Raw genomic sequence first — 140,371 nt, 5'->3', positions numbered from 1 at the left:
AATCATTTACAGTTATTAAATCTGGACAGAGGTAATAGGTGGGGTTTATTATACTACTCTAACCACTTTTCTGTAGGTTTGAAACTTTTTAGTAAAAAAGAGGTTTTGGCAAACACAACACTCACAATGACAGAGGATTCCACTGACCAAAGGCAGGGCTGGAGCCCCCCAGGGGGGTTCGGGAGACATAGAGGTTCCACTCGATGCTCAAAGTTACTGAAGATGGAGATAGAGTGTCCCTGAGCCCGTGGACGTGTCGCTCACCCCACAACCAAGCCCTTCTTCCTGGCTTAGAGGGCCCCAGTTTTATTCAGGTACAAGATCTGTGGGAAGAATGATGGGAGCACTTTGGGGGAGTTTATCCTGCTCAAAAGAACCTGTGAGACTACCTACACCTCCTAGAGTTGGGAGGTCTGTGATTGAGAGAGGGCGTGATGAGGGGGATTCAGCATAATGCACTGGTCTATTTCTTGCCCTGGTCGCTGGTTATGTGAGTGTTTGCACTATGATAATTAATTTATGCCGTATGTTTATATAATTTTTGGGGTGTATATAACTGTGTGTGTGTGTGTATAAATGTTTTCTTTCTTCTTTGTGGCAGAAGTTGAGTGAAGATATAATCATGCAAGAAGCACTGGAGGCCGTCTTAGGACAATGCAGTGACAAGTCCCAAGATGGCTGCCAACATGTTGAAGATGATGGAGGAGAAAAGTGGACAGAGACGTCCCTTGCTGCCATCACTGAGCCACTACACTAACCCAGGTGTTATATGTCTCCTGGTTATGAGGAGGAATGAATGTCCTTATCTCCAAAGCCTCTTGGGATTGGGTTTCCTTTGACTATATCCCAAAGCACGTTGGGTATTGTGTTGGAGTCTCCAAGACCACCCTTGGATTTAGTAATTCACTAGAAGCACTCACTAGACCCAGAAGGTGTAATGCTCCCAGCTATGGTTTTATTACAGTGAAAGGGAAAGTGTTCATGGGGAGAAAACACAGAGGAAACCAGGCGCGAGCTTACAAAAGTCCCCTCCCAGGGGAGCTACACAGGACGCACTTAGCATTGTCCTCCAGCAATGATGGGTGACAACATGTGCAAAGTGTTGTCCACTAAGGATGCTTACTTGTGCCGAGGAGTCCAGGGTTTTTTTGTCATTTTTTTTTGAGTCCACAGTTTTTATTGGGGGTCAGCTATGGGGGCACACGGTCTTTGAAGACTGACCGAGTCCTGAGGCTCCAGAGGGAAGGACGTGTTCAACTGCAAATTACACTGTCCACACAAACTATCCAGACAAACAGGTACAGTGTGGTTTAAGACCTCAAGTGTGCAAAACACTCTTATTAGAACATTCAAAGAGCTCGATTGTCAGGTGTCCGCCAAGGGCCAATCACAAAAATAGGAGCTTCTTGGGAGTGCACCTCGGCCTGCGGCATTAACTGTTTTCTGCATAAGTATAATCATCATCCTCATTCTTTTGAGTAAATGGAGGTCCAGAGGGGTTAAGAAATGTGCTCAAAGCCACCCTAACAAATACCGGAGCTCTTAAGTGTTTGGCATGATGGCTTCAAGGGTCCCCTTTCAAGTTGGCTGTGCTTCTGGGGCCCACTCTCCAGACCAAAGGAAACATGAACGTGGGCTGGATTTGACCCAAAGCCTGCATCCTTGGGATGCCTGGAGATGCCACTGAAATACTTACAAAGGAGTAAAAGGGGGTGAATCCTCAAAGGTAAAGGAAAGGAAGTTAGAGGAAGTTAGAGGAGTTAGAGGAAGATCCCTACACAAAGGGGTAGAAATGTCAATGCATTTCCCAAAGAAGTTGGAACTCAACTTGTTTCAGGAGCAGTTGATTCTGGGACAGGAAGAGGGGCCCAGAAACTGCAGGAGGCACCCACACGGGAGGGCCCAGGGGGGCCTGGGGATAAGTGGAAGGGGAGCCAGAATCTGCTTAATTGGGAGGAGCTATTTTGTCAAGCAATACTTTTGGAATTGTAGTTATTTTCTCTTTCTTTCTTTCTTTCTTTCTTTCTTTCTTTCTTTCTTTCTTTCTTTCTTTCTTTTTTGGAGGCTCCACACCCAACATGGGGCTTGAACTCACGAACCTGAGATCAAGAGTCACATGCTCTTTCGACTGAGCCAACCAGGTGGCCCCTGGGATTGTGGTTGAGAATCATTTCTGGAGTGGCTACCTCTCCCCAAGGGGGTGTTTGGGAAACTGGGGGAAGGTTTTTGTCGCAAGGGTTAGGGGAGCCACCGGTACTTCCTGGACAGGGGACCAGGGCACCAGGATGCCAGATGTCCCATGAGGCTTCCCACAGTGCCCCAGATGGAAAGTCCAACACCACATCCCGTGAGGTGCTGGTGGGGGTAAACAACCTGTTTATAATTACCCAAGTCCAGCACTGAGCTCCACTTACTCATAAACAAAGTTATAAATTTTCCGAGACTGCAAATACCGGTTGTAACAAGGGAAGTTTTTTCATTGTTCACCATTGGGTTCTTTGTATCGCCAGTACAATGTGCTGTGTCTGTCTTGTTTGTGGTAGTCCAGAGAGCATTCAGGAAGATTCTGCCCCTAGCACACACCCCCAACCCCATCATTATGTCTTGCAGCTTAATCAGGCCCGAGTCTTTCATTATTGTATTACAAATTACTTTCCTCTTATTCTTTCTTTATATTACAATGAGGGCATTATCTTGATTTGAAAAAATGTGTTTGTATGTGGGTAGGTTATATTATCCATAAATTTTATTTCAGGGTAGTAAAAGGAACATTTAAAAATATTATAACATTAGTTTATGGTGATAAAAATCAGAACAGCAGTTACCCTGGGGAGTGGGTGGTGGGTGGTGAGAGGTTTGACTGTGAAGAGGCACAAAGGAACTTTCTGGAACGATGAAAATGTTCTTTACCTTGATTGCGGTGGTAAACAATTGCCCAAAATCATCAAACTGCACACACAAAGTGGGCTTGTTGCAGTGTAATTGTAATGTAAATTATACCTCCCTGAAGTTGAATAAAACATACATTTTTAAATATCTGTGCAGAAAAATTTTTAAATATATATTTGTTACAGAAAGGAGGCATTGGATCTGCTAAGGCCTTGAAATGAAAGATTAAGTGGATTTGCATGGGAATCCGAAAACAAAAACGAAACCGTAGCAAACAGACCATTGGAGCCGATGCTACTTTGCAAATCTTGCACAAGTTATACAAAACTTTCAACTAAATAATAAATATGCATGAGACGCGGTGGCTCAGTGGTTGGGCGTCTGCCTTCAGCTCAGGGCATGATCCCTGGTCCAGGATTGAGTCCTGCATTGGGCTCCCTGAGGGGAGCCTGCTTCTCCCTCTGCCTCTCTCTGTGTGTCTCTCATGAATAAATAAAATAAAATAAAATAAAATAAAATAAAATAAAATAAAATAAAATAAAATAAAAATAACATAACATAACATAACATAAAATAAAATAAAATAAATAATAAATGTGCAGATGTGTGTGCATGCTGGGTTATGATGTGGATACATTTCTGATTCTGCACTGTAGTCGAAAAATTTCAAAAACCACACTCTAAAATAGGAATTGCCAGATGTTCGGGGAGCCTGGGTGGCTCAGTCGGTTAGGCATCTGCCTACAGCTCAGGTCATGATCTCAGGGTCCTGAGATCGAGCCCTGAGCTGCTCCCTGCTCAGTTCCCTCCCTCTTCCTTTGCCCGCAGCTCCTCCTACTCACTGTCTCTCTCTCTCTGTCATCAAATAAATTAAAAAAAAAAAAAAGGAACTGCGAGACTTTCAAAGTGATCATTCAAGTTTCGCCACAATCCGGACTCAAGGTAAAGTTTTCGCTGACAGTGGTGGAAGTCTCCTCTCATCGTTTCCTTGATAATTTTTGATTCTTTTACAGCAACCTCATCAGATGTGATTAGATCACCCTGGCTTTACCTGAGAAGCTTGCCAGTCAGGAGCTTGTGTTTGCAAGAAGATTGGATGTAGTAGCATTTCTTCTAGAAACGGAAATCACAGGGAAGGGAGAGAGAGGGGGGTGGGGTAAGAAATCCAAATCTTTGAGATTTGGAAATCTCAAAATCCACATTAAGAAATCCAAAATCCAAATTAATATCTAAATTTGATCAATCTAGAATTAACGCTCACAAAATGAGAAAGGTGTAAATTGTATCACCCACAAAGAGCTGATTTTTCTGCTACGTATATAGATTTCCCACAAATCAGTAAGAAATGGAACAATCCCGTAGGGAAAAAAGGTACACAGAGCCTATGAACAGATAGTTCCTAGAAAAAGAAACTGAAATAGCTCTTAAATATATAAGAAGGTGTAAAATGTGATTTGAAGTAAAATAAATGCACGGTAAAATAACCCTGAGGGGCGCCTGGCTGGCTCAGTCAGAAGGGCATGTGGCTCTTGATATTGAGGTTGTGAGTTCGAGCCCCACATTGAGTGTAGAAATTGCTTAAATAAACAAACTTAAAAATAGTAACAGGGGCACCTGGATGGCTCAGTGGTTGAGCGTCTGCCTTCTGCTCAGGGCATGATCCCCAGGTCCCAGGATTGAGTCCTGCATCTGGTTCTCCGCAGAGAACCTGCTTCTCCCTCTGCCTATGTCTCTCCCCCCTCTCTCTCATGAATAAATAAATAAAATCTTAAAAAAAAAAGTAACAGTGAGATACCATTTTTTTTAAAGCAGGCTCCCTGCTGGCACAAGACTTGAACTCATGACCCTGAGATCAAGACCTGAACTCAGATCAAAACTGTATTGCCTAACTGACTGAGCCACACAGGAGCCCCACCATTTTTTTAATAAAGCAAGTTGGTAAAGCACAAAAAGACTGGCAATGCCTTGTATTGGGCAAGACCCCCAGGGAAAGGTCACACATTGCTGGTGGGAGTGTCAACTCGTACAACCTCTATGGCGGACAGTTTGTGACATTTGTCAGATTTAGAAATGCACCTACTCTCTAACCCAGAAATTTGTGTGTGGGGGAACAGCACAGGCACAGAGTACAAAAAGATGTATATACAAGGTTCTTCATGGCAGTACTGCTTGAAATAGCCGAAGATAGGGGACAATCTAAATATCCCTCAGAGGGGATTGTTGAACTAAGTCATGGTCCTCCCAACATAGCATAATGTGCGGCCGTGACAAAAGGATCCTTCAATCATAGTCACCAGTGACCTCCACATTGCTACATTCAAAGTTTAATTACTTCAATATCCTTGGTCCACCGGGAGTATTTAACTTGGCTAAGGGTTCCATCCTTCCTTTGTCCTCTGGCTTCCAGAACACCATGTCTGTTGACTATTCCTTCTCAGTCTTTCAAGGCTGGGTCCTTAGTCCTTATCTCTTCCCATTGGTGTTCCTAGCCAGTTTTAAATGCCATTAATATGCTGTTGGTTCCCAAATGTCTCTCTCTGGCCCAATCTCGTCTTGAACTCTAGACCCCTTATCCAACTGCCTGTTTGACACCTCCATTTTGATGACTAAGGGTTATCTCCATATGAACACACAGAAAACCAAATTCCTGATTTCCTGGTCTGTATCTTCTCTGTCTTCCCTATCTCATCAAAAGGCAACTCATCCTTGCAGTTGCTCAAGGCAAAGTCTTGGAGTTGTCCTTGATTCTTCTGTTTCTCTCTCATCCTCTTTCCCACGTGACGTCAATTTCTGTTAGTTCTACCTTCAAAAATCTACCCAAAACATGTTCACCTCTCACCACTCCCATGCTACCCCCATATTTGGTCTGGTCCACCCTCATCTCCAGCCTGGACCATCTCATTGGTCCCGCTGCTTCTACGCCCCCTCCTGGTGTCCACCAGAATTGATTAAAATAGACCCTAGGATCTCTCACTGTGAAATTTCAGAGCTCTGGGGACACAATGTTTTACTAAGCTTAGGAAAGGGAAGGTCATCAACTGCCGTCACCAATAGCAAAAACAAAGGATCAAGAGACAGAATGGTTTTAAACATCTCAAGCACAATACCGATTTTTCCTTGCCTTATGATGGGGTCACGTCCTGATGAACTTATTGTAAGTTGAAAGTACTGTAAAGTCAAACGTGCATTTAATACACCCAATCTGCTGAACATCATTGCTTGGCCGAGCCAACGTTAAACATGCTCAGAACACTTATGTTATCCTACAGTTGGATAAAACATCTATTTTACAATCAAGTGTTGAACATTTCCTGTTATTTACTTATTTATAATTTTTTAAATATTTTATTTATTCATGAGAGACAGAGAGAGAGAGAGAGAGAGAGAGAGAGGCAGAGACACAGAGGGAGAAGCAGGCTCCATGCAGGGAGTCCAAGGCAGGACTCAATCCCGGGTCTCCAGGACCACGCCCTGGGCTGAAGGCAGCGCTAAACCACTGAGCCACCTGGGCTGCCCAACTTATTTATAATTTAATTTATGTTTTAAAATAAACTCTACTCCCAACATGGGGTTTGAACTCAACACTCCAAGATCAAGAGCCACTTGCTTTACTGAGACAGCCAGGCACCCCGCATGTAATTTATTGCATGCTGTACTAAAAGTGAGAAACAGAATGGTTGTAAGTGTACCTGTTGTTTACCCTCATGATCACAGGGCTGATCACAATTGCAGTTTGCTGCCAATTCCCAGCATCCTGAGAGGGTAACATACTGCATATCACTAGCCTGGGAACAGATAAAAAAGTTAAAGATTTGAAATGTAGTTTCTACTGAACGGGCATTGCTTTTGCACTTTTGTAAAGTCAAAAAATTGTGAGTTGAATCATTGTAAATTGGGACTGTCTATACTGCCAACCAGAGGACAAAGGAGCGATGCTTTCAAATGCCTGAAGGAAACTACTTTCTGTTCCTGAATTCTATAGCCAGCGAAACTATCAATTAAGCAAGAGGGGAAGTTGAAGACATTTTCTGAATGACAGGCTTTTAAAAATTCACCTCCTGAGGAACCTTCCTCAAAAAGCTAGAGGATGTGCTCCACCAAAAATGAAAGCATCACTAAAAAAGAGGAAAAGGGGCACCCTTTGCTCAGTGGTTGAGCATCTGCCTTCAGCTTAGGGCATGACCTGGGGTCCTGGGATCGAGTTCCACATCAGGCTCCCTGCAGGAAGCCTGCTTCTCCCTCTGCCTATGTCTCTGCTTCTCTCTGTGTCTGTTATGAATAAATAAATACATACAATCTTAATAAAATAAAATAAAAAAATAAAATAAAATAAAGGAAGAATGGGGATCCAAGACACAAGTGCCCCTCACAGGAGAGAAGTGAGGGGAACCCTAAGGATGATACAAGCCCCAGCATGGCAGCTGGGTATCAAGATTAGAGATCAACCAGCAGGTCCAAGCAGGACCATGTGACTCAAGGGACACTCATGTTGAGGACTGTCATCCCCAACATGCCAGCTGCCACTGTACTGTTTTGTTTTGTTTTGATTTGATTTTTAACCTGAGGAGAAAATGGCTGGCAGATGTGAGCCACATTCTTGTCTGTATTTGACTTGTCTTGGCCATGACCCAGGCCCTGCTCTCCCTCCAGTGGCTGCTGGATCCCCCCAAGGGGCTCATTTCTCCCCCAGTAAATGTGCTGCTTGGCTCTCACTCATGAGAGCTGTGGAAAGCTGGGGGTTTTCTCAAAAGTGGAAAATGCAGGGCTGACCACATTCCTGCTGGCTGTGCGGGACGCATCCCACATAACAGCCCTGACAGTTAAGTTCATTTATGGTTAGCCTTGTGCTTTCTAGCATTCATTCAGGCCCTCCTCCATGGAACTCTCCAGAAGGGGTTTGTGTAGAATCTCAAGGAAGCTGACACCAGATTGTGACCTGGATATGGTCCAGCTCATCCTCTTCCAAGGACTTCCACTCAAGAGTGGCTGGTCTGCTCTTTCTTTCCACAGGTGGATGGCTCTTTCTCTTCACCCTTTTTTCACCCCTGCAAAAAGTTTTCTTCTATCTACTTGGGCCAGAGCTACATACTGGCTGCAGGGGGAAGCTCAGGCATGAGCCCTGGCACCAGGGGGATGGATGCCAGACAGGCCCCTCAAAGGCCCCTGGGCTCCTGAGTTTCCTAGTCAAGTTGCCTTCTCATCATTTTTTAAAAACTCAACCATAATAGTGGATAAATAGATATTATTATATACTAGGATCCCAGTTACCATGAGAAAGGTGTTTGTGCTATGACAAGAAAAACCCAGAGTTTGTAGTCTAGCTGATAATACTGTACTGACGTAAATTTCTTAGTTTTTTTTTTTTTTTTTTTCGTACCACGGTTTTATAAGATGCTAACGTTAGAGGAAACTGGGCAAGAGGCATACTGGAGCACTCTGTACTACTTTTGCAACTTTTCTGTCAATCTAAAATGATTATAAATTAAAAGTCTAAAAAGAAATGTCACAAGGTACCTGGTTGGCTCAGGCCCACAGAGCATGAGACTCTTGATCTTGGTGTTGTGAGTTCAAGCCCCACGTTGGTGCTAGAGCTTACTTTAAGAAAAATAAACGGATAAATAAATTTAAAAAATAAAAATAAATGCCAAGCATCATGATGTTGGAGGAATCTTGCATAGGTGATAAACTATAATAAAGAAAAGAAAAGGAAAAATTAACACAGAGGCCATGGTAATGTTTACAGGGGACTTGGGTGCTAAGGCAATGAAAATTATCTGGTTCCTTACCCAGGTAATGGGTTTGCAGGCTTTTTTCTTCCTTTCTTTCTTTCTTTCTTTCTTTCTTTCTTTCTTTCTTTCTTTCTTTCTTTCTTTTTTTAAAGATTTTATTTATTTATTTGACAGAGAGAGCACAAGCAGGAGGAGTGGCAGGTGGAGGGAGAGGGAGAAGCAGGCTCCCTGCTGAGCAAGGAGCCTGATGCAGAGCTTGATCCCAGGTCCCCAGGGGTCACGACCCAAGCCCAAGGCAGACGCTCAACCGACTGAGCCACCCAGGCACTCCAAGATTTTATTTATTTGAGAGATCGAGAGAGAGAATGAGAGCACAAGTAGGGGTGTTGGGGCAGCAGGAGAGGGAAAAGCAGGCTCCCTGTGACTGGGGCTCAATCCGAGGACCCCAGGATCACGATCTGAGCTGAAGGCAGACGTTAGCCAGCTGAGCTTTCCAGGAACCCTGAGTTTACAGGCTTTTAAACTGTTATTCTTGGGGATCCCTGGGTGGCTCAGCGGTTTAGCGCCTGCCTTTGGCCCGGGGCATGATCCTGGAGTCCCGGGATCGAGTCCTACATCGGGCTCCCGGCACGGAGCCTGCTTCTCCCTCCTCCTGTGTCTCTGCCTCTCTCTCTCTCTATGTCTATCATGAATGAATGAATGAATAAATAAATAAATAAATCTTAAAAAAATAAACTGTTATTCTTTAAGCTGCGCGTAAGGGTTTTATACTCTGTGCCATGTTGTATGAAACAAAATACAACGTTTAGGGAGCGTCCCACACAGTGCTGAGGGTAATCTACTACCACCAATGACTCCCAGCCTGAGTGAACACACATCATAGGTGTTCAGTTCTGTGTTCTCAGGGAAAATCCCCTCCTCCCAAAACAAGACCAATCCCCTACAGGCTATTCTACTCAATAAGCATGTGTTTCACCATTTTGTTAGTTCCCTCTCACTGCACAACCACCTTTCTCGTGGTAACCATGCTCGGACATGTCATACTATCTATTTTTAAGATGTCGTGGATCCCAAATGCAAGCTAACCTTGTTCAGCGGTGTTTTTTCATTGTTCTTGGATTTCAACCTCAACTTCTAAATCACTGTTCAGCAATCGACTCTGATGTTTGAGGAAAAACAGGACGTCTGCGTGCTGGCTTGCCCAGAAGCAGGAACTTTATGCTTGGCTTTCCTCATCTGTGAAGTAGGTATAATAAAATCCCTATCTCTCAGCCTTGTTAGGATGTGTAAAGCACATCGAATGACGGCCTAGCACTCACTAAGTATGGAAATGTTCTTTTTTTTTTTTTTAAAGACATATAAAGAATTTTTTAAAAGGCAATTTTTGGGGCACTTGGGTGGCTCAGTCGGTTAGGTGTCAGCCTCAGCTCAGGTCATGATCCCAGGGTCCTGGGATAGAGCCCCGCATTGAGCTCCCTGCTTCTCCCTCTCCACCTCTTGTACCCTCTGGTGCATGTTCTCTCTCTCTCTCTCTTTCTCATAAATAAATAAATAAATAAATAAATAAATAAATAAAATACATTTACAAAAAGGTAATTTTATATGACATCTTTTTAAAACTCTTACATATTGATTTTAAAGTCAATCCTCTCCTACCCCTCCCAACATGACTCCAATGGAAAATGTAGCCAAACAATGGTACAATAAATAGTTGGGCAGATAAATGTGATGAAAGTTCACATTTGTTGAGGGTTTACTCTGTCCCAGGCCCCAACTCTGGATCTAATGGAACCATTCCTCCTACCCCGTGATTGGACAGTGTTGGGAGATGCCGATGGACTCGAGGCCTGAAATCCAGTGTGTGATGGCTGATGTCTCCGGGCACAGGGATGAAATGAAGATGATGGAGCCCGATGGTGAAGGCCCCAGGGACAGGAGGCCCTGGAAATGAATCTCAGCTCTTCTGCTTACTAATGGGGTGATCTCAGGTAAGTGAGTTCACTTCTCTGGGCCTCAGTTTCCATTCTAGAATGTGAGGATAATAAGGGGGGGTGTGGACTCGACACGATCACGCTCATGACACCTGACACATAGTGAGCACCGAACTGGCTCAGGCCATGATTATAAGGATGAAGCCTCAGGTAGGCGGGAGACTGAGTGTTCAGAGGGGTTGCCCTGGGCCTGTCACGGGAAGCTTCCATCTCCAAGAGGGCGAGTCACCCTTCCTTCCTACCATAATTTGAGGCAGAGTGGCATCTCCCAGGAGGTGAGCTGTGTCCTGATCACACCCCTCACCTCTGGTGGCTCACAGGTCCCCTGACACATGACATCATAGGCAGAATGAAATAATGGAGCACAGAGGTTGGGATGAAAGGAAATTGTCTCTGCTTATCTCTTCCTCCCAATTTCAAATTCTTGGACCTAGCGCTTTTGGATTCCTCTTTTTTTTTTTTTAAGATTTTATTTATTTATTCATGAGAGATGAAGAGACGCAGAGACATAGGCAGAGGGGAAGCAGCCTCCTCACAAGGATCCCAATGTGGGACTTGATCTCAGGACCCTGGGATCACGCCCTGAACCAAAGGCAGATGCTCAACCACTGAGCCACCCGGGTGTCCCTTTTGGGTTCCTCTTGAAGCAGCAAGGCCCCAGGGGATGGGCAACGGTCATGGTTACCCCCAGTGAGGAAGTAAAGAGTGATCCCAATAGTGATTGGGATTCATGTATGCAATCGTTTATCAAATCTTTATTGTACACCTACCATGTGCCAGACAGACCAAGTCCTTGCCTTCTTGAAGCTAATGATCTCGTGGGAAAGTTAGACAATAGACGTAACATAGAGGTAAATATTCTAGTCTGATGCAAGGTGATGAGTGCTGTGTGAAAACACTGGGCAGGGTGTACCCTGGGCAGGGTCGGCAAACTGCCACCTGCAGATCAGATCTAGCCCGTCACTTTTTGCACAGTTCCCAAGCTAAGAATGCTTTTTACTTCTTTTAATGGTTGCAAAAAGGAAATCGACAGATTTTTTGTGGCCCATAAAATTTGCATGAGATTCACATGTCAGTGTCCATAAATAAAGTTTTATTAGAACACTGGCACGCTCATCGGGTTGCATATTGTTGATGGCTGTTTTTGTGTTATAGCCACAGAGTTGAGTCGCTGTGGCAGAGACCATATGGTCTGCAAAGCCTAAACTATTTACTACCTTGCTCTTTACAGAAACAGTTCGCGGATCCCCGGCTTCGGGGCTTGGGAATGGTATGTGAAGGTGGATTGCTATTTTATGTTAGAAAGTCAAAGGGAGGGACGCCTGGGTGGCTCAGTGGTTGAGGGTCTGCATTTGGCTCAGGGCGTGATCCTGGTGTCCCAGGATCGAGTCCCACATTGGGCTCCCTGCATGGATCCTGCTTCTCCCTCTGCCTGTGTCTCAGCCTCTCTCTGTGTGTCTCTCATGAATAAATAAATAAAATCTTAAAAAAAAAAAAAAAGGAAAGAAAGTCAAGGAGAGCCTCACTGACAGAGGGACATTTGGTCAAAGCCTAAAGGAAAGAGGGAGGGAGGTACGCTGGCGTCAAGGAAGAGTGTTTCGGGGAGAGGGAACAGCCAGTGCAAAGACCCTGAGGTAAGAGTGTGTCTGGTGTTCAAGGAACAACGCGGAAGCTCCTGTGTCTGGAATAGAGTGAGCAAGGGCGTGATGGTGAGAGAGGAGGACAGAATGGTGACGGGGCAGGTCGTGTGGGGTGGGCCACAGGAGGGCTCCGGGCAGTTAACAAGCTCCCCCTGGTTGTACGTGGGGAAGACTGTGGGGTCAGGTTGGGCACAGGGAGACCAGGGAGGGGGCTGCTGAGACAGTCCGGGAAGGGAACAATGGGCAGATGCTGGGGAAGGGAGAGAAGTGGGCAGATAAATTTGAGGGTGGAGGTGACAGTATTTCTCAATAGATAATACCCTAATTGGGGAAAGTCTCTCCTAACAGTGTCCACATCCTAGGCCTTCCAATCAGACACAGCAGGGTTTTACTTCTAACTTGATGTACCCGCTGTGTGGTCTTAGGTAAGTGGCTCGATCTCACTAAGCCTCAGTTTCTCCATCTGTTAATGGGGTTAATAATCGGGGTCCAGTATCAATGAGATCATTCACCTAAAGCATTCGTAATAGTGGGACGCCTGGGTGACTCAGCGGTTGAGCATCTGCCTACAGCTCAGGTTGTGATCCCAGGGTCCTGGGATCGAGTCCCGCATCGGGCTCCCCGTGGGGAGCCTGCTTCTCCCCCTGCCTGTGTCTCTGCCTCTCTTTGTGTGTCTCTCATGAATAAATAAATAAATAAATAAATAAATAAATAAATAAATAAAATCTTAAAAAAATAATAAAGCATTCATAACGATGCCTGGCCCATGAGGAGGGCTCCGTGCAAGGCAGCTAAGATAATGAGGAGCATTCCCCAGGGGGGACCTCCGGATCTGTCTGCCCAGGTCACTGTCCCTGAGCTCTGTCCTACCTTCTCAGAAGGAATCTGCCCATTTACTGCTGACCTCTGCTGGATCCCATACTCCTCCCCTGCTCTCACCTCGCCAAGTCAATGACCCAAAGTCCACACAGTGAGACGCTAAGCCCTGCTGAGCCTCGGTTTCCTTAGCAGTAAAACGGGCCTCCTAAAGTCTGCATTACAGATGGTGAGGGCCATGAAACAAAGCATTCCATATACACGGTGCCTGGCCCACACCAAGTGCTCAGGAAACAATCGCTGCTCTGTTTCTCCAACTACCATCACCCACAACAGCTACAGGGATCTCTTCAAATATTTCCCCCAACACTTTATTATGAAAAATTTCAAACACACAGGAGAATGGCAAGAAGCTTACACCAGTTTCCACCGCCCAGACTCTACCATTAACATTTTACTGTTCTTGCTTCATCACACATCTATGGCTTCTTCTGTCCAGCTATCAGCCCATCTTATTTTCTTAGGATGAATTTCTAAATCCCAAAATATTTCTGTTAAGATCTTTGAGGACTCAGCTGGCACCAAGCACCGTTTTCATCATCGTTCTTAGTTCATTATTTGCACTCACTCAGTTCTCACAGCAAACCCTCTTAAAACATGTCAGGTATGCGGTAGAGTGTGTTATCCCCATTTTACAGATGACGAATTTGAGGTATGGAGAGGCAAATGCTACTGAATGCTGGGACTGGGTTTGAACCCAGACTATCTGGCTCCAGAGCCCTGACTTTTATTCATTCGTGACGTCTTGCTTCTCCTCAGTATGGGTGAAATATGCTACCCACTGGAATATCATGCAGCCAGTATAAAAGAATGTTTAGGAGAGTCCAGTAAAAATCATATAGGACTATGGCATAGTCATGATTCAACCCAGATCCAGTGGCGAAGAAAAAAATGCTCCAAGGAGGGGCATCCACTGTCACCAGTGGTAGCTTAGGGGTAAATGGACACTGAGTGATTAAATAAAATCGTTTGTTACTCATTGTTACTACTATTAATTGAGCTCTTTCTTTGCACCCCACCCTGTATTAAAGGCTTTACATGCTGTATCTTTCCGAGCACTTGTGAGGCAGGCACTACTATACCCATTTTAGAGATTAGGAGCTGAGACTCTGAAGGGCAGGACTTGCCAAGGTTACTCGGTCAATAAGCAGCAGAGCCAGGGTTCAAATCCAGATTTACCAGTTCCCAGAGCTGGGAAACCTTTCTGGCTCTCTCTAAGTTCTTAGTTTTCAGTAATAAGATGATTTACTTCCATAATGGAAAAGTACTCTTCTAAAAAGAAGTCTCCTTAAAAAAGTTAACTCATTTATCCTTATTTTATTAGCCACCTGTACTATTTTAATAAAAATTTTTAAAGATTTATTTATTTATTCATGAGAGACACAGACTGAGAGAGAGAGGCAGAGACATAAGCAGAGGGAGAAGCAGGCTCCTCAATGGGAGCCTGATGTGGGACTCATCCCGGATCCTGGGATCACGACCTGAGCCAAAGGCAGGCGCTCAACTGCTGAGCCACCCAGGTGTCCCCTGTTTTAATAAAACTAAAAGCCCTACCTCACCCCACACACAAAAATCAGTTCCTGGTAGACCATCAACCTGAATGGAATGCAAGATGATAACATTTTTGGAAAACAGCATAAGAGAATGTAACATGTCTTGGAGCTATGGAAATAGCTAGTTTCTTAAATAAGACATAAAAGTAGCTATTCATAGGAAAAGATCAAGGAATTGAACTGCACCAAAGTGAAGACCTTCTGTTTATTAAAATATGCCATTAAGGGAATGAAAAGGCAAGCTATATAGTAGGAGATCTTCATAATACAACCAACTAACCAATGGCTTGTGTCCTGAGTATATAAAGAACAAATCCATTTAAAAATGGACAACCAGGGCACCAGAAAGGCTCAGTTGGTTAATCGACCAACTCTTGATTTCGGCTCAGATCATGATCTCAGGGTTGTAAGATGGAGCCCTGTATTGGGCTCCACGCTCAGTGGGGAGACTGCTTGAGATTCTCTCTCTCCCTCTGCCCCTATCCCTGTTTGCATGCACCTGTGAGCTCCCTCCCTCTCAAAAAAAAAAAAAAAAAAAAAAGACCATTTGAAAAAAAATGGACAATGCAATAGAAAATTGGGCAAGATGGGGTGCCTGGGTGGCTCAGTCAGTTGAGTGTCAGATTTCTGATTTCTGCTCAAGTCATGATCTCAGGGTTGTGAGATCGAGCCCCACATAAGGTTCTGTGCTCAGTGGGGAGTCTGCTTGAGATTCTCTCTCTTTCTGCCCCTCCTCCTGTTCATACTCATGCACCCATGTGCACTCTCTCTCTCTAAAATAAATCTTAAAAAAAAAAAAAAGAAAATTGGGCAAGACACTTGAACAAGCACACCATCATAAAGGATATTCAAAAGGCCAATATGCAAACAAGAAGATGTTCAATGCAAATGCAAATTAAAATGCAAATGCAAATCAAAACTACAATGAGCTACCACTAAACGTCCACCAGAATAGCTCAAAACAAAATGCCTGACAACACCAAGTGTTGATGAGGATGCAGAATAATGGAAATTCTCCAACATAGAGGGAGAAGAAAACATTACAACCACTTTGGAAAACTCTTTGGTCGTAGCTACTAAAAATAAACATATATGTCCTATGATCCAGCCATTCTATTCCTGGGTTCTTATCCGAGGGAAATGTGTAATAAGTTGACCCTTGAACAATTCAGGGTTTAGGGCACTGATCCCCCCGCCCATGCAGTCAAAACTCTGAGTATAACTTTTGACTCTCCCGAAAGGTAACTATGAATAGTCTACTCTTGACTAAAAGTCCTACGAATAACAAATAGTCAATTCACACATATTTTGTATGTAAGATGAACTAGATTCTGTATTCTTATGATAAAGCAAGCGAGAGAAACAAAATGTGATTAAGCAAATCACCAGGAAGAGAAAATATGGTTACAATGCTGTACTGTAAAAAGTCTACATATAAGTGGACCCGTGCAGTTCAAACCTGTGTTGTCCAAGGGTCAACTGTATTGTCCAAGGGTCAACTGTATATGTCCCTTGAACATATATATATGTTGTGAACATACTAGACCAAAATGTGCACTATATGTAGCACATATGTATATAGCAATACTGTTTGTCAGAGCAAAACATGGAAACAACTTAATTTCCATCCATAGTCGGTATATAAACATATCAAGGTATTGTGGTGTCTTCACACGATGGAATACGACTCTACAATGAGAAGGCATGGATTGCGCTCATACACTCAACCTGGGTGAATTTCACAATCATAATGTTGAGTGAAAGAAGCCAACACAAGAGTCCTTTTTTTTTTTTTTTCCAACACAAGAGTTCTTACTGTATAATGTTATTCACATCATGGGGAAAATAGGCACAATGAAACTGTCTACAAGAAGGCATACTTAGGCAGTATAAATTAGGTAAAAGTCACTATGGTGGGTACCTGCATGTGGAGAGAGAAAGTAGTCCCTGGGCAGGGGTGGGAAGGAGCTCATGGAAAGCTGGTAGGATTTGTTTCTTCATCTGGGTGGTGGTTACACAGGTATGTTCCCTTTGTCATAATTTGTTAAGTGGACTATTTATGTTTCAGATTCTTTCTGTACGTATGTCATATTTCACAATAAAGAAGGTTCAAATAATTTAAAAATGATTTGGAAAAGTGACTTCATCGCACCCTTATCTTACAACCGAGCAGCTCAGGTGTCTAAGGCATAATAATAATTGGAAGGGATGCTCACGGCACTTGTTTTGCACTAGGCACTGTTTTAAGTTGTTGATATCTGTTACCTTATTTAATCTTTTTTTTAAAAGATTTTATTTATTTATTCATGATAGACACACACACATACGCACACACAGAGAGGCAGAGACACAGGCAGAGGGAGAAGCAGGCTCCATGCAGGGAGCCCGATGTGGGACTCGATCCCGGGACTCCAGGATCACGCCCTGGGCCAAAAGCAGGTGCTAAACCGCTGAGCCACCCAGGGATCCCCCTATTTAATCTTTTTTTAAAAGATTTTTATTTATTTATTAGAGAAAGTGTGTGAGAGAGAGAGCATGAGGAGGCAGGAGGGGTAGAGGGAGAGGGAGAAACAGACTCCCCACTGAGCACAGAGCCTGACTCAGGACTTGATCCCAGGACCCTGAGATCATGACCTGAGCTGAAGGCAGACACTTAACCGACTGAGCCACCCAGGCCCTCTACTTTATTCCATCTTCACAACGACACTATGAGATTGTTACTGTTATTACTGACATTTAACAGAAGGGGAAACTGAGGAACTGTGGTGTTCAGTAACTGCTTAAGTTAGTCAATGCTCGAGCTAGATCTAATCTCAGGCCATCGGGCCCCAGAGCAGATACTCTGTTCACTACCACAAGGTTCTCCACTCTGAGGAGAAGAAATAAGAGAAGTGGAAGGATATTTCTCAAAACACAAAGCTGTCTGGAAAGAGGAACTGGAAATAGTTCACGGGAGGTCCTGAGAGTAGGAGAGGGCTGAGGTCTGAGCAGGAGTCGGGGAGGGGCCGCACGAGGGCTGTGAGTCCTCGTCCACCACGTCAAGGACCAACAGGTGCAAATGTGGTGAGACTTTTCATGGGAGCTGAGGGATGGGATTCAGGGGCATATGCATTTGGATGAGAAAACCAACGACCTCCTTGCTTTTCTTGCCCTTTTCTTTGCCCTCGGCAGTCCTCAGAATGTGGTCGGTCTGAAAATCCCCAAGACCTTTTTTAGGGCGTTAATGAGGTCAAACTATTTGCGTTATAATACTAAGACGTGTTTGTCTTTTTCACTCTCCAAAGGTGGCCTGACCCGTGGTGACATCATTGATGGGCTGGCTAATGGAATGTACGCATGTGGATTCGTGTGTTTTAAAAACTTCTCACTTTAATTTTCTTTCCTTTTAAGATTTTGTTTATTCATTCATGAAAAACAGAGACAGAGACATAGGCAGAGGGAGACGCAGGCTCCCTGCAGGGAGTCGGATGTGGGATTCGATCCCGGGACCCCAGGATCCCGCTCTGAACCAAAGGCAGATGCTCAACCACTGAGCCACCCAGGCGTCCCTCATTTTAATTTTCTCACATGATAAATATCAATGGATAGAACCCATTACACAAAACCTCTTTGGAGTCCTCCAATATTTTTAAGAGGGTACCATTTAAGAACGGGCTGCTGGGACGGAAATGTACCTTGTCCTTCTGTCCTATTTGCAGACTTGCAGCTCTGCCACAGGAAGAAATCAGGGGCCCCCGGGGGGCTCAGTCGGTTAGGCGTCTGACTCTTGATTTCAGCTCAGGTCATGATCTCAGGTTCATGAGATCGAGTGTTGCTTCAGATTCCACCCGTGGAGCCTGCTTAAGATTTTCTTTCCCCCTCTCTGCCCCTCCCCTGCCCTCCCCTCCCCATACCTCCCACAGGAGCGCAGCCTCCCTCTCTCTCACAAAAAGAAAGAAATCCAAGATGTTTTCACATCCCACTGCAGTCACTTCAGCCCTCTCAAGCATCTTCTTTACACCCACTGAAGCTTCTGAGTTACCATCATTTTTTTCAACCTGAGCTAGATCTCAAAGTTTCATGCATTGAGAAAGAAGCACATATCTTACCGCATCACATACTAGTTTTAAAAATATTTTTGGGGGGCGCCTGTCAGAGGAGCGTGTGATCCTTGATCTCAGAGTCATGAGTTCGAGCCCCATGTTGGATGTAGAGAGTACGTTTGAAAAAAAATAAAGATTTTATTTATTTATTCATGAGAGACAGAGAGAGGCACAGAGACATAAGTAGAGGGAGAAGCAGGCGGGGAGCCCGATGCGGGACTCAGTCCCAGGACCCCGAGATCACGCCCTGAGCCAAAAGCAGACGCTCAACCACTGAGCCACCCAGGCGCCCCAAGTGTAGAGAGTACTTAAAAAAATAAACTTAAAAAAATTTCTATATCCATAATTCAGTGGCATTGGTTTCTTTCATGCCGCTGTGAGTTTATTTCATGCCTGTAAAAACATGATTCTGAGGAGGGCTTCAGCAGCGCTCCCTAAGTGTCTCTGGCACAGAAAAAGGTTAAGAGCCTCAGCTCTGGAAGAAAAACAAAACTGAGGGCGAGCTACAATGGGTAGGAGTGGGAGTGAGTTCTTGAGGGTATTTGAGTACGGCTGAAGGAGCTGCTTATTATTACATTTTAAGCTGTCACAGAGACTCTAGAGGGTGGGGAAAAATCCAAACAGCAGGCCCATCTTGAACCCTTCCCAGGCTCAGAGTCAGGCTCGGAAATCTGTGTACCCAACCAGCCGAACTGCTATACTTCGAATTACTAAAAGCCAAGTGGTCGGGTCATTTTATCTGCTGACAGGAAGGGAGAATAATGAAAAACCTGGACACCCCCCCCCAACTTTTCCTGCTGCTGGGGCAACCCCTGAACATATTTTGTGGCAAGCCACTCTCAGCCTTCAAACAGCTCACCAAGGTGTACAGGAAAATTCTCACTGGCTCCCACCTAGACCCCAGGGCAATTTCTGGAGTTCATGCATTAATAATAATTTAGAAAAGAGAAAAAAAAAGCTGATTCTCATCCAGCCCTTACTCTGGGCCAGGCCGCGTTCTCAGCATGAAATTTCATGCCTCATCTGGTTTAATCCTCCCAACAGCCCATAGGGTATGTACTCTTACTACCTTCGTTTTACAGGTGAGGAAGGCCAGGCTCAGCGAGGTTAAGTAACCCGCCTAGGGCGCCCAGCTCAGAAGCAGCAGAAACCAGCCTTTTCGTGGATTTTGATGTCGTGTGTTCAGTGTGCCCCCGAGGGGACTGGGGGTTCTCTGGGGAGAAGCCGAGGGCCAAGCTTGGGGAAGGAGGCAGGAGGAAGGACTTTCGAGGACGGTGAGCGGGCGGGAAGGGATAGGGGAATCCCCTGGGTCGCAGGCCCCAACGCCGACATACCTGGGGACCTCGGGATCTGGCAGGGCAGGGGGTGGGGACCAGTGTCCGTGCCCTGGGGACTCCCGCAGTCGGGGGGTGGGGCGGCTGGGGGACGAGCGCAGCCCTACCTGTCCCGGTGCTCCTCCGGTGGTCAGCCTGGAGGTGGCGGCTGCGGCTTACCAAGCCTTTCTGGGTCCCCCTTCCCACGCCCCACCCCGGGGGGGGGGGTGGGCGGGTGGGCGTGGGGCGCCCAGGACCGGCCGGACCTGTGCGACCCGGGGCCCCGGTTGTCTGGGAGCCTGTCACTTGGGGAAGGCCGGCTCTTCCGGGGCTGGGACAGCTGTGGGCGGCTGGATGCCTCGGTGCCTGCGAACTCATAAATACCGCCGCCGCCCTGGTGGCGGGAGACGCGCGTGCGGGCGGCTGGCGGGCGCCCCGAGGGTGAGCCGGGCCCGGGAGGATTCCCCCAGCCGCTGACGGGCCTGACCCGGGCTGGGCCCCCAGCAGGTCCTGCGGGAGCTGGGGAGCAAACTGGAGCCGGCCAGAAGGGCTGGGGAGAAGGGGACTGGGTAGCAGGTGCAGGGCTGGGGGGCTGGGGGGGTTAGGAGGGATGTTGGGGTCACCTAGGCAGGATGGGATGCCAGGCAGGCGGCAGAGGGCAAGCGTCCGCTCCAGGTAGGATGGAATTCCGGAGGCTCCTGGGGATGGAGTGGAGGACTGAGGTCACTAAGACCAAACACCAAGCCTGGAGGCCAAAATGCAGGGTGTTGAGGTCTGAGAGCCCGGGGCGCTGCTAGGGATGGAGCGACAGGCCCTGGGAGCTGGGGTTGCTGAGAGGAGGCTGGAATGCTGGGGAGGGGGTTGCCAAGGGCAACTTTCTACGCTGAGCCCCCACCCCTCCCCCAAACCTCTCACTGATCAGGGGTGAGCTGCGGTTAGGACCCCTGGGTTCCAGTCCGGCTCCATCACACCCTAGCCGTGCACTGAATCACGGTTGCTCATTTGCCTCCTGGGTGATCCGTGATCCGGTGATCCGGTGGTGATCACGGTGGCCACCACGAGGAGGAATGCTGGGAGGCTCCCAGGAGTTAATGTATGCAAAGTGCTTAGCACACAGCGAGTCTCAGAACACTTGGGGCTTGGTAGTGATCGGATTTTTTTTCTCTCTAGCATCCGGATAACCATCCTCTTGAAGACCTCCTCACCATCCTGCCTCCCTCCCCCGACATTGCCTGATCTGCCACCCTGCGTCTTCCCAGCCCCTTGGTGCTGTTCCTGAGGAATCTGATCTACTGTGGACCCCTCCCCTTCTCCGTCTGCCCTCCCCCCACACTGTCCCCTTAGCATGCGCCCCCTCTGTCCCTGCCGGTCCTGCTGCTGTCTGCTCCTGTTTCTCTCCCTGGGAGTCCAGGGGGCCCCAGAGGCGGCCCCTGAGCAAGTCCACCTGTCCTACCCAGGTAAGTTCTGTGGCCACTTCTGGGAGTTTCCCAGGGAGGCCCAGGGGGTTTGGGGGCTCAAGTATCCCCTTGTGGATTGCTGTAGGAGCCTGGGCTGGTGGCCTGGTCTTCCTGGACTTTGGTTGTGTGCCTCTGTTGAGCGGGGGTCCCCAGCAGCGGCGCAGCTGGCTGTGTGGGAAATGATTCCAGTGTCCAGCCTCTCATAAGCGTCCTCCAAAGGGGACCACTGGTGTCCTTCTCGTTGTGTCACTGTTCCTTGTGTCCCCCCAAAGCTACCTCCTGGTCCTTGATCTAGGGGATCACAGGGCCCTGTGGTGGTCAGGCCTTGGACTCTGGAGCCTCTGGACCCAAACATTTTGGGTTTCAATCCCTGCTTTGCAACTCACCTGCTGTGTGACTGTAGGTGAGTCACTTAACCTCTCTGGCCTCAGCTTCCTCATCGGGACAGTGGGAAATATTAGCATGACCTCATAGTGGGGAGTAAATGAGATATGACCTGTGAAGTGGCAAAATGGGGTGTAGCCATGGTTCTCACACGTTTTTGTCGCAGGGCCCCTTGGCGCGGCTAAAAACGATTGCGAACCTTCAAGAGCGTTAGCTTATGTGAGTTATACCTGTAATATTTGCCGTGTTAGAACCCGAAACTGAGGCACTTAAACATTTTTAAATCGTTTAGAATGAACAGTAATAAAGCCATTCTGTGTTAAGGTAAATGGCATTTTTCATGGAAAATAACGACTGTACCAAAGGGAACAAATTTAATGAGAAGCGTGGCATTGGTTTACATCTTTTTAAGTCTCTTTAATGTCTGGCTTAATAGGAGACACCCAGGTCCCCCCACACACACATCTGCTTCTGCTGCTGTTGTGATATGTTGCTTTGGATGATACATATGAAGGAAATGTGGTCTCACAAGACTTGGGGTTGAAGCACAGAGGAGGATTTTAAAAGGAGTTGCAAATAATTGTGCCTATTCCTTTTCGATACTGCACCGAAGCTGAAGGCACAGCCCTTTCTTTCTGTCTGGCTTTTGAATAATTTCAGCTTGCTATTTTCAAATAATGTTAGATTTATGGAAGAGGTGCAAAGTTAGTGCAGGGTTTCCGTATGCTCCTCACTCAGCTTCCCCTAATGCCAACGTCTTATGTGCCCATGGTCAAAGCTAACAAATGAACCTTGGCGTTATATCACTAACTGAACTCTGGCCTTTGTTCGGGTTTCACCAATTTTTCCACGAATGTCTTTATCTAATCCAGGATCCGATCCACCATCCCACACTGCATCTTGCTGCTGTGTCTCTAGTCTCTTTCGCTCCTCAGTCTTTCCTGGTTTTTTGGGTTTTGGGTTTTGGGGTTTTTTTTGTGCGTGTGTGTGTGTCCTTGACACTCATGAGGAAGATCATTTCTTTTAAAGATTTAATTTATTTGAGAGAGAGAGAAAGAAAAAATAGGGGAGGGGCAGAGGGAGAAGCAAGCTCCCTACAGCGCAGGGAGCCTCACTTAAGACTCGATCCCAGGACCCTGGGATCATGACCTGAGCTGAAATCAAGAGTCGGACGCTCAACCGACCGAGCCACCCAGGTGCCCCAGGAAGATCGTTTCGTAAAGCTTAGCTGCCCTGTAGAATCTGAAACTACTCAAATGAACTGGCTTTGACGCTCATTGACCAACTGACCTTGGACGAGGCACTTTGCCTGGAGGCCTCTGTAAAATGGAAGGACAGTAAACCCATCTCGTGGTGCTGCTGTGAAAATCCAGTGAGATGACAGCTGTCCCCTGTCCGGCCGTCACAGTAACAATAGCAAATAAGCTCTTACTAAATGCCTCAGAGGGATAACTCACTTAGCCTCACACTGGATCTTAAGCTGCCGGTCCTAGAGTTACTCCCATTTTACAGAAGAGTAAACTGAGGCTGATAGAGATAGAAGAGTCTGACACCTGGGTCACACAGTCTGGGATTTGAACCCCGGCTGGCCGGCTTAGCAACCCAGGATATTTGTCTTAAAACTTCAACTTTTACTAATTTTAGATTTCACAGAAAATTTACAGAAATATTACAGAGTTCCCATATCTCCCTCACCCGATTTCTGCTACTGTTACGTTAGCATCTTACATAATTATGGTATGTGTTTGTTTATTTATTTTGAATTATTATTATTATTATTTTTAGAGAGACATAGTGTGCATGGGCGTGCAGGGGAGGTGAGGAGCAGAGGGAGAGAGAGAGAGAGAGAGAGAGAGAGAGAGAGAATCTTAAGCAGGCTCCATGCCCAGCCCAGAGCTGACCCAGAGTTTGATCTCACAACCCCGAGATCACGATCTGAGCCAAAATCAAGAGTTGGATGCTTAACTGGCTGAGCCACCCAGGCACCACAATATGTTTATTTTATTTATTTATTTATTTATTTACCACAATATATTTATTAAAACCAGGAAGTTGGGTGCCTGAGTGGGTCAGTCAGTTAAGTTTATGCCTTTGGCTCAGGTCAGGATCTCAGTGTCTTTGGATTGAGCCTTGAGTCAGGCTCCCTGCTCAGTGGGGAGTCTTCGTCTCACCCTGCCCCTCCCCCCAACTCATTCTCTCTCTCTCTCTCAAATAAATAAATAAAATCTTAAAAAAAAAACAGGAAGTCATTAACATTGGTATAATATACTATTAACTAAACTATAGAATCCGCTGGAATGTCAGCAGTTTTTCCGCTTGCTTATTTCATTATTTAGCATTTGGCTGCCCTTCTTAGTCACCTCCAACCTGCCAGTTGCTTCTTTCCTTACCTTTCATGATCTGACATTTTTTTAGTACCGAGCAGTTATTTTGTAGGGTAGCCCTCATTTGGGGTCTGTCGGGTATTTTCTCCTGATTGGAATGAAGTTACGTGCTTTGCTGGCAAGACTATCAGAGCTGCGGATGTTGTGTCCTGCCTGGTGCCTGGTATCCGAGCGCACGATGCTGACGCAGCTTATTGCTGTTACTGGTGGTGTTGACCTTCACTGCGTGGTTACAGTGGGGCCTGCTGGGTTTCTCCACCATAGGATTTTTCTTCTTCCTTTTGCGGTTAATAAATACCTTGGGGGGAGGGCTGCCGGGGTGGCTCAGTCAGTTAAGCATCCAACTCTTGGTTTCAGCTCAGGCCACCATCTCGGGGTCATGAGATTGAGCCCTGCGTGAGGCTCCAAGTTTAGTGTGGAGCCTGCTTAAGATTTTCTCTCCCTCTCCCTCTGCCCCTCCCACTCATGCCCTCTCTCTCTCAAATAAATAAATAAATCATAATAAATAAATAAATAAATAAATAAATAAATAAATAAATAAAATGGGGGAGGCTCCTTAAGACCATGCAAATTATGTTTCTCTTAAAACTTTAACCCACTGATTTTAGCATCCGTCTAAAGATCCATCCGAGGTGGATCTTGCCTGAAATAATTATTAGTGTGGTGTTTGCCTAATTATGATTTTGTGACTTTCTAATTCCTTCTCTCCATTTAATGGAAATTTTACTCTAAGGAAAGCTATCCCTTCCCGCCTCCATCCATCCATCCATCCATCCATCCATCCATTTATTTATTTATGTATTTCAGAATAGACTTACAAATACCTATTTTGATATAGGTTAAATCATTATCATTGTTTATTTTGTGGTTCAAGTTGTCCCAGATTTGGTCTTTTGGAATTCCTTCGGATCGGCTTCCATGTTCTTTCCACAAACCCCCATCATTTCTTGAGCACTGCCCCACTTTCTGGCACCACAAGTCACTCCAGGCTTATTTCGCATATTTCTTCCCCATCGTTGGAATCAACTGCTTCTCCGAGGAGCCCGGGTTTCTTTCGCCACAGAACGGGTATCTAGAAACTAAGATCTGAGCACTAGGTGTGCTCGTGGCTACTGAGGTATCACAGCTTCCAGGCCCTTCACAAACAAAGCTAGGCAACGTGTGTGTGTATTACACACACACACACACACACACACACACATCTCAATTTCCATATCTCTCTGTACATATATAATCGCACTTACCGTGAGATCATACTGACACCTGTGATTCTAGTCCGACATCACGGGCTTATTTTAGCCCTCTTCTTTATTTATTTATTTATTTATTTATTTATTTATTTATTTATTTATTTATCTCTTATTAGCCTTCTTTCTCCAGCATTGTGAAACTTATCTCCCACTTTTACAGTATACTTAGGTATTTGTTCGACGCGAGTAGAGGCATAAAGCAGTCTCAGAATTGTTTGCCTGGATCCCTGTGAGAACACTTACTAGGTGACAAGTATGTGCAGTCCTTTTCCTCTGTAGTTTTTTTAAAGGTTTTTTTTTAAATTTTTTTTTATTACTGAGGTATAAGTTAACATCCAATGTTACATTAGTTTCAGATGTACAACAGAGTGACTCGACAATTCTATTCACTACTGGATCTGTCACCATGCAAAGTTAGCATGGTATGCTTGACTATATTCCGTAGGCTGTCCTTTTTTCCATCTCTGTGACTTATTATATGACTGGAAATTTGTACCTTTTTGCTATAGTTTTATAGTGTCCAGTCGAGACCTAGTCCGTGGTTAACCCCTCTTCAGTGTGGTTGCTCTATTCACTTTTTAAATATAGTGACATTGGGACACGTGGGTGGCTCAGTGGTTGAGAGTCTGCCTTTGGCTCAGATCATGATCCCGGGGTCCTGCGATCGATTCTCGCATCAGGCTCCCCATGGGGAGTCTGCTTCTCCCTCTGCCTGTGTCTCCGCCTCTCTCTCTGTGTCTCTCATGAATAAATAAATAAAATCTTAAAAGTAAATAAATATAGTGACAGCCATTGGTTAGAGTTTACATTCCACACTGGCTTCTCCCTTCATCCCGGGTGGTTGTAATCCTTAGTGTGATTTTAGGGGTGCATGAAGGAAATATGAAATGTGACTATAATTCTAAGAATCAGAATTACACACAAAAAAGGTCATGTTTTCCCTTCTGGTCTTTTTCTGCTCCGTTCCTGTCTCCCTTTTCTACCCCGTTCTCACCCACCCCATGTAAGTAACCCATGTCTTTCCTTTCTCCTGACTCCTTCCCGTATTTCTTTCATGCAGATGAGTAGGTACCTGGGTGCTCTTCCATGAAGAACAGATGACCATAGACAAGTCTTGTGTGTTTTGCTTTTTAAATTTCACTGGACGTCCCAGATGTCATTCCACAGCACTTCCTAGAACGTGTCCTCTTTCTTTGGATAGCTCCCCTGTGCTCCACTGTCTGGATGTTACATAGTCTAATGGGGTCCCTCTCTTGTGGATGGGCATTTTGGTTGTTTCTGATATGCTGTGATTACAAACAGCAATGAAGAATCCTGTGCCCACGCATTCTCCTATTGCCGGAATAAGAACACGTCCTCCTGACATCAGACCATACCGTGTGGCAGGTTTAAAACCTTGAGTTGGGGGCGCCTGGGTGCCTTGGCTGGTTGAGCATCTGCCTTCAGCTCGTGTCATGATCTCAGGGTCCTGGGATGGAGCCCACATCGGGGCTCCCTGCTCAGTGGGGAACCTGCTCCTTCTTCCCACTTATGCTCTCCTGCTCTCTCTCTCTCAAATAAATAAAGTCTTATAAAAACAAACCTTGATTTGGTTGCCGGCATTTAAGAATTTTGAGCTATCACTGAAAAGTTTGGATCTATCTATCTATCTCTATCTATGTGTCCATGTTCCTGGAATATAAAAACCCATGTAATAGAGACTTCTTCTAGAAGTAGACAGATTTAGGGTCACTGAGCCTGCTTCCTGCAAGACCACTATCACGGGAGTGGTGATGGTGGCCCCTTTAAGGTAGGGAGGGGTGGACAGTTTGCTGCACACCCCAGAGCTCTCTGCTGCCTTACTCCTTCCAGCTGGCCTTTGTTCCTGTTTATATTACCTAGCAGGGTTCTCAACATCTGGGTTTATAACCCCTAAGTGGTATCATGTCTGTAAAATGTTTGGCACACGGGCTGCACGAGTAAATCAAGATATTAAGAATCATATCCACTCACCCATGGAATCCTAACCACACCGTTCCAAGTGCTTCTCTTGTATTTATTCCCCTAAGCCTCATCAAAACCCTTAGATACTATCATTATTCCACTTTACAGATTTGGAAACTGAGGCTCAGAGAGGCGAAGTGACTTGTACAGGGAACCCCAGCTTGCAGATGGCAAAGCTGAGGTCTAATGCGGGGAGCTCCAGAACCCGTGTCCCTAACCACTAACTTGTCCCTGAGCTGTTGGAGAGAGTCTGTGTCTATATGTCCTTCCCTGCTCCGGCTCAGGCCTCACTGCCCGCCCTGGCTCTGTTCCTTTCTTGCAGATGAGCCTGGCTCCATGACTGTCACCTGGACCACGTGGGTCCCCACGCGCTCCGAAGTGCAGTTCGGACTGCAGTTGACGGGCCCCCTGCCGCTCCGGGCACAGGGCACCTTCAGCCCCTTTGTGGATGGGGGCGTCCTGCGGAGGAAGTTCTACATCCATCGAGTCACGCTGCGGGGGCTGCTGCCCGGGGTCCAGTACGGTGAGAGGGACCCCAGGCCCAGGTGTTGAGGGGGTGCAGGAAGAGGAGTGTGGTGTCAGCGGGAAGCCACCGTGGGCAGGGGGCTCAGGCTGGGCTGGGAACAGCTCTGCTCATCTGGAGCCTCTTGCATGAGACTCCGGGATGGAAATGGGAGGTGCTGGGGTCTGGGGTGCGGTGGACTGAAGGGCATGGGTCAGAACCCCTCAATCCTCACTTCCTCTCCCCACCAAGTGAAGATGGATTGTGGGGGCTGTGCAGAGGAGGCAGCCTGGGGGGCACGCCTAGCTGACTGTGACCTCCCCCTTGCCCTCAGTTTACCGCTGTGGCAGTTCTCGGGGCTGGAGCCGTCGGTTCCGCTTCAGAGCCCTGAAGAACGGTCCCCACTGGAGCCCCCGTCTGGCTGTGTTTGGGGACCTGGGGGCCGACAACCCGAAGGCCTTACCCCGGCTGCGCAGGGACACCCAGCAGGGCATGTACGATGCTGTTCTCCATGTGGGTGAGGCATCGGCATGGGTGCGCCCGGAGGTGGGGGGTGGGGCTTGGGGGGGAGGAGGCGATCCCGGGGCTCTCTAGGGCACCGTGCTGGGGTGAGTGTGGTTCTAAAGGGGACAGGTGATGAGGCCGGCCCGGGACGTGGTGTCTGTGGTTAACCAGACTGCCCAGGTTCAATCCCAGCTCCAGCACGTAGAGCCATGTGCCTTGGTTTTGTCCTCTGTGTTATTATGATGAGAGCTAAGGCTGGTCCAGAAATCACGGGACTGTCGTGATGACTACATAGGTGACATTGCCTGGCATGCTGTAAGTGCCACGTGCTCCTTGTCATTATCATTGCTGCTGCGGCTTCAGGGGACAAGGACACACATGGGAGATGGAGATTGGGGCTGATTGGGTTCACAGCCACAGACTGGAATCGACTCCCAGGGCCTGATTCCTGGATCTTTACTAACCAGCCATGTGATCTTGCATGAGCACTTAACCCCTCTGGGCCTCAGTTTCTCCATCTGAAATGGAGCGATAATACCATCCACCTCACAGGGTGTTTTGAAGGTTCAGGTGATCAAGTATGTAAAGCATTTGGAACTGTGCCTGGTACAAAACCAGTACCAGATCGTGTCAGCGCTGTCCTGGGAGGGGACAAGAGGGCGGGCAGAGATGGGGGCCAGTGCTCCAGATAGGAGCACAGGAGACCAGCGAGGTCTTGCAGGGTGCGGGGGAGGGAGGGTCTCAGGGGCCAGAGGTTCAGGAAACAGCTCCAAGTGCACATGTGGGTGGGTGTGAGGTAGGGATCAGAGAACCAGGATGGCTCAGGGCCAGGGGGTTGCACAGCTGAGCAACCAGGGCTCTCCGTTCTGGGGAAGGGAGGGCCGGGTCTGGGTCCTCACTCTCTCCTCGGTCCCCCTGCCCCCTAGGAGACTTTGCCTATAACATGGATCAGGACAACGCTCGTGTCGGGGACAAGTTCATGCGGCTCATCGAACCTGTGGCCGCCAGCCTGCCATACATGACGTGCCCTGGGAATCACGAAGAACGCTAGTGAGGGCCCGGGGCTTCGGGGTGGGTGAGGGTCTGATGGATGCAAACAGACATGCCTCCCTTACTTAGCATCTTACCTTAGTATCTCATGCTGCAGCAGCACCTTAGTGGTAACAAGAGGAGAGGAGAGGAGATGAGGGCTGGGCTGGGAGCCAGACCTGGCCTGACAGTGGGGAGATAGGGGTGGGCTCTGGGACCCCAGACCCTCTCCCCACCCTTTTACTTCCTTTTATCCAGCAACTTCTCTAACTACAAGGCCCGCTTCACCATGCCAGGGAACACCGAAGGCCTGTGGTACAGGTAATCTGGGGGACCAGGGTTAGGGGGACTGGGGGGTGGGAGATGCTGAGGAGACCCCACCTCTGAATCATGCCCTTGGACCCCTCCAGCTGGGATCTGGGCCCTGCACACATCATCTCCTTCTCCACCGAGGTATACTTCTTCCTCCACTACGGCCGCCACCTGGTAGAGAGACAGTTCCACTGGCTGGAGAGCGACCTCCAGGTAACCTGGGGGGAGGTTCCCCATCATCCCTTGACCAGCCTCTACCCTTTCCTCCCTCGCCCCACCCCTGCCCCTCACTCTGGGCCCTTCTCTCTAGAAAGCCAATAAGAATCGGGCAGCGCGGCCATGGATCATTACCATGGGCCACCGGCCCATGTACTGTTCCAATGCTGACCTGGATGACTGTACGTGGCATGAAAGCAAGGTGAGGACCCCTCCCTGGGTCGGGGTGCTGAGAGCCAGGCGGGGGGCCGGCCTGCACCACCATTCACCCCATTCACCTCCTTGCTCACCCTGTCTAGGTTCGCAAAGGCCTCCGTGGCAAGTTCTACGGCTTGGAGGATCTTTTCTACAAATACGGTGAGTGACCCGGGGGACTCCTGGCCCCAGGCCCCAGCCCCTTCCATCTCTCCAGGACCAAACGCCTTGACCCCAACTTGTTATGTCTCAGGGGTCGACCTGCAGCTGTGGGCTCACGAGCACTCATACGAACGGCTGTGGCCCATTTACAACTACCAGGTGAGGCTCAGGAGGTCCGAGGGCCCCTCGGCTGGTGTAGGTGGATCCCTGGATCCCCCAAGTGTGGCCTGGTGTGACTTGCGCCTCCCCCTTCTTCCCTTCTCCAGGTATTTAACGGCAGCCGAGAGACGCCGTACACCAACCCTCGAGGCCCTGTTCACATCATCACCGGGTCTGCTGTGAGCAGCATGGGGAAGGGTGCCTTTGGCTTCTTGCCTCTTCGTTTTTACTGCCTCTAATACCAGCCTGCGTGCCATGTGTTCCTATAGCTGCTGTCACCACCTCTCAACCTTAGAGCTTAGGTAGCCCTAGTAGCAGGGCCATTGTACAGATGTGGAAACAGAGGCTCAGGCAGTCAAACACTTGTTCAGTCCCAGGTTCACCAAGTGGCAGGGGTTGGGGGTGTGCCCAGGTGTACAGGATGGATCCAAAGACAGAGAGCTTCTTATTATCGCTGCAACCTGAACTCCAGACTCGATTCACCTTCCACCAAACCTCTCACTGACGACCGCTTTCTGTTCCCGGATCCCACGCTCAGTTTAGTTCTTGTGTCTTCCGAGTCTTTCCTTGTCTTTCATCCTTCACATTTGGAAGACTCCTGGCCAGTTGTTTTGCAGAATGCCCCTTGGTCTGGGCTTGTCTGTCCTTTTGCTGAGATTCGGGTTATGCACTTTGCGCAAGACAGTCACAGAAGTGATGTTGTATTCTCCTCGGTGCATTGGGTGGGGGGTTCCTCCCATCCATGTGTCTCATTCCTGGAGGTGTTTCCCTGAATCGCCTGGTTAAGGAGGTGTCTGCTGGGTTCCTCCGCTGTAAAGTTGTATTTCCCTTTCTAACTAATTAGTAAGTATCTTCAGGGAGATACTTTCCGGCCATGCAAATCTCCTGTCTCTCCTCAAACTTTCACCTACTGATTTTGGAATCCCCCAGTGGGTCTTGCCAGCAACAATGATTACTGTGGTGTTCTAATGGGGAGTTGCTATTTCCCTCATTCCTCCTAGATTTATTCATTAGAATCCTCTCACGAGGAAGAGTCCCTTCCGTCCCATTTCTGTAGTTTGTTAGTGATTTATACCAGTGTGGACTCATGGGTGATTATTTTATCCTGCGGGTGATTATCTGATACTATTTATGCCACTGCTCACCTTGCCCCCGTTTGGGCCACTGGAACCTCCTGAGGTCAGGTCCTGTGTTTCTTTGTGTGGCCCTGTCATTTCGTGAGCACTTCCTTAGTTTTTGGCCCAAGAGGGTGCTCCAAGATCATCTTGTATTTTCCCACCTTTCCCCTCTCCACCTTGGAGCCATTTGTTTCTGCAAGGAGAGAGAGCTTATTTTTTAACATGGTTCTTAAAGACTAGTAGGATCAAAGTAAGAACCACTTGTGATAAAAATTCAAACAGTACAGAGGGGCAGGAGGTGAACCCCAGGCATTCACACCCCCGTCTTCATCCCTACTCTGGTGCTCTGTCTCTTGGATGGCATTTTAGAATGTTCTCTGCATGCACAATTGAGTAATTGTCTTGATAGAGATGTGTTACTATATTACCCACTTTTTAAAAACAACTTGGATCATGCTTCATGCCCTAGGGGTTCTCAACTTTGGTGCACATTATATGGGGAAGTTTTAAAACTGCTGCATCTGGGCCCCATTCCAGAACAAACACCAGAATCTCTGAGAACGGGGCCCTGGCATTGGCCCAGTGCAAAGCCACCACCTGGAGCAGGAAATAGAATGTTATCAGCACCAGATGGCTCCTCATACCCCTAGGTGATCGCTATTCTGAACGTTAATCAGCATAGATTAGTTTTTTCTTCAATTTTAAATTTTGAAATTATTTCAGACTTACAGAAAAGTTGCAAAAATACAAATACTCTCAATATCCCCTTTACCAATATTTCCCAAACGGGAACATCTAACCACATTTGTTTTTTGTTTTTGTTTTCTTTTGAGAGAGAGGGGGCATGAGCAGGTGCTTGTGAGCAGGGAGGGGAGGGTGAGCGGGAGAGACAATCCCAGGCAGGCTCCACGTCCAGCACGGAGTCGGACACAGGGCTCAATCCCATGACCCTGAAATCAAGACCTGCGCTGAAATCAAGAGTCTTAGGGCACCTGAGTGGCTCAGTCAGTTAAGCATCTACCATCGGCTCAGGTCATGATCCTGGGGCCGGGGGATCAAGTCCCACATCCAGCTCCCCGCTCAGTGGGGAGCCTGCTTCTCCGTCTCCCTCTGCTGCTCCCCCTGCTTGTGCTCTCTCTCTCTCTCTCTCAAATAAATAAATACAATAAAAAAAAAAGTCATATGCTCAACCAACTGAGCCACCAGGCACCCCAACCACATCTGTTTTAATCTCTATTTGGTCTTATTTTATTTGTCGTAGCGATTATTACATTATTAATATTTTATAATATTATATATAATTAATGATTATTAATATACTCTTTGTCCTGGAGAGATCACTTGGGACTATGCCAATACCTGGCTATTCCTCAAACTTTCACCATTAGTTTTACCATCGATTGATGATTCTTGCTTCCATTCATTATTATAATGATGGCTGCAGAATGGTGATTTCCTAAGGTCCCTCATGCTCTCTGCTCATGTCGCCTGGCATACTGCTACAAGGATGAACACCCGCCCTCCCCCAGGCACCGGTGGCTTATAAAAAGCTTTCTTGGAGGGTCTACTGTACCCCCACTGTTGAGACCTCTAGGTTTTGTCTCTGCTTCAAATTGTGTTTTCTCTTTTATTATGCATCTCGGCCACCTTTCCATAACACCCTGCTTTGTGATGGCTATGCTAGAATTTAACTGACCGCCACTGATGGGCATTTGGGCACCTGCCAGCTCAGGGCTTTTACAGAAAATGCTGCAGTGGGCAGTCTTTTACAGCCGTGCACTTTTCTAGAAGTCAAAGACCCAGGGGGTGCAAGAAGCCTGGCTGGGTGAAAACTCAATCCTAGCATTAGTGAGGTCAAGTCTTAGCAGACTTTGTCTTCCTTGGGGGCATCAGGGTCCCGGCCTGGGAGGTTGTTTCTGCTCCTTGCGGGGCCTTCACCCACCCTAACCCTGGGTCTAAAGGCTTCTGTCTGGCAGGGCTGTGAGGAGCGGCTCACCCCCTTCTCCCTCTTCCCGCGGCCCTGGAGCGCCGTGCGGGTGAAAGAGTACGGGTACACGCGGCTACACATCCTCAACGGGACCCACGTCCACATCCAGCAGGTGTCGGATGACCAGGTCAGTGAGCGGTGGCCCAGTCACCTGCCTGAGTAACCAGGCCCAGCGTGTTCTGGAGTCGGGTGGTTAAAAACATGGATTCCAGAACTCGCAATCCTGGGTTCAAATCCTGCCTCCACTTCTTGCCAGCTGTCTGACCTCGAGCCATTTATTTCAACTATCTGAGCCACGGCTCTCCCGTCTGTTAAAGGGGATGACAATATTTATATGAAGTGCTTAGAACAATCTCCAAAGCATGGTCAATTCCATAGGTGTCTATGAACCTGAAGCAGTGGGTGGTGGGAGCAGGTGAGAGGGAAACCAATATGTTGTGTGTGTAGCAGAAGCAGCTTTCGATGGACCCAAATCTTCATGGTTTACCTTTCTTTATTTTTGCCATCGTGATTTTATTTTATTTTTGAAAGATTTATTTATTGGGACGCCTGAGTGGCTCAGCGGTTGAGCATCTGCCTTTGGCTCAGGGCATGATCCTGGGGTCCCGGGATCGAGTCCCGCATCGGGCTCCCCACAGGGAGCCTGCTTCTCCCTCTGCCTGTGTCTCAGCTTCTCTGTGTCTCTCATGAGTAAAATAAGTAAAATCTTTAACAAAAAAGTTTTAAAAAATTAAATTAAAATAAAGATTTATTTATTTATTTGAGAAGAGTGGGTGGAGGGACAGAGGCAGACAGAGAATCTCAAGCAGACTCTGAGCTGAGCACAGAGCCCGATGCAGGGCTCGATCTTACACCCCTGAGATCACGACCTGAGCAGAAACCAAGAGTCGGACACTTAACTGTCTGTGCCACCGGCACCCCTGCCATTGTAATTTTCAAATAGTAATAATTATGATTTCTTGAGCACCTGTTGTATATCAGATGCTGGCCTAGACTCTTTACATCTAGTAGCATTTTAATCACCACAGCAATCCCAGGGGATGGTTTTTCTTTCCATTTTGCAGGTGAGAGAACTGAGGCTCAGGGAGGGGAAGTAATTTTCCAAGGGTCACACAGCTGGAGGGTGGCAGAGCTGGGCTCTATCTCCAAAGACCATGTTCTCTTTATTATAAATAACTACCCTTTATTGAACGGTGCACGTACCGGGGGTAGGCTTTAGGCTTATGTGTCAATCACATTCCGTTCTCCCCTGTGTATAGAATAAGGAAGTGAGGCTCAGAGTTGGGTAACATTCTTAGGGCCATGTAGAGAGCTGTTGCACTGGGATGTAAGTGAGGCTTGTCTGACTCTAGGGTTTGTGCTCATAATAGACTACACCTTACCCAGTCCTTGCCCAGGATCCCCTTTTAAAAAGCCCTCTACAAATAATCTCATTTAATTCCCACAACATCTATGAGGTAGGTACTATTACTGTCATCTCCACTTTTCAGATGAGGGAAACTGAGGCTCAGAGAGGCCTAGCAATTCTTCCAAGGTCACACAGCCCATTAAAGGCAGGGCTGGGGTGTGAATCCAGGTCCTTGGCCCCGGAGTCTGGACTTTGAGCTCTCACTACCTCCTTTGTTTTTGTCCCTTGCAGGATGGGAAGATTGTGGATGACGTCTGGGTGGTGAGACCCCTGCTTGGCCGGATGATGTACCTCTAGGTACAGGGGCAGCTCTCATCAGGAACCCCAGGCCTCGCTGCCTTGGCTAGTATGACCGGACACTGCCCAGGCCCAGGTGGAGAGTCAGGGCGGGCCTTGACTCCCAGCCCTCCTGAGGGCCCATGTGGGGTGGCTGCAGCCCAGAGGCAGCCGGGGCGGCTCTCCCCTCCTGGAGAGGTGGGGGTACCCCTGGCTGTGATGGGAGGGCAGGTATGCAGGCACAGAGCAAAGCAGGGCAGGTGTGGGGCGGCACAGCCCTGCTCTCCTGCATAGCACTGGCAGGGCGGGGCGCCCACGGGGCCTCGGGAATAAAGAGGCTTAGAGCTGTGGCTCCGTGGACTCTGCACTTCTGGGGGTGCCCCCGGGCCGTCTCCTCTCCTGCCCGCAGGGGCGAAGGGCATCTCCTGCCCTAAGTCAGCAAGTGGGCACGGCTGTCATGACCCCAGTCTCCGGCAGGTGGCGTCGGGGGCCTTTCTCCTCCTAGACCTGCAGTCAGTGCTCCTGCCGCCCAAGGAGTGCCCACAGTGTTGCCCTGTGCCTCAGTTTCCCAGCCCAGCACCAATTTATCCTGGAGGGGAGAAATGTTAACACTCCTGCCTCCAAGCTGGGGGTGCTTACCAGGCTTAGGATCTCACAGACCTGCTGTTTCCCTCTCCCTTTCCCTTCCTTTTCTCCCCCCTCTCTCTACCTCCTCCCTTGCATGGGTTCAACCACTATTTATTGGGCATCTACCACGTGCCAGGCCCCAGTCTCAGTCCTAGGAGACAGCTATGAACAAGCCAGAGATCTCTGCCTTTGCAGAGCTGATATTCTAACCAGGGGGTCAGATCGCCAGCACAATAAAAAAGAAGAATATATAAAGCAGGGTAAATATTGGTAAGCACTCTGAAAAAGCAAGGTAGGAAGGGGCATGAGGGGGGACGGTTGCAGTTTTTGCGAGGATAACCAGGGAGGCCTCACTGCGAGGGTGATGTTTGATCTGAAGGAGTCTGAGGGAGAAGCGATAGGGGCAGAGTGTGTTCCAGGCAGGGGAGCAGCTGGTGCAAAGGCCCTGAGACAGAAACACGCCCGCCCTGCCAGAGTGACAGTGTGGAGGCCCGTGAAGCCCGGGCCAAGTGAGTGCGGGAGATGGGGACAGGGAGGTGAGGGGGAAAGATCATGTGGGGCCTTACAGGGCCCAGGGGGACTTTGTCCTTTATCCACAGGAGGGCTCCGAGCTGGTGACAGGCACATCTGAGTGCAGGAGTCCTAGGCCGAGCTGGGCGCGGGCCCCAGGGCTGAGAGCTTCCCTGGGGGTGTCCAGTTCTGCAAGCCGACCTCACATTATTGCTGCATGAGCTGCACAGGCTCGGCTTCCTCACATGGACACCCCCCGCCACCCCTCACTGTGCCCAAGGCACGCCAGCTTCCTGCGGTTTCTTGAATTGCACAGAGCTCTTTCTCACCCTGGGCATGCCCTCTCCCTGGCTCATCCTGGGCTGGCATCTTCTCAGCCCGAGGTCTCAGCCTCCCCTGACAGCCCCAGCGAAGAGAGCTGCGATCACCTGCTTTACTTCATTTCTGGCTCTCAGCTGCCTGGAATCCTCTTACTGATTTAGGCTTGTTCTGGGTCAGTCCGGCCCCCTGGGGCCTAGAGTCTGTGGGGGTGGAGACCAGGGCCATCTCCTTCATTTGTGGGTCTATCACCTCCTCCACCCACCCCTCCCAGATCCTTTTCTCAGGCTGGGTGTGCCCACCCTGGGCCAGCAGTGTCTGGGGAGTAGGGGGTGTCTGTCTCCCCCACTGGACTGTCAGTCCCCAGAGGGTGGGGCCCAGAGCTCACCCCAGCACAGCACAGCGCAAGAGAGGTGCTTCATAAATATTAATGGTGCCACATGCCAGGCTCTGGCCGGACACTGCCAGGGACACGCCGGGGACAGTGATGAATCGGCCCCAGCCAGGCCCTGTAGGAGTTCATGGGCGAGCAGAGAAACGCGGTTACCCAACTCGGGTGACACGCAATGAGGGAACGCCACGGAGGGATGCGCCCAGCCTGAGAGGTCGCCAGCTGCAGAGTCACGCATTGCACGCTGCAGCCAAAGCCTGAGCTGGCGCCCCTGTGGGCCTGGCCGCGTCCGTCCCAGGCCAGAGGGGTTGGGGGGCGGGGGCGCTGAGACCACAAGAGCAAAGGCCTGGCCCTGGGGCTGGACAGAAACTGGGTTTGGATCTCGGCTCTGCGACTTCCCGAGGGATGTGGAGTCACCAGCCCGCTCTGAATGTCAGTTTCATCATCTGTCACAAAAGAATGATCATACTTTATGGGATCACCTTGGCATTAAATGAGCCCGAAAGCCTTGATGTTGTCCATGACTCTTCTTTTTCTCATGTCCCGCATTTAATTAGCCAGCCAATTCTGTTGACTTGGTCTTTAAAGTGCATCTAGAGGGACACCTGGGTGGCTCAGCAGTTGAATGTCTGCCTTTGGCTCAGGGCGTGATCCCAGGGGTCCTGGGATCGAGTTCCGCATCAGAGTCCCCGAAGGGGGCCTGCTTCTCCCTCTGCCTATGTCTCTGCCTCTCTCTCTCTGTCTCTCATGAATAAATAAATAAATAAAATCTTAAAAAAAATAAGTAAAGTCCATCTAGAATCTGTCCCCTTCTCCCACCCTGGTCCTATCCACCTATCCCTTGCCTCCTACCTGGTCTCCCCTCTGCTCCCATCCCCGGCCCCCATAGTCTGCTCTCCACTTGCAGCCGAAGGGACCCGTAGGTACCTGTGTCAGGTCATGTCCTTCCTCAGCCTGAGCCCTCCTGTGGCTGCATCTCACTTGGGATAAAAGCCAGAGTCCTCCCTGTGGCCCAAGCCACACGATCTGCCCCCATCGGCTCTCTGTCCTCACCTTCCACTACTTGTCCCTGCCCACTCTGCTCCAGCCATGCTGGCCTCAACTGTATCAGATGACCCTCCTCTGTCTGCACTGGCTGTTCCCTCTGCCTTGGACACTGCCCCTGGGTACCCCCATGGCTCTCTCCCTCCCCTCCTTCAAGTCTGTGGTGAGGCCTCTCCCCTGACCACCCTGCTTAAATTAAAATAGCATCCCACCGCCTACCTCCCATCACCTTTCCATTCCAATCACTTCCACATTGTGGCCTACTATGGAGATATATCTTTATTTTTTAAAGATTTTATTTATGTATTTGAGAGAGAGCACAAGCAGGGGGAGGGAGAAGCAGGCTCCCCGCCCAGCAGGGAGCCCCACACAGGGCTCAGTCTCAGGACCCTGGGATTACGACCCCAGCTGAAGGCAGACACTTAACCAACTGAGCCACCCAGGTGCCCCTGGAGATAATATCTTTAATGATTTATTCTTTAGCTCCTCCACCAGAAAGTGAGCTCTTGGGGCACAGGGGTTTCTGAGATTTCTCCCAGTTCTGTTTATCCCTGTGATTCTAGTACCCAAAACATAGTAGTTGCTCAATAAACACTGGTTGACTGACTGAGGAGAGGCAGGAGAAACCCAGATAAAATGTTTAAAGCAGCACTGGCATCGAAGGAGCAGGTGATCAATAGCAAGAATGACGGTAATTTAGGTGAATCAGATAAAGGCCCAGCCCTTGGGGCTCCCACTGCTGGGCATGCAGGAGACAGGCATGTCTGGGTGATTGCAACACCCATGATGTGTGACAAGCACAGGAAATGACAGGTTGCAGGAGTGAAGACCCAGCAGCATCTGGGAGGCAAAGCCGAGCAAGGTGTTTTGTTTTTAAGATTTTATTTATTTATTTATTTATTTATTTATTTATTTATTCATTCATGAGAGACACAGAAAGAGAGAGAGAAACAGACACAGAGACACAGAGACACAGGCAGAGGGAGAAGCAAGCCCCATGCAGGGAGCCAGATGTGGGACTCAATCCCAGGACTCCAGGATCACACCCTGGGCTGAAGGCAGGAGCCAAACCGCTGAGCCACCCAGGGATTCCCCCCCCACCCCCCCGCCGAGCAAGGCTTTTGGAGGCTACACAAGATGCCTGCCTAGCAGGCTGGGAGTGACTGCTCCCGGGAGGGGCAACAGGGTCCCAGGGACAGTCTGTGAGGTGGCTTGGGGTCTATGGAGAGACAAGAAGGGAGGAGCTGTGTGTCTCAGGATTTATTCATTAACAAATATTTATTTACTGAAGTCTTTCATTGCTCACATTGGCCAGAAATGGTTTTTTTTGTTGTCGATTACAGTTAAGAACCAGGGGAGAACAATGCACCCACCGTGATCCAGTTGGAGATACTGTGGTGGCTGAGATGATATTTTGGCCCTTGTGAGGTTTACATTCTACTGGGGGAAGTAGAGAAGAAACTGTGAAGACAAAAATACTATTGCCTGAGAATTCTTTTTTTTTTTTTTTGCCTGAGAATTCTTGATGGTGATCCTCACTGTGGAGAAAATACAGCGGGGATTAGAACATGGGAAGGCAAAGGGTGATGTCAGTATGGTGCCCAGGAAAGGCCTCTCTGAGGAGGTGACGTTGAAGCCAAAGGACAGGGAGCTGGTCAAAGCAAAGACCTATATGAGGGATCCAGGTAGAGAGACCAGCAGGTGCAAAGGCCCTGAGGCAGGACCAAGGGTGTGTGTGCATTTGAGAAACAGCCATGAGGCCAGGGTGACTGGTGTGGAGTGAGTAGAGTTGCCAGATAAAATACAGGATGCCCTAAATTTGAATTTCAGAAATACTACATAAATGCTTAGTCTAAATATTTAGTCCCAAATATTGCATGGGGACACCCTTATACTAAAAAAAAATGACTTGAGGTTTATCTGAAATCCAAAACTAGCTGGGCATCCTGTATTTTTATTGGCTAAATTTTCATTGTAACCATAGGAATGAGCAAGAAAGGATGCGGAGGAGAAGAGGCCATAGAAAGGACAAAAAGTTCCTCTCAGCATCCCCGCACACATGCCTGAGGAGACAGGACATTCTTTGCATTCTTTGGGGACCTCTGTTACTTGGTTTCCCTACTCCCTGGGCGAAGGTCCTTCCTCTCAGACCTCTACCCCATCCTCCGTCCAGATCTTTGCTGCTGCTTTCCAGCAAAAAAAAAAAAAAAAAAAAAAAAAGATAACATCGTTATTTTATTTCAGGGGAGAAAGTAACACATTCATTATTAAAAAAACAAAGTCAGGGGCGCCTGGCTGACTCAGTTGGTGGAGCATGCAACCCTTGATCTCAGGGTCATGGGTTTGAGCCCCACGCTGGGTGTAGAGATTACTTAAAAATAAATTGTCTTTAAAAAAAAAGAAATTCAAAACAAAATAAAAAATAAAAAATAATAAAAAAAGAAATTCGAGAAAAAAAAAAAAAGAAATTCGGGGGTGCCTGGGGGGCGCTCAGTCACTTAAGTGTCTGGGTCTTGGTTTCACCTCAGGTCATGATCTCAGAGTCGTGAGATCGAGCCAAACACGGGCTCTGCGCTGAGTGTGGAGTCTGCTTAAGATTCTCTCTCCCTCTCCTGCCCTTCCCTCTGCTCAAGCTCAGTCTTTCTCTCAAATAAATAAATAAATAAATAAATAAATAAATAAATAAATCTTTTAGAATGAGGTAGTAGTTGTAAAGTGCTTAGCACAGGACCTGCTACAGAGAAAATCTTCAGTAAATGTTTGCAGTTGTCATTATCAACATGCTTGGCACACAGATGGCATTCAACGAATATATTTATTGAATGAATCTGAGCAGTCTTTTTTTCTTTTCTTAAAAAAGATTTTTTTTTTATTTGAGAGAGAGCAGGGGGAGGGGCAGAGGCAAAGGAGAGAGAATCTCAAGCAGACTCCCCGCTAAGCGATGAGCCCGAAGCAGGGCTTGATCTCAAGATCTTGAGATCATGACCTGAGCTGCAACCAAGAGTCAAATGCTCAACTGGCCGAGCCACCCAGGCGCCCTGAATTTGAGCAGCCTTCAAGAGCATCAGCTTTGAAGTCAGACCTCCCGGTTAAAATTCCGGTAAAGCTGCTTACAAGTAGGGGGACTTTGTTCCACTTCCACCTTCCTCCCATGCCTCAGTTTCCTCTTCTGTGAAATGGGGATCCCATCTTACAAAGAAGTGGAAAGGATTAGATAAGTTCACGTAGCCAAAGTGTTTAGAGAGACTCTGGTATAGCAAGCAGTGAAAAAAAATTGGAAGCAATCTAAATATGCAACAATAGGGAAATCGTGAAGTATGGTATGATACATCAATAATTAAAAAACAATGATTTTTTAAAAATCTTACTAGAATACCACTAACGATGAATACAGTTGATCCTTGAACAGCATGGGGGTTCAGGGTGCCCACACAGTCAAAAACCCAAGTAATAACTTTTGACTTCCCCTAAACTTAACTACTAATAGCCTTGTGTGACCAGAAGTCTAACCAATAACATAGTCAATTAATGCATATTTTGTATGTTATATGTATCATATGCTATATTCTTACAATAAAGTAAGCTGGAGAAAAGAAAATGTTATTCAGAAAATCATGGAGAAGAGAAAATACATTTATGGTGCTGTACTGAATTTACTGAAAAAAATCTCCTTATTAGCAGACTGATGCAGGTCAAACCTGTGTTGTTCAAGGGTCACCTATACATTCACATGCACACCTTTGTCTCTTTTTTTCCTTCAGGAACAATTCTTAGGGACACCTGGGTGGCTCAGTCAGTTAAGTGGTTAAGCGTCAAACTTTAGTTCAGGTCATGATCTCAGGGTCCTGGGATCAAGCCCTGCATCAGGCTCTGAGCTCAGTGGGGAGTCTGCCTGTCCTTTCTCTGCACCACCCCTGCTCCTGCTTTCTCTCTCTCTCAAATAAATAAATAAAAATATTTAAAAAAATTTCATATAAGTGGAATCGATGGATATTACCAAAAATCTGCCCCAGATTGTAGATCATAGTCCTATATATGGGGTATGAGAGTGGCTGTTATCCTATATTCTCATCAGCACTGATTATAATATTAAAAAATATTTTTCTGGGGCACCTACGTGGGGCAGTCAGTTTTGGTTGGTTTTGGTTCAGGTTGTGATCTCAGGGTCATGAGATCAAGCCCTGCACTGGGCTCAGGGAGACATTCTCTCTCTCCCTCTGCTCCTCCCACTCATGCTCTCTCTCTTTCTTTCCCAAATAAGTAAGTAAATCTTTAAAAATATTTTTTCCAGAGAGACCAAAAAAATAAAAAGCATCTGTTTAATATCTCTTTCATTAATTTCTTATTTGCCAGTTTCATTTTTTCTTATCCACTGTCTGTACTTGAAATTTTTGTTCATGTCCTTTGCCTGTTTTTCTGTTGTATGTTCACTTTTCTTATTGATTTATAAATGCTCTTTACATATGAAGGACACAAAGCATTGCCTGCCACCTCTATACTGCTGCTTATCTTTTCCCTTGATGTACTGAAATTCATTATTTTTATGATACCAAATCCTCCTCATCTGTTTCCATCTATTGGGAGTCGCCACCTCACCACCTCCTCCAGGAGGCCCTCTGTAGGAGGCTCTTTTGGAGCTGATTTTCTCTTTCAGAGCCCTGAAGTAGGAGGGCCTAATTACCCATCCTTAGGAAACCCCTGGAGCAGATCTTGCTGGGCTTATTCAGGTCTGATCTCCGACAGAGATTCTCCAATTAAGTTCCAAGGAGGCTTCCCCAAACGTGGGTTCTAGAGCCTAATGCCATGCAATTTGAGGCAAAGGCTGCACCTGGCCCTCCTCCCCCATCACTGGGGCCGGGATAAAGTGCTGCCATCTCAGCTACAAGACTTGATTTTTAAAAAACGGACACTCTGTGCAGCATACAGATTTCAAAAGAGCACAAAAACAAGAACGTTTAATGCTGGCGAGGATACTTCAAAGCGCATGTTCCCTCTGAACGCTGGTGGGAGTGTGAGTTGGATCCTTGCAGCACAATTTGGCAATGCGTGTTCAGGCCGCGGGGAGGCAGCAGAGGGAGGTTAGCAAGAGCCTTGCCCCGAGTCAAAACTGGGGATGAGCCCTGGCTCTGCCCCACTAGCTTGTGCGACTTTGAGCAAATAAAGTTAGTTTTCTAAGCTTCAGCTTCCTCTGCCGAGCCGGAATCATAGCCCCTGTTGTTAAGATTACACGGCTTAGCTCCATGCATGGGAACTGTTACTATTATTAAATCGTAAAGTTGAACATTTCCTTTGACCCAGTGGTTCCATTTGTGGTAATCTATTCAAAGGAAATAATTAGAGATGTGCATAAATATTTAACTGCTAGAACTCGGGCGGGGGGAGTATCATTTATGATAGCAAAATATTTATCACAGCTTAGATGTTCAACAAGAAAGGGTGGTTAAACAAATTAGAGTTCATTGATAGGATGGCATCTATGCAGCCATTAAAACTAATGTTCTTGAAGAAAATGATGTGGAAAGATACTGGTGATATTTCTAATCTTGTTTTTGGAAACACAAAATCCCTTATAAATGTGTGTCTCTGATTCTGTTAAAAACAAAAAGGGTAGGTACATGTACAGAAAAAAATGACTCATCCTGCCATCATTCATTCATTGCCTCCCCCAGACATTAATTAAATGGCTACTACGGGCTAGACACTGCGCTGGGGCGGGGCAGTGGGGGGGATGCACTTAGCATTTAAGAGTATCTCGGAGGGCGTGGAATTAGGCCTCAGCCAAGCATCCATTCAACAAATATTTACTGAGCATCTACAGGCCCATCGTGCACTGGGCACTGGGCATGCACAGGAAACAAAACAGACAAAAATCCATGCTCTCGTGGAGCTGACATTTCAGTAGAGGAAACAACCCAAATAACTACAATTAGCTAATTATCTAGTTTGTTAGAAGGCGATTGGAGCAGGAAAATAAGAAAAAGCAGATGAGGGGAAGGGCTTAGCAGCATGGGAGAGGGATGTTTGCTGCTTTAGTTAGGGTAGGAAGGAATCACCCTGATAAGGTGATATTTGAGTAAAACGCTGAGAGAGGTAAGGGAGGGAGCCCTGAGGATGCCAAGGGAAAGAGTCTATTCCGGACAGAAGGAGCAGCCCATGCAAAGACCTCGAGGAAGGGGAATGCCCGGTATCTTTTCTGAAAGAGCAACGTAGCTGGGACCCAGTGAGTGAAAGCATAGGATAGGATGTCTGGGTTTAGCTTATGGATTTTGTTGTTGTTGTTTGTTTTCTCGTATTTTCCTTTTTTTTTTTTTTTTTTGGATGAATTATTTTTTTTAAAAGCTTACAGAAAAGATTAAGATCAAACAGTGTCTTGGTTCCAGTTCAAGTTCCTGGACTCGGATTGTCGTTCAAAACTCATTATCTACTTCCTGTAATCCTGAGGCAGCTAGTTCACCCTTGTGAGCCTGTTTCTGTCCCTGTAAGATGAGTATTAATACTAGGACAGGGTTGGGACGCCTGGGTGGCCCAGGGGTTGAGCATCTGCCTTGGCTCAGGTCGTGATCCTTGGGTCCTGGGCTCGAGACCCTCCCCCTCCGGCTCCCTGCAGGGAGCCTGCTTCTCCCTCTGCCTCTGTGTCCCCCTCTCTGTGTGTGTCTCTTATGAAGAAATAAAGTCTTTAAAAAAAAATAATACAACAGAGGTTTGGTGAGCATTTAGTGAGCATTTAGTGAGACAATGCAAGGGGCTTTTGGCCGGGTGTCTGGAACACAAGTGCTTAGTAACTGTGTCTGGCCATTGTTACCCATTACTGCCTTCCACCCGCTTACTCGGTTTTTTGGTGTAAGGTGCGACTGCCGCACGCGGATGGTCATTTCCCCTTTAAGAACCTGATTGGGCGGGGAGCCAGCTTCCCCGCACCCTTTCCAAATTTTCCAATCTCCGCTCGGCATTTTCTGCCCGAAGGGCTCCGATTGGACAATCTGCACCAATCAGAGGCTGGAGCGGGCTCTGCCGGCGGCCCAGCTCCGCCCCTGGACGGGCCCTGCCCCCTGCCCGGTCAGCCCCGTTGCTATGGGGACTGGTGGGCGGCGAGGGGGGAAAGCCCCGGATGTTCGTTGGGGATTTAACATGGCGGCGGCAGTGGCCGCGGTGGCGGCGGCGCAAGAGAGCTGAGGGCGGTGTGAGGGTTCGGGATTCCGAGTCGAGCTGCTAGGCCGCGAGCAACTGCAGCGCCGAGCCGGTAGGATCAGCGGTCTGGCCTGGAGATTGGGGTGGGCCGGGCCGTGGCGGTGGGAGAGCGTTTACGCAAGTAGGGGGCGGGGCCGCGGGGGTCAAAGTTCACTCGAAGAGGGAAGGGTCGCGTCGGAGAGGTCGGGGGTCAGTGCCGCCGGGGAGGGTGGTGTACAAGAGGTCAGAGGTCAGAGTGGCGAAGGGGGCGTGGCGAAGGGGACCTCGAAGTTCGAAATTTGAAGTGGGGCCCTTTGGAGCTTTGGAGGGGGTCGGGGCGAGGGTCACAAAATGGGGGTCAAAGCGAGTCATTTGAAGGGAGGGCGCGCTTACCAGAGTCGGAGATCACAGCCCCCGGGGCGGCGGGTTGCGGGTTTGCGGCAGCAGCCGGCGGAGCAGATGCCGAGACTGAGGTTGGGGGGCCACCTTTTTAAGGGCTCAAATGTGGGGCGTGGCCAGAGGGGCAAAGGTCAGAGTGTGACAGATGATGGACCTGAGGGTCAACAGTTGAAACCCCAGTGGGATCCATTGCTGGGGAGGACGGGAGGGATGTCCCAGAGCCATCAAAGGTGCTTCCTGGCCGGGTAAAGGGGAGCCCGCGCCCACAAATAACGAAAAGAAGAGCAAGCACTCGTGAATTACTATGTGCCCGGTCACTTGGACGCTTTACACGTATTTAACCCTCTCCGCAGCCTTATAGGGTTGGCGCTGTTATTAAGAGCCCAAGCGATCTGCCCAGGATCATCTAATGAAGAAGTTGCGGGGCTGGGATTCAGACCGGAGTTCTGGGCCGAGTCGTACCAGGCTCTACTGCTTCTCGGGCAATCGTAACTTTGGCTAATATTTAATGAGGCCTAACGCCGTGCTCGCCGCTCTTGATTCGTTATACCGCGAACTTGTGAGGTGGGTCCTGGATAGACCCACTTTACAGACAGGAAAACTGAGGCTCGGGTACCTTCTGCTGAGTAACAGGAGGCGGGTTCCAAGCTGGGTCTGACGGACTCCAGAGCTCCTGCCCCTGGGTTGTTACACTGTAGATTGTTAAAGGACGTTCCTGTCCTGGAAGCAGGGGGCTGGGCAGGGCTGAGCCACTCCCCGGACTGGAATGGATTGTCTCTGGGCTCCTTGGGAGGGTGTGATCTGGGAAGAAAAGTTCTCATGGACCTACGCGGGTGGAGGTGTTTGTGGGTGGCCCCGAGTCCAAGTGAGTCTGATGGGCTTCTGGCTGGGGAGGATGTCCCTGAAGGGAACCCAGTACAAGGCCGAGTGTTCTCTGTACTTAAAACCCCAAGCTCTCATGGTGGTCCCAGATGGCTCCCACGCCATTTCCTTCTGCTCTCCGGGTCCCTTGTCAAGGTCCAACCCCACTGGCCTCTTTGCTTTCTTCAACTCTGTAGGTATATGCCACCCTCCAGGTCTTTGACGTTCCTCTTCCCTCTGCCCAGAATCCTTTCCCCGCCCGCCCCCCACTCGCAGTCACCCACGTGCAGCCCTACCAGCACCACCTGGCCCTCACTGTCCCTCACACGCCCTTTATCTCACTCTCTTGTTTTCTCCCCAGGGCTTTGCTCTGTTCTTACCTTGTTTGTCAGGGCACCATGTGTTGTCCGCCTCCCCTCCCTCCCTCCCCAAGGAACGTGGGGCCCACGCAGCAGGAATTTCTCCTTGCTGTTCCTTCCCTGAATCCCCGCCTGAAGCAGCCTGGCCAGCGGAGGATGCTTGGTGGCTGGTGGTTGGATGTCGGACACTGTGCTGGGTGCTGAGACGGCAGCAGCGGGCAAGACACAGAACCCTGGGCCTCCAAGGGCTCTCCGTGTCCCTTGGTGGGAGCAGACTGGAACCAGACCCCCAGCCAGTGATACGGGGCTACATCTGGATCCCCAGGGTGCCCGGTCCCCAGGGGTCGGGGGGCAGTGGAGCAGGGGCTGCTGAGCAGCTGCCCTGTATCTGGAGCGTAAGTACCGAGGACTGGTTCAGGGAGCAGCTGCTAGAGTGGGATGCCTGCTGCTCACACAGCTCCATCACTCAGGCTTTGTGGCCGTGGGCAACCTGCTTAACTTTCTGGGCCTCAGTTTCTTCCTCTGCAAAATGGGAATGATAACGGCCACGTCACAGGATGGCCACAAGGGCACAGAGTGTGAAGCGCATGGCCCCGGGCCTGGCACCTGCTATGCGCCGTGTTGGCATTAGTCCTGCTGCTGCCACCACCTGGGGAGGACCTCAGAAATGAGGGAGGGCCCCACCCCACCTGCCTCCTGGCTCTCTCAGGCAGCTGCCCTGCACCCCCTCCAGCTCTGGCAGGGTCACCGGGTGGGCACACTGCCAGGCAGTCCTGCGAGGCTGGCCCAACCTCATGCCCTCGTGGTTCCAGCTTGCTCAGCATCCCAGGCTTGGCTGCACAGATAAGGACAGCTAGGGTTTTGGCATCAGAGACCCGAATTCAGGTCCCTGCCCTGTCACCAGCCATGGGACCTGAGGCAGGTGATTTCTTATTTGCCGGTTTTGTTCCTCATGATACATTTTAAATCGGGGAGGGGAAAAGTAAAGCTTTCAACATAACAGAGCATCCACGCCTCCAGCATCGGGCCTGGGACCAAACTCACAGCCTGCATTATCCCCCTCCCTCCCCGGCCTCCCCGCCTGTATTATCCCTGCACTGGATTTGGTGTCTAGCGTCTCTCTGCAGGTCTTCCTACCATTCCTACCCTTGAATGTGTTCGCAGATGATAGAGCAACAGCTCTCAACCCTGGCTGCACGCTGCAGTCACCTGGAGAGCTTTCAAAACTGTCATGGCCCAGGCCAGCCATGGAGACTCCGACTTGGATTCACTTGGCCTGGGGTGGGGCGGGTATCAGTATGTGGTCCTCATGGCCAGCCAGGGTTGACCACCACTGTTCTCCAGTTTCACGGATGATGTAAGTGGCATCCCGGTAAACAGCCTGCCCTTTCTGCTCCACATCAGAGTTTGCATTTCTCTCCGTGAGGATGTGTATAGTTGTAGGATTCCTTGTTCCTGCTACAAGTGTTTCTTTTCATGATTGTGCCACATAGGAGTTACTTGTTACTTTTGGGGGACACTTGGGTGGTTTCCCATTGGGAGAGTGACAAATGCTGCATTGAACAGTCTAGAATGCATTTCCTTGTATACTTGTGGCCAGAGTCTGTCTTGGGCATGTGGCTCACAGTGGAAATCCTGGACCTTCCAAATCGTTCTCCTAACCAATTGTACCAGTCCGCTTTCCAACAGGGCTCAAGGGTTCCCTTCACTCCACGTCCTGCTTTGTGGCAAGTTTGTGGCCCTGAGATGGTGGGTTTATGGCCCCCCGGGCTGACTGAGAATAGCTGGGGAGATGGTTCATGTGGTGGGCTTAGCTGGGGCCTGACACCAACCAAGCCTCCACATCCAGGCTTTTGCCCTTTAGGACCTCCAGGACAGTGACCACAACTTTGACCCTTCAATGCCTCTCCTTGGGAGGCATCTCTCAGGGCTGCTAGTGGGAAAGGAAGCTGTACTGACTTGAGGGAGGAAGGAGGCAAAGTGTGGAAAGGGATGGGCAGAGCCTTGTTACACTCTTTCTGGGTGTGAGCACTGGTCCCCCTGGCAGCCAACACAGCCCTAGCCCTACCTGCATGGATTTTAGTATACAAAGGAAGACAGACCCATCCCCAGACAATGACAGCCTGGAGTGTCAGGCCTGGGATAGGGAAGCACAAGCAGAAGCATCAAGGCTAGGATATAGGAGGCACAGGGACTGCAGGACTCTAAAAGAGCCTCCTGACCCAGACCGGGGGATGGAGACATCTGACCGATGAGAAAGAATGAGCCAGGCCTAAGAAAGGAGGTGGAAAGAATAGAGTGGGTAGTGGGTACAGGAAGTGCAAAGGTCCTGAGGTGCAAATGAGCTCGGGATGGTCAAGTACCATTAAGGAGGCCCATGTGGCAGAGTAGGCAGTGAGGTCAGGAAGGTGGAGAAGACGTGGCAGATAGACCAGAGGCTGGCAGGCTGAGGTAAGGAGTGTGGATTTCGTTTTGTGTGTAATGGGGAGTCACTGGGAGGCTTTAAACAACATCTAGTTTCCATTTTATAAAGATTACTCATGTTGCCATGCGGGGAGCGGATCGTGGGGTGCAACAGCAGGGAGACCCACGGGGAGGCTGCTGTAATGGTCCAAGCAGCAGATGAGGGTGGATAGGATGAGGGGGGCAGTGATGGAGGAGGGATCTGTGTGCTGCCAAGATTGTGAGGACTTTACCCATATATATTTTTAAAGATTTTCTTATTTTTATTTGAGAGAGAGAAAGAGAGAGCAAGAGCATGCACACAGGCATGCACAGGGGTGAGGGGCAGAGGGAGAGAGAATCTTGAGCAAGCTCCACGCCCAGTGCAGAGCCCAATGTAGGGCTCAAGTCTCACAACCCTGATATCCTGACCTGAGCCGAAATCGAGAGTGGGACGCCTAGCCGACTGCACCACGCAGGCGCCTCTACTTTACCCACATTCACCCATTTGATCTCCACAACAGCCTACAAGGTAGGATTGTTACTATCCCCACTTCAGAGATGAGAAAACTGAGACCCACAGAGGTACATGGCATGCCGAAGGTTACCCAGCAGGCAGGTGGCAGAGGTAGGACTTGAACTCCAGGTCTGCAGACTCTAGAGTCACTGCTTGTGGTGGCTGCCCTCCAGTGATTTGGAAGTGGTTTGGGTGAGACAAGGCCACTTCCTGTCCATTTGGTTCTTACCCAGGCTCCTCTTTGGATGGAAGCTCCTTGGAGGTCTGTCAAACCCGGGTTGTTTCTGGGCCCTGGGTCCCTACCTCCCTCAGGGGCCTCCTCAACTCTTATCCACTGCCTCACCCCTCCTTGTCCTGCTGGCTCACGGTAAACCAGACTTCCTGGCCAGACGCCGGTCGGGGTGTCCCCAGCAGCTGTTTATCCCATCACCCGAGCCAGGCGGCCACAGATGCTGCCAGCAGGAAGCAGCCTCCTTCCAAGTCACGGCCAGGGAAATGGGACCCTTCCCGCCCCCGCCACCCTTCCGGGGCTGGGGCTTGTTTTCTGCCAGGTGCCTGGGCCCACAGGAAGGTGTCGGGGGTGGGGGAGCAAGGAGGGCCAGGAGCTTTCCCAGGTCCCAGGGGAGCCGGCTACGGCAGATGCAACCGAAGCCACCACTCACTGCAGCCTGTCTCCTGGGGCCCTCGGGCCCTGCCCTGCCTTTCCCCAGGTGCTGCCGCCAACCCCCGGGGGCCAGAGGCCACATGGTCCGGTTCACACATGTCCCTGACCCCCTAGCTGGGGCCTCTGGGACAGAGCCGGAGCCTCCGTGGGCCTCCCATCCCTCACCTGTTAAGTGGGCCGTTGGGAGGATTGTGGATCATACCGTAAAGAGCTTCCCAAGTCTCCTGGCACACAGTAAGCTTGTGGTAACAATTTAATAATTCAACAATTTTAACAATTTCCGTTTCCCTGCGCCCTGTCCCGCCGGCTGCTCCCAGCCCCTGGTGATCGGCGCTCCCGGCGCGGCCCGCCGGCCCTGGCTCTGCCCAGCGCCCGGCCGGGACACGTTATTAGCCGCAGTTCTCTTCCCCAGCGCTCGCGTTTGGAGAAGGCGCGTTGTTGTGCCGTGCACACGCATTGCCCGGTCCCCTCAATAATAGTGGAGAAAGCGCGCCCGGCACAGACGGGTATCCAGTGGCAGGGAAATCCCGGTCCCAGCCTGGCGGCCAGTCCCCTTCCCAGAGAGCCATTGTTGGTGGCGGCTCCTCTGTCTCAAGATATTTGTCCCTGCACGTGCTCTGCCCCCTTTGTCTCTACCCAGATGGAGCCGACTTCCCAGGTTTGCGTTCTGCCCTCACCCCGGCCCTTTTCGCTCCACAGGCGTGCACGAGGGCCTGGAGCGTCTCCTGGTGCTGTCCGTGACTGCGTAGCCTCCCTGACGCGCGCGTGTTCCCGCCGACGGCTCCGGTGGCCGGCCTGGCCCTCCCCGAGCAGGGCTGCACACCCGAGCCGGCACAGCCCCGGGTGCGTCTCTGGGGGAGGGCTCGGGGGCCTGAGATGTGCACGCCCGCCCGAGAGCGTGCGCCCGCCTACAGCCCAGCCCCAGCGTCTGCCGGCACCGGCTGGCCACCTGCTTGGGGCCTTAGCGGATGCTTTGACCTTTGCCAGTCAGGTAAGGTGCCAGATGGCCCTCGAGGTGGTTCGGATCTTAATGTGAGCGAAGCGGAGCCTCTTTGTGTTTGTTGAAAGCCATCTGGGCTTCCTTTCCTGGGAGCTGTTGTCTCTACGTGGTATTTTTACTTTCCCTGAGAAGGGGAAACTGAGGCACAGGCTGGCAACCCCTCAGCAGAGCAGTGGCAGATCCAGGACTGGAACCCAGGCCTACATGGCTCCGGCCTGAAGTTCTTAACTTGTGTGGTAACAGTGGAGGCGGAGGGCACGGGCTTTGGAGCCAGCTGTCCTGCTACTAGCTGCGTGATCCCCGACGAGTCACTTAACTGCTCTGTCCTCTGGTGTCCCAGTCTACAAAATGGAGAGGATAATGGTACGTCTTCAAAGGGGGGTTTTGAGCCTGTAAATGCATAATCATCAGGCAAAATGCATAGTGAGTGCTCAAAGGCTGTTAGCTGCTAGTGGTAACAGTCCGAGCCTTCCTCTGTATCATTACTGTTAACAGGCCTCATCCCGAGCCCTTCCGGTGAGCTAACTCATTGGACCTTCCCAGCACCCCAACATGTAGGCGTTGCTATTATTCCCCTTTCACAGGGGAGGAGATTGAGAACCTGGGAGGCTTGCCTGGGGTCACTGCCCAGTGGGCTCCTAACTCCCTCTGCCGCACTCCCTCTGCACTCCCTCTGCCACCCCCAGAGCTAAGCCTGAGGGATTAGAGGCCTTTCTCCCCCCCCCCCCCCCCATTGGGTCTTCCTTCCTGGCTGGCTGCAGCAGAGCTTTGGAGGGGAGCACCCAGACAGGTGGGGGCCCCGGGCAGGGTCCCCAGATAGCTCGTTCCCTCCCAGGCCCTCCCCGCTTCCACCCCTAGGTGCCAGGCCCAGCCCTGGAAACTCCTGATAAAGCTGCATTGTGCTGCTTGGTGGGTGCGGGCTGGCTTCCCCGGGCTGGTTTCAGCCACTCCCACACCAGGGGAAGGGAAGGGAAGGGAAGCGAAGCCAAGTGCCTGCTATTGCTATCGTGAGCCTCTTCCCACCCTCCTCCCGCTCCCCTCCTGCTCTCCCACCCCCTCCCCTCCACGGTCAGGGTGAGCAATGGGGAGAAAGTAGGACATGGCCCGAAGGCGGCTCTTCAGCGTACCTCCCTCAGGTGAGGACCCCCCAGGCAGTGCGCCTCCTCTCTCCCAGGGGACCCCTCCTCTGCTGCCCACAGGGGCCTCGGCAGCCCGGTCCTCCCTTCTCCCAGACCTTCCACGGCAGCCTGGCCCCGATTATTGGGCTCTGAGATGCCGTGTTGTGTATACCTAGTTAGGTACGTTTATGATTCTACTACTTTTAAAGCTTTAATAATCGCGAAGCATAATGTGCCTCCGGAAATGTGCCTAACAAGTGCAGATGTCAGCTTAATGTGATTATGAGATGAACAAACACCTCGCCACACCCAGGGGGAGACCCAGCGCTGCATGCTAGGAACCCGCTGTCGCCCTCTTGGTCACGACCCCAGGAGTGATCACTCCCCTGACCTTGGGGGTCCCCGTGTCCCTGCTTTTGCAGAGTCCCTGCCAGCCATGCATCCCTGAATTTACAGAATGCCACCTTGCCCGCTTTTGAACGTCACAGAAATGGAATCCTCCCGGCCCGTCTTGTTTGCGGCTGCCTTCTTTATCCTGAGTCTGTGGGGTCTGGCCACGCGGTCGAGCGTGTCAGTAGCGTCCACCCTGGCTGCTGTGCGCTATTCTATTGTGAGGACACACCAGAGCCGAGCTCTCTGCCTCCGGGCCTGCAGGGGTGAATGTCCTTGAACACGCCGCCTGGGCCATGCGTGCACGCAGCTCTCCAGGGAGGCTAGTCAGGGCGCCTGGCTTGGGTCGGAGGGTAGGGTTGCGCACCAGTGCGCACCACACGTAGGGTGTGTCAGACTTCTTCATTGACCTTGGAACGTTTTATATACTGTCCCACCGCAGAAGTAACCTGCGCTTGTCCGTCGTGTTATTTCTTCATTCCCATGTTCCTGTCCATGCCCGCTCTTTCCTGTCCTACCAGTAGGAGCCAGTGCTTATTCCCTAATAAGTGCTCTGCTGGGGCCACGGGAACCAGAGGTGAGCACAGCAGGGGCCCTCAGTGAGCTCCGCCATGCAGGAGACAGACCTTGGTCCCAGATCCACATGCAGGCAGGTGAAATAAGCTGGACTCCCAGGCCCCCATCTCTCCCTGCCACACACACACACACACACACACACACACACACACACACACACTGTGACCCTGCCTCATTAGTGGGCACCCCATCCATCTTCTCGACTGGGCCAGGAGTCCGGTGGTATCCTGACTCCGCTCATCCTTTTCCTTCACATCCACGATGGCAGGAACGCCACTTCGTCTACCTGCAGAGCAGAACCTGGCACCTTTCACTTTTCCTCTGTGGCAGCCGCCGCTTGAGCCACCCCCGTCCCCCCCCCCTTTCCCCATTGCTCCCACCGTCTGTCCTCACATGAAGCCAGAGGGGGTCAGGGTCAGGGTCGGATCACGTCCCTGCCCTGCTGGGGACCCTCCTGTGGCTTCATCTCCCTGTGGGGGGTGGGGAGAGGTCAGTCATGAGATCCTGGCCCCGTTTTCCTGCCAGCTTCCCCTCCTCTCCTGCCACGCTGCTCCTGGAACATTCCAGGCTGGGTCCTGCCTCAGGGCCTTTGGTTCATGCTGCCTGTCTGCAACCTGTCACTCTCTCCTCCTGCCTTCCCGGGCTTGATTCTCTTTGTAGCACTCATCATCGCTGCTTACATTACATTACAATTTGTGCATCTTTTGCTTTTTGTCCTCCTTGCCCCTCATAACTTGGCTTCCTGGGTTGGGAGGGGGGTCGTGGCAGGCGACCCTTCCTGTGTCCCTTGCTGTAACCTCAGCTGATACGTGATGTGTGTGCCATGGTTGCTCAATAATTGCTGGTGGAGGGGGAAGGAGTGAACGAGCTGTGATAAGCTGTAAGTGGTGCTGCCCGAGAGCAGAGCGTGGCGGAGGATCTACCCTGAGTGCGGAGCGAATGCCACTGGAAGGGTGAGCAGGAATCGACTGAGGGAGGGGACGGCAGGGCAGAGGGCAGGGGTCTCTGAGGAGCTGAAGGGCAGCTAACATCACTGCCGGCTCTGCCTCCGGTCTGGATTTGAGTGCAGACAGCCACTCGGGCCTCTCCACCTCTCCGTTGTTCTTCCCTAGAATCGAGGCCACTCGCGTGTTCTAGGGCATCTCTGAAGTTCGGCTCCTAACATACTTAGGCCAGTGCCTGGTGTATAAATATGAATGTGGTCGTTGGCCTTTTCCTCCTACATATGCTCTCGAGCGCCTGGCCCTTTTTTGATTCCCCAGGGACACAGTGGTTGGTGGATAAACAGATCCAGTTGCTACCCATTTGGCGTCTGTCTCTTCGACTCAGCCTTCTGGGGCATCCCCGCTCGGAGGCACGGGAAGGCCTGAAATGACCTTGGATCTGGGGAGTGCTTATTCCTTAGGCTGACTCGTAGGGGAAACTAATTGAAGGTTTGCCCAGTGCCCCAAGGGTAGTGCTCCCTGCGTGTGCCCAGGCCTTCCTGGGATCCCATGTCACAGGTGGAGAGGGTAAGGGTGGCACCGGGGTGATGCCAGCCCATCCTGCAAGCTGGTGCTGAGATACCAGGTCTGGTGGTATCTCCTCTGGGTGCGGATTTGCATCTCCCCAGAGCGGCTTTTCACCTGTTCCTGGAACAGCCGGGGCTCCTCCCTTGGGAAGAGCTCATTTAAGTCACTTGCCTACTTCCCGTTGGGCTGTCTGCAGTCTTATTTGTTACTTCTTTGAGTTAAATCCTAGGTTCTGGATGAGAGCCTTTGTTTCTAAGGTGCCATAACGCTCCCCGCCTGCTGCTCATCTTTGCACTTCCATTGTGGTGTCTTCTGGTGAACAGAAGCGCTTAATTTTAATCTGGTCAAATGCATCACTTTATAGTTCTGCTTCTCACCTTTCTTTGCTTTGGAATATTGTGTGTGTGTGTGTGTGTGTGTGTGTGTGTGTGTGTGGTGTGAGGTAGGCATCCAGTTTCCTATTTTTCACCTGGATCCCCAATCACCCAAGTATCGTTTATTAGGAACAGACTGACTTTTCCCCACGGCCACCGTTACCCTAAGTCATGTGTCTGTATAAGTGGGTGTGTTGCTGGATGCCCTGTCCTTTTCTCGTGACCTTTTGGCCTATTCCTGCATCACTGCCACCCTGGCCGTATCTCTCTAGTTGATCAGAAGTTTTGATCACAGGCAGAGCAAGCACTCCTACTTGTTCTTCTCAAGAGAGTCTTGGCCATCCTAGGCTTTCTGAATTCTACTTAAATATTAGACAAGCATCTCGTCACACACACAGACCTGACATTGGGTCTCCCAGTGCATGAACGTGGTCTGTCTCTCCATTTATTTGTTTTCTCTAAGGTCTCTCAGGAGAGCGCCACACTTTTCCAGCACAGTCCTTGCCCACTCCTTGTTAGATCTATGCTGAGGCACTTTGTGGTGTGGCCTGGGGAGTCTGGGCTTCTTCCCCTGAGAGGCATCTTGCACCCTACGTTTGGTCTTTGCCGGGTGAGGCTCACTTTAGGGGCAGGAGCCCACCTCACACACACCACCCCTAACCCTGCTTCCTTCCTGGCATCACTCCTGGTCCCTGGCAGAGGGTGGGCAGGGTGCCCGGAGAGGAGGTTGTAATTTCCCTGAATGATTTCAAGGGCTAATTAAAGGTTTTCCTTGACTAATCAGCTTACGGTTTAATTATCGGGGAACAGGCTCAGGGCTGCGGGAAGCAACTCTGGTGGGGTCTCCTCACAGCATGGCAGGAAGGAGCTAGGGCCCAACCCTACCCCGCGGGGGTGGCAGGACCTGGGGATCCCCGGGCACTCTGCAGTGAGGCAGCAGGTGTGGCTGAGGTCAGTGCAGGGGGGCCCTTCTCTGCTTAAATTCCTTCCATGTCCCCCACTGGCTGGGGAGAGGGCCCAAACCTGAACCCTCCCCTGGTGGACCAGGCCCTGCCCCCTTCTGCTTGCACTTTAGCCTTGCTGACCTCTGGTAAGTGCTCTCCTGCCATGTATTCTTTGTGCCTTGACCTAAAGGTCACCTCCTCTGGGAAGCGGTCTCAGGTCACACACACACACACACACACACACACACACACACCCGCCCACCAGAGCAGGTGATAAGCTCTGTGGGCTCCTTGTTGGCTGTCAGGGCCACTCACCCCACCACTGATAAGTGCTTCATGAAGGGGACCCCTGGCCCGGGCCTTGTGGTCCAGCACGTGAGCTGGAGGGGACCCAGGAGGAGAAGGCTGGGAATAGGGATGCAGGGCGGAGGACCTAGAGCTAGCTACTGCCTCCCCAGGGAGGCTTTTGCCTGGACCAGACACATGATATGGGCTCCTGGGAGTTTGTGGAAGGGGAGGGGACGTGGAGATGGCTGTGCCAGGCCTGACTTCATTCCTTGCATTCCTCAGCAGGCCCCAGACTCCCCGTGGCCCAAGGTGGGGGAGGGCGGGCAGGCAGGGGGCAGGGGGCCTCTTGGGCGCTGCCCCTGCCGCTCCCCTGTATGGTGGAGGGGGCAACCACACAGGGGCCCAAGCCTAGACCATTTGAATCCCAGTCTCTGGCTGTGGGGCCTGAGCATCAATTGGGGGAGGGGGTGTTGTTTTTAAGTTGCCTGTGTGACTTGCTAGGATGAGAGCCACTGGCCTCCAGAAGTGATAGCAAATGTGTTCACTTTTGCAACGTTTGGGGCACTTTTCTAGGCCTCTGACATGGCATGATTGAGCCACGTCACCCCCACAAGTAAGTTGTCAGAAAATAGGAGTTTTCCCACATTTTGGCCGAGGCAGCCGAGGCCCAGGGGCTTCCTTGCGGGAGGTGCAGCCTCTGCGCAGTCCTGTCTTCTGGGCCTGGGTCCTCCAGGTTCCTGGTGGGCGGTCTTCTCTGTCTCCCTCCAATCCTCTTTCTCTCCATGTCTCTGCCTTTTGTGTCTCTCCCTTTCCCTGCCCGCAATTTCTGCTTCCCTTCTCCTGGGTCAAAGCTTCCCTGGCTTCCCCCGTTAGCCAGGACCCTGCCAAAGCCATAGAGGGAAATGGTTTCCCACAGGCCCAGGGCAGGATGGGAAGGAGGCCGAGGTCACCTTGCCAGCCTCCCTCACTTCTGTGGGCACCTGGAGTGGGGGTGGGGGGCACGTGTCCCCCTGACACTCACGGGTACTGGGACCAGCTTTGCAACCTTGAGGAGGGACTGTCCAGGTAGGCGGACCCTGACGTGACAGATCCTGTGGCCCAGGATCCTCCCGTGGGCCCAGAAGTCTGCTGGCGTCATCTGTGGCCGGTTACCATTTTCAGGCTCCTGTGGAGTGACCAAAGGTTTGATTTCAGCAAAGGCTCATGCGAAGATGTGAATATTACAGCACAGGAGCGTTTACTTTTCAATGGGAATGAGGGGGAATGAGTCCAGGGCTCCTGTGTGTCCCCACTCCCCGGGGCTCACCAGCCACCTCTCCCGCACCCACTCGGGGCAAGGGCTCCCCATTGGGCCCTCCGGCTATGGCTTTCTTCCTTTGTCACCTCGGGCCGGCCCGGAGCCCCAGATCTCTCGGCGTTGGTTCCCACATCTGGAGCAGGAGGAGACAGATTCCTGCTGCCTCCCTGGGGAGCTGGGAGGAGCGAGTGAGTCAGTGGCGTGTGTGACGCTCAGCACAGCGCTGCCATCCTTATGTCATTATGGCCCCTTTGGCTGTGGTCACTGTTAACGGTTATTAGAGGCAGGACATGTGTTTGGATTTAGTAACAAAGATTCACCTGGTGAGCTATCCATAATTCTTTGCTGTTATCATTAGGTCACATTTTCTTTTGCAAAATGTTTAAAACCTTCATATAATGGAAGTGTTCACTCATGCTTGGAAGAATGGCCTCTTGCCTTCCCCACGTCCCTGTCCCTATTCCCGTCACTGTCCCCGGTGTCCCACAATTACCAGTGAAGGCCAGGCTTTTTCATCTATAACCCAGGCCCCACCTCCCTGATTTTTTCAAAGCAATTCCCATATATCATATGCTTTAACCATACATTTTTCAGATTTTTCTCCTGTAAGAGATTAAAGAGCCTTAAAAAACAAACCCCACAATACTGTTGTCACAGAAAAAAAAGAGCTGGTGATTCCTTAAGATCTTCACATTTCCCCAATTGTCTTATCATCCTTTTTCAATTTGTTTGATTTGGAATCTAGACAAGGTCTGTGCTTTGCTTGTGGTTGACAGGTCCCTTGAGCCTTCTGTAGTTTGTAGGATTTCTCGCATCGGCGCTTTTGTGTGCTTGCTATTTGCGTTGTGTATCTGCCAAAGACCTTAGTCCTTTGTCCCCGAGAATTTTTCCAGTCTGGATCCAGCCGAATCCTGGTGTCATTTGACATGTTCCTCTGTCCCCTTTGTTTCATGTCAATTGGGACTTAGGTCTGGGGGCTTGATTATATTCAGGTTCTGTTTCTTTCACAGCTGGTGCTATACATATAAACATCAGATCAACATTAGTGTCTGGGTCACTTTTCTTTTTTCTGGGTCACTTTTAAAATAAATTTAGGGGGCTCCTGGCTGGCTCAGTCGCTGGAGCATGCTGACTCTGGATCTTGGGGTTGTGAGTTCAAGCCCCATGTCGGGTGTGGAGATTACTAAAAAAAGATAAATAAAATGTACATCAAGATAAAATAAATTCCATTAAATTAAAAAAAGTGAGTAGATGAAATAAAAAATTTCTCTTTTCTTAGGAGCCGTGCATTAGCTTCCGGCTCCCACCAACTGCCTGTCGTCAGAATGTTTGGCTTTGGGCTTCTGCTTTGCTTGGATCCTAGGCCCCCAGCCGAGGGTCATCCCTGGCCTCCATCCCCACCCTTGACTCTGTCACCCTCGGCTGGCCCCGTGGTTATCTTTAGGCACAGAGCCGCCCTCCTGCCCTGGCTCGGCCCTTGGCCAGCGGGCCCACCCCGGGGAGCTTTCCCGTCCTCCACCCGCTCCTCCTCTGGAACACGATGGGGATACACCTCCCCCCGGGGGCTGTGGTCAGGACTCAGGCAGACGGAGACCGTTCAGAAAAGGGCGTGACGCCTGGCACATGCTCTGCGGGCCGCTATCCCTCTGCATTTAGCGTGGGCCTCTTGGCCCTCAGCTCCACCACTTTTCCCTCCCGCCCTCCCGGCCACGCTGGCCTCCTTGCACACTGTGGCATGTGTCAGGCTGGCTTCAGTCCTTGGGCGTCTGTGGTGGCCATTCCCTCTGCTCTGAATGCTCTTCCCTGGGTTGCCATGTGGCCACCTCACTGCCCTGTGTTCTAGCTCCGATGCCACACACACACACACACACACCTCCCAGCAGACCTTCCCGAATGCGCTCCTTGCCCTCTCCCTCTCATTGTCTTCTCTGCCCCCCTGGAATGTCAGCTCTGGGAAGGAGGGGACATTTATTTACTGCTGTGTCCCCAGTACCTAAAACTGTGCTGGGCACACACTGCGTGCATGATGCAGGTATTGGGCGCATGAACGAATGAGAGACTGAACATGGTTAAGTGCGTGGACTTGGGACTGGGTCAGATCTACCTTGGACTCCTGGCTCTGACGCACACTGTGTGACCTGGGGCCAGCACCTCCCTTCTCTGAGCCTTACTTTCCTCCTCTGAGACGTGGGCGTGTTGACAGCACCCCGCTCACTGCCTTGTTTTGCACTAGCAGGGTGCCCGAATGTGCCACTTCGTGCTGGCCTTGCCGCCGTCTCGTGTGTCCAGCAGCCGGCACAGATGAGCCAGCCAGGAGCTGCCCCTGCCATGGGGACACTTTAAACCTTCAATCTTAAGTACTCCTTTCACTCTGTAGGACTGGCTGCTGGTGCCCCAGGGCAGGTCAGGGCAGGGACACTGCAGATGGGTGTGTTCCCAAGGCCAGAAAGGCTCACTGAAGAGTGGGATCCCCGCAGGACACGAGGGTGCCCGGGATGTGGAGAGACCCGGTGTTGTGGCCGCCTCTGGGGGCTCCAGGACTGGCTGCTCGCAGGCCTCTGTTTCCCTTGCAGGAAACAGGCCAAGAGCTGCACGGGGCCAAGGAGGACCTCTGTTCTGATTACGGTAGCAGTTTACAACTTTAGGGTGTGCATGTGCGCATGTTTGTGTCTGTGTAGAAATAGGGCTTGAGAGAGATTGAGAGAGAGAGAGGAAAGGTCCGTGTGCGTAGAGACGAAGCTCCCAGCTGCCAGAGCTGCTGCCCCTGCTGTTCACCGCATGGGAGTGTGGAATAGGACCAAGTGGAGCAGTGCGTAACTCCGTACAGTGTAATGAATAATTGTAATCAAAAGCATATGCCCTCCAGTCACCTCCCAGATCAAGAAGACTGGCATCACCAGCACCCCAAAAGCCCCCTGCTCTACGTGCTCTTCCAGCTTTGTCAAAGAAATTCAACCTCCCTTGTCTTCCTTTTCATTGTTGCCTCTATTTTTGTGAATCGGTGGAGATACCCGCTGCCCCCAAGGGGACAGAGTCACCTAGTCACCTGATGCACCCCCCCCGAAGGCACTCTGCCCAGCAGAGAGAGAAGACACTCTCGGTGCCCATCTGCAGGTGTGCACGCCTCCCTGTGGTCCCTTCCATGTCTCCCACGTTGCTCTGCAACTTTTGAAACTGGGTACAATGGTACCAGACCGCCAGCGCTTGGCTGCTCCTTGCTCTCCACATTTTGCTCCTGGGGTTTCTCCAGGTGGATAAACTCAGTCCTGTGCCCATAGGAAGGTTCCCCGGCGGGGGTCAGAGATACCCCCAGCCAGTAGCCAGATGGAAGCGTCAGGAGGGCACTCTGGGAGCTTGAGACCACTGCCTCCAGTGACAGTGGGCATCTTCTGTCCATGGAGGGTACTACTGGCTTCCCCGGGCACCAACTGGGGTTCAGTTATGGGCCCTTGACATGTACGGGGTCTTCCCTGAGCACTTAAGGGATAAGGGGGCCTCTGGGATCATCCTGGGTCTGCTTGTCCCTGCACATGGGAATGGATTGGGGGCCAGGGGCCAGATGATGACTTCTCTGGTTGCCCCCTGTACCCCTTTGCTTCCCCTGTTAGCCAGGCTCATCCAGCCTTTTCCAGAGAGTCCTCTGGGGTGAATGGTACTAGCAAAGGCTGTGGATGCGGAGGCCTGGGTCTGCTCCCCAGGCTCTGTCACCTACTAGCTGGGGGACCTTGGGCCTCTGTCAGCCTCCGTTTCCTTGTGTGTAAAATGGGATTGTATTGGTTATTTCATCCACGTAAAGCGCTCAAAAAGAGAGTGGCCCGGAGAAACCAAGTAATGAGCTCTAGCTGTCGGTATTACTGTCACTGTTGCCATTCACTCATTCATTTTGTAGGTGCTCACTGTGTTCCTCTTCTCTGTGCTGGCTGAGGCCCAGGAAGGACTGGTGACTGGTCAGCCCATGGTGTTCCCTCATGGAACTTGTGGTCTAGTGATGGAGATAGACACAGTACCAATCGGTGACAGTCCAGAGCGACCTTGAGGGGGAGCACAGACCAGTGTCACGGCTGTGGTGGAGGAAGCCCAGAAGACTGGGCCTAGGAAATCAGGAAAGCTTTCCTGGAAAAGGAGACAACAGTAAAATGAAAAAAAAAAAAAAAAAAAAAAAAAAAGAAAAGAAAAGAAAAGAAGAGACAGCTGAGCTCAGGGCTGAAAGAGAGCAAGAATTAGTGTGCGGAAGGGTGTTCAGGGAAAACAAATAGCATGTTCAGAGGCTCAAAGGTGGGAAAGGGTCTGGCATTTTTCATCATTTATTAATATTTTAAATTAAACTTTGTATTTCAAGAAAATTGTAGCTTCACTGGCAGTTGTAAGAAATAACAGAGAAAGCCCCTGCTCCCCCAGCGGTAACATCTTGCAGAACTCTGGTTGGTAGGAGACCACAACTAGGATAGCGACATTGATACAGTCAAGATACAGAACATTCCATCACAAGGATCCTTCCTGATGCCTTTTTATAGCCATATCCCCTCCCTGGCACGTCCCCAACTCCCAGCAACCACTCGTCTATCCATTCCCTGTTTTTATAACCCTGCATTTCAAGAATGTAATGTATTATGGAACAGTTTTCACAACCATAATGTAAAGAACTGTAACAACAAGGAGAATTTAAAATCTAAAAGCAGGGGATCCCTGGGTGGCTCAGTGGTTTGGTGCCTGCCTTTGGCCCAGGGCGTGATCATGGAGACCCAGGATCGAGTCCCACGTTGGGCACCCTACATGGAGCCTGCTTCTCCCTCTGCCTGTGTCTCTGCCTCTCTCTCCCTCTCTCTGTGTATCTCATGAATAAATAAATAAAATCTTTTTAAAAATAAAATATAAAAGCAAAAAAGTTGAACACTTCAGAAAGAATGTTATGTAAATGGAATCATACCGTAGGTAATGTTGTGGTTGGCTCTTTTTCACTCAGCTTCCTTCTCTGGAGAGTCATCCAGGTCGTTTCCCATATCAATAGCTCATTCCTTTTTCTTGCTGAGTAGTATTCCATGGTTTGGACGTACCACAGTTTAACCATTCACCAGTTGAGGGACACCTGGGCTGTTTCCATGTGGGGGGCTATGACAAATAAAGTTACCATAAACAGTTAGGTACAGGTTTTTGTGTGAACATAACTTATTTCTCTGAGATGAATACCCAGAAGTGCAATTGCTGGGCAGTATAGGCAGCTGCATGTGTAAAGAAATTGCCAAACCGTTACAGCTGTACCATTTTACATTCCCCCAAGCAGCGTGCGAATGAACCGGTTTCTCTGCATCTTCACCAGCATTTAGTGTTGCTTTTTTTTTTTTTTTTTTTTTTTTTTTAATTTTAAGCTGTTCGACTAGGCAGGTAATGATAACTCATTGTGGCTTTAATTTGCCTGTCTCTCATGGCCGAAGGGGCCCATCTGCCATCTGTGCATCATCTCTGGTGAAATGTCTCCTCATGCCTTCTGCTCATTTCCTACCTGTTTTTTTTGGGGGGAGGGGTATTGTTGAATTTTGAAGATTCCTTCTCTCTCCTCGATACTAGTCCTTTGTCAGATAGGTTTGCAAATACTGTCTCCTAATCCATAGCTGTTTTGTTTTTCTTCCTCCTCTCATGGACTTTTGCAGAGCAAAAGTTTTTAATTTTGATGAGATCTACTTTATTAATTTTTCCTTTTATGGCTCTTTTGGTATCAAGTCTAACAACTCTGTGCGAGGCCTTAGATCCTAAGGGTTGGTTTGGCTAATTGGCATCTGAAGGTTTTTTAGTTTTACATATGAGTCTGTGATCCAATATTAAGTTCACGTTGGTGCAAAGCATGCGGTTTAAGATCAAAGTGCAGTTTTGGGGCATGTGGCTATCCAGCAGTTCCAGCACCTGTTTGTGGAAAATGCTCTTTTTTCCATCCAGTTGCTTATACTTTTTCGCCAGAAAATAAGGTACCACCATGAGATACCACTTTGCACCTATGAAGATGGCTATTTCCAAAACAAGGGAAAATCACAGGTATCGATGGAGTCCTCATGCATCAGGGGTGGAAACGTAGCATGGTGCAGCCGCTGTGGAAAGCAGTGTGGTGTTGTTCAAATGGTTATATATAGAACTGCCGAATCACCTAGCAGTCCTCCTCCTAGGTAAATAGCCAAAAGAATTGAAAGCAGAGACTTGGGGAGATACTTGTACCTCCGCGGTGGTGATGGCATCATTCACACTAGCTAAAAGGTGGAAGGAGCCCAAGTGTCTATCAACAGGTGAGTGGATATACAAGATGTGTTAGATACAGACAGCAGGGCATTATTCAGCTATAAAAATGAATGAGCTTTTGAAAAATGCTACAAGTGGATGGACCTTGAAAACGTTACACTTAGTCAAATAAGCCAGACAGAGGAGAAACATTGTAAGCTCCCACTTATGTGAGATACCTGAAATAGGTATATAAATAAATTCAGAGACAGGAGAATAGGGGTTACCGGGGGCTGGGAGGCAGGAGGGAATGGGGAGCCGTCATTCAGTAGCTGCAGGGTTTTTGTTGGGGATGATGAAGAAGTCCTGGGTGTAGACAGCGATGTTCACGACACTGCAAAACTATATTTAGAGCCACTGAATTATGTGCTTTACAAACGGTCGAAATGATAAATATTGTGTATATTTCACCGCAAAGAAGAAAAATCGGTTTTAAAACCCAGTGTGTATATTTGTGGGGGTCTGTCCGTGGGCTCTCTCTTCTGCTCACTGACCCTCGTGTTTATCCACACTGTCTGATTGCTGTAGCTGTGTAGGTGGGACTTCACATGGCAGGGGGGAGTGACGCCTCCACTTTCTTCTGTTCCCGAACAGAGCTATTCTAGGGTCTGGGGCCTGTCATTTTGGGAGATCCTCTCAGGCTCCCCCTTGTGGAAGGTGGCACTGTGGTTTACCCAGTTTCAGGGTCACCCCGGCACCTGCCTTGTCCTCAGCCCCCATATCTGACTCACCAACAAGTGTTACTTTTTCTTGGCAGACATAGCTGCGGTCTGTCCCCCTCTCTCAGTGGCCCGCCCTCCTGGCTGCCTTCATCAGCTGCCGGGAGCAGTGCTGCATCTTGTCACTTGTCCCCACACCCACTCAAGCCACCTCGATCTCGTCCTCCGCAGACAGGGCAGCCAGCGTTCTAGCTCCCAAGTGCAGGCCTGTCCCTAACACCTCGGCTCCCCTGGCTCGCCCCGGCCTGGCTCCTGCCCCTCCCTGGCCCGGCTCCACCACACTCTCATCCCTGCAGCCAGCCCTTCTCTGCCGGAATTTCACATTTCATTTGTGCGATCGTGACTAGAGGCCCCACGAGGCAGGGACCGTGCTACACCCCAGCCTCAGCTCTGGTGGCACATGGTGGATGTGCATTGGATTTCTGTTGACAGGATCTCTGAAGGAGGAGGTTGCGTGCCCTTGGCACCCATGACCGGTGGCAGGGAAGGTGAGGAAATGAGCCCAGAGAGGCTGGAAGAGCCTGGGGGTCCCTGGGGAGGAGGTAGCTTTAGCTCTGTGGGCCCTGATAGGGTTGCAGTAGGAGAGGGGCGTAAATTGGATTTTACAAAGGTCTCCCTGGCCCCCGTGGGAAAATAAGCAAAGGCTTTCTGGCCACACTTAGCAGGCAAGGAATTCTGATGGCTTTTATAACGATGAAAGGATGTGCATCCTAAGAAAATGCAAATGAAAAGAAGGCTCAGAGGAGCCAGGCTCCACCTGTCTGACTGGCCAGGAGCTTGACAACAGCCTGGGCCCTGAGGCTGTGGGGACTGGGGGGACGGGGAGATGGGGCCGGGGGAGCGGGCAGCTTGGCAGTCATGATCCTGGCCCCGCAAGCCCATTTCTGGGCATGTGGCCCACAGCCGTGCTGGCACACCTGTGAAGTGACATCTGCACACGGGTATCAGTGGCGCACCATTTGTAAGAGCAAGAGGCTGGCAAGCACCTATCTGGCCCCGTGGGGACTGGCTCCAGGCATAGCCACCCTTCCACGCCTCTGCTGAAGCAGCACGGCAGCGCTTTGCAGAGATCTAGGCTTGGAAAATCACTAAGACGCAGATATTTTTTTCTTTGCCTTTAACATCACAATTTTACATTGTTAGCACACACCCCGAAAAGTGCATAAGGTGTGAATGTGTAGCATAACCAGTTACTAGAAAGAGAAAACCCACATAGTCGCCCCCCAGATGAAGAAGCAGGTGGTGCCGGCCCCCCCAGGAGCCCCCCTCAGGCCCTCACTGCCTTGTGCCTTCTCTTTGGCTTCTGCCCCCCTGGGCGCAGCCCTAAACAGCACGTTTCATCTTGTCTAGCTTTGAGCTTTTCCTAAACAAAGTCATAAGATAGTGCTTCGTCATTTTTGGCGGTCACTCACATGTAGCTGTGGGTCATTTATTCTCACTGTCGAGTACTGTTCCGTGGAGCCAGGAGATCCCAGGTCATCATCTGTCTCCCGCAGACCAGCACTTGGGGTGGTTGCAGTCTCCCTAGCTGGCTCAGCCTGTGCTACGCACACTTCCCCACGCGTGTCCCTGAGGCCAGCAGGCTGGGTTTTGCTACTCTGCTCGGGTACATACCCAGGAGAGCACTTTCTAGGAAGAGCATTTGCTAGGTCCCCAGAGTGTGTCTTCCCCTGGTCCGTTTGCTGCCAGGCTTCTCTGGCGCCAAGAGTGCAGGGGAGCCAAGGAATGTTTTGGGGGAAAGCAGGGTCAGAATAGTGTGCGTGCTGTGCTGCCATTTATGTTTTTTTTACAAAAGGTGTGCAAGCATGTGTGTGCATAGGCGCCCACGCACATGCCTGTGTCAGCTCTCTCAGAAAGGAAAAAAAGGAAACTAGCAGAGGTTGCCTCCAGGGCTGAGCTGGGGCCGCCAGGAGGGCGCTGGCCTGTCACTGTTTACCCTGTGGTGCCATTGGCTTTGGAACCATGTGTTCAGATCATCAAGAGACAGACAGACAGAAAAGGAAGGGGAGAATTGAAGCCCAGTGTGGCCGAGTGTCAATAGTTGAGAATCCGAGTGATAAACTTTACATGGGTTTATTGGTTTAGTTTCCATTTGGGGGTAGTTTACAAAGTTTTATAACAGTCTGTTCCCGGTGTGAGATGATCCTGGAGGATCCTCTCTCTGCTCCTGAGGCCTGTCCCCAGGAGCACCCCTTGTTTCCACTGCGACTTCTGGGGGAAGAGTGCTCCCTCCCTCCATTCCCTTTCCTCCCCGCCCCCTCCCCTTGGGACCTGGTTTCCCCGGGCTGACCAAAACTGCCCAATCCTGACTGCCTCCCCAGTGGGAGCCCAAACCTGCCTGTCCGGTTTGGGAAGGTCTGGGGCCCACCCACTTGGCTTCACTCTGGGTGGCTGCCTGACAGGTGCTCCACCCCAGAGAGGAGGGAGTGGCCTGGGATCCAGGACTTCTGGGGTCCCTCAGGCCCAGCCTAGGCCGGACTGGGAGCCCCTGGCTTGGTGGGCAGGTGGTAGACAGGAGGAGGGGAGATGGGATTTCCAGGACCTTGTAGCTGGTGCGGTCCTCCAGGTCCCAGTGATAAAGTCCTCAGGGAGCTGGCTGCAGTGGGAGTAGTCTCGGTAGAGGTGCCAGAGCCGGGGAGTGGGAAGGACACAGGCGTCTCTGTCCACCTGCCTGCCTGGGCCACTAGCTTACTGTTCTCACGGGCTCACTGTCGACTGGGCACCTGTCCTAGGTCACCTGCAAGAACCTAGTCCCTGCCACTCACAGGACACCCCTGCCCCCAGCCCGTTGGGGAGCAGTCCTACTCAAATATCAGCCCCTCGGAGCTGGGAGTTTTGTCAAGTTGGTTAACTGCTGAATTGTCAGGACCTCCAACGGGCCTGCCTGGTAGGTGCTGGGAGCTCAGGAAATGTGTGAACGAATGGAGGAGACAGACATGTCAGAGATGGGGTGGCCTGGAGGGGTCAGCCCTGGGATGGAGTCTACAGGAGGTAACCAGACCCAGCCTGGTGTCAGAGAAGGCTTCCTGGAGGAGAGGGTGCCTGGGGCAGGGCCCGAAGGGTGAATAGTGTTAACCCAGGCAGCCCCACCCCCCCGGCCCCCCAAGTCCCCTGACATGTCACACTGGGAGCTCTGACCTGGGCTAGTGAGGGCTTTGCTGGGGAAGTAAGATCTGGAGGGGGAGAGAGGTATGAGGCAGAGGTGGGGCGGGTGCACACACCCCTTCTGGTTTCCCCCTGTCTGAGCATCTTTTTCCTCTCTCTGGAATGGAGGTTCTGAGCAAGCTAGCCTCATGCTCTGAGCAGCTAGGTCAAGAGCACAGATGCCTTCCTGGGAAGCCTGGTGCCCGCCCACCCCTCCCCCCTCACTGGGTGCCTTGGGCAAGCCTCTCAACCTCTCTGGGCCTCAGTTTCCTCCATTGTGAAATAAGCCTGAGAGCCAGAATTCTTGCTGGAATCACGGGGTGGGGGGCAGATATAGCAAACCTGGAATGTCCAGCCACCCCTCCACATCAGAGAGCCCCCCCCAATCCCTGTCCCTCTTTCCAGCCCCCCAGCCCAGGCTGTCATTTCAAACCTGCCAGCCACTCTCAGGTCCTCAGCCCCATGCTGAGGAGCCACCACTTCGCTGGCTCCTGGTGCCAAGCTTGGCACGGGGGTGTGCTAGTGAGGGGTGACCCTGCCGAAGCAGGGGCTGGGGCTTGGGTCCCCCTGCTCCTGGGTCCCTGCCCGGCCCTTCCCTCTGCCGGGGCAGTTGTGGCCCTGTGGCCCAGCTTTCCAGGCTCGGCCCCTCCTTCCCTCTTTTCCTCCCTCCCAACCTCCGCCCTCCGCCCTCCATGGACTGGAGCCACAGCCGAACACAACTCCTGCCAGGGCAGGGCCTCAGCACCACCCACTGCCAGGGAGGCCGGGGTGCAGAGCCAGCCAGCTCTCCTCGGTGGCGCCTGCATCAAGGGCCCCGGGGAGCCCCTCGATCCCCATCCTCTGCTCTGACGGCTGGAAGCCTGTCAGTCTGCTGCCCTATCCCACGGAGGGTGGCCCAGGACAAGGGAGGAGGATGGTGCAGGTGAGCCGAGCCTGGCCTCAGGCAGGTGGGGAGAAAGGGGGAGGACTGCACGGGGCGTGGGAGGGCAGCCCTCCCGCCTGGACAGCAAGCCGCCCGAGCCAGTGGAAGCACGTGCTCGAGGGACCACACCTTTCTTGGGGCCAGAAGTGAGGTCGCCGTGTTTCCATGTGCTTAGGGGCAGGTGTCTCCCTGCTGGGGCTAGCCACGTGTCTCCGCACAGGTCCCTGAGCGCCTCCGCCTCCATGGGAGCTCATTCCTGGGATCTGGTTTGCCAGGGGGTGGTTCTGAGGGCTGTGCCTCACCAGCCACCCTGGATGAGCCTGGAGCTGGCTGTGGTGTGCCTGTGTCTGTGGCGGGGTCTCATTTCCTAACTCTGTGTGGATCTAGGGTTGTGTGGCCCTTGTGGTCTAACTCTGTGTCTTGGGGAGTGTACCTGGGTGTGTGGGGCGTCCCCTCTAGGTAAGTCTGGCAGCTAGGGAGCATCTGGGATTGTGCCTGTGTTTCAAGGTGATGGGTGGTCTGTACTATGTATATTGTCAGTGTGTGTTGTGGGTCTCTTTCGGGAGTCCCTGCACCTCTAGGGGCGGGGGAGGCGTCCACACGGCTTCTTCGGGGACCCAGCTGTGGACTGTGCGATTGTTCTGGCCTTTCCATCCTGAGTTCCTCCGAGCCAGGCCCCTCCTGATGACTGCTTCCCCCGCATTCTCCCACGGATGCCACAAAGCTCAGGCATACTCCGCTGGGGCCTGTATCCCAAAGGCAGGAACTAAGGCTCAGGGTGGGATGTCCTTTCCTTGCCAAGGCTCCTGTGTGGCTGCTGTTACCGGGTGCCGTGGGGCAGCTTCATATGTTTCAGTATCTAGGGCTCATGTGTGCATGTGCATGTGCTGCGTGTGTGTGTGTGTGTGTGTGTGTGTGTGTGTAACAGAGAGTTGCATGGCGGGGCAGGGCTGGAGGTAGGGGTGGGGTGTCCTGGGAGGGCTCTGGAGCCTCTTTCCTGCCTGTTCCCCCCTCCCTCCTTCCTGTCCTGCCTCGGGGAAGAATGAATGAAGTCTAATCTGATTTTCCTGGTCCCTGGGGGCTCGCCCACACTCTCAGGTTTGTTGTGGCATCCATCCCCACCCTGGGTACCTCTAGGGGCACGAAGGAAGCCAACAGTATCCTTTTGTCTGGGCCTTGTGGGGCCTGGCCTGGTGGGAGGGGGCACCTGAGTGTGGGCCTACCCCAGGAGCCGCCTGGCCTCCCTGGGGGCTCGAAGCCCTTGGCTGGGCCCAGGAAATACCTTCTCTTCATTCAGCCCCACTCTCTGAACTGTGCCCCTTCCGGGTTGGGCAGGGCTGGAGACATAGGGTGGCTGAGAGGGCCCCCGGCACCGCCCTCTCGGGAGGCTCCCAGTGCAGTGGGAGAAGCAGACCTGTCCTCAGACAGTGCAGCCCGTTCTGCTCCCAGAAGTAAGTAAGGCAGTGAGACAGTAAGGCTGCTCTGGCCAGGAGAGGACTATGCCCCGCATCCCTTTCGTTTACTCTTTCCTTCCCCTGTGCATTCAGCAGCAGCAGCATTGGCAGTGGTAATGCCAGTGGGGTAACCTGTAGCGAGGACCCACTTGGTGGCAGGCAGGGTCCTAAATGTTTTTCATCTGCCATCTCATTCGATCGTCTAGACGGTCCTGGGAGATAGGGACTATCGTCACCCTCAGTTGTTAACTCACTTGCTCAGGGCCACACAGCTTAGGAGTGGTGGGGCTGGTAACTTAGCCTGGGGAGCCTGCTCCTAACCACCACCTGCCTGCCGAGTCCTTGCTCTGGCACGGTCTGTGCAAAGGCCCAGTGGTGGGGAGATGGCGCTGCATCTGGCTGGGACATGGAGAGAGCAGGGCTGCTGCTCATGCCCCAGACTGCCAATGCCAGCTGCTTCCCAAGGCCAGGGTGGCCCCTGGATCTGTGTCACCCTATGGGATTCTACCCGTTATGGGGACCAGTGAATTTCTGGTGGCATCTCTCACTGTGTGACTTGCTTCTTGCCTGTAGCCAAAATGGGCTGCCACTTCCTCACATCTCCAGCCGAGGTCGTGTGGCCAGGGTGGGCCTCCCTGTGGTGGGGTGGGCCCAGGGATAGGATCACAGTGGGGCACCTTTTGTGGCATTTGGAACATATGCCAACTTATTAACAAATAGCCAGGTTTGGTCTCTAAAGACTCAGACCAGTTCCTGCTCGGGCACGAAGGATTTGCAGGCTTCTGCCTCCACCACCCTTGCCTGTTCCCCCTCGGGGTCTAGACCCATCACTTGGCAATGGCATCATTCATTTGTTCCATGAATATTTGCTGAGTGCCTGCTGCTCTAGATGCCAAGGACACAGCAAGGATGAGACGAAGGCCCTTGCTCTCAGGGAGCCCCTGTTGGGGGCCGGGAGGGAGGAGGGGACCAAAGGTCTGCATGTGCATCGTGTCAGATGGTAGTAAATGCCACAGGGAAGTAAAAGCAGGAGTGCAGATGTTGTCAGGGATCAAGAAGGACCTCTCTAGTGAGGTTTTATTTGCACAGAGACTCAAATATCAGGAAAGGGCGAACCATGCAGCTCTCTGCAGAGTAAATAGTAGGTGCAAAGGCCCTGAGGCTGGAACAAGGTTGAGGCATCCAAGACTAAAAAGGAGGCCAGCGTAGTTGCAGTGAAGAAGGGATGAGGTCCCGAGGTTGGCGGAGTCCATCTGGGCAGGGCCTTGGTAGGTCACAGGGGGAAATTTCATCCAAGTGGGAAGGCCTGGGAGAGCTGTTTGTTTATTAACATTGCTCCTGGGTCCTTCCTAACCAAGGCAGCCTTTCTGATCTTGGTTCTGGTTGTAAGCAGTAGAGTTGTCTCTGCCCTTGTTCTTGTCCCACAAGCGTCCAGGGTCCTGCGTCTGGAGCAGAGGCCTTCTCTGTGGGTCAGGGTAGGCACCTTGTGGTTGCTGGGCAGCCCTGAGCAGTGACTTCCCCTGTCTGGGCCGCAGTTTTCTGGTTTGGGAAACAAGAAGGAAGAGAACTACCCCTCCTTGCCCACTCACCCAAGTACCGTGGGGAGGGCTCAGCCTGGCCTGATCTGCATGCCTGGCACAGACCAGGGCCCGAGTCAGCACCAAAGCCTGTGCCTGTCCCCCCATCCGCTCAGGTGTGGAGAAGGAGCGGCCCGCTCTAGGTGCTGGGCTCCTGGCTGCGCCGAGCCCCTGCTTAGTGGGAAACAATGGGCACACTCATCACTGTAACGTGTTAGGGGATGCACAGGGCCAGGAGAGGGCAGAGGAACAGGCCAGCGGCTGAGGACGCGGTGATGGGCAAGACCGGACCCAGCCCCCGCCCCCGCGGTGCTCTTGCTGCAGCCAGTGCGAGAGGTGGGGTCAGTCCGCAGCACGTCCTGTCATCTGGACCATTGCATCATGCCCAGAGCCCGCCCACTTCTCCCTCCAGAGCCCCCACGTGGCCCTGCCCACCCCCATCTTCCGCTGGCTTGTCACGTCCTCCACCTCCCTGGGTTCCACATGGCCACAGGGAGCCTGTGGACGCCTGAGTCAGGCCACGTCCCTTCCCTTGCTCAGAGCCCCTGTGTGGCTCCACCTCACCCGGGGAAAGGACAGAGTTGTCCACGTGGCCCGCAGGTCCCAGCACGATCTGCCCCGACCACCTCCTGCCCTGCACCAGCTCCATCTCTGACCACATCAAGCACGTTCCAGCTGGGGACATTTGCCCGGACTCTTCCTCCCTGCATCCACGTGGCTCCCTCCCCCCACGCCCCCCGGGGTCCCAGCCAAGGGTCACCTTCCCAGCCAGGCCCTCCCCTACCACCTCATTGAGAATTCCAACCTCTCCTGCCCCTCACCCTCAGCCCTCTCCATCCTTGCTTTGTGTATGTCCTCAGCATTTACCATCTGACTTACTATAGACTTTTCTGACTTAGCTCATTTATTGACTGTCTCCTTTCCCCTAGAAGCGAGCTCTGTCTGCAAGGGCAGGGATGCTCCGGCGCTTCTGACTGCCGCTGTGAGCCCCAGCCCCTGCCTGGCAGAGATCAGCCCTCAGTAGCCATTGACAGTGGCCGGGAGTGTGAGTGTGATGGGGTCCTTTGGGGGTAGAGTAGCTGTTGGCCAAGGACGGGGCTCGGGCACATGTCAGACCCAAAGCATGTGGTGGCATCTGGGGTCAAGGTCCCTGATGATTCCTTGGAGAGACTAGGCTCAGCAGTGGGAGGGTGGGGGGTGGAATAGAGATTGGACTGGGGAGGCGGAGGGTTATACAGATGGGCACGCAAGAGCTGAGCAAAGGTGTGGAGGTGGGCAGGTGTGGGGGGTTAAGGGAGGATTCTGTGGGGGCTGGGAAGGTAGGCCAGACTCCCCCTCCATTGTCAGAACACAGCCAGGGACAACAGGGTAAACTGAGGTGGGAAGGGGTTTCCCAGAGCTAGTAGGGTGAGTCTTGGCAGGAGGGTGAGTGGGAACCAGTGGTGGCAGCCCTGAGTGCTGGCTGGGGTCAGTGAGCCCTCCTTCATGGTCCCCTTCCTGATTTAGGGTTTCATTTTGGAGACTGTGATCCTGGAACATCCCCTGCTCTTTCCCTGGGCCCCTGGGTTCCCACTAGGTCGGCGGCTCCCCAGACTGCAGGGGAGCAGCTTGATTCAGAGCCTGGGGGGAGGCAAGGAGTTTTACACATGCATGCACACCCCCCCCCCCGCCCGGTGGCTTTGTCATACTCACACAAGTGGATCTTGCTTTTCTACCAGAGCTGATTTCCTTGGTGGGTGGGTGGGTGGGTGGGTATCATTTACGTCCCAGGAAAGCTCAGAGGGTAGAACAAGCAAATGCAGGGGTGACTAGAAAACCTGAAGCTTTGACTAGGACACGTTGGAAACTGCCTGTCCCGCGTGTCAAATAAGTTAAAAGAGTTTTTTAAATTGCAGTGAATGTTTCAGAGTTGGACGCAAAATGTGCCTGTGCTCTTGGGATCAGATGCTGGACTTCAGAGGCATCTGTGGCCTGGCCGGTGTCCCCCCTGCTCCCTCTGTCTGAGGGGCTGCTTCACCCTCTCCCAGGATTTTCCTAAGGACCACCTGGGCAGAATCGGTGTCTGAGCAGGGATGTAGCGCAGCAGGTACAGATGAGTCCGTGCATTCACCAGAGGTTCCTTGAGTGCCTCGGGTGGGCTGGGCCGTGTTGCGGACACTGAGGTACAGTGGGGAGCAAGACGGATGCCAGGTGCAAAGGAAAAGGCGTAGAGGGGACAGGACAGGAGCACGGCTATCTGAACACCGAGGCAGGTAGAGGGAATGTGGGAGGGAGCCATGTGCACATCAGTGAGAATGAGCTTCCGGCAGCTGGGGTGGCCTCCAGTGCAAAGGCCCTGAGGTGGGGACATGTCTGGGGTTTGAAGAGCAGCAAGGAGGCCCATGTGGCTGGGGCAAAACGAGCAAGGGGGATCACAGGGACGCATCTCGGGGCCCAGCAGGCTTCGGGAGGTCAGCTCTTTAGTGGATCCAACTGTCTTCTAGGCCCAGCTCCGCTTGGTAACCTGTGCAAGAGATTTCACCTTTGTAATCCTGTTTCCACATCTGCGAGAAGGAAATGAGAATAGCTGCCCCCACCCCTACCTCCACCCCACCCCCTCCCCAGGTCATAGGGAGTCCATGAGCTGAGTGCATCTGCGCAGAGTTGCAGGGTCCCTCTCAGTGGCAGTAGCGATGTCAGTGCCATGGCTGAGCCTCGGAAAGGCACATTTTGGTGGCGGGGACTGGTGTGTGGCCACCTGTACCCCTGCAGATTGTCCTCCCGAAGGCCCAGGGTAAAAGGAGATAGAGGGCCATGGGGTTGGGGGCACGTGCTGCCTCCCACTGCCCTTGGGGGGCTGGGACAGGTCAGGTAGGAGGTAGGGACCTCCAGCCCAAGGAGGGCTCAGGGCAGGACTGGAAGGGCAGGGTGTGGGCGCACCTGGCTGACTCAGTTGGATGAACATGTGACTCTTGATCTTGGGGTCATGAATTCGAGCCTCACGTTGGAGTGGAGATTACAAAAAATAAGTAAATCAACTTAAAAAAAAACAAGGGGTACCTGAGTGGTTTAGTCGGTTAAGTGTCTGCCTTCAGCTCAGGTCGTGATCCCAGGGTCCTGGGATTGAGCCCCGTGTCATGCTTCTCCCTCTTCCTCTGCCCCCCCCCCCACCTTGTGCGCTCTCTCTCTCTCTCTCTCTCTCTCTCTTGTTCTCACTCTTGCTCTCTCTGAAGTTAAATAAATAAATAAATTTAAAAAACAAGGAAGGGCAGAGTATGGGCATGGACAGGAGGGCGAGGGAGGAAGGAAGGCACCCGGAGGTGAAGATGATGGTGACTGTGACAGAAGCAGTGGCGTCCCCGTGGCCCTCAGGGCAGGCCAGGCAGGTAAGAGCCTGGACTCTGGTGCCCACCTGCCCGGTTTGAATGCTGGATGCCCTGGACGAGGGGCTTCCTGTCTCTGGGCCTCAGGCTCCCCATCTGTGAATTGGGGCTGGTCAGTTGTGCAGGGGAAGAGGGATTGGGGGCATAGGGCGGCCAGCAGAGCCTGGCACGCCTGGCCCTCTGAGGGCACCGCTGCCTTTATTTCTGAAAACCGGCCTGGCATAGGCTCTGGGTTCCCAGACCGGAGCCTCAGGTCCACTCTGTGCCAAGCTGTGGGCTCCCTGTGCCTCGTTTTCCCTTGGCTGTAACGCGGGGCTCGTCGTGGCTGCTTCCTCGTCGGTCACATGCGTGGGGCGCTTAGAAGAGGGGCCGGCACACAGTGGGTGCTCAGCGAGTGTCAGCTCCCGCCGTAAGAATGGTGACCTCGTTTCCTGGGCGCTGCCTTACTGCGTGGGTGCCTGGCGTTCTAACTGGGACTCCTCTAAGGACTCCAGGAAGCAGGTACTGGCGTTACCCTCTTTAACAGGGGAAACTGAGGCACAGGGTGGCCGAGCTGCAGGCCCCCGCTGCACAGTGAGCTCCCAGGGTGGGTTGGTTGGCTCCCAAGGGCAGAAGGTGAGGTGGCACAGGCCCAGCAGCCAGACTCCCAGGTTCCGAGCCTGCAGGGGAGCCCCAGCAGCCCCTCTTCGCCCGCCTCTGGCTCCTGGCACAGGCACCGAGCTTTGTGTTGCAGCTCCCCCGCCTTCCCCTCTGTGGCCCCCATCAGATCAGGAGCTGGGGGCCTTGGCCCGAGGGGGGGTGGCTTGGTGAGGGAGCCGGGAGAGCTGGGAGCTGCCCCAGGTTGGAGCTGGAGCCGGATCATTATAAACACGGTCAGTTCCTCTGTTTGTGCCTCTCTCCATGCGGTGCCCAGAGGGAAGGGGTGGCCCCGGGCAGATATCCGGAGGTGTGTCCCTGGTCCCCTTCCCCTGCAGGGTCACAGGCCTGGAGGACAGGATAAACAGGGGGCTGGCTGCTGCATGCAGAGGCGCCTTGGGGTGTGTGGGTGAGGGTCCAGGCTGTGCCTGCCCACACCGTTTGGTGCCAAGCTCCTCCCACCTTGGGGTCCGCCCCTCCCTCCCTGGAGCTTAGTGAGGGGTCACGTGGCTAATCCGACTCCCCGGAGTGACGTGGTGCCTGGGGCTGTGGGCTGCTGGGGGAGGAAGGGTAGGCTGAGTGAGAGGCCGAGATGAGGGGTGAGCTGGGCCTGGGGCCAGGTGGGGGCGCATCTGGGAACACAGCGAGGAGGTGGAGGCGAAGCTCTGTCTGGGGTGACAGTGAGGAGGATGGTGAAAGCCTGGCTGTGGAGACAAGGCGAGGACCGGTCCTGGAGAGGTGGACAGCTGAGGGCAGAGAGGCCAGGGAGCCAGAACAGGGTGGGTGGGGGCCAGGGAGCGGAGTCTAGGAGGGAGGGATGGGCTGCATGCAGCGAGCTGGACCCGGGGAAGACGCTGAAGGGGCTCCTGGCTTGGTTGGGGGCAGAGGCAAAGGGGCCTACATCCTGGCCAGGGCTGTCACACCCCACATGCCAGCAGCCAGGGGCCCCAGAGCAACAGGGGTGACCAGATCTGCGAGAGCAGCCCTGGCCGGACCTGGCTCTGGCCACCTGCTGCCCATGAAGCCCCAACCAGTTGAGACAAGTTGTCTGCTGGATCCCCACCCCCTCCCACTGAGCTCCTGCTGCCAAACCGGTTCTCCTAGATGGCTCCTCACTGATGGTCCTACCTCTGGGCGAGGGGTGGCTGGCTCTTGTAACCTCACTGAGCTGCTCCCACAGGAAAGGAATAGGGAGGGAGGAGGGCAGCATCCCGGACACGCTCGAGAGAGCCCTCAGTAGGTCACAGGACTCACTGAGCTTGGGGCCGACCCTGTGTTGGGCACCGTGCCAGGCTCCAGGGAACCAGCCTGAACCCACAAAGATCCCAGCCCAGTGCATTTCCCCTCATCCTCTGGGTCTTAGCTCGCACAGCCTTTCTTCGGGGAAGCTTCTCCTGACCACAGCCCTGACCACCCTGGGCTGTTGGAGGCGATCTTGGTCACCACTGTGTCCCTAGCAGCAAGTTCACAGGGCTGGGCACAGAGCAGAGTGACCAATGAATGCATGCGTGAATATGTTCTTCCCATTTTACAGATGAGTAACCCGAGGCCCCGAGAGGAGACATCACCTGCCCGAGGGCACTTCTAGCCCAGCCAGCATCACACCAGGTCTGTGGGACCCCAGGGTTCCTGTGTGGGACGGGAGCGGGACCTGGGGCCCCTCCTCCCTCGGACACTGCTAGGAGTGCTCCTGATGATCAGAGCCACAAACGTGGACGGGGCCCTCACTCCGTGCCCTGCTCTGCTCCTGCCAACCCTGTTAATCCTCATGGCAGCAGCACAGAGAGGTTAAGTCACTTGCCCACAGTCACACAGAGTAAGCGGCAGAGCGAGATTTGGGCCCTGGCCGTTTGACGCCCCTTCCCCTCACCGCCCTGCGCTCCCTGTGGGACACCATCGCCCCTGGGGCCCCTTCGCTTTTACAACTGGCTCCCATTGAGCATTTATATGGTGCCTGGTACTTTCCGAAGTATCCACCTAGAGACCACAGACCCTAAAGACGGGGATCGTCTTGTCTGCTAGTTGCTGCGCGGTGGGACTTTCCCACTGTGTGCTCCCAGTGAAGAGCTCCCTTCTCTGAGCCTCAGTCTCTTCATCTATAAAGTGGGAGTGTTCAGGGGGGCACTTGACGGGATGAGCACTGGGTGTTATACTATATGGTGGCAAATCAAACTCCAATAAAAAAATATACATTAAAAAAAAAAACAACAACTGGGAGTGTTGCCATGAGGCTCCCAGAGGCCGGGCATAGGACAGGGGACTGTGTAAGCAGTTGTCGAACAAGTCACCAAAGGACTCAGTCACTGAGCATGGACTGGGGCCAGGCCCTGTGCTGGGTATGGGGCACGACACGGACACATGGGGCAGATGAGACCTGGCATGCGGTGCTGATATTCTAGGGCTGGGGGGTGTAGACATCAAACTGGTAAACACAAGAAATGAACAGCAGAACTTCCAGAAGTTAAACATGCTGTGAAGCTATGTGATGGAAGGCTAGCGGGGCACCTCTTTCACTGGGGGTGGTCAGGAAAAGATTCGCCTGACAACTCTTAAGACCTACAGGAGGGGAAGGAGGAGGGGGCCATGTGTGGATACTGGGGAAGAGTGTTCCACGAGATGGGAACAGCCAGTGCAAAGGCCCTGAGGTTTGAAAACCAGTGTGAGTGAAAGGGACGTGAAAGCAGAGAGGTGACAGGGGTAGGTCGTGTGGGGTGGGCTGCAGGAAGGACTCGGCCCCACTTAGATGGTTCACAGAGTCCCTTGGGCTGCAGGTGGGGGATGGGAGACCAAGGAGGAGATGAGGAGGGGCAGGGCCAGGGCAGGGTCAGAGGAGCAGAGAGAAATGGCCGGGTTCTGGTGAGCGGCCCCCTCCCGCAGGCCTGCTGATAGGAGCCCAAGTCTGCGCCCTCGTGGTGCTGAGAGCCTCGGCACCATGTTTGGGAAGAAGAAGAAGCGAGTAGAGATCTCCGCGCCATCCAACTTCGAGCACCGCGTGCACACGGGCTTCGACCAGCACGAGCAGAAGTTCACGGGGCTGCCCCGCCAGTGGCAGAGCCTGATCGAGGAGTCGGCTCGGCGGCCCAAGCCCCTGGTGGACCCTGCCTGCATCACCTCCATCCAGCCCGGGGCCCCCAAGGTATGACCCACCGCTGCCTCTCCTGCCCCACACCGAGCCCACAGGGTGCCCCTGCGCCCTCAACCTCATGCTTGACCCTGGGGCCGACCCCTCCTCACTGCCTGCCAGACACACACACCCCAACCCTCTACCCTGATCTTCACCCCCAGTGCTAACCTCGATCCCTCCACCCGCTGACCCCTCCCCTTGCCTCACAACCCCCACCTTGACCCCTATGGCAGACCCCCCCACCAGCCTCCTTGTCTTGAGCCTCCTCTCCCTGGGCTCTGTGCCTGTCCCCAGTACCAGGAACTTGTCCTCGGGCAAGGGCCAGGCCCCCAGGGTCAGGGGGGTCTGGCTGGGTGGCCCAGGGGAGCTGCTGCCAGGGAGTCTGGGTGAGCTTTGGGGGGAGGGGATACCTGAGCTGAGCCCTGAGGGCTGAGGAGGCGTCTGTCCCTGGGCAGATGGAGAGGAGGCGGGGCTTAAAGGGGAGGAAGCTGTCCGAGGAAAGCCCTGGAGGTGTTTTAGTTTGGTGGGGGGGTTCCTGCCATCTTGAGCAAAAGGGTGGAGTGGGGATTTGAACCAGGGTCTGTTTCCACAGCCTACGGCCCTTGAGCCCGTTCCCATCTGCGTGTCCACGGCAGGGCGTGGAAGCCAGCCCGGAGCGCGGACTTCACCCCAAGGGCAGTGGGAACCAGGAAGGGCCGAGGGCACGCGGCCAGGGTTGTTCTGGGGTGGAGACGGGTGTGCTGGCGTGCGGGCCCAGCGCCTGGGGACCGGCCTGCGGCTGAGCCCCCCTCTCCGGGTGCCCGGCCCGGTGGCCCGAGGACGCCCTCCGTGATCAGCGCGGTGGGCGTCGGTGCCAGGGCCGGGGCTGCGGGGGCGGGTAGCTCATGCCGGCCTTTTGAGTACTTTGAACTCTTTGCCGCGGCTTAAAACAGCAGAGACTTCACATCCAAATCTGTATTTCTGGCTTCTGCTGACTAATCGCAGGGGCTGAGGGGGTGGCGGCCACCGCGGACGGGGCACTGGCTCTTCTGGGCCCACAGGCCCCCCCCAGCCCTACTCAGTTCCATCCCCCGGCTGGCCTCCTGGCTGCTCCGTGCTGGCTCTGGCCTCCCTAGGGGACCCTAAAATCTGACCCCTGCCCATACCACCGGCGGTGAGCCCTGCTTGGGCTGTGTCCGCCAGGAGGAGGAGGCACCTTGTCTTGATTCACACGAGGGTGCGCGTGGGCTAGCGCTGTATCGGGACCCCTCTGGGTATTTGTTCGCTGCCCTAGGCTGGGAATCTCCCCTTGGCTGGGTCCTCCCAGACCCGCCCCCGTTCCCCAGGGACTTCTCAGCCTCTTATTCCAGCACTAGGGTCTGACCAGGTGTCTACCTTGCGTTACCTGGTGCCCAGGCAAGACTGGGCCTCCACGCTTGTGGCCAGGCCCAGGAAGGTTGGCGGGGTTGGAGGTGCGTTTTGTGGCATCGGTGTTTTGTGCACAGTACAGGGGGCAGTTCTGGCTTGAGGATGTCTGGCAGCCTTGGGCCCACGTCCCCGCAGGCCAGTGAGGGACAGCAGAGGGATAGGGGTGCATATTCTGCTCCCCGCAGCCCCCTCCCAGCCCTCCTCCCTCCCTCACTGGTTCAGCCAGTGTTTCTTGAGCACTCTCTGCATACATACCACTGTTCTAGGTGCTAAGATGTAGCAAGAGCAGAAAAACAGGCAAATACAACAGCTGCCTTCATGAACATCACACACGGGTGGTGGGGGGGTGCAGGCGATGGTCAGTGTACGCGTGCTTCATGGCAGCTGGTTTCAGGTGCTCCAGAGAAAGAGAAGAAAGGGAGGGGGAATAGGGAGTGTTAGGGGCTGCCGTTTTAGAGTCCAGGTGGTCAACCAAAGCTTCCCCCTGAGAAACTGAGTTTGGGCAAAGGCCTGAAAGAGGAGGACGGGGAAGGAGCTATGGGCATACTTGGGGGAAGGTGTCCTAGGAAGAGTGAACAGCCAGTGCAAAGGTCCTGAGGTGGGCGAGTACCTGGTATGTTTGAGGAGCAGTGAGGAGCCCTGTGTGCCTGGAGTTGAGTCCAGGGGGGACGGGGGAACCCTGGAGCTTTGACTCAGTACTCAAGGGAAGAGGTGGCCATGACCTGGATCAGGGTGGTAGACTCAGCAGCTGGAGCTGGGGTCGATTAGGGACACACGGTACATCCACCGGGCCCCATGGGAATTCGCATTCGCCACCACTGCTCCCAGGGCACTCCTGCACTGCGGTCCTTTCCAACTCTCCTGTACTCCACCCTTGGCTTCCAGGGAAACAGAGCATGGGTTTGGGGTTAACAGCCGGCAGGCTGCAGAGGAGGAAGTCCAAGCCATGCCCTGGCCCTAGCATCGTGTAATTTGCAGCTCTCCAGGGCTGATTATGGGGTGGTGTGGGCTCTGCGCTCCTTCCTCTCCTGCCCACGGGGCAGAGACCGGCCCCCAGCCTGGAGAATAGAAGAAAAGACGGGATGCTTCTGTGGGGGGAGGGCTGGCCAGCCCAGGGGCGACAGCCTGACCCGTGGGAGGTTAATCCTTTGGCTTCCTCCCTGCGAGAAGGACATCCCGGTGGTGTGGGAGGGGCTGCAGGGGCCTCCCTGGTGCTGCCCCCACCTGCCCAGCCCCATCATCACCCCATGGCATTTCTTCATTCCGTCTCTGTCTTGTCTCTGTGTGTGTTGTGTTGTCCTGTCCTTGTGTGTCGGATACACGTCCTGTGTCCTCCTCTTCCTTGCCCGGCCCCCATCCCGCCATTGCCCCGGACCCCAGACCATCGTGCGTGGCAGCAAAGGCGCCAAGGATGGGGCCCTCACGCTGCTGCTCGACGAGTTTGAGAACATGTCGGTGACGCGCTCCAACTCCCTGCGGAGAGACAGCCCACCGCCACCTGCCCGTGCCCGCCAGGAGAACGGGATGCCCGCAGAGCCGGCCAGCACGGCCAGAGGGGCCCCAGAGAAGGCGGGCAGCCAAGGCCGGGCCGCCGGTCGCAGCGAGGCGGGTGGCAGCAGTGGCGACAGGCGGCGGGTGGGGCCAGAGAAGAGGCCCAAGTCTTCCAGGGAGGGCTCAGGGGGACCCCAAGAGTCCTCCCGGGACAAACGCCCCCTCTCTGGGCCTGACGTCGGCACCCCTCAACCTGCCGGTCTGGCCGGTGGGGCCAGAGTGGCAGCTGGTCGGCCCTTTAACACGTACCCGAGGGCCGATACGGACCACCCGGCCCGGGGTGCCCAGGTAACCAACCCCCCTGCCCCAGGACCTTCCACTGCCCCTTTTTCCAAGACTCCCCCTGTTCCCTTCCCAACTCCAGCCTGTGCCCAGCCCACCGTCCATCTCCATCCTGACCACCATGTGTCTGTCCCACGCAGGGAGCAGAGCTGGCCCTCCCACCCCTCCACTGACAGCCACCTCTCTCTTCTGTTGCAGGGGGAGCCTCACAACCTGGCCCCCAACGGGCCTTCGGCAGGGGGCCTGGCGGTCCCCCAGTCTTCCTCCTCCCGGCCTCCCACCCGAGCCCGCGGTCCCCCCAGCCCGGGAGTGCTGGGCCCCCATGCCTCTGAGCCCCAGCTGGCCCCTCAGGCCCGCCCCATTGCTGCCCCTGCCGGCCCCCCGGCCCCCGGGCCCCCTGGGCCCCGCTCGCCACAGCGGGAACCCCAGCGAGTGTCGCACGAGCAGTTCCGGGCCGCCTTGCAGCTGGTGGTGGACCCCGGCGACCCTCGCTCCTACCTGGACAACTTCATCAAGATCGGCGAGGGCTCCACGGGCATCGTGTGCATTGCCACCGTGCGCAGCTCGGGCCGGCTGGTGGCCGTCAAGAAGATGGACCTGCGCAAGCAGCAGAGGCGTGAGCTGCTCTTCAACGAGGTGGGCCCCGGGCCCCCTCCCACCCCCGTCTCACCCTCCTCGTGTCCTCCCCCAGCTGGTTTTGAGGCCAGTGCTGGTCCAGGCCCTATCAGGGGGAGGGTGTGAGAAGACCGTTCAGCACTGGGGGTTCCCAGGGCTTGGGTTTGAGCTGCCTCCTCTCCTTACTGCTCACACCTGCCCGGGCCATCACCCCCAGTACCCACCACTGCATCTCTGTCACACTCTTGGCCTCCTCAGAGCCCCTCTGTGACTGAGTCCCAAACTGACCCCCAGAATTTCTCCCTCGGCCCTGCCCCTCCCCTGGCTCCCTGGCTCAGCACGTTAGCCTCCCTGCAGCCCCATCCTCTCCTACTCGGCTCTGCCCTGGGTTGCCTCATGGGCACCCCCGGGGTAACCCCACACAGCAGCTAAAGGGCTTTCTTGGACATGCAGGCCTGCCATGCCCGCTCCCTCTTTTACTGACCCTGGCAGTTCCCCTGCCCCGCCCCTCCGTGTCCTCAGGGTAAAGGCCTGGCCTCTGAGGTCGGGCTTCCATCAGGGTCCTTGGTTCTGTCCAATCTCTGGCTTTGGTTCTTGGGAGCGTCTGCCGGGGAGCTTGTTACAGGGGCAGACTCCTGGCTCCTGCCCCGGAGGAATCTGTTGGAAGCAGCCCCTGAACTCTGACACGGGAGTCTCCGCTTGTCAGGCCTGGAGGTGGTCTACACTCTGCCTCTTGCCTTCTGGTCCCTCAGCTGTCCCCATAACCCATCCCCTGCCCCCCAAATACTACAGGGCTCCAGCTGCGCCGTCAGCACTCCAAGGGAACCCCTGCGAGTGTCGTGTTCCCACCACCCCCAGGCTGCCCTGCCAGGCCTCCTCGCCCCTGAAGTCCATGCCCCCAGCCTTTGATTCTGCCCATGGCTGGTACCTGCTTGTCCTGCCGTCTCAACCCCGTGCTTACACGTTCCCTGCCCGCCGCCCTCTCCCCACACCAGCCTGGTCAGCAGGGCCACTCAGAGGCGAGCTCAGGACTGGTCAGGGAGCAGGATCAGAAAATGGGGTGTGGGGGAGTGCACCCTTAAATGTGGGCATCAGGGTTTCCTGGCTAGGGCACGGGGGAGGGCAGTCCAGGAAAACCCCCAGTGAGTGGCAGGGACAAGCGGGACTGGGCCTGCGCAGAGGCTGAGCCCAAGCCCGGGGAAGGAGGGGAGGCAGGAGGCCTGGTGGCCGGCTGGTGGCTGGGTTCGAGGCAGGGGCTGGTGGCGCTGACGCGGCCCGGTGCCCAGGTGGTGATCATGCGGGACTACCAGCACGAGAACGTGGTGGAGATGTACAACAGCTACCTGGTCGGGGATGAGCTCTGGGTGGTGATGGAGTTCCTGGAGGGCGGCGCCCTCACCGACATCGTCACTCACACCAGGTACCGCTGGGCAGGCGGGCACCCGGCCTGCTGCCTCCCCGGGTCTCTGGGCTGCAGCGTCCCCCATGTCCCCTCAGACCTCTCCCAGGACAGGATGGAGTCCCCTCAGACCCCTGGGGGTGGGACCGTGTCTCGGGGGGCAGAAGGGCTGCATCCCCCTCGGGGCCTTTCCCCCCTCCCCTCCCCGGCGGGGCCCCCGTTGCTGACCCCCACCCTGCGCAGGATGAATGAGGAGCAGATTGCCGCCGTGTGCCTGGCCGTGCTGCAGGCCTTGTCTGTGCTCCACGCGCAGGGAGTCATCCACCGCGACATCAAGAGTGACTCCATCCTGCTGACCCACGACGGCAGAGTGAGTAGCAGGGTGGCTCGGGCTTCCCTGCCTCTCCCTGGCTCCCCTCTACCTCTGACCCCCCCAGTTCAGTGGCTTGAGGAGTCGGTTTGCTCCTCCCCAGTCAGTGGGGGGCTCCGTGCACCTGCTCATGGGCTGGGCGGGGGGGGCAGGCGGGTGGAGGCTCTGCCTTCTGCACGGGATGTGGGAACTGGAGTCCAACCCCAGGCCCAGAGAGGGTGGAAGGCATCTGGGTGGCCGTGGCCCCCACTCCTGTCTCCTGACTTCCAGCCTGAGACTCTGTCTCTGAGCTCCCTGGATGAGCCTCCCAGGTGGGCGTGCTTTCCTGTGGGAGGGGGTCCTTGTGGTGATTTGCCTGCCCTCCCCCAGGAAAGTTAAGCCATTCAGCAGAGGGCCGGGTAGGGCTGGGCTCTTTCCCTGGGAGTCAGTTGGCGTCCATGAACACCTTGAACTGGCCACAGGTGTGTTTGGGGGACATCCGTGAGCCTGAAATTGTGTGCAGGCTGTGTGTGTGTGTTTCCTGGGGGCGAGAAGATCCATACGAATCCTCAGGAATCGGAAAGGGGCCCATGGCCCTGAAACAGGTGGAAATGCGTGGGTCTGGCCATGTGGTGGTTGCAGAGTAGGCCACACCCCTCATACCCTCGGGGGCAGGGCTGCGCTCAGGGACGCAGGGGCCCAGGACAGGGGCTGTGGGAGCCAGCTGGGGTCTCAGTCCCCACACCGTGTTTGGTACCGTAGGACTCATTTCCACCAGAAGCCCCAGGGCAGACCCTGCCAGGAAGGCAGCCCTGTGACCTTGGGGAAGTGACACACCTGGGGGCCCCCTACTGGGGGGCTGTGGACCTACCCAGTGGTCTGGCTCTAGCCTCTAGGCCGCAGAGTGCAGCCCCAGCACGTCCAAGGCCAGGGGAGTTCACTAGGTGAGCACCTCTACTCCCCCTCCCACCTCCAGCACCCCTGACCCCCACTGCCTGTGCCCTGCTGCAGGTGAAGCTGTCGGACTTTGGGTTCTGCGCCCAGGTGAGCAAGGAGGTACCACGGAGGAAGTCACTGGTCGGCACGCCCTACTGGATGGCCCCAGAGCTCATCTCTCGCCTTCCCTATGGGCCAGAGGTAAGCTGGAGCAGGCCGGGCTTGGTTTACCCTGTGACAGTCTGGAACAGTGGGAGCCTGGGGGTGGAGTGGGGCTCAGGGTGGGGAATGGGTCGCTGGGGATGGTTTTGTGCAGGAGGTAGGGCATGCATGCATCATCACCGATGAGCCAGGCCCAGTGCCCTGACAACACCAGCTCAAAATGTGGAAGCTCCGGGTCCCAAGAGCTGTAAAGTCAGGGGCAGGTGACAGGTTTCAGGCCCAGCCATCCTGTGCCTTGTCCCTCCCCAGCCCTGACTTTCCCCGTGTAGTCTTCACTTGGGCAGACGCTCCCCTTGTCAGGGCGGAGATGGCCGGGCAGCTCTGGGACACGTCCCCCTGCCTAGGAGTACCACGGTTTTCCCGGTTACTTTGGTTAAAGTCTTAGAGTGGACTCTGGTGGGCTCAGTTCAGGTCACGTGCCTGTTCGTGAACCAGTTGCTCTGTCCCAGCGATGCTGGTGAGGCGGCTGGTCACAGAGCCCCGGATGATCCACAGACCGAGGGAGGGAGGGGCGCTGTGTGGGCAGAACCCTTCAGAGGGCTCCCTGGGGGAGGGGTGTGCGGGTCTGGCAAGCTGGGTGTCAAGAGAGGGTGTTTGGGGCCCGAGGGCTCCAGGAGCAGGGAGGCAGAGGCAGAGCCAGGGGCCAGCCCTGCGTGGCTTCCCCCAACCCTGGCCCGGCCCCGCGCAGCTCGGCCCTACGTCCCTTCCCCACCACAGGTGGACATCTGGTCTCTGGGGGTGATGGTGATCGAGATGGTGGATGGGGAGCCCCCCTACTTCAACGAGCCCCCCCTCAAAGCCATGAAGATGATTCGGGACAACCTGCCACCCCGACTGAAAAACCTGCACAAGGTGCGCCCCACCTGGCAGGCGGGTGGTGTGGCGGAGGTGACACTTCATCTGTGTTGGGCTCCCCACTCCCCGTCCCCACGGGTCCCCTGAGCCCTCACCGCTGCCCCACCGTGGTTGTACTTCGGTTGGCTGGTTGAGCACACCCAGCACAGCCAGAGCCCTGAGAGGAGCCCTCCTGACAGACGAATCACCTGGGGAGGCGGGGCACCTCCAGGGTCCCGCTGCTGTCACCTCCTCCAAACCTTGAAATGAGCCCCTGGGGTCTTTGGACTTGGGGCCAAGCTCTAGACCCTGGGCCCTCCTGGCCCCCTGCCAAGATGGTGGATGTTGTCAGCCCATTTGACAGAAGAGGAAACTGAGGCCCAATGGCAAGTGAGCAGCGGAGCCGGCACTCAGACCCTCCCCCCAACTCTCTCCCCCACCTTCCGGCAGGTGTCACCATCCCTGAAGGGCTTCCTGGACCGCCTGCTGGTGCGTGACCCGGCCCAGCGGGCCACAGCGGCTGAACTGCTGAAGCACCCGTTCCTGGCCAAAGCGGGCCCACCCGCCAGCATCGTGCCCCTCATGCGCCAGAACCGCACCAGATGAGGCCCAGTGCCCTGTCCCTGAACCAAAGAGCCCCTCGGGTGACCCCTGCCCTGCCACAGGCCAGTAGGGGGCCGGCCCCCACTCCTCCCAGCCTGGGAGATGCTCCACGTGGCACCACCCTCCTGGCCAGGGGTGGGGGAGTGTGCAGGACCCTACTACTGAACTCCAGCTTTGATTTTGTGACTTTAAAACAAAACAAAACAAAACACAGGGACTCATGGGAGCAAGCAAGGGTCCCCGGACTCCCCACCCTCCGGGACAGTCCCTCCCTGCGTCTTCCTGTCTTCCAGGAAGGACAGGCGGCCCCCCCATCACTGGAAATCATCTGCAGTGGGGGCTGCTGTGGGTGGAGAGAACACTACGAAAGGGGGGTGCGTGTGTGCGTGCGTGAGTGTGTGCACGTACGCCCATGCAGAAGGTCCAGCTGCTCTGTCCTCCAGCCTGCGAGTGGGTGTCTGAGGCCTTGCCTGACATACGGCGCAGCCCCCGGCCCCCCTGAGCCATTGCGGGGGTCGATCATGAATGTCTGAAGAGTGGCCTTTCTCCATGTCCTGCACCCCCTTTCTGTGGCTGGCTGGGGAGACGGGGACCAGGGCCTCCCGCCCATCCCCAGCCTCTGCAGATGACTACTGCACCTGGACAGCCTCCTCTTTTCTAGAAGTCTATTTATATTGTCATTTTATAACACTCTGGCCCCTGTCCCGACCTGGGGACAGACGGGGCAGCCCCAGGGACAGAACCACCGCTTGAAGAATCAGGTTCCTGTCCCTTTGGCGCAGCCCCACCCCCACCCCACCCCCTCAAGTTAGTTTTACAATTAAATCGTTTTCTTGTTTCGGGGGTGTGTGTGTGTGTGTAGTGCGTAGGGGCCCCTCCCTGTCCAGGCCATCTCGGTGTGGAACTGGGGAGAAGGGCCCGAGGATTGAGGGAGGGAGGCCTGGCGAGCCCCAAGATCCCAGCCCATGTAGGGCAAGAGCCGTGTCTGGTCGGGGGGTGGGGGGCAAGCCCCAGGTCAAAGCAGCCAGTAATGCCCGCGACATGGGACCCTGATTCGCCCGCCCCCTGGCCTGCAGAGAGCCGGTTTACCGGAGTCCGTGTGCCATGATGCCCAGTTTGCCACATCTGAGATTTGCTGGAAGCTTGTTTTGGAGGTTGTCTTGAGCATGTTCAGGAATGATGCTTGTTGAGCTGATGGTAGGAAATTGGTCAGTGGGCAGGTGGGCTTTTGAGGAATCGGCTAAGGTGGATGGATCTGGAACAGCGAGCTTTAGGGACACCCACTGGCCTTCCCTCCAGATCCTGAGCCTGGGTCTCCCTGAGGGAGAAGGGAATTGGCTGACACGCAGGGGACCACGCCGCCCTTGTGTTCTGGGCACTGACCGCCCCAGGCTGGTGCTGAGCTTGGACTGTGTGGGTCTCCCCCAGAACCTGAGCGGTGGCGGGTGTGGGGGCAGCAGCGGCCTCCTGGGGACAGCGGCAGAGTGAGCAGCGATCCCCCTGCCTCGGGCGCCTGGGACCTCAGCCTGGTTCCGGGCAGGAAACCTGTAGAGACTCAGGCTTGGGCCACACCTCCCGCTCCCCAGCGTCACATGACCCACCCCAGATGGGGAGCCGGGTGTGCGGTGTGCGACCAGGGCTGGCCAAGACCGGGCACAGTCTGGTGGGGGACTCAGGCTTAAACATACCCAGGGAAGCAGCTGCTGCCACGGCTGAATGTGTCGGATGCCTGGGTGGAGTTGTTACATCTCCGGGAAGAACGATGCCAAGACGGGTATAAGGAGAAACAGAAAACAAGAAAAGACCAAAGTCACACCCCCCCACACACAGACACGCCAAAGAAAAGCTTTGGGCTTGAATGTTTTTACAAATGAGTTCTACCAGACTTTGAAGGATCAAGTAAGTCCCACCTTGTACAAATTGTTCCAGAAAACAGAGAAGGGAGAGCAGGCGGACTCCCTGCAGGAGGCTGGTGCGCCCGTGATGCTGCCACCGCCGGGGACGAGCGCTCGGAGGCCCCCCGCTCTCCGCCTGGGGCCCCGGGGCCGCCCCGGGACGCGCCGCCGCTGCGACGGGGGGGACAGCCCGCGGTGGATGCGCCTCCGTTGGGCCCCGTGGCCACTCTGCTGTGATTGTCACCTTCCGTCCCCAGCAGTGCAGTTAAGGGATGCTCTCGGGTGGCCTTGAGAGCGCTCGCGGAGGCCGCATCTGCAAGGGGTTCCCACGGCTGCAGCGAACCCCCTCCAGGTGTTCCAAACGGGAGACTGAATACAGGGGCTCGGTTACGGTGTCGGGAAGGCCGGGCAGCCAGCGGGCCAGCACCCCGGGCCCCGGGGGCTAAGGCTCAAAAGGGGGCCCCGCACCAAGGCTCCCGAAGCCTCCGGGCTGCCGGCCCTCTCCCGCTCGTGCGTCCCTTCCGGGCAGGCCCCCGCTGATCCCCGCGGCGACGGGCTCCGCGCCGGGCACTCCGAGGGCGAGCGAGGGCAGGAGGCGACATCCGCCGGGCCTGGCTTCGCCCCACGTGCCCACCTGACGTGCGCCACGCCGGTGGTGCTGCCTGGGCTGCAGCAGGGGGCGCTGTGCTCGAGCCCGCGACGGCCCAGGAGGGGAAGCCGGGAGGGAGTCGCCTGACCCTCCATGAGGGAGGGAAACCAGGCAGACCAGCGGTGCTCCCGGGGCGGCTCCCGGACCAGCAGCAGCCCGGGGAACTTGCTGGAAATGCAAATTGCCAGGCCACGCCCCGGGCTGAATCAGTGGTCCCGAAGGAGCGGGAAAGGCGGCGACTCCCCTTTAAGGACACGACCCAGAGGTCGCGCGCCATTGCCTCATTGGTCACAGCCCGCTCACGTGGCTGCACCTGGCAGCAAGGGAGGCTGGGAAACGTAGTCTTTCTTCTGGGCGGCTGGGCATCTGGCTAAAAATTCTGTTACTGTAGAATTGCGATTTTCTAACCTTCACTAGACCCACCGGGCTTCTCCAGAGAACCGAGAGGCAGCCCCAGGTGTATCCAGCATGAGCTTAAACATGATAAGGATGGCCCCGCAAGACAATGAGGGGAAAATAGATAGCTTGTTTCATAATAGTGGGGAAATTGGTTAATCTGGGGGGAAAAAAAGAAAAGAAAACAGAATCCCTACTTAACACCACAACAAAAGAACCCCACTAACCAAGTGTGGCTTTTGAATTTTAAACTAATGAAATAAAATGAAACATTTCAGCCCCTTAGTTGCACTAGTCACATTTCACGTCCTCCACTGTCACTTTTAACCAGCGACTGCTAACTAGATGGTACAGATATGAGACCTTTCCATTACCTGAGTCCTCCCGGAAAAGGTTTCTCTGATGGATTATACATCCTCTGAAAGACAAACTATAAATGTGAGAGAGGAAAATGTTTGATGACCAGCAGCAGAGAAGGACTTCTTAAAACAAGGACTTTGTTAAAATTTAAAACTTGTTCAAGGAAAGACATCATGGGCAAATGTAATAGGCCTCAGAAAGGGAAAAAATATCTGCAGAGTCTAATACGGATCAGATTTTTTTTTTTTTATGAGAAAAAGAGCAACCCAAATAGAAAAATGGGCAACAGGTATAAACAGGCAACTTATAGAAGGAAAAAACCCAAAAGACCAACCAGGGTGTGTGCCCAAGGGCTCAAATTCATTGGAAATCGGAGGAAGGCAAATTTCAACAAGCTGTCATTCTAACATGAGTCTGGTAAAAATTTGAGTCTGGCTTAGTCAAATAAAGCATTGCACGTAGGTATCTGGCAATAATTCTGCTCCTGGGTGACTTCCCAAAGAAATCATGGGACTGTGTGGGAGCGTGCACAAGGATGTTCACTGCAACAGTGTTTATGGGGTAGGAGCTGGAGGTGGCCTGGGTGTCCTTTCTAGGGCAGCAGATGGGAAACACAGGGATCGCGCACACCAAGGACTTTGGTGCAGTCATCAGGAGCCAGGGACCGAGTGTGCCCATGGGGCAGGGGAGCCAAACCTGTGATGGTAAAAACAAAATCAAGACCTATGCTACCAGCCCACGTGTGTCGATTACAAATTATGGACATAAAACAAAAACACTCATTTTACAAGATAAAAAAAGAGACAGACTCACTTACATAATAGAATGGCTCCCAATGGGGAGGAAGGGAGAGAGAGAGAGAGAGAGAGAATAAAGAGAAAGAATCAATGAACATGAGAGGGGTCTCGGGAGGAATAAAGACATTGAAGGTCTGTCCTACAGAGGGCAACCCTCTTTGCTGTGGATTGGGGCCTGGTCACAGGTATTGAAACGAAAATCATCCAGGTGATCCTAATGTGCAGCCGGGATTGAGAGCGGAAGGCGGCTGTGGGGCCTCCCAGCACTGTCTGCCGCAGCATCACTGCTGGACTCAAGCCTCACACCCGCCTCCTGCCATCTCCCCAGAGTTTATGAGGGGCCCAGGGGAGCATTTCATGCCTTCCCCCTTCTTGCAGATGTGGAGACAGGTCCACAGAGAGGAAGGACCCATCCAGGGCCTGGGAGGGCCAGGCCTGAAGTCTTGGCCCCACGTGCCCACCTGACGTGCGCCCTCGCTGGTTTCTGTGGAAGGCCTTGAGCTGGGCAGCGAGGCTGCAGCATTGAGCAAGACAGACATGGTCCAAGGAGACTCAGACCCTGATGCCCCGGGCCCAGCTGGGTAACACTGGGAAGCAGGAAAGCGGTGGCACACATGCCCCTCTGAAGAGCAGTCACTTCTCGGGTCACTGTAGCCTTGTAGAGTTTGGCCTCATGGTGCCAAATGTTCTGATTTTTCTTAAGAAATTCCCATTTTGGGGAACCTGGGTGGCTCAGTGGTTGAGTGTCTGCCTTTGGCTCAGGTCCTGATCCCGGGGTCCTGGGATCAAGTCCCACATCGGGCTCCCTGTGAGGACCCTGCTTCTGTCTCTGCCTGTCTCTGCCTCTCACTCTGTGTCTCTCATGAATAAATAAATGAATGAGATCTTTGGAGAAAAAAAAAAAAGAGATCCCCATCTTCACTCAAAAGCTCTTGAATCTTAAAGATAGGCAACCAACTCAGTGCACTAAACAATAGCATGTGCGCCCAGCAAAATCAAGGTAATAGTTCATATTCGTCAAAACAGTAAGACAGTGGGGACACCTGGGTGGCTCAGTCGGTTGAGCATCTGATTCTTGATTTCGGCTCAGGTCCTGATCCCAGGGTGGTGAGATCAAGCCCTGTGTGGGGCTCTGCACTCAGCAGGGAGTCTACTGGAGAGTCTCTCCCTCTGCCCCTCCTCCCCTCTTTCACTCTCTCTCTCTCTCAAATAAATAAATCTTTAAAAAAAAAAAAAAAAAAAAAGCAACTGTCCAGGGCCTCACTGAGCACCTAATTTACCTCATTTAACCCTCTAGTGCATTGAACGGTGCCCCCACCACCTCCAAAAGTTAGGTCCACATGGAACCTGTAAATTCAACCTTATGAGGGGAAAGGCCCCCCTGCCTCATGGACACGATGAAGCTCTTGAAGATGAGATCACCGTGGATTATCTGGCTGGGCCCTACAGCCAGGCACAGTGTCCTTAGAAGAGAAAAGCAGGAGGTTTGCGATGCCCAGAGGAGTCAGACACGGGAGGGCTGTGGTGGGAACTGAACAGCGCCGACAGCTCCCAGACGCCAAGAAAATCCTCCTCTTGAAGCTTGAGATGGGCTCACCCCTTGATTTTGGAACTTGGCTTCCAGTTCCTGGAAACAACACCTTTGGGCCTGTAAGCCCCCAGGTTCATGGCAATTCATTAGGGCAGTTCTAGGAAACAAATGCAACCCTCCTGGGGCCCCTCCTCTGAGCGCGGACCTTCCCCGTCCCATTTTACAGCTGGGAAGACTAAGGAACAAAGACATGAAGTCACCACCCAGGGGTCACACAGCCAAGAGGTGGAAGAGGTGGGATTTGAACCCAAGTACAATGGGGCTGAGAGCCTCTGCCCATCCTCACTGCACCCGAGGGGCCGGCTGTGGGCCCGTGGCTCGGGGAGCTGGGGATAGCTCACACGGCCTTTCCAGAAGACCAGAGGCATCTGCAGAAGGTTGGGGCCACTGGGTGAAACAAAAGGAAACTTTCTCCCTTTCTTCCCCCTTCTCTTCCCTGTTCCTTTATCTCTGACTTTCTCTGTCTCTCTCTCTCTCTCTCCCTTATTCTATCGCTAATCATACTCAGTGTTTGAGCAGGTAACCCAAACCCATGGTGCAAAATGCAAAATATTCCAAAGAGGAGTAAATTGCAAGATCGACCTCCTCCCCTCCTCCCCCATTCCCAGCCTCTGGGTCCCTCTCCCCAGAGGCGGCCACTGTACAAGTTCCTTGGATCTCCTTCCAGAAATGTATATACGGACCAGGAAAGACCACCTGCATATGCAGGTCGTGTCCCACTTTGCACGAATGTTAGCATAACATCCACATCCTTCGACATCTTGCCTTCTCCCTCTTCACACTGTCTTGGTGGTTCCTCCTTGGTACCTTGCTTCCCCCCACCACCTGCCACTGGACTCCCATCTGCCCTCTGTTATCTCTAACCTTCTAGATCCTTCCTTGCCTCTGGTCAACCTTATCCCAGGCTCTTTCTCTTTCTTTGTCTCTTTCTTTCTCTTCATCTCTGTCGCTATGTGTCTTTGCTTTCCTTCCCACCACGCTCCTCTCCTTCTCTTCCTCTTTCCCTCTGCCTCCTCCCATATCTCTCCTTCTACCCTAGCTCGTCCCCGCCTCTCTGTCACCCCCTGTAGGATAAAGCTGGCTCACCATATCCTTCCGGGGGGGGGGGCGGGGGGGGGACATTTGTGGTTTATATTTGGGGAAGGCAGCTCCCACCCAGATAAGCTGGGTGGCAGCTGCCTTCCCTTCTGATGTGGCTGAGCTTCCCCACCCCCCACAGCCCTGGTGGAAAACCTACCATCTATTTCTCAAAACCCCAGTGCCTCCCCTCTGGGATCCCCACCATTCTCTTCTACCAGTAGGATTGGGTCCTGGGGGTGATACTAGTTTTGCAGCAGAAGTGGTGGGAGCTAGACTCGGGCAGGTTGAACGTGGTTCTTTCACCGGACAGAGCCTCGTCCTCCTGCCTGAGGCCGGACTTCTTGTCTTCCCTGCTCAGCAAACAAAACAGTCAGTCTGTGTCAGCCCTGAGCTGAGGACAAACAAACAAAAAAAAGACCAAACCCCAAACCTGCCCAAGGCCCTGCCCTGGTGAGGCTGACATAGTCATGGGGTGACACAGTTCATGACCAAGTGAACAGATCCACGTACTCATAGGTATTTATAAATCATACTAAGTTCAAGAAAGAAAGAACAGGGTGGGTGTGACAATAGAAAATAGCGAGGGGGAGGGGAATTGACCTTGGCTGGGGAGGGCCCAGTTGCTGTTTATGGAGCAACGATCGCAAGGAATAAAGCCAGAAGGGTTGTGTGTTGTGAAGAGGTGACATCTGAATGGAGATGAAGGCAGCCAAGGAAGCGTGGAGTGGAAGGCCTGGTAGGCAGAAAGCACCGCATATGCAAAGGCCCTGAGGTAGAAAGGAAGTTGGAGGATCAAGGGCCAGCAAAAACACGGGACACCATGAGTGAGGGGAGAGCGTGGGCCACCGCGGGGAGCACTGTGGGGAGGAGTTAGCCCCAGATTATAGATGGGAACTAAGGCTTGAAGAAGAAAAGCTCGTCACCCAAGGACACACACGGTAAGGGTGGGGACTGCTGAGCTCAGGCAGCCTTACCCTCTTAACCACCAGGACAGTGGTTCTTAGCGCGGATCCCAGACCAGCGTCATGTCTCGGCCCACCCCAGAACTACTAAATCAGAAGGGTGGGAGTGGGGTCTGGAGCCCAGCAGTCTGCGATGAACAAGCCTTCTAGAAGATTCTGACACATGGTCAAATTTGAGAACCACTGAGCCAGGCTCTTCTGCCTCCCCCAATGTTGTTCCTGTCCTCTGAGGGATCTCTGTCTGCCGTGGGTTGAATGGCAGTCCCCCAAAAAGACATGTCCACCTCCAGGTCCCCAAAACCTGTGGACGTTACCTTACCCAGAAAAGAGGATTTTTTTTTTTTAAGATTTTAAAAATTTATTTATTAGAGACAGAGAGAGAGACACACAGGCAGAAGGAGAAGCAGGCTCCATGGAGGGAGCCTGACGTGGGACTCGATCCTGGGACTCCAGGATCACGCCCTGAGCTGAAGGCAGCGCTAAACCACTGGGCCACCCAGGCTGCCCAAGGATTTTTATAGATATAATTAGGTTAGGGACCTTGGGGTGAAAAGATCATCAGGTGCCTAAGTTCAATGACAAACGTCTTTACAGGGGGACATTTGGGAGGAGGAGGAGGCAGCGTGACCACAGGGGCAGAGATGGGAGGGATGTGGCCACAGCCACGGAACACGGGCAGCGCCCAGGGGCCGGGAGAGGCAAGGAAGGTTCCCCCCTGGAGCCTCTGGAGCGAGGGACGCCCCGCCGACCCCTTGATTTCGGACTTCCGGCCCCGGAACCACAAGAGGATACATTTCTGTGATTGTAAAGGCGCCAGGTCCACGCTGACGGGCTGTGACAGCCCCGGGAAGCTACCACGCGGTCCAGCGGGCCGGACAGACCAACAGAGCCCCGCGTGACCTCCTGTCGGGGCCAAGAGGAGCCCCGCGCCCCTTCCTCCTGCCCGCGCCCTGGGGGCTCCGAGTCTCCCCGGGGAACCTGGAGCTGCCCGTGTACAGGGAGGGAGCAGGGTGTGTCCAGAAGGATCGCGAGCAACCGGTGACCTGGAGGCAGGCCCGCTAACTGGAATCCGGCCTAACGCCTGGGGGGCTGCGGAAGGGGGTGAGGAGAGCAGAGCCGTGGCCAGGTGGCTGGTGAGAGGGATCACCCCGGGAGTCAGACGCTCGCATGGGGAGCCTGGACCCCAACCTGAGCCGCCCTCCCTGGGGATGCAGACTCTGGTGGCCACGCGGTCAGGGTTCAAATCTCAGTTCTCCCACTTCCGGGCTGTGTGACCTTGGGCAAGTCACTTTGCCTCTCTGTGCCCCAGTCCCCTCACAGTAAAGCGGGTTTAGTTTTCATTCTCTTTAAAGAATTTTTTTTATGTTTTTAAAAAGATTTTATTTATTTATTCATGAGAGAGACAGAGAGAGGCAGAGACACAGGCAGAGGGAGAAGCAGGCTCCATGCAGGGAGCCCGACATGGGACTCGATCCCAGGTCTCCAGGATCACACCCTGGGCTGAAGGCAGGGGCTAAATGGCTGAGCCACCCGGGCTGCCCTGTAGATTTTATTTATTTATTCATGACAAAGAGGCTCCCTGCGGGGAGCCCGATGCTGGACTCAATCCCAGGACCCCAGGATCACATCCTGAGCCCAAGGCAGATGCTCAACCACTGAGCCACCCAGGCGTGCCGTAAGGAGGGTTCAGTGGAAACAACACCTACAGTAATGGGTGCATTTGATTAGTGCACACGGGGCGCAGGCGCCCAGCTGGCTCAGTCAGGACAGCGGCCCACTCTTGATCTCGGGGTTGTGAGTTCGATTCGAGCCCCACGTTGGTGGTAGAGGTTACGTAAAAAGAAATCCTAGGGGATCCCTGGGTGGCTCGGCGGTTTAGCGCCTGCCTTCAGCCCAGGCCATGATCCTGGAGACCCGGGATCTCTGTCTCTGTCTCTCATGAATAAATAAATAAAATAAAACCTAAATAAAATAAATAAAGTCTAAAAAAAATAAAAACAAAATCCTAAAAAAAAAAAAGTACCTGGAATGCATAGAGCAGAGGTTGGCCCAGAACAAGAGTGCCACAGCCGCTATTATTACTGTTACTGCTACAGCGCATTCATTTCTTCACTGGGCGACACGGCGATGCCTCCCAGGTCTGTGTCTCGGCCTTGACTCCTCTCTGAACTCCCGCCACGTACATCTAGTCACCGCGTGGCACCCTGCGTCCCTTTGGTCATCCTGTGCCTGACACCCCCCCCCCCCCCCCCAGCCATGGAACGCGCCTTCCCTCTCACACTATGGGGCCACCGTCCGCACTGTCCGGGGCCAGTCAAGAGGAGATCCTGAATGTGTCCTCTGCCACCCACTCCCTGACCCTGGCCCTGTGTGCCCTCCTCTCCCTCCTCGCTGGTCCCGGCCCCCCCACCCCCACCCCAGCCAGAGATCAGTTTCCTCCTTTCTCCCCAGCTTCCCTGAGGCTCCACTTAGGATGCACCGCACCCACGTCCCTGCAAGATAAACCCACAGGCTGCCCCATTGTCTCACTGATCTCATCTCCCCTACAATCCCTCTGCTAGCTCCTGCCTCCCCGCTGTTCCCCAAACACGCTAAGCTCAGTCCCACCCCAGGGCCTTTGAACTTGCTGTTCCTGCTGCCTGGATCTGCTCAAGTCTTTCCCCCGCTTCAGGTCGCCACTCAAACATCACCTCCCCCAAGAAGCCTTCCCTGACTACCCTAGTTAAAACAGGCCCCGGGCTCCCTTACCCTGTCTTCACAGCCTGCGTTTCACCTCCAAAACACCGGATGCTGTTTGAACTAGCAGGTCATCCCTTGACTTGTCGGAGTCCATCCCTCCCCGCCACAAGGCCAGAAGCCCCGTGGGGATGCGAATCTGTTCTGTCACCGTCACACCCCCAGGGCACAGGGCTTGGGGATATAAGTAATAGTATTACTTAAGAAATATTATTTCTTGGATGGCTGGGTGGCTTAGAGGTTTAGCGCCTGCTTTTGGCCTGGGGCCTGATCCTGGGGTCCTGGGATCGAGTCCCGCATCGGGCTCCCTGCATGGAGCCTGCTTCTCCCTCTGCCTGTGTCTCTGCCTCTCTCTCTGTGTCTCTCATGAATAAATAAATGACATCTTTTTTTAAAAAGAAATATTATTACTTCTTATTACTTAAGTATTTGTTTAATGGATAAGAGGTAGAAGGGCCGTGGGAAGCTAGGATCCCCGCTTCCTTTCTCGCTCTCTTTTTTCTGCACGTGAGTAGCGGCCTGTGAGGCCGGCTGTGGGACATCTTGCTCTTTTCACTTAATAGGCTTGAGGGTATTTTCTTATTAGTGTGGACACAGAGTTGCTGTGTTCTTTTTGTTTTGCTTATTGAGGTATAACTTACATACGAGAAAACACACCCATTTTAGGAACGCTCAGTGGTTGAGCGTCTGCCTTGGGCTCAGGTCATGATCCCAGGGTCCTGGCTTCGAGCCCGGCGTCAGGTTCCCTACTCAGCAGAGAGTCTGCTTCTCCCTCTGCCTCTGCTGCTCCCCCGGTTCATGCTCTCTCTCTCTCAAATAAATAAAATCAAGAAAGAAAAGAAAAGAAAAGAAAAGAAAAGAGAAAAGAAAGAACTTCCTCATCTCCCCAGAAAGCCCACCCCAGGCCTCTTTGCAGTTGTCACTACCCCCGCCCCCAACTCCAGGCCAGGGAACCCCTGACCTCCTTTCTTGGATTCTAGACAATCGCTGTCTTTTCCAGCATTTTCCCTACAGGGAAGCACACAGCGTGTGCACTTTTTTGCTTGGCTTTTGTCACCGCATGGCAGTGTTTGGCTTCATGCACGCGCTTGCAGGCTTGCATACTTCATTCTTTTTTCTAAAAGATTTTATTTATTTATTCATGATAGACACACAGAGAGAGGCAGAGACACAGGCAGAGGGAGAAGCAGGCTTCATGCAGGGAGCCCCATGCGGGACTCGATCCCGGAACCCCAGGATCACAACCTGGGCCAAAGACAGACGCTCAACCGCTGAGCACCCAGGCGCCCCACTTCATTCCCTTTTCTTACCGAGAGGAGTCCGCGGCGCGGCCGCGCACGGCTTCATCACCCTGCCCACGGGCCCTCGGTGGTCTCGGGTTGGCGCTGCCATGAGGAAGTAGTGCCGCCTCTGTGTGCACACGTGCTCTCGTTTCTCATGGTTAAATCCTGGGAGGGGTGGGATGGCTGCGTGGCAGGGTGGTTTTTGTTTGGTTTGGGGTTTTTTTTGTAGCGCTCTCTACACGCAACGTGGGGCTTGATCTCTCCACCCCAGAAATCAAGAGTCACGTGTTCCTCCGACTGAGCCAGCCAGGTGCCCCGGGTACCTGGTTTTATAACAAATTGTCAAATTGGGGGCACCTGGCTGGCTCAGCGGTTGAGCATCTCACTTCGGCTCAGGTTGTGATCCCCGGGTCCTGGGATCGAGTCCCGCATCGGGCTCCCCGAAGGGAGCCTGCTTCTCCCTCTGCCTGTGTCTCTGCCTCTCTCTGTGTGTCTCTCATGAATAAATAAAATAAAATCTATAAATAAATAAATAAATAAATAAATAAATAAATAAATAAATAAATAAATAAATAAAATCTTTTTAAAAAATTGTCAAATTGTTTTCTAAAGTGGTCCCACCATCGCTCATGCTCTTGAATGTTTGGTGACACATGAGAGGTAGTTTTGGGGAGGGGGGCTAGGTTGGTCACCCTGGCCTCAGCCTGTTTAGAAAACAGGTCCCCACACTAGGACCTTTATTTACCACCAGAAGGTGGACAGAGGGGATGTGTGAGATCTGCTTGGCTTTGCAGGGCCCGGGGTGGGGGTGGGGGTGCTCTGGATTCCTCAGATCTAAGTTTCTCATAGCACAGCCTGGAGAGGAGAGATGCTTCTTCAATTTTCTTCAATTTTTGATTCTGGGGCCAGAGGGACTGAGGCCGACTCCTGGCAGTGGGACCTGGGAAGACACATTTGAGTGAGCTCCCTGGATGAGTGTGACAGGCTGTAAAGCTTGAGACCACTGAGTCTGGGGTAGGGGGTGGGCTGGGTGAGAGGGTAAGTTACTCCAGGTAGAGAGAACCTTGGGAGGAAAATCCCTGAGATGGGAGAGAACAGGTCATGGAGGCAGGGGCCAGAGATCCAGGCCTCAAATGGCAGCCAAAGAGCTGAGATTATTCTCCTGAGGACACTGGGGAGCCATGGTGGGTTTAACTGGGACAGTGACTGCTTGGGTTTGGGGTCTTATAAGACCCCTGTGACTGCATCCATGAGGGTGTGTGTGTGTGTGTGTGTGATTAGAAAAGGGTGAGGAGGGGATCCCTGGGTGGCTCGGCAGTTTAGCGCCTGCCTTCGGCTCAGGGCGTGATCCTGGAGTCCCGGTTTCGAGTCCCGCATCGGGCTCCCTGCATGGAGCCTGCTTCTCCCTCTGCCTCTGTCTCTGCCTCTCTCTCTGTCTCTCATGAATAAATAAATAAAATCTTAAAAAAAAAAAAAAGAAAGAAAAAAAGAAAAAGGTGAGGACCCCAGGAGAGGGATGATGCGAATGAAATGTGGAAACTGGAGCAGGGCAGACAGAGGAGGGGTGCGGACCCCATTCTACACACTCCTTGCCTCTCTTCCTTTGAGGTTTCTGGCTCCAGGCCACTCCCTGCCCTGGATTCTGACCTGGGGACAACCGACTCCCCTCGCCAGACACTCCTGCTCTGGCTCTGCCCCTTCCTCCTCCTCCCTCGCCCCTCCTCATGCTGCTCCTGCTACCCTGAAGACAGGTGGGCTGGCGGCCAGGGGTGGGGGTGTGTCTGTGTGCTTGCGGTGGCGGTGGCCGGGGGAGTGTCTCCAGTCACGCTTTGTGAGCTCTGCGGAGTGTCTGGAAATCTCCTGGGGCCTTCCTGGTGCATCGTGGGCGCCCCCACCCATGGGTCCTCCCTGACCCCCTGACCCCTCACCTCCAGGGCCCTGGCTAATTTTCACCTTTCCCAAGAGAAGTCACTGCACCTCTTGCCTCAGTTCCCTGACCTGTGAATGAAGGAACTATTACCAGTTCCCCCTCCCGGGGTTGTTGTGAGGTTCTGGACAGACACTCGGGATCCCTGGGTGGCTCAGTGATTGAGCGCCTGCCATTGGCTTAGGGCGTGATCCCAGATTCCTGGGTTCAAGTCCGGCATCGGGCTCCCTGTGTGGAGCCTGCTTCTCCCTCTGCCTGTGTCTCTGCCTCTCTCTCTGTGTCTCCCAGGAATAAATAAATAAAATCTTAAAAAAAAAAAAGATAAAGACACTCAATAAATGTGACCATTGTCTCTTGTGTGCTTCTGTGGGGGCCAGTGTTTCTCCCTGGGGGGTGGGGACATTTGAATCTCTGTGCCTGGGTGTCTCGCCTGAGACTCTGGTGTACCCCACCGTCAGCGTAGGAGCTGTGCAACCTTGGGTGAGTCACCAGACCTCTCTGGGCCTGTTTCCTCATCTGCAAAACGGCTAAAGCAATAGTATCAATTTCCTAGGGAGGATATGGAGATTGGGCCAATTACTCCACCTCAGGAACGCAGAGCCGGGCCTGGCACACACGCAGGCCTCAATTACCAAGCAGCATCAGGCGGGGTGAGCTCAGCCCTGAGTGGCTGCGCATGTGCCTGTGGCGTCCCGCAGGAATCTGGGCCAGGAAGCGCCCCAGAAGCATAGGAGGTTATGTAGGGCAGCCCGGAAGCAGGCCGGCGAGGGGGGCCTCTCTTTCCTCATCTGTGAAATGGGAAGAGCAACTGCACCCCAGCAACCCGCAGGGCGCAGGGCTCGGTGTGCGGCGGGGCACAGGGCGCAGCGGGTGGCCGCAGCTCCATGCAGGTTGGCTACGACCTTTCCTTTGTCCACAAAGCGTAGGTAAGAGTGGCGCCCCCCCCCCACCACCGCCCTTCTCTGTTGCTGGAGGAGGGTCTGAACTGGGAAGCACCTGGAACAGCCCCACGTGCCCAGAGCACACTCACTTGGAGGCTGCACACTCACCGGAGCTCCGCGCCTGCGCCTGCCTGGGCTGGGTGTGGGCTGTGGCCCCGGGCAGGATGTGGCCATGGGCATCTGGCCCTACAGGTTCCTCATCACCCCACTTCCTCCGCACCCAGACCTCTTGCCCCCACCGTCGCCCCATCCCTCACTCCCAAATCCCCAAGACCTCTCTGTGTGTGTGGGGGGGTGTTGGCAGCCACGCCCCCTGCTCCTGCCCTGGGGAAGGGGTGCAGACACCCCCCAAAACCCAGGGTTGGGGTGGCGTGGGGAGGGTTTACTGCTCCCCTCTCTGCTGCTGTCCCAGGGCCTCCTTGGGGTCCCCCATCTCTGTGCCTTCACTCCTGGGCCTCTGAGTGTCTCTCTGCCTCCACTCGGTTTCCAGAGCAGGAAATGTCAGGGTCCCCAGGGTGTGTCCCAGGGGAGGGCAGGCAGAGGCAGGGCCTCCCCCCACCTCCCACCCCCTGGATGAGAGTGGAGGTGAGGGCAAGAGGGGGTCTTCCTTAATTAACCTCTTAATCCTGCCACAGTGGGTCTTTTTTCTTTTTTAATTTTATTTATTTATTCATGAGAGACCCAGAGAGAGGGAGAGAGGCAGAGACACAGGCGGAGGGAGAAGCAGGCTCCATGCAGGGAGCTGAGGTGGGACTCGATCCTGGGACTCCAGGATCAGGCCCTGGACTGAAGCGACACTAAACTGCTGAGCCCCCGGGCTGCCCCACGCTGGGTCTTAATGGGGGGGGGCTCATGTGAGGGCCCGGAGCGCTGGCATTAGCTCCTTAGTCACATACTCCACCCCCATGCCTGGGCCCTCAGCTCGCCCCGGAGAAACTGAGGCAGGAGGCTTGGGAAACCGAAGAGGGGCGGGGGGGGGGGGCCCGGACTCCTGGGTCCTGGAGGAGACACCCCCCCACCAGCCTCCTGGACTGAGGGCGCAGGGAGCTGGGAGCTGGAGTCCCGGGTGCGCACCGGGCCAGAGCCCTCCCCGACCACGCCCGCGCCCCGCCCCCGCCTCCAGTTAACCCCGAGCCCGCGGGGGAGCCGCGACAGTCGCCGGAGCCAGCGGATGGAGGAGGAGCGCGACCCACTCGCGTCCGGCGGCGGGATGGAGGCCGACGAGCCCGCGGCCCCCGGGGAGCCGCCGTCGCCGCCCCCGCCGCCGTCGCCGCCGTCCCCCGCGGCCCCCGAGCCCCCCGGGACCCCCGGGAGCCCCGAGCCCGAGCGGCCGTCGGAGGCCTACGCCCGGCAGGTGCTGCTGGAGGAGTGGCGGCCGCCGGGCGGGAGCCTGGAGCTGCCCCCGCGCCTCACCTGGCAGCTGCTCTTCCTGCGGCGGCCGCTCTACCGCAACCTGCTGCGCTCGCCCAACCCCGAAGGTGCGGGAGGCGCGGGGGGGCGCGGGAAGGTGCGGGAGGGTGCGGAGGGCGCCGGAAGGCGCGGGAAGGTGCGGGAGAGCGCGGGAGGGTGCGGGGGTGTGGGAAGGTGGAGGAGGCTGCGGGAAGGTGCGGGGGTGTGGGAAGGTGGGGGAGGCTGCGGGAAAGTGCGGGGGTTGCGGGGAAGGCGCGGGAAGGTGCGGGTGGGGGTGCGGGAAGGTGCGGGAAGGTGTGGGAAGGTGTCGGAGGGCGCGGGAAGGTGCAGGAGGGCGTGGGGGGGATGCGGGGGGGCGCGTCATCCCGACCCCCCCCCCCCCCCCGCCCCCGCCGCCGCCCGGGTCTCCGACCTCTGCGGCCTGCGGTTCACTTGGACCGTCAGTCTCCTCATCTTTCCGTCTGCTCCCTCCCCTCTGTGCCCTGGTCTCTTTCTCTGTGTCTCTACATCCTTCCTTGTCTCTTCCGTCATCCTGCGTCTCTCTCGTGCCACCCCGCATCGCCCTCTCTCTGTCACATGTCCTTGTCTGTCTCTCCTGGTGTCTCTGTCTTACCCTGTGTCTCTCTCTCTCTCTCCCTGCCTCCCTCCGCCTGAACTTCTGGCTCTTTCTCTAGGCGCCTCTTCTTTCCCTCTGTTTCTGTCTCACCAGGATGCCCTCCTCCTCCTTCCCTCCTTCTTCACCACATCATCGCTTTCCCCCCAGGACATTCTCAGGGCTCTCCCAGGACCCTGACTCACACATCCCTGCCAGGCAGGTCTGGCCTGGCACCGATTCCTGCCCTTCCAGCACAGCCCTGGGGTGGGGGGGTCAGGCTGAGGCTGGAGGGCTGGAGGCCTGCGGAGGCTCCACTCACCTGTGCATTCCAGGCATCAACATTTATGAGCCAGCACCCCCTACTGGTCCCACCCAGCAGCCCCTGGAGACTCTGGGTAAGAGCTTGGCGGCTCTGCCGGAGGGGCGGGAGGGGCGGGAGTGGTCCTGCGGAATGGGCATGTTCTAACCCTTCGCTCCTCCACCTGCCAGGCAACTTCCGCGGGTGGTACATTGGGACTGAGAAGCTCCAGCAGAACCTCAGGTGAGTGGCCAGGACCCCCGGGGGGCCTGCGTTTGTTTCCCTAGCTCCAGCCTCTCACCGCAGGGCCTAAAGAAACTGCTTGTGTGCCCCTCTGGGCCTCAGTTTCCTGCTCTGCACACAGGGTTTGTCATAAAAGAGAACGCTCGTAAAACACAGCACAGGGTCTGGCTGGGTCGAGCTTGCGTATGGTAGGTGCTCAATAAATAACAGCTATGACCGTCACTCTACCTCTTTTCCTGGGAAGGGGAGTCGCCCAGGCCACCACCTGCCTCCACTAAACCAAGCCCATTGGGTGGGACGGGGTAACTCGGGGGCTCGGGGTCACACAGCCTGGCCAGGGAGCCCAGCTCTGCTACTTCCTTGCTGCTTGACCTTGGGCAAATGACGTCCCTTCCTGAGCGTCTGTTTCTCTTCTGCATCGTGGGGTTCAGCAAGTCTGGCCCTCAGAGGGAAACGGAAGAAGCTGAGGCTATAAGGTGGGGAGACAGTGCTCAGAGCCCGTACACGGGCGCCCCATGAGGTCTCCACAGGGGCGCGGTGATCAAGGTTTCCGGCTCGCAAGGATCCCAGCAGGTCCCAGACCTCAGCTCCCCGTGCCCTCTCTCCAGCTGGACCGTGAAGCAGCAGTGTGTGGACCTTCTGGCCGAGGGCCTGTGGGAGGAGCTCCTTGATGACGAACAGCCAGACATCACGGTCATGGACTGGTAGGTGCGCCCCGCCGGGTGACACCCAGGGCTCCCCAGAGCCCCAGCCTCACCTGTCCTCCCCTGGGTGAGCCTGTCACCAGGACCCTCATGCCATCCCAGGATCCAACCCTGCCTACCGTCCTAGCCCCTTCCCTCTGAGACTTCCAGAGATGGGCCAGGCTGCACACCATTCCTTCTTCCTTAGATGCTTGTCACCCTCTGTCCTCGACGCGAATTCCTCTTTAGGCTTTAGGATTCTGCTACCCATGGCTCCACCAGGAAGCCTTCCCTGACCACCCCCAAGCTGAGTCAGATGCATTATGCTCCAGTGCCCTGCACTCCCCCCATCCTAGCCCTTAGCATTCCTGGATGGTCACTGTCGGGTGACCGGTCTGCCTCCCGCACCAGACTCTGTCTCCCACAAGGACACTGTGCGGGGCTGTCCCCGGTCGGTGCTGTGTTACCAGTACGACCCAGCCGGGAGGATTCACAGTGGGAGCCAGCAAGTGTGTTGTGTGGCATCCAGGGCCAGGGGTTGAGGTTGGGACACTGGAGCTGCAGTGGCAGCTGAAGGCCCGGGCCCCACTGCCAGGTACGAGGACAGCCGGCTGGACACGTGTGTCTATGAGCTGCACGTCTGGCTGCTGGCAGCAGACCGCCGCACAGTCATCGCGCAGCACCACGTGGCCCCCCGGACCTCTGGGAGAGGCCCCCCCGGCCGCTGGCTCCAGGTGAGGCTCTGTCCTGGCTGCTGACCCAGGCCATGTGTTCGTGTCCCAAGACCTCAGAGAGGTTGGAGGTAGGAGAGAGGCTTCACAGGTCCCTGATAGGACTTCTCCCTAACCCTGGGCGCCGCCCGGTGCAGGTGTCCCACGTCTTCCGCCAGTATGGCCCCGGGGTGCGCTTCATCCACTTCCTGCACAAGACCAAGAACCGGAGGGAGCCCGGTGGGCTGCGGCGGACAAGGGTGACCGACTCCTCCGTGTCTGTGCAGTTCAGGGAGTGACCGGCTAACTCCCCGCCTGTTCTGTCCCCTTGTCTCACTTATCCGCTGCCTTGACACTTTCCTGATCCCTTAGCACCTCCCTGATCCCTTAGCACCTCCCTGCCCCTTTGCACCTCCCCGACCCCTTAGTATCTCCTTGTTCCCTCATCCCTTCTGACCTCTCAGCATCTCTTTCACCTCCCTGACCCTTAGAAGTCCCTAGCCCTTAGCACGTCCTTGACCCTTGAGCTCTGTCCTGTTGTCATAGCGCTTGCTTCCCCCCTCACCCCACCATGCACCACACCGCCTGTTCCCTGAACACCTCCGTGACTTCCCAGCTCCTCTTTGGTCGCTGACCACCTCCTGGGCCCCTGACTCCTGCCTGGCCCTTGACTTCCCACTTGGCATCTTCACGGACCCTGGAATGTCTTGGACTCTGGCATTTCTTCTGCACTGTCTGAGCTCCATGCGGGCTGAGGGCAGCGGAGTTAGTGCTCAACAGAGAGTGGGTGCTCCAGAAGTCTTTGTTGATGGATGAATAAATTCACGTCCACAAGGATGCTGCGTATTTCCCTTGTCTTTGCTTCTCAGAATGACACCGAGTTCATAGCCCACTCGTCCTCCTGGAATTTTTATCCTCCAGGACCTCACAACCCCTGTGCCTTTTGCACCTCCCTCAACCTCTGATCTTTTCACCTATCCCAGCTTACAGCTTCTTGGCATCTCCACTTACCTCTCCTCTCATATCTTGGTATCTTGTCCTCTCAGATGCTCCTCACGTGCCCCTTCCCTCTCCAACCCCAAATTTTCACCCTCCCTAGAGCTGACCCCCAACTCTCCCCTCCATAAGACCTTCATTTCTCCTCCCTCATTCCTCCGGAGTCCCCAGAGCCATGAAGGTATCCATCAATGGCCATCAGATTGTAGATTTGAGCTAAAAATTTTCTTTCATGTGTTGATGAAAGGGGAATTGAAAGTCTTTAACAACCCCTAGTCCCGGGCTCTGGCCAGATTAAGCAAGAGACCCTGGTCTTAGCTTGGGGTAGGGTCCTTGAAGGCCTCTCACTGTTGCATGCATGAATCCTGAGGGAGTCTGGAGGTCCCTGGCAAGCCAGAACATCTGAGGGGCATTCGGGGAAAGGCAACCTACCAAAAAATGCAGGAAGCATTTTAATGTTTAACAATCGGCCGATGGTATCTATACATGTCACACGTGTCCTATGGATGCGTGTCTTTGCGTGCACCTAAATCCATGGCAGGACCTATGAGAAGGTCCCCACCTATAGCATTATCCCAGGTATGAGCTGATGCAGGCCTGACCACCCTCCTCTCTCCCCCATCCCACCCCTGTCCAGTGTGGACCTGGGTCCCAAGCACGAGTAGATGGCAGACAGGGATACATTCACAAGGGCTATATTGTGGGAAAGGCAGGGTGGGGAGCAGGCAAGAAGTTCTTTCCTCCTGGGACTTGGGGTCTTCAGCAGACCCCAGTGACAAGGTCAGGTGAGGGGCTCTGCACTCTCTGGGGGTTGGAGATGAAGTGTCTCTAACACATCAGTAACATCTGCAACAAAATAAAAAATTATCACCGGGGGGGCACCTGGGGCTCAGAGGTGGGGTGGGGTGCTTCTAAAAGCCTGAGATGGGGCAGGGGGCTGGGGCTGGGCTCCGAGTTCGGGAGCTGGGCATCCCAGGGGCTCTTGGAGCTCTTGTGGGGGAGAGGGACAGATGGCATGGTCTTGGAGGGACAGATGGCATGGTCTTGGACTAGGACCAGATCTAGTCCCAGGGTCTGTGAGTTTCCAGAGGCAAGTATGCAGTGGGCTCAGGGGCCCCCAGAGTTGGATTGGGGGTGGCGAGGAGGGGGCTCCAGAACCTTAACAGGGGCTTTGGGAATGGTTTCGGGGCTGAGTCTGATCTAGAGGGTCTAGGTGGGTGGGGAGCATGAGAGTAGATAGGGTGTTCCTAGAACCGGGTCTGGGGTTGTTGGGGTGGGTCAGGTTCGAATCTGGGAGTCCTAAAGTTGCATCTGAGAACTCCAGGATCTCATGATCTGGGGGTGGGACCACTGGCTTTGGTTGGCTGGGGGTTCTGGGGTGAGAGGATAGATGGCTCCCCATCTGCCAGCTAGGCCTAGGACACAGGGCCAGTGGGTGGGCAGGTGCAGGATTCAGGAAGGCGGGAGGCAGGTGCTCCCAGAATGGAGGCTAGGGGGGTGACCAGCTTCTGAGTCTGGGAATCCCCGAGTGGGGTCCGAGAGAGATCCGACGGGCCTGGGCTTGGGTGGAGGGTGCGGGGAGGGGCAGGGGGATCCAGGGACTCCCAGCGGGGGTCGGGGCCGAGGGGCCGCGGGCGGAGGCGGGGCCGGGGGGCACCTGCAGTAGAGGGACGCGATGGTGTTGGACCAGTCGCCGAAGATGCCCTTGCGGAACTCCTCGAGGCGCGGGTAGACGCCGGTGGAGAACTTGCGCGTCTTGCCCGCCTTGCCGCGTACGGACCACACGGTGATCTCGCAGCGCGGGGCCACCACGAGCGACGAGGCCACGTTGGCCCAGTTGGAGGGCAGGAAGGGCAGGTCGGTGTTGGGCTCCAGCGACAGCTCGGCGCCGCCGCAGCAGTTCTCGTAGTAGGGGTCGCTCTTGTCGTAGAGCTTGGCGCACGTGCGCGTCCCGTCCGGCCTCTTGAGGTCCGCGGGCGCGGGGCAGGCCGCCCGGACGCCGGGGACGGCCGCCAGGGCCAGGGCCAGCAGCACGGGGCACAGCGGCGACATGGCGACACTGCGGGGCCGCGTCCCCAAGCGCTTTTATGCGCCCGACCCGTGGGAAGGGAGAAGCTGCGAGATAAGGACGCCCTCCCCCACCCTCGGCCCCACCTCCACCTCGGAGCAGGGAGACCTTCCTGACCTAGGTCACCCGATGAACACAACCTGGACCCACTTGTGGACGACTCGGCAGCTTAAGATTTCCCGTGGCAAACAACATCATTAAATAAATAAATAAATAAATAAATAAATAAATAAATAAATAAATAAATAAATAAATAAAAATAATAAAACTACACACACACCTCAATTAACATGACTGGAGGACGAGTCTCTTGTAATCCAGAGGGCAGCATAGGGTTAATAGGTACACGCAGGAAGAGCCCTTAAAAACCTTTGAGGATTGGAACAACCGACTTTCCAAATAAGGAGAGGCCAATGCAGAGGTGTGGGGTGGGGGGTAGGGTGCTGGGTCTCCAGGCTGGGCAAGTCCCCTTCTCAGGAGGGACTTTGGACCTTGGGAAAGGAGAAGCTGGAGATAAGGAGAGAGGCCCTGGAAGGGAAGGGAGAGGAGGGGAGGAGATAAAGAGAGATCTCACTCCCTGCGGGAGCAGGAGAGCTTCCCAACCAGGGTTGGAAACCCAGAATCTGTGAAATAGACATACTTACTATGAAATAGCACAACACTTAAAAACCACTGCAAGGCAGTGGGGGGAAATTGGGGGGGAGAATTGCAACACTTAAGACAGCATAGAGCTAATAGCTATAATATATAAAGAGTGCTTACAAATTGACAAGAAGATATCAAACAACCCCCCCACACACACACACAGCCCCCAAGAAAACAAGCCTTATAAGTGGAGGTGAGGGAAGAAAGAAGAGGCTGCGGTGCCCTACTCCCACTTTCCAGGAGCCAGGGGATTTTCTTTCTTCTTTCTTTCTTTCTTTCTTTCTTTCTTTCTTTCTTTCTTTCTTTCTTTCTTTCTTTCTTTCTTTCTTTCTTTCTTTCTTTCTTTCTTTCTTTCTTTCTTTCTTTCTTTCTTTCTTCTTTCTTTCTTTCTTTTTAAAGATTTTATTTATTTATTCATGAGAGACACAGAGAGAGAGGCAGAGACATAGGCAGAGGGAGAAGCAGGTGCCTCACAGGGAGCCTGATGCGGGACTCGATCCCGGAACCCTGGGATCATGCCCTGAGCCAAAGGCAGAGGCTCAACTGCTGAGCGTCCCCTGAGGAGTCCCTCCAGGGGATTTTCTTAACAAAGATTGGAAATCTTGAATTTATAAAATAAACAGAGGACCCATAGAACTGTATAAAATGTCAACCTTTTGTACAGCAACAAACACAGACTAAACAAAAACCTAATCTGGGGAAAAATAGACGATTCTTGTAACATTCAGTAAACAGTTACCAGTCAGCAAGCGGAAATGACACAAGCCAAAGGAAAAATCGAGGAGCAGCCCAGGCAGGGTAGAGAAGCCACCCTGGGACGGGGATCTGGGCATCCGGGAGCCTGGCCAAGGCCCGTTGGAGACTCTGGAGTTCCTGGCCCCCTGCCAGTTGAGCACAGGGTCAAGAGTTGGTCAATGGATCCAACAGTGGTTCAAGTCTGTGGCTCTGTGGGTAAAGCCGATTCCAGGCCTCAGCTTCCCCATCTGTAAAATGGGTGATATTTCTTCCTGTAGTAGAAGGTTGTTATGAAGATTACAAGGGGGGATCCCTGGGTGGCTCAGCGGTTTAACACCTGCCTTTGGCCCAGGGCACGATCCTGGAGTCCCGGGATCAAGTCCCACATCAGGCTCTCTGCGTGGAGCCTGCCTCTCCCACTGCCTGTGTCTCTGCCTCTCTCTCTCTCTCGCTATATCTATCATAAATAAATAAAATCTTAAAAAAAAAGAATTACTTAAAAAAAAAAGATTACAAGGGATAATAGAAAGTACGGGGGAGAGGGGGAGGGTGGTAAAGGAAGGCATGGCCTCCTTGAGCTGTCCACACCTGATTCCACCTCGGGATGCTGGTATAAGGGGCAAATGAGTTAATCCACATGACAGCACTCATCGTAGGGCCCTTGCCCGGGGCCATGTGAGCATTTGCTATCACTGTTGTTGTGACAGCCCTTAGCATGGTGCCTGGCACACAATAAAAGAGCTCAATAAATGTAAAGCAGCACAACACAAGATCGGCACCAATCTGCTGTTACCTCAACCACTCAGCGAACCCTGTCCCCTCCGCCTCCCCCAGATGCTGCCTCCCACCTTGGCCAGGGTAATGCAGTAGTGAAGGGCCAAAGGCTGGAAACACTTGGAAGTAGGTTCAAATTCTGACTCTGTCACCTTGTTGAGTGACTTTGGGCAAGTGAACTCACTTCTCTGAGCTTCAGTCTTCTCCTGCCTTTAATGGGAATAACAGAAAATCACAATAGAAAATTATTATATAAGGAAATCTATAACTGGGGCGCCTGGGTGACTCAGTTGGTTAAGTGTGTGACTTCGGCTCAGGTCATGATATCGGGGGTCCTGGGATCGAGCCCCTGCATCGGGCTCCCTACTCAGCAGGGAGTCTGCTTGAAGAGCTCTCTCTCCTCTCCCTCTGCCCCTCCCCCCCCACTCTCTCTCTCTCTGAAATAAATAAAATCTTTTTTAAAAAGAGATCTATAAGTGACATAGTAAACTATTATTCATAAACATTAGAAACAATCTACATCATTGTTATTTATAAATTTAAATACTTAATATTTAATACTGAATGAAAACAGTATCGATATAAATACAAAAATCACCAAGTACAGTGCCTGGCTCATGGAAGATGCTCGTGAACATGAGCTGTTAGGACTGTTCTATGATTCTTAGACCCTGGATCCTGGCCTGGCCCTGTCCCAGACCAGACCTGGATCCTTCTCCCTCCTTTCCTCTGTTGAGCCCATGAAATCTAATCTCCAGCCGCTAACTTCCCAGCCGGCCTCCTTGACCTCAGGCACACAGAGTCCCCACCTTCCCAGCTCTGCGTGGCCCTGGACGCAGGGATGGAGACAGGTGAGTGTAGTGCGGCTGAAAAGCGCCATGCGTCAGACACTGTGGAAACATGGGACAGCAAGGAGACCTTGGTAGGGAGAAGACCCAGGGACAGGAGCACAGGACCCCGAGGGGCCACAGCACACAGCCAGCATCAGAGAGAACCTACAGGGACCCAGGGTGAGCACACAGCATCCCCAATCCAGGGACACATACATGGGCAGGGAGGTAGGGACACCCTGTGACACGGTCACCCACTCATGGTCACAGAGTCTCACTCGTGAGTCCTCGAGAACAGCATGTACTGAGTGTAGACACATGCTTGGTACACAGTCCAAAAGAAACACGGTCCCAGACAGTGCGCCGTCCCACCCCAACGGAAACGCACTCACAGTCACCAAGAGGCCCCCAGCCCTCCTACCTACACCCCATGAAATCTCAAAAGCACAAAACCCCAAACACAAATCTGTCACGCTAGAGTGAACACCCACAAGGCATCTTCGTCCAGAAGCAATTTCCTTACTGTTGATTAACACAAAGTGGGCAAATAGTAGAAAAATAAACATCTCCTTTTTTTTTTTTTTTGCATTTTTTTCTTCAAAAAATGGAAGAATGTCCTGCCCTTGAGGAACCCATGAGCCCTTGAGAAAGTCAGACGGTAAATCAATAACTCGAACACAATGTGAAAAGAGTTAAAACGGGCATTGCCAAGGCCTCTGGGAATACAGTAGGAAGAATAGCAGGGTTTCTTTAATATCCGCTGATATATTTTGATTCGTATAATAAAGCAAAAGTCTTCTTTTCAGATCGCACAAGCTTAATTCCACTTTTTTTTTCACAAGACCATAAAAAAGGAGATCGGTCTGCACATGAAATTGCCACTAGCAGAAAAAGAAAGTATTCGTCTCAATCAGGGTAGTACTCGCAGATAAACAACACTCTAGGTGGCACATGGTTTAAATGAAAATGCTGTCACACAAATACAGGAAAATAGCTCAGTACTTAAGTTCACACTGGATCATGGGAACTCACTACACTTCCGCATGGACGCGGCCTGAATGCGATTCTTTCTATATAATCCTGAAGGGAGAACATGCCCCCCCCACCAAAGCAGCCACAACTGTGTGGTTTGCAAATAGTGATCCTAGAAGTGTGGTCTCTGGATCAATGGCATCGACATCCCCAGGGACTTGTAAGAAATGCAAATTCTCAGCCTCACCCAAGTTGTGTGAATCAGACTCTAGGAGTGGGGCCCAACTATCTGAGTTTTTTTTTTTTTTTTAAGATTGTATTTATTTATCCGTGAGAGAGGCAGAGACACAGGCAGAGGGAGAAGCAGGCTCCATGCAGGGAGCCCGACGTGGGACTCCATCCTGGGTCTCCAGGATCACGCCCTGGGCTGAAGGCGGCGCTAAACCAATGAGCCACTCCGGCTGCTCCTATCTGAGTTTTAAATGCCCTCCTGGGGATTCAATGCCTGCTGGAGTTTGAGAACCACTGGGTCAAGGCTTTGGCCTTCTGAGGTTTCCTATGTCTCTGATTGTTTATTGCATCTAGAATTTTCTGTATTGGCACCTCAATTTGCTCGGCTCCCGTAAAATGTGTTTCATGTCATTTTCCTGACTTTATTTTATTTTTTAAAAATATTTTATTTATTTATTCATGAGAGACATACAGAGAGAGAGACATGGGCAGAAGGAGAAGCAGGCTCCATGCAGGGAGCCTGATACGGGACTGGGACTCGATCTCAGGACCTGGGGATCAGGCCCTGAGCCAAAGGCAGGCGGTGAGCCACCCAGTTGCCCCCATTTTCCTGATTAAAAAAAATTCTATTAGCAATAGAAAAAGGGACATGTCTTGGGGGGGCAGGTGGAGCCTCGTCTTTCAGTGCCTAGAACCCAAATGCCGCAAATGAGCTTGACTCTTCTCTGACACAGACAAAGTGCCAGTCATCATCTGACCTTGGGACTGAAGACCGGTATCTCAGATACACCTGCCCCAGGTGAGGTGCCTCGTTTCCAGGACCTCCCCGGGTCCCGTGGGCCCCTAGGGGTCTGGGCCACAGCTACTGCCCCCTCACTGCCCGCAAATCACTTAAGGGCGAGGAGGGCCTTGTTAAGATACAGATGCAGGTGCAACAGGTCTGGGGGAAGGATCTGGGTTCTGCATTTCCTGCGAGCTCCCCGGAGGGGGTGGCAGGAATCCGGAGGGTGGGCAAGGCCAGGGAGATGCCGGGGAGCGGCTGAGATTGAAAGAAAAAAAAACCCAGTGAGATTTCAGAGGGAAGCCTGTGGGGGAAGCGAAGTCTGATGCTCCCGGGACTGGAACAGCCGGGCGGTGGGGAGGCGGGAGCCCTCGCGAGGTGGCGCCAGAGCGCTGAGATTCCTGGCGCAGGCTGGGCGCTCTGGAGCCCAAGTTCAAATCCCGACTGTGCCGCTGAGGTGCCAGGGCGCTTGGGCACGTTGAACAACCTCTTTAAGCTTCAGCGTCCCCGCCTGTGAAGTGGGGATGATACACAAAAATTAATTATGGCTACGCTTCCCTTTTTATTGCTTCTGTTGTCATTGGTATATTCTACACCCCCCACATCAGTTTTTGTTTTTGTTTTTGTTTTTTTTTTGTTTGTTTGTTTGTTGTTGTTTTTAAGATTTTTAAAGGTTGGCCATCCCAGGTGGCCCAGTGGTTTGGAGCCACCTTCGGCCCCGGGGTGTGATCCTGGAAACTCCGGATCGAGTCCCGCATCGGGCTCCCTGCATGGAGCCTGCTTCTCCCTCTGCCTGTGTCTGTGCCTCTCTCTCACTCTCTCTTTCTGCTGTCATGAATAAATAAATAAAAGCTTTAAAAAATTGTTTAAATAGATTTTTAAAGGTTTATTCATGAGAGACACAGAGAGAGGCAGAGACATAGGCAGAGGGAGAAGCAGGCTCCCTGTGGGGAACCCAAAGCGAGACCCAATCTCAGATCCTGGGATCACGGGATCACCACCTGAGCCAAAGGCAGATGCTCAACCACTGAGCCACCCAGCTGCCCCTTCCTTTGATCAGTTTTAAGATATAATTGCAACAGTTTTATTAGTCTTTTCGAATTACCGACAATAACCAACGTTTCCCTGTGCAGATTCCTCCCTATTGCATATTTGGGATTTTTTTCTTTTAATTTGCTCTTACTTCGTTAATAATAATAAATAGTGATGGATCCCTGGGTGGCGCAGCGGTTTGGCGCCTGCCTTTGGCCCAGGGCGTGATCCCGGAGACCCGGGATCGAATCCCACATCGGGCTCCCGGTGCATGGAGCCTGCTTCTCCCTCTGCCTGTGTCTCTGCCTCCCTCTCTCTCTCTCTCTGTAACTATCATAAATAAATAAAAATTAAAAAAAAATAAATAGTGTTAGTTTTTATTGTGCATTTTGGATTCTTTTCTTTCTTTCATTCTACTTTCTTTGATTTTGTGTGTGTGTGTGTGTGTGTGTGTGCCAGTCTTGTCCTAGCATTTGAGGGAGATGTTTTAAGCTTGCTTATTTTCAGCCTTTTTTCTTTTCCCACGTTTGTACTTAAGGCTTTCCACTTCCTTTGTAGGAGTGTTTTTTGGCTTACATAAGATAATGAGTGTAGCATGCTGAGATTGTGTCAGGCACTTGGAAAGTGCTCGGTATGTTAACTGTAAGTGTTGGTGTTGGTTTTGATTATTATTATTAATCAGAGGCCTTATAGACAGAGAAAGATTCAGGGGAAGAAGCCTGAATCAATTATGCATTGGTTCTCTATTGCTGCCATACCCAATGATTATAAACTTAGTGTTTTATAAACACAGGTGTTATCTGACAAGTCTGGAGGTCAGGAATCCAAAATTGGTGTCACTGTGCTAAAATCAAGGTGTCAGTGTGGCTGCCTTCCTTCTGGAGGCTGTAGAGAACAATCCTTCTCCTTGTATTTTTCTAGTTTCTAGAGGCTATTTGCATTCTTTGACTCCTGGCCCCTTCCTTCTTCAAAGCCAGCAACATAACATCCTCAAATCTTCCTCTGATTCGGATTCCTTCTTCTTGCCCCCTCTCTCACTTTGAAGGATCTTTGTGATTACATCAGGCTCACTCCAATAACCCAGGATAATTTCCTTATTTTAAGTTCAGTTGGTTAACAGCTTTTTGTTGTTGTTGTTGTTAGATTTTAGATAGGGAGAGAGAGAACACATGCAGAGCAGGAGTAGAGGACGGAGGGAGAGAGAGAATCTTAAGCAGGCTCCATGCCTATAGCAGAGCCCGACATGGGTCTTGATCCATGACCCTGAGATCATGACCTGAGCCGAAATCAAGAGTTAAACACTTAACCAACTGAGCCACCCAGGCGCCTTGATTAGCAGCTTTAGTTCCATCTGCAGCCTTAACCCCCCTTGCCATGTAACATAACATTCATGGGGACTGAAGATCAGGACATGGACATCTTTGGGGGACAATTATTCTACCTAGCACAGATTAGCCTTGAGGTTTATTATAAATGAGGAGTATTTTCTCCTGTATGAAGAAAGGCACCCACCCAAGTTGTCTGAGATTCCATTGTCAGATCGTCAGGGCCCAACCTTCTATATCGTTGCTCCATCATCAATACATGGCTTTCTCTTCATGGTCCAAGATGATTGCTTGAGCTCCATCCTTCACATCCATATCCCAGACAACAGGCAGAGAATGGCAGGTAGGGAGGAAGAAAGAAGGAATGCCTCACCCAGAAGTACCACATAATACTACTGTCTATATCCTGCTGTCAGAACTTACCTGCAAGTGGGCACATAATGACACAAGAAGCTGAGTCCCAACTCAGGTTAGTCATTTGCCTGATGACAAATCATATTTCCTGTTACCAAAGAAAGAACAGATATGGAGACATTGTCACAAAGCTTGGGTAAGAGGCAGCTCAAGGGATGGCAGAGTCAGATAGGATACAGATCTCCAAGAGAAGAAAAAATCGAGTCCTGACTATCCACAACCTGAATATGGCAGAGAGAAGGCTGGCTGCGGTAAACTGATCAATGATATCCAAAGATATTCAGGTACTAATCCTGGAAGTTGTGAATGTGACTTATTTGGCAGAAGGGACCTAGCAGATGTGATCGCCTTAAGGATCTTCAGGTAGGGAAGATTATCCTGGATTATCTTGGTGAACCCTAACTGGAAACACATGTCCTTGTACGAGGGAGGCCAAGGGAGACTTGACTATGGAGAAGATGTGATGACCGAAGCACAGATTGGGACAATGTGCTTTGAAAATGAAGAAGGGGCCACAAGCCCAGGAATGAAGACAGCCACCAGAAGTTTAAAGAAGCAAGGAAATGAATTTTTCCCTGGATCCTCCCTGAGGAATCAGCCCTATAGACAACTTGATTTTAGTCTTTGAAATCTCGTTTTCACCTTCTGGCCTCAAGAACTATAGGAGAGTACATCATGTTGTGGCAAGCCACTAAGTTTGTGGTAATTAGTTACACCAGCCATAGGAAATGAATATAGTGACCTTGCCCTAAACTTCTCATGTTCCCTAGGAAATGTAACTGGAGCAGGAGATCCCCTGAGAAATTGGGCGTTGGCTAAGGTCTTCCAGGGAATCAAAGTGATTATAGATCCAGCACTTCCACTTCTGGGTATTTACCTGAAGCAAACAAAACACTAATTCAAAAAGAGATCTGCATCCCCTTGTTCATGGCAGCACTATTTACAATAGCCAAGACATGGAAGCTCCCTAAGTGTCCATCAATGGATGAATGAATAAGGAAATGTGGTATCTATACACAATGGAATGTTATTTGCCCATAAAAAAGGGAAATCTTACCGCTTGCCTTGAGAGCATCATGCTAAGTGAACTAAGAAAAAGACAAATAGTGTATGATCTCGCTTATGTGTAGAGTATAAAAATAACAAACAAACAAAACCAAATTCATAGAAATAGAGAACAGAATGGTGATTGCCAGGGGCAGGAGTAGAATGTGAGCAAAATGGGTGAAAAGGATCAAAAGGTACTAACTTCTAGTTATAGAATAAATGTCATGAGATTATGATTACAGCATAATGACTGCAATAATCTGTATTACATATTTGAAAATTTCCAAAATAGGGATGCCTGGGTAGCTCAGGGGTTGAGTGTCTGCCTTTAGCTCAGGGCATGATTCCAGGGTCTGGGGATCGAGTCTCACATCAGGCTCCCCACAGGGAGCCTGCTTCTCCCTCTGCCTATGTCTCTGCCTCTCTGTGTCTCTCATGAATAAATAAATGAAACCTTTTTTTAAAAAATGAAAATTGTTAAAATAGTAGATCTTAAAAATTCTCATCACAAGAAAAAAAATTTGAAGCCATGTATGGTGATGGATGCTAACTAGACTTATTTGGTGATCATTTCACAATACACACCAATATTGAATAATTATGTTGTATACTTGAAACTAATATAATGTCATATGCCAGTTATATGTCTTTTTTTAAGTGACTATGGGAAGCAGGGGGAAAGGACTTCCAGAAGGCAAGGGATGGATTAGATTAACTAGCGTCATTACACTAGTTAAAAATAATGACAGTAGCAATAAAAAAATAATAATAATAAAATAATAATAATAAAAGTGGCACCAATAATACCCCCCACTTTTTGAGCCCTTACTATGTGCTAGATTTTCTGTCAAAGGCTTTATACACATGTCCTCATTTACTCTTTTTAGCCTCCCAGTGGATTGGTGACAATGAACCTGTCAGTTAAGATAGGCTGTGTTTTGCTGCAGTAACAAGTAGCCCTCAAGCCCTCAAGGGGCTGACATCTGCAAAGGTTTATTTCTTTCTCACAATTTCTTTCTCATACATGTGTGCCCATCACAAGTCAGTTTGGGGCTCACTTGTCATTGTCCTTACTCAAACAATACCTGGATCATTGCCAATCTCTGGTCATAGGAAAAAGCAGATGAAACATACCCTGGCCCAGAAATGATATGCCATATGACTGACATTGGTGGGAAGGAGGGAGGGTAATTGTCTTCACTAAATAGACAAAAAACATTGCCCTTACAAAGATTACATTCCATTTGGGGAGACAAGCCATAAGCAAAATAAAATAAATGACTGAATGCCACATGGTGTACGTACTATGGAGAAAAGTGAATCAAGCAGAGAACGTGGAACGGGTAGGAACAATTTTGAATGAGTGGCCAGGAAAGCCTTAGGAAGATGCATTTGAGCAAAAACTTGAGGAGGGGAAGAAGGCAACTATGGTGATGCTGGGAAGAGAGTGTTCCAGGTAGAAGGAACTACCAGAGCAAAAGAATGTTTGAGAAATGGTGAGGAGTTTGTTTGGCCAGAATGAGGAGAGGTAGGAAGAGAGGGGAAGAGATGGGGTCAGAGATGTTCATGGGGCCGGGTCATGTGGGGCCTTACATAAGGACTTTGTCTTTTACTCTGAGTGAGATGGAGCCAGGAGAGAGCGGGGCAGGGTCCTGACCTGACTCAGGTGTTCTCAGGGTCCCTCTGGATGTGTATGGGGAACAGACTAGGGGTTTGGGAGCAGGATTGGGGAGCTCAGGGAGGAGGCTGCTGCCATGGTCCAAGTAGGAGAGGGTGGACAAGACCAGGGTAGGAGCAGTTGAGGGAGTAAGAAATAGTAAGATTCAGCATATACTTAAAATTAGAGTCAACTGGATTTACTAACTAGATGTGGTAAATGACAGAAAAGAAAAGAGCCATGGGGGCACCTGTGTGGTTCAATAGTTGAACATCTGCCTTTGGCTTAGGTCGTGACACCGGGGTTCTGGGATCGAGTTCCGCAGTTGGGCTTCTCGCCGGGAGGCTGCTTCTCCCTCTGCCTATGTTTCTGCCTTTCTCTCTGTGTCTTTCATGAATAAAAATATAAAATCTTTAAAAAAAAAAAAAAGGAGCCAAGGATGAGTCCAGTGCCTTTCACCTGGGGGTCTGGAAAGACGAGTTGCCATTTACTAGGCTGAAAAAGATGATAGAAATAACAGGTTTACAGTGAGAAGAGCAGGAGTTACATTTTGGGTGTGATAAGTTTGAGAAGTCCACGAACATCCAGATAAAGTTGTTCAGTAGCCACTTTGATGTACAAGCCCGGAGTTCAGGGGTGAGGTCTGAAGATCAAATTTTGGGAGTTGTATCAGTCAGTTTTGTGTAATAAGCAACCACAAAAACCTCAAAAACACAAAACCACTCACCTAGCCCAGCATCTGCAGACCAGCTGGAGGTGGCTCTGCTGATCTCTGGGGTTGGCAGATTCAGGGCAGGTTCAGCTAGGTGGCTCTGTTTCTAGCTGTGGGTCTGGCTGGCTCAGGCCTGAGGCTAGGCTGAGGGATAGCAGCAAGCCAGGGGAGCTCTTCTCACTGCCATTGCCAAATCTCGGGAGGGCAAGTAGAAACCCACGAGGCTTCTTAAGGCTTATCCTGAGAGCTGACACATCACCACTTCTAGATATACATTATTAGCTTAACAATTCACATGGCTGGGTCCAAAGTCAGGAGGCAGAGAAGTAAACTCTGCCTTCAGTGAGGCTGTGTCAAGGGTATGGATGCAGGGAGGTGGAAGACTTTGCACCAATAATTCTTTTTTTTAAAGATTTATTTATTTATTCATTCAGAGAGAGTGAAGAGAGAGGCAGAGACACAGGCAGAGGGAGAAGCAAGCTCCATGCAGGAAGCCCAATGTGGGACTCGATCCTGGGTCTCCAGGATCACACCTCGGGCTGCAGGCAGCGCTAAACCGCTGCACCACCAGGGCTGCCCTGCACCAATAATTCAATGTGCCCCAAGAGCCACGACTGTAGAAGTGAGTTAGGCTCTAAAGCCATGAAGATAGATATATGCATCATGGGTAGATGAGAGATAAAGGCCAGGGTGATCTTGGTATATTCCAATGTTTATAAGTGGGAGAGGAGGAGAAGAATCATCAACAAAGACTGAGAAGGAGCCACCAGAGAGGTAGGAAGACAACCAGACAAGTGGGAATCAGTGAAGAATGTGTTTCAAAGAGCAGAGAGTGATCGCCTATGTCAATGACTGCTCATATATGATGATGAAAGATTGAACTAAGAATCAACCATTGGGTTTAGCAATATGGAGGACACTGGTGGTTCAGACAAGAACTGAATCTATGGAGTGGTAGGACACTGTCCCTTTTCTTCTTCTGGACATTGCCAAAGGGGTGTAATGTCTGGAACTGTGGTAGCCTTGTGACTATGAGGAGATAGAACTTAGGGGTGAGGCTAAAATGCTAATGATGGCAAGGCTGAGAGATGGGAAGAATCTGAATTATTGATAACATTACTGTGAACTCCTGAATTAGCCAACTCCTTCCTGGTCTATTTTACCCTCAGACTTCTGGTTATATGAAATAACACATTTTTTTATTCTTTTAAGTTGAGTTAGGGTTTTCTATTATTTAAGAAAAAAAAATCCTGATAAACGTATTTGCATTTAATACACAATCTGATAGTTCTTTTTGTTCTACAACCACATATCATGTGACAGTATTTCATTTAAAAACAACGACAAGAACTAGGGACACCTGAGTGGCTCAGTCAGTTAAGTGTCTGATTTTGGCTCAGGTTATGATCTCAGGGTCCCGGGATCAGGCTCCGAGTTGGACTCCCTGCTTGCCAGGGAGTCTGCTTGTCCCTCTCCCTCTGTCCACTCACCCCCGCTCTCGCTCACTCTCTTTCTGTCTCAAGTAAATAAATGAAATCTTTCAAAAAAAATTTTAAACCAACAACCATTATCTATAAATGCTGAAAAATTTAACTGGCGTCCACTAAGATCCAAGGGGAGAAAGAAAACCACCCTGCTCTGGCAGACGGTGGTGTTCAGAACCATGGAGAGCAGCCAGTGGAGCTGCCTTCTCCGTGGTGGAGACTAGCTTTTCTTAGAGGGGTTTCCACTGGCCAGTCTCTTTCTATTGATCATTATTCAGAAGATGGCAAGGGAACTCTTTTTTTTTTTTTAAAGAGAACTTTTAGAATCAGTTTTTGTTGCTACTGGCTTATTAGGTGGTCCAGTGTGGATCTGAACTTGAGCTGTTTTCTGTGCACAAGAACAAAGCTAATTTGTCCTTGTTCTTGAAACCAGAGCTGGAGATATGAATTCAGGATGTATTAGACTGTCTTATCACTCAAATTATTTCCTTACATTTTAAAGTGATAAGTTCATTTATTGGGGAAAAAATAAATCTCTACCCTATTGACCCTCAGTCTCCTCTCAGCTCTGTCCCCGATTACAGTATCTCTTCATTTCCACCTCCACCTGGGAGAGAATTCTTGCCTCAGTTCCTTGTTGCAACGTTTAGCCTGGACAGACAGGCTGTCTGGGCTGACGTAGCAGAACACAACCCAAGGTTGTCCTGGGAGTCAGGGAAAGCCCCAGGCTGGGGAAGCCGGGCAGCAGGGCGGGGCCAGGTGAGCCAGGTGAGCCAGGTGAGCCAGATGAGCCAAGTGAGCCTACGAAAGGGAAACTGACAAGGGAAAGTGACTTCCGGAGTTAGACAATCCTCAGGGCTGGGGTGGTGTCAGCCCCACAGGGAGGGGTTAGAGGTGCCCAGATGGCATGGGGGGGGGCTCATCTCTGCAGGCTGCCCAATTGTGGACACCAGACAATGAGGGGATACCCAGAAAGTATCTCCATGAAGGGACCAGAGGCTTCTAGGTGGGGGCTGCTTACAGCTTGAGCATGACTCAGGGAGCCACTGTAGAGGGAAGAGTCAGTAAGGCTGAGATAGAAGAGCCACCTGACACCACTATGAGATAGGAATGAGGATTTTAGGTGCCACTGAAGCCTTCAAAGGACCCAACTAATTGTCGAATAAAGGAACTGATTCCTTTATTTCCTGGTTCAGTCAATCAGCCAATCATTGATTCAAGAACGTATTCATTGACTAGTTACCACAGGCCAGCATGGTCTAGGCATGGAGGATCCAGTTGGGAACAAAACACAAACCGCCCGACCCTTCATGGTGTTGGCTTTCCAGTGTGAGGGTCAGACAATAACAAAATTATAAATGTATATGAAGGGATTCCTGGGTGCTCAGTGGTTGAGCATCTGCCTTCGGCTCAGGGCAAGATCCTGGAGTCCTGGGATCAAGTCCCACATGGGACTCCTAGCAGGGAGCCTGTTTCTCCCTCTACCTATGTCTCTGCCTCTCTCTGTCTCTCTCATGAATAAATAAATAAATAAAATCTTAAAAAAATAAATGTGTATGAAATCAGCTACTAACAAGTCCTTTGGAGAAAGATTAAACTGGAAGTGGAGCCAGGTATGCAGAGAAGGGATTGTATGCTGCAAGACAGTTGGAGAAGGTGACACCTAATTGAAGACCTAAAGGAGGGAGAGAGGGATAGAATGGCCCATCCTAGGTAGTGGTAACAGCCAATGCAAAGTGAACCTCTGTGCCAGATGTGGCCACGTGACTACATCTTCCCCAGGTCTAAGCCTTCAAACATGTGAAGGTGGTCCTCCTCTCTTTCCCCTTTCCACATCCTAGAACCTGGACATGTCTGAGAGCCAGATCCTGCTGCTGCACAGATGAGGACAACATTCAGGCAGGTTCTAGCCTGACATATGAATTCATGGTGGGCCTGTGAACTTGGAAGGGCAGGAAAAATCATCTTTATTTTCACTGACCTCTATCTGAAATTTGACATTCCGTTCCTACATTACTTTCTTTGCTGTAACAAATCACCACAAACTTAGTAACTTAAAACAAACCAAATTTTCGATTGCCTGATGACTGGACAAACAAAATATAGTCTATACATTCTTTTTCAGATTTTATTTATGTATTTGAGAGAGAGAGAGACAGAGATTGTGACAGAGATAGCAAGAGAGAGCACTAGCGGGGAGGAGAGGGAGAAACAGGCTGCCCACTGAGTAGGGAGCCCGATTTGGGGCTGGATCCCAGGACCCCAGGATCTCAACCTGAGCCCAAGGCAGATGTTTAATGGACTGAGCCACTCAGATGCCCCGGGCTTTTTTTAAAAAAAGATTTTATTTTATTTATTTTGAGGGGGCAGGAGGGGCAGAGGGAGAGGGAGAGAGAGAATCTCCAGCAGACTCTTTGCTGAGTGTGGAGTTAAAAGCCCATTGTGGGGCTCAATGCAGGGCTCCATTTCATGACCTTGAGATCTTGAACTGAACTGAAACCAAGAGTCTGGAACTTACCTATTGAACCACCTTGGCGCCCCTATTATTCAGCTTTTTTTTTTTTTTTTTTTTTAGATTTTATTGATCTGTTTGATAGAGAGAGAGCATAAGCAGCGGGAACAGCAGGCAGAGGGAGAGAGAGAAGCAGAGAGCCCAATGCAGGGCTCGATCCCAAGACCCTAGGATCATGACCTGAGCAAAAGGCAGATACTCAACAACTGAGCCACCCAAGTGCCCCTATTATTCAGCTTTTAAAAAGGAAGGAAATTCTGATACATGATGAGCTGCGACATGGATGAACTTTGAGGACGTCATGCTAAGTGAAATAAACCAGTCACAAAAATAAACATACTGTAGAATTCTAGTTATAGATGGTATCTGGAGTTGGTAAACTCAAAGACAAAAAGTAGAGTTGTGGTTGCCAGGGGCTGGAAGAGGGGGAAGGAGAAATTATTGTTTCATGGGTATTAGGTCTCAGTTTTGCAAGATGAGAAAGTTCTGGAGACAGGTTGCACAACAATGTGAATATACTTAATGTTACTAACCTGTACACTTACAAATGGCAAAGATGGTAAATCTTCTGTGTAGTCTTCACAAATAAAATTTCTAAAAATTATCCAACCAAAGGAACAAAACAAAAACACTCCATGAATTTTTACTCCTACAGATTTAGAGGTCAGGAGTCTAAACCCAAGGTTTTGGCAGGGCTCATTCCTTCTAGAGACTTCAAAGGAGAATCATTTCCTTGCTTTTTCAGTTTTGAGGGGTCACCTGGGTTCCTTGACTCATATTACCCTCCTCACAGCATTCCAATCTGCTGCTTTTGGCGTCACACCTCCTGCTACTAACTCTGACCCTCTTGCCTTCCTCTTATAAGGACCCTTGTGATTGCATTGGGTCTACCCGGACAGCCCAGAATAACCTCTTCATGTCTTTTTTTAAAGATTTTATTTATTTATTCATGAGAGACACAGAGAGAGAGAGGCAGAGACACAGGCAGAGGGAGAAGTAGGCTCCATGCAGGGAGCCCAATGTGGGACTCGATCCCAGGACCCCAGGATTACTCCCTGAGCCGAAGGCAGCCGCTCAACTGTTGAGCCACTCAGGCTTCTCACTTCCCCATCTCAAGACACTCAACTATCACATCTGCTAAGTCTCTTTTACCATGTAAGGGAAAGTAGTCACAAGTTCCAGGGACCAGGTTCCAGGGAACATCTTTGGAGGCTACGTCTGTTACAATAGGCAACAAATCACAATAGTGTTGGCAGAACTTGTAACTAAAGATATTTTCTTTTTTTCTTAAAGATTTTATTTACTTATTCGTGAGAGACAGAGAGAGAGAGAGGCAGAGACACAGGCAAAGGAGGGAGAAGCAGGCTCCATGCAGGGAGACTCGATCCCAGGACTCCAGGATCACGCCCTGGGCCAAAGGCAGGTGCTCAACCACTAAGCCACCCAGGGATCCCAAGATATTTTCTTATTACATTATTTTCCAAGGCCATCTTGCAATATTATTTATGCTTATCTCTACTTTTAAGTTAAAGTAGCTATTAAAGCTGCCACAAGTGACTTTTTATTTAAAGCCTTAGTGAAGAAACACATAAATTACTACATCACAGTTTTAAAAAATATTTTGATAACTGCATTACAATAAAAATTGGATTTCTTTGTCCTCTGCATTTTCTTTTATTTTGAGAAGCTTTGCAAGTCTGTCATGAGGTCCAATGCGTGAAAATGGGTAAGAATGCCTGCCCTTGGGGATGATAGAGTGGAAAAAATGGGCCCCTGGAAGACTGAGTAGAGGCATCCTGCCAACTGGACCACTCCCCTTGGGGCTGTAAGGTGAAAGAGCATTATACTTCTGTGGGGTCTTTTTTTTCATCCACTGGTTGAGGGTCTTTTTGTTACAGCAGCTCAGCCTTTGTGCAAGCTCTTTTCAGTATGAATTGACTGCTTGGAGTTGTTCTTACAGAGGCAGAGCCAGGGTTAGTGGGGCTTCAAGCTCACACTGTTTAGGGGCTCCTTTTGAAAAAAATGAATGAATGTAGCCACTATGGAAAACAGTGGGTTTTTGAGGGTTCCTCAAAAAATTAAAAATAAAACTACTATATGATGCAGCAATTGCACTTTTGTGTATTTATCCAAAGAAAAAGAAAACACTATCTCAAAAGATACATGCACCCTTGGGTTCATTGCAACATTATTCAATAGCCAAGACATGGAAACAACCTAAGCATCCATCAATGGATGAATGGATACAGAAGGTATGGTATCTATATAACAATGGAATATTATTCAGCCATAAAAACGTAGGGAATCTTGCCATTTGTGATAACATGGATGGACCTTGAGGGCATTATAGTTAGTGAAATAAGCCCAAGAAAGACAAACACAGTATGATCTCACTTATAAGTAGAAGCTTTAAAAAAAAAACCCCACAAAAACTAAACAACTCATAGACACAGAAAACAGACTGACGGTTGCCAGAAGCAGGCAGGGAGATGGGAGTGGCCAAGGTGGGTGAAGGTGATCAAAAGGTACAAATTTCCAGTTATAAAATAAATAACTATTGAGGATGTGATAGACAGTAACTATAGCTAATAATACGATATTGAAATATTGAATATTTGCAAATTACTGAGAGAGTAGGGTTTTTTTAGAGTAGATTTTTAAAAAAGATTTTATTTATTTATTCATGAGACACACAGAGAAAGAGGCAGAGACAAAGGCAGAGGGAGAAGCAGGCTCTCTACAGGGAGCCCAATGCAGGACTCCATCCCAGAAAGTTATAAGTATGAATGATGAGGAATTGAGGTGATTGTTTCATTATATATACAAATATCAAATCATTAAGTTGTATACTTGAAATTAACATAATGTCAATTTTATCTCAATTTAAAAAAGGAAAGCAATTGGGGAAAGATTTTATTTTGTTTATTTTACAAAAGCATGTGACCATGTGAACCAGTGGAGAAGGCCCCACCCCAGACTGGGAAGGGCCATGCAAAGATGAGGCCCTGAATCTTAGGCTGTGTTGTGGATACGGTGATGCTCCCCCCAGATCCCTTCTTCAGAACTTGCACACTCAGGCCCTCGCTGCTAGGAATGCAGCTGCCGGTGGCTCCTGGCTCTTGAAGAAAGTGCTGTCAGCTGCAAGGAACTGCCTTGTCTCAAAATTAGTCCCCCTCCTAAGGTACTGGCCATGGCCAATGGTCAACTGACATAGAGATACCAAAGCCTGGATCCTAGCTGCAATTTGGAACAACTCTGAAGGGCCATTTCAGCTGCAGACCCCTCTGTAGGATGGGCTAACATCTCTGTAGAACCACACTGCAGGACACCTTGCCCCCCACAGTCCCACTTTCCTTATATTCTTTCAGGTGCACCCCCCAAGGTGCCCTCCCCAGTAAGCCTCCAGAGTGCAATTCCTTCCAAGAGTGTTCCAGAAAATCTAATCTATGGCCACTTGCATCAAAAGTGGTCTTACCAAGCAGACTCAGCAATGGGCTTTTGGAATGGGGACACTTGCTGGTTGGCTGGCAATGAGGACCCATTTCTAGTTGCAGGTGGGGTGTGCAGACCCCTACCACGCTTAGCAGTGCAATAGTTAAAATTTTTACGTGTGATGACAAGGATGAGGTACTGGTGAAAGAGGAAGTATCCTGAGCCATAATGACAGGCTCAGATGATGAATCACCAACTCAAGGCAGGATTTTAAAGCCAGATTCTGCCTTGGTAGCAGATGAAATGGAAGGCAGACTCCGGAGATCTTCCTAAGAGTTGTGGAGATTCAGGGAAAGTTGACTACCCAGCCCCAGGAGTCACCTGTGCCAATGTGGGAAGTCATCTGTGCCACTGTGGGACCTGAAGACTTAGAATGAGGATATCTGAGCAGATGCGCAGAGAAGCTTGAAGATCAAGCAGAGACTTCTAATGAGACAAATGCTTACAAGACAATGTAGTTGTTTATCAATATCCGAATATTTTCCCATGATAATGGATTTAACATCGCAGCAAGGAATCTGGGAAGTGGGGTTAGTATGCCTGAAAAATGTGAAGGCATGCTGTATGTTTATAGAAATGACAGGAGACTAGTATCAAAAGGCTCCAAGGCCATACAGGAGTGGATATATTACATGAGAATCTAATGTGAGTTAGATTCCAGCTGATGATGTGGTCAGTGGGAGTGGTGATGTGGAAACCCACCTGATGATGTGGTCAGTGGGAGTGGTGCCCAAATGACACTGCTTTCCACAGTGAGAAGGTGTATTGGTATCACCCAGAAAGCCAGACCAGGGTCCAGGTCTGATGGTTGGGGAGGCCTTCAGAATCTGGGCCCCCTGATAACGATGGTGGATACCATTATTGCAATGAGCCACCATGTTGGTTCAGCAGCCAGTGAGCCCAAACCACAATGAGCACCGGAAAGTTTTGGTAGAACAGAAAGCTCTAAGAGGGAAGATATATGGCAGCCAGTATGAGTACTTCTTAATTTATACAATCAGAACATTTTAGGATTGATGATCCAGGATGATCCAGAGGCTGAGGGCAGATGCCCTAATAAAAAATCATGTTCCCTGACCCAGTTTCCAGACCCAAATCCATCTTCAGATCCCAACTGCAGAGGAGGCTAGCCCCCCGCCACCATGAATAATGAGCTTGCAATGCTACGGCAAGTGTGTCCCTTAGTGATCTCTCCAGTCCTTCCGCAAGGGGACTCACAACCCATGGTGTGGTTTCTACCAACTCACCAGAGCCAATTTTTAAATCTTCAGAAAATTTTTAAGTCTGTTGTTAAGCAAAGCCATTAAAAATATGAAATTATATAAACTCACAATTTAAAATCTTACCAACATAGGGGTACCTAGGTGGCTCAGCTGGTTCAGCGTTTGCCTTTGACTCAGGTTGTGATCCTGGGGTCCTGGGATTAAGCCCCACTTCAGGCTCCCTGCTCAGCAGGAAGCCTGCTTCTCCCTCTCCCTCTGCCCCTCCCCCCTACTCATGCTCTCACTCACTCTCTCAAAAAACCAATAAATAAATAAATAAATAAATAAATAAATAAATAAATAAATAAATCTTTAAAATCTGACTGAAGAAAGTAATAAATACTCATAGATCACTTCTTGTTTATTTTATCACATTTTATCTATGCTCTTGAGGTAATTTATATTATGAGTTGAATTGCATCCCTCAAAAAGACATATGGAAAACCTAACCCCCTGGTCCTGAGGATGCGACCTTATTTGGAAATAGGATCATTGCAGACGTTATTAGTTAAGATGAGGTCATTAGTTTTGGCCCAAATCCAATATGACCGGTAAGCTTATAAAAAGAGTAAGAAGAGACACAAAGGGGGAATATGGCCACGGGAGATCACAGTGGTGCACGCAAGGAATGCCAAGGATTGCTGGCAAACTCCGGCAGCTGGAAAAGATGAGGAAGGATTGTCCTCTACAGGTTTTCAGATGGAAACCTGCATGGCCCTGCTGATACCTTGATTTTGGACCTCCAACCTTCAGAACTGTGAGACAACACATTTCTGCTATTTTAAGTCATACAGTTTGTGGGACTTTGTTATGACAACCCTAGGAAAGTAAAATACTTTGACTTTTATTTCTATGTAGAAATACTATATAATGATGTCCTGCTGGACAGCTCTTCCAAACTCTGTGCAGGGGATGCCATGTTGGCAGCTTGAAATCAGCCAATAGTATTTACATAATAGAATTTGGAAAATCTACAAATTAGAGCTTTTCTTCTCAGAAAGCCAGTTGTTAAACATTTACTGGAAACCATTGCTAATGGCAATTACCTTGGTTAACAGTCACTGGTTAAAGGTGAAAACTCAGACCTTTTGATCACTGTTGAACACAGGATCTGAATTAATATTGATGTTGGGGACCCAGAGTGCCATTCTAGCCCTTCCATTAGAGTTAAGGGGGCATATGGAGGCAGATGATAAATGGAGTCCTGACCCAGGTGTCCTTCCCAGAGCTATTATAATGGGGAAAGGCCAAATAGAAGCCTCTGAAACTGGCCCCTTCCCATCACAGTCATCATAATTTTTTAAAAAATCATCACATCCCCAAAGGCATGGCAGAGATCTATGCCATCCTCAAAGACATGAAAAATACTAGAGTGGTGGTCCCCATCATACTCTCATTTCATTCACTTGCCTGACCCCTTCAAAAACTATCTGGATCATGGTGGATGACAGTGGATGTACAAATTTAATCAAATAGTAGCCCAAATTGCAGCTGCTGTGCTGGACAGGATATCTTTGCCAGAGAGAATTAACACAGCCTCACTATGTGATATGTAGTGATTGCCCTGCCAAACACAATCCCTCTGTCCCTTACGGGAAGGAGGATCAGAGGCGGGTTGCATTTACTCAGGGTGGCCAAGATGCACATTTAATCTGGCCCTAGGGATATGTTAGCCGTCCTACCCTCTGCCATAACATTAACTGCAAGGACCTGGGCCATCTGGACACAGAACGTCATGTTGGCTCACTCTTCGACAGCAACATGCTAATCAGATTGTAAGAGGAAGAAGTGACAAGTACATTGGAAGATATCCTCCCGAGGATGGAGGAGAAACCCTTCAAAGTTTCAGGTACCTCCTAGTCTTGAGGGGTCCAGTAGCCTGAAATATGTCAGGACACCCCCTTCAAAATAAACCATTGCAACTCACACTTCTGCTAAGAAAAAGGCACAAAGCTGGTTAGGTATGTTTGGGCTCAGCAGATAGCATATGGGAATAATGCTCCAAGCCACAAACATGGAACAGTGTCAGCTCTGAGTGGAGTACAGAACAGAAAAGCCCTCTGTAGCAGGTCCAAGCTATGGTGTGAGCCCCTCTGTCACTTGAAGTGTATGACCCAATAGACCCTATGGAACTTAAGGTATCTGTGGTAAGAAAAGACCTCTTGTGGCATTTACACAAACTTCAATCAGAGAATCACAATGGGAGTCCATTAGGGTTCTGGAGCAAGGTCAGGGCATCTACAACAAAGTACACCCCATTCATGAAGCAGTGCCCGGCATGCTGCTGGGTCACAGTGGACAGGAAGTGCAGGGCCTCGAGACATCAAGTGACCAATTATGAGCTGTCTGACCCACCAAATCATAAGGCCGGGTGATCCAAGCAGCCATTTGTTATAAGACAGAAGCAGTACATCTAAGATCAGGGACAGGCAGGGGCCAGATTACAAGTCTGCTTCACGAACTAGCAGGCCAAGTTTCCAGGTCATCTGTCACTGGTGCATCACTGCCTATTCCTCTGTTCACACGTATGGCTGCATGGCAGAGGGTCCTTTATGACTGGCTGATAATGATGAAAGAGGCTAAGCTTGGTCCATGAATGGGTTGGCTCAGTATGTGGGGCTAAGAAGAAAACACTTCTGTTCCACTACAGCCCATTCAAGAGTGACCCTGAAAGGTGGAGGTGACAGGAAATCTTATCAATAGGAAGAGCTCTGGAGGGCAAAGCTTCTCATCCACTATGTGGAGAAGTAGCCCAAAGTGATTATACACAGACTTGCAAGCACTAACAAATGGCCCTGATACTTGGTCAGCAGCTTGAAATTGGCCTGAAAAAGATGAAGTGATCCCAGATGAGGACATTTAGGATAGAAAGATATGGATAGACATATGGGAGTGGACACATAGTATAATGTAAATGCCACCAGAGAGCATCTACTACAGAAGTGACACTAATCAACCAAGGAGAAATAACGACTTGGCCAATTGACATCATCAGTCTCTGTCATCAGCCTCCCCAGCTTTGGTACCACAAGCATATGAATGGAACAGTCATTGTGGCAGGATGAAAGCCATGGTCGGGGCCCAAAAGCATGAGCTCCTGTTCATCAAAACTGATCTGGATAATGCCACTACCAAATGTCTAGCCTGCTAGCCAGAAGCACCACTTGCTAAGAACACCAACCTACCACTTGGCAGCAAGCTGACTACATTGGATCTCTTCCACCCTGGAGTGCACAGTGATTCATCTGGACTGGGAAAACCCAGCCAAGAGTTTGCCTTTTCTGACCTCAAGGCCTCAACAAGAACTACCATCTGAGGAATTTCTGAACTCAGATCCACCAGCACAGGATCCTGCATATCAGCACCATGTATCAAAGGACTTTATAACAAAGGAAGTACAGCCATTGCAGAGTTTGCAGTGTATGCCTTAAATCAACCATCGCCAAATGGTGTTGGGTCCCCAGTGGGTGGAAAAATGAGTCTGGGAACCAAGGAGTGAATGACAAGATAGCACTGCTTACCATCATTTCCACTGACCCACCTTGGAAAATGGTGATTCCTACTAGAAAAATTTAGGCTCTGTAAGTTGAGAGGTCCTTGTTCCCAGTGAGGAGTCCTTTCCACCTGGAACACAGCAAAAATCCCACTGAACCTTAAGTTCTGACTGTCACCCAGTTACTGCTCTTCTGCCAAGAGATCAATGAACAAGAGAAGGGATCAACACCTTGGTGGAGGAGATTGACCTGGCCGCACAATGGAGATGGGAAGTATATGTTTAGCACTCAGGTGATCCATTGGGGCATCTTTAGTCACTCTGTTGACCAATTTTTAAAAATATTATTTATTTATTTATTCATGAGTGACATAGAGGCAGAGACACAGGCAGAAGGAAAAGCAGGCTCCATGCAGGGAGCCCAACGTGGAACTCGATCCTGGAACCCTCAGGATCATGTCCTGAGCCAAAGGCAGACACTCAACTGCTGAGCCACCCAGGCGTCCCTCTGTTGACCAATTTTAATGAGGAAAAATGAATAGGCAGACAAGAGCAACAGACTGAGCAGGTCATGGTAGCAAAGGCCCCATACCACTCTGGGGTAAGTATCTGGGTCATCCACCCAAGCCAGTGGAAGTACCAGTTGAGGATGAAGGCATGATGTGTGGCACAAGAGGGAATAATGAGTATCAGTAACTTACTTGTGATGAGCTGCAGAAGTGGGCATGTAGATCATCACACTAAACCTTCCTTTTTTAATTTCCTCCAGAAGACCAGATCAGCCACAACCTTGGAAAAGCTATTCCCAGGTGCAACAAACTGAGTACACGGAGCAAACAAATCGGAGTAATGCAAAGGGTGGACAGTAGTGGACACTGTGGTGATCAGAGCCAAGCTGCTGAGAGTGCACAGTCACGTCCTTCCATAGGAATTTCCTCACCCACTGGGAACTGCCTAGTGTATGTTTATGCTCCAGTTCCAGGGGGTGAGCCCATAACCAATAACTGACTAATATGGAAATAGAAAGACCCGAACTCCTTATGTCAGTTTGGAATAATTCCAAGGGGCCTTCCCATCTCCAGAGTTCCCTGTAGGATAAATTGAGACCTCGTTTTCAAGTGTGTTGTGAGTTAGCTTCGCCCTCTTCCCAATCTTACTCTGCACACTCCCTTATAGGTCTATCTCCCTAGACTCCTCCCCAGGAAAACGTCTGCTTGGAAGTTGTTATCTCATACTCTATTTCCAGGGAACCCAACTGAAGGTAAACTTTGTTAGCTTTATGGCAAATCTGGTTCAGTTCACTGGAATCTCTCCTTTCATTTCTTTTCTCCTGGTCTCTCCCTTCTTTCTCTCCTCTACATTATCACCAGCCTGGATGTGGCCAGTGTGGGAGTAGTTAAATATCAGAAAATTATTGATGGGGTGAGCACAGGACCATCTTCCCTATTAAACCACAAAAATCATAAAGCAAAAATGTCTATAATTCTAAAACTATCATTAGTACATGAATGATGTAAATTAAATATAAAAGTGAGGGTTTTATTTCTTCTGCCAAATTTTCATCAAGAAAGCAGGGAAAAGCAAAAGCTGTGAAGATTTGTTACTTTTGAGAATGCTACTTAAAACCAAACTCTGGGCACGCATGGGTGGTTCAGTCAGTTGAGCATCCAACTCTTGATTTCAGCTCAGGTCATTATCTTAGTGTCGTAGGATTACGCCCCTCATCAGGCTCCATGATCAGCATTCTCTCTCACACTCTGCTCCTCCCCCCACCATGTGAGCTCTCTCTCTTTCTCAAAAAAAAAGTATGGACTCTGTCAAGAATCATTTGTTTCAGGGATGGCTGAGTAGCTCAGCAGTTGAGTGTCTGCCTTCAGCTCAGGGCATGATCCCAGAGTCCCAGGATAGAGTCCCACATCAGCCCCCCCCCCCCCCGAGAAAGCCTGCTTCTCCCTCTGCCTGTCTCTGCCTCTCTGTCTGTGTATCTCATGAATAAATAAAATCTTTTTAAAAAAATAATAATTTGTTTCCAATCCTAACTTACTATCTGTGTAGCATGGAGTGGGGAATTTATCTCTTTGTTCCTCACCTTTCCTGGACTTAAAATGTGTGCTGATAATAGTACCTACAGCATAGGACTATTGTGTTAATTTAAGGACTTTCTTTCCTTTGGGCAGTGCTTAAAATACAACTGGTTCCACTGTGATCTTTCACTACCTTTTTGCTATTGTTATAAAACAGAATGGTTCCTTTTTCTATTATCATATGTCATGTCAATTTTTGTCAACATTGACAAAACAAAGAACACACAACATATGTGTGTGTCTTGATAGAGTCAGACCATTCTCCTGCATGGCTTTGGGCAGGAGAAATCACACAGATTCAGGACCATGGAGAGTGATGCTAAGCTGTCTCCTTATTCCCCAAACACTAGTGTTAGATAAAAACCTCTGAACGTGTCAGGGTTTTTTTACTCCTCTGGACACTGGGCAGCCATGGATTCTGGGCAGATACTCACATTCAACCACACAGCATCATAAACACTTAGAGTATTGTATGGAGGGAAAGAGATTGGGATCATGTCGATAGTGGTCAAATTGTATTTCCCAGGAATATCTCTATCCCACATACTCTACTGCAATGTGACATTGCCACTCCACCATCAAGAGTGAGTTTTATTTTTCACTGACATCTCAAATCTGGACAGGGCCTGAGACAGCTGAGACCAATAGAATATAGTGTCATTTCTGGACATAGCCCTTAACTAGCCTTCAGCGTTCACTTCCTGTCCCTTAAACAGTGCTTGGAGGGCAGCCAACTCTCTTGTAAGAAGTTCAGCTGCTCAGGGACTGCAGTGCTGGGAGAAGTCTGAATCCTGTGGAGAAGCCACTTTCAGATGCTCTGATCAGCACTCCTGGCTGAGCTCATAGCCAGCCATATAAGTGAGCCACCAATGGCATCCAACTCAGCCAAACCTTCAGATCAATCAAATCCCAGCTGACATGTGTCTGCAGCCATAGGAGAGACCCCAGTTGGAATCACTCACCTGAGGGAGGAACCAGAAAGAGAGCAGGATGGGGCAGGGACAGATGAGGAAGTACTTATTACTTTCTACACAGACGACAATTACCAACTCTGAACAAAACAACCAGCAACTCTGGACAAAATGATTTTTTAAAAAAACACTATTTGGAGTGCTTGAGTGGCACTGTTGGTTAAGTGTCTGACTCTTGGCTTCAGCTCAGGTTGCAATCTTGGGGTTGCCAGATCGAGCCTTGGGTCGGGCTCTGTGTTCAGCATGGAGTCTGCTTGGGACTCTCTCCCTCTGCCACTCCCTCACCCCCCTCCCAAATAAGTAAATAAATCTTTTTAAAAATATTTTTTAAAGATTTTATTTATTTATTCATGAGACACACACACAGAGAGAGAGAGAGGCAGAGACACAGGCAGAGGGAGAAGCAGGCTCCATTCAGGAAGCCCGACATGGGACTCCATCCCAGGTCTCCAGGATCTCGACCTGAACTGAAGGCGGCGCTAAACCGCTGAGCCAACAGGGCAGCCCTAAAAACATTTTTTATTTATTTCCTCATGAGAAACACACAGAAAGAGAGGCAGAGATGTAGGCAGAAGGAGAAGCAGGCTCCCCATGGGATGCCGGATGTGGGACTCAATCCCAGGACTCTGGGATCATGCCCTGAGCCGAAGGCAGATGTTCAACTGCTGAGCCACCCAGGCATCCCACGTAAATCTTTTTAAAACAAAAAAATATATATTAAAAAATAAAAAATATATAGGGGCACCTGGGCACCTCAATAGGCTAGGTACCTTACTCTTAATTTCGGCCAGGTTTATGATCTTAGGCTCAAGAGATCAAGCCCCATGTTGGGCTCTGCACTGGGCATGGAACTTTCTTAGGAATTCTCTCTTTCCCTCTGCCCTTCCCCTTCCCAAAATAAAAAAAGAAATTAAATTTAAAAAATTAAAAACAACATTTGAAAGAAACCAGGAGCAGGCTTAAGCTGGAGAGGACTCAACCTTTAAAAAACTGGAACACAGTGTGTGAGAGCTAAATTCATACAGCTCTTCCCCCTGCAGATGCACCTCTGTCCATGTGGCAAGGGACAGCTAGAACTCAACAGAAAACCATAGTCATTAACTTGAGATGTCAGACACCAGAGTTTGGGGTTTCCAGAGCAGTTAGAAATTGAAAGAAGAAATCCCAATATGGAGGGAGCTCCAGAAAGGAAGGACCTAAGTCTATATATAATTTATCTGAAGCTTTAAAGTGCTGGAAGAAAAAAGGGCTGTCAATACAGGATTCTATTTTTAAAGATTTTTAAAATTATTATTAATGAGAGACACACAGAGAAAGAGAGGCAGAGACACAGGCAGAAAGAAAAGCAGGCCCTATGCAGGAAGCCCAGTACTGGACTCAATCCCAGGATCCTGGGACCACGCCCTGAGCCAAAGGCAGACACCCAACGGCTAAGCCACCCAGGCGTCCCGTCAATACAGGATTCTACATCCACTGAAAATATCCTGGAAGACTGAAGGCAAAATAAGACAGCTTCTCTCATTGCTGACATTCAGCAGGAAAAGAGAAAGGAGAAGAGATGGGTATTCCTATTTCCTTTAAGAGAGTGACTCATAAGGTGCTCAGATCACTTTCACTCACATATATCAAGCAACACCAACTGCCTCAGGTGCAGGGAAGGCTGGGAAATGTTGTCTTTGGTAGAACACTCTTGAATCCACTTAAAACTCAGGTTCTCTAAGTAAAGGAAGAAAGAGAGAATAAATATAGATACAATTAGGTGGAATCTTTACCACTCTTGCTTTTGGACCAATTAGGTGATTGTGTGATGGCTGGATCTGTGGCACCCATATTATGACCATGAGGTGAGCCAGTACTGATACACTAAGGATGGAGGAGCAGCCAGATGGTAAGAGCCTAGAACCACTACGACATCATGCCCTCAAAACCAGCACTGCTCAGTACAAGTGTTATGTGAGCCACATATGTGATTTCGAATTTTCTAGTAGCCACATTTAAAATGTAAAAAAGAGGGATCCCTGGGTGGCGCAGCGGTTTGGAGCCTGCCTTTGGCCCAGGGCGCGATCCTGGAGACCCGGGATCGAATCCCACATCAGGCTCCCGGTGCGTGGAGCCTGCTTCTCCCTCTGCCTATGTCTCTGTGCCTCTCTCTCTCTCTCTCTGTGACTATCATAAATAAATAAAAATTAAAAAAAAATAAAATAAAATGTAAAAAAGAAATATATGAAATAGTATATGAACAATAAATATGTGCAATATATGAAATGAAAAAGAATATATCTAAAATATAATTTCAACAGATAATTAGTGTAAAAACTATTACTGATATTTTAGCCTTTTATGGTTAACAAAAATTCTGTACATACATCCATCTATTCCCTAGCTCTGCCCTTGGATAGAGTAGAACCAATGGTATTCCTGTAGCAGTCAGCCTACCTAGCACCCGCATCTTGGTCTCTACATACTGTTCTCCACTGGAAGTAACCACATCTTCTTGGAGAAATGGTTCTTTGTAGAACTGGAGCAGGGCAAAAACCATTAAAAATCTTATTTCAGGGGTACCTGGATGACTCAGTCAGTTAGGCATCCAAATCTTTTTTTAAAGATTTTATTTATTTGTGAGAGACAGAGACACAGGCAGAGGGAGAAGCAGGCTCCACCCAAGGAGCCCCTTGCGGGACTCGATCCTGGGACCACACCCCAAGTGGAAGGCAGATGCTCAACCACTGAGCCATCCAGGTGTCCCAGGCATCTGACTCTTGATTTCAATTCAGGTCATGATCTCAGGGTCGTGAGATTGAGCACTGCCGCATTGGGTTCTGTGCTCAGCGCAGAGTCTGCTTTTCCCTCTCTCCCTCTCCCTCTGACCCTCCCCTGTCTCTAAAATAAACAAATAAATAAATATTTTTTTAAAATCTTAATCCAGAAAGCAAGGTGGTGCTCAGAGAATGATAGGGACATACAAAAGGATATAGGCGCCCTCTTGAAAGTGTTTCCATTGACCTGATCTGGGACAACTAGAACATCAAAACATATAAGAGTAAAGAATTGCAATCTACTGAGTAAAATCAGAAGTCATGAGTCTGTGCTGATATAAATTGACTGGTAAATATATAAATGAAGGAGAAGAGCAAAGCTCTTCCTGACAGTAGAATGCCAGGTAATAAACATAGAAAGAGAATGGCCAGTTGTAACTGTCCTGATTGTAACAGCCAGACAAGCACCATCGATGAATGCTAACACGAACAGGTCAGAGTTCAAGAGGGAATACGCATTGACCTAGTCTCAAAGCCTCCCCACACACTCACTTGTTACAAAGAGAAAATAGTAACTTTACAGTGGAGAAACTGGGCAGGCACCATCTGAAAAAAAAAATTTTTTTTGAAAAAAAAATTTTTTTAAATAAAAATTGCAGCAGCACCTGGGTGGCTCAGTCAGTTAAGTGTCCGCCTTTGGCTCAGGTCATGATCTCCAGGTTCTGTGATGGAGCTTCGCATCGGGCTCCTTGTGTAAAGAGGAGGCTGCTTCTCCTTCTCCCTCTGCCTGCAGCTCCCCCTGCTTGTGCTCTCTCTCTCTCTCTCTCTGTGTCAAATAATTAAATCAAATCAGTCAACCAATCAATCAATATTCCTCAATTTCTGCAGTATATTTTATACTTAGAGCACAGCTCAGCTCACACTAGCTACATTTGAAGTCATCCATAGCTGTGTGTAACCCAGGAACCATACGGGACAGCACAGTTTCACATGGACCCCAACACCAAGTACAATGACAAATGTTCTTATTAAGGCATTTTAGTTAATATAACTTTTGTTTATAATAAAATGCATCCATGTGATTCCCCTCCCATGCCCGCAGAGAGAACACACACGCACACAATCACACACATACTGTGGTAGGCTGGACAGTGGCCCCCCCCAAAGATGCCCACCGCGACCCCTGGAATCTGTGGCTACTTATGCTACATGACAAAGGGACTTTGCAGATGGGATTAGGGGTTATGGATTTTAAAATACGGAAATTACCCTGGATTATCCTACTAGGCCCAATCTAAACAATGAGTCCTGAAAAGCAGAGAGCTTTCTTGGGCTGGAGGTAGAGAGAAATGTGGCAGAAGGGGGAAGTCAGAGAGATTCCAAGCATGAGAAGGATTTGCCACGCTGTTGCTGGCTCTGAGACTGTAGGATCTCCTGTGCCAAGACCAGAAAGAGGCCACCACGAGCTAAGGATAGACGCTCACAACGTCAAAAGAGAACAGGGACCTGTGTCTTGCAACTGCAAGGAACAGATTCTGCCAACAACTTGAATGAGCTTGGAAAGAGATTCTTCCCAGAACTCCCCAATTAAGAATCCGGCCAGCCGCACTTTGTTCAGCCTTGTGAGACCCACAGCAGAGAAACTACAGAGCCCACCTGGATTTCTGACTCGCAGGAATACAAGGTCTGTCTTATTTGGAGATGCTAAGTTTGTGGTAATTTGTTAGGGCACCAGAAAACCAAAAACAAAACCCCTTAAAAACCCAGTCCAGGGCAGCCCGGGTGGCTCAGCGGTCTAGCGCCGCCTTCGGCCCAGGGCGTGATCCTGGAGACCCGGGATCGAGTCCCACGTCAGGCTCCCTGCATGGAGCCTGCTTCTCCCTCTGCCTGTGTCTCTGCCTCTCTCTCTGTCTCTGTGTCTCTCATGAATAAATAAATAAAATCTT

General features: G+C 51.7%; 4 protein-coding genes and 1 long non-coding RNA gene across 11 annotated transcripts in view; 3 read left to right on the top strand and 2 right to left on the bottom strand.

Annotated features, from left to right (window-relative positions):
* LOC140605916 (uncharacterized) overlaps positions 1–21,068 on the bottom strand; it is a 23,019-nt gene extending 1,951 nt beyond the window's left edge. The window contains exons 1-4 of one of the 2 annotated variants that reach the window (XR_012008438.1): positions 20,202–21,068; positions 8,404–8,484; positions 6,579–6,674; positions 3,941–4,002 (exon numbers count right to left, since the gene is read on the bottom strand). This is a non-coding gene — a long non-coding RNA (uncharacterized lncRNA). The remainder of the gene's footprint in view (positions 1–3,940; positions 4,003–6,578; positions 6,675–8,403; positions 8,485–20,201) is intronic. The other variant, XR_012008443.1, reaches the window with a different exon arrangement.
* Positions 20,360–37,755, top strand: ACP7 (acid phosphatase 7, tartrate resistant (putative)). Of its 3 annotated transcripts, none has more exons than XM_072778485.1 (13): positions 20,360–20,514; positions 21,244–21,530; positions 27,854–28,054; positions 28,368–28,550; positions 29,464–29,587; positions 29,825–29,887; positions 29,977–30,091; positions 30,189–30,296; positions 30,394–30,451; positions 30,543–30,610; positions 30,718–30,789; positions 33,705–33,842; positions 35,355–37,755. In XM_072778485.1, exons 2-13 carry the CDS (start codon positions 21,419–21,421, stop codon positions 35,418–35,420), a joined length of 1,308 nt encoding a protein of 435 aa, XP_072634586.1. In that variant the 5' UTR covers positions 20,360–20,514; positions 21,244–21,418; the 3' UTR covers positions 35,421–37,755. The 3 variants fall into 3 exon arrangements, with proteins under 3 accessions (XP_072634586.1, XP_072634596.1, XP_072634607.1); XM_072778495.1 differs by having other exon boundaries at positions 20,471–20,580; XM_072778506.1 differs by lacking the exon at positions 20,360–20,514 and adding an exon at positions 20,974–21,166.
* Positions 37,756–45,338: 7,583 nt separating this feature from the next.
* Positions 45,339–88,439, top strand: PAK4 (p21 (RAC1) activated kinase 4). Of its 4 annotated transcripts, none has more exons than XM_072778447.1 (10): positions 45,339–45,529; positions 77,809–77,882; positions 79,152–79,410; positions 82,186–82,644; positions 82,837–83,274; positions 84,540–84,673; positions 84,896–85,022; positions 86,013–86,138; positions 86,877–87,011; positions 87,444–88,439. In XM_072778447.1, exons 3-10 carry the CDS (start codon positions 79,207–79,209, stop codon positions 87,597–87,599), a joined length of 1,779 nt encoding a protein of 592 aa, XP_072634548.1. In that variant the 5' UTR covers positions 45,339–45,529; positions 77,809–77,882; positions 79,152–79,206; the 3' UTR covers positions 87,600–88,439. The 4 variants fall into 4 exon arrangements, with proteins under 4 accessions (XP_072634548.1, XP_072634573.1, XP_072634564.1 ...); XM_072778463.1 differs by lacking the exon at positions 45,339–45,529 and adding an exon at positions 52,812–52,834; XM_072778457.1 differs by lacking the exon at positions 45,339–45,529 and adding an exon at positions 69,066–69,245.
* Positions 88,440–102,013: 13,574 nt separating this feature from the next.
* Positions 102,014–106,989, top strand: NCCRP1 (NCCRP1, F-box associated domain containing). The gene is made up of 7 exons (XM_072778424.1): positions 102,014–102,198; positions 103,337–103,691; positions 104,551–104,613; positions 104,708–104,759; positions 105,368–105,463; positions 106,038–106,176; positions 106,311–106,989. Exons 2-7 carry the CDS (start codon positions 103,385–103,387, stop codon positions 106,449–106,451), a joined length of 798 nt encoding a protein of 265 aa, XP_072634525.1. The 5' UTR covers positions 102,014–102,198; positions 103,337–103,384; the 3' UTR covers positions 106,452–106,989.
* An 838-nt stretch (positions 106,990–107,827) lies between these two features.
* SYCN (syncollin) lies at positions 107,828–109,202 on the bottom strand. The gene is made up of 2 exons (XM_072778435.1): positions 108,806–109,202; positions 107,828–107,994 (listed from the first exon to the last, which is right to left on the bottom strand). The coding sequence occupies exons 1-2, from the start codon at positions 109,198–109,200 to the stop codon at positions 107,985–107,987; spliced, it is 405 nt and encodes a 134-aa protein (XP_072634536.1). The 5' UTR covers positions 109,201–109,202; the 3' UTR covers positions 107,828–107,984.
* Between the last annotated feature and the right edge of the window lie 31,169 nt (positions 109,203–140,371).

The sequence above is a fragment of the Canis lupus genome, chromosome 1 (assembly GCF_048164855.1).
Source record: "Canis lupus baileyi chromosome 1, mCanLup2.hap1, whole genome shotgun sequence".
In the NCBI taxonomy this organism is placed as follows: Eukaryota; Metazoa; Chordata; class Mammalia; order Carnivora; family Canidae; genus Canis; species Canis lupus.
Note: the sequence above shows the minus strand (reverse complement) of the source record. Positions and strands in the feature narration are given on the sequence as shown.

Coding starts and splice junctions, on each gene's coding strand:
- NCCRP1 (XM_072778424.1), top strand. CDS start 103,385: ATGGAGGAGGAGCGCGACCCACTCGCGTCCGGCGGCGGGATGGAGGCC. Junction 104,614..104,707: donor GCAGCCCCTGGAGACTCTGG/GTAAGAGCTTGG, acceptor TCCACCTGCCAG/GCAACTTCCGCGGGTGGTAC. Junction 106,177..106,310: donor CCCCCGGCCGCTGGCTCCAG/GTGAGGCTCTGT, acceptor CGCCCGGTGCAG/GTGTCCCACGTCTTCCGCCA.
- SYCN (XM_072778435.1), bottom strand. CDS start 109,200: ATGTCGCCGCTGTGCCCCGTGCTGCTGGCCCTGGCCCTGGCGGCCGTC.
- PAK4 (XM_072778447.1), top strand. CDS start 79,207: ATGTTTGGGAAGAAGAAGAAGCGAGTAGAGATCTCCGCGCCATCCAAC. Junction 85,023..86,012: donor TGCTGACCCACGACGGCAGA/GTGAGTAGCAGG, acceptor GCCCTGCTGCAG/GTGAAGCTGTCGGACTTTGG. Junction 87,012..87,443: donor GACTGAAAAACCTGCACAAG/GTGCGCCCCACC, acceptor ACCTTCCGGCAG/GTGTCACCATCCCTGAAGGG.
- ACP7 (XM_072778485.1), top strand. CDS start 21,419: ATGCGCCCCCTCTGTCCCTGCCGGTCCTGCTGCTGTCTGCTCCTGTTT. Junction 21,531..27,853: donor AGTCCACCTGTCCTACCCAG/GTAAGTTCTGTG, acceptor CCTTTCTTGCAG/ATGAGCCTGGCTCCATGACT. Junction 28,055..28,367: donor GCTGCCCGGGGTCCAGTACG/GTGAGAGGGACC, acceptor CCTTGCCCTCAG/TTTACCGCTGTGGCAGTTCT.